This window comes from Macaca nemestrina, chromosome 13 (assembly GCF_043159975.1).
Source record: "Macaca nemestrina isolate mMacNem1 chromosome 13, mMacNem.hap1, whole genome shotgun sequence".
Classification (NCBI taxonomy): Eukaryota; Metazoa; Chordata; class Mammalia; order Primates; family Cercopithecidae; genus Macaca; species Macaca nemestrina.
Genome location: NC_092137.1, coordinates 782,972 through 927,150, shown reverse-complemented (window position 1 = coordinate 927,150; position 144,179 = coordinate 782,972). Strand labels below are relative to the sequence as shown.

At 43.6% G+C, this 144,179-nt stretch overlaps 1 protein-coding gene and 4 long non-coding RNA genes across 25 annotated transcripts; 3 read left to right on the top strand and 2 right to left on the bottom strand.

Moving 5' to 3' along the window:
• The first annotated feature begins 33,867 nt into the window (after nt 1-33,867).
• LOC105497553 (uncharacterized) lies at nt 33,868-45,401 on the top strand. The gene is made up of 5 exons (XR_003021697.2): nt 33,868-34,056; nt 35,317-35,391; nt 36,075-36,287; nt 43,009-43,067; nt 45,341-45,401. It is a non-coding gene; the product is annotated as an uncharacterized lncRNA (long non-coding RNA).
• Nucleotides 43,329-57,139, bottom strand: LOC105497552 (uncharacterized). Of its 5 annotated transcripts, XR_011611372.1 has the most exons (4): nt 56,987-57,139; nt 56,648-56,769; nt 47,451-49,465; nt 43,329-46,532 (listed from the first exon to the last, which is right to left on the bottom strand). It is a non-coding gene; the product is annotated as an uncharacterized lncRNA (long non-coding RNA). The 5 variants fall into 5 exon arrangements; XR_011611371.1 differs by lacking the exon at nt 43,329-46,532 and having other exon boundaries at nt 47,118-49,465; nt 56,987-57,132; XR_011611370.1 differs by lacking the exons at nt 43,329-46,532; nt 47,451-49,465 and adding an exon at nt 52,485-54,176 and having other exon boundaries at nt 56,987-57,132.
• A 30-nt stretch (nt 57,140-57,169) lies between these two features.
• LOC105497550 (uncharacterized) lies at nt 57,170-118,369 on the top strand. Of its 8 annotated transcripts, none has more exons than XR_011611365.1 (7): nt 57,170-57,268; nt 76,724-79,660; nt 89,983-90,515; nt 91,207-103,327; nt 106,236-110,834; nt 111,421-111,921; nt 118,124-118,369. It is a non-coding gene; the product is annotated as an uncharacterized lncRNA (long non-coding RNA). The 8 variants fall into 8 exon arrangements; XR_011611364.1 differs by lacking the exon at nt 118,124-118,369 and having other exon boundaries at nt 89,983-90,091; nt 90,448-90,515; nt 111,421-112,653; XR_011611368.1 differs by lacking the exon at nt 118,124-118,369 and having other exon boundaries at nt 91,207-91,358; nt 97,807-103,327; nt 111,421-112,653.
• LOC105497549 (uncharacterized) lies at nt 94,762-123,670 on the bottom strand. 8 transcript variants are annotated; one of them, XR_011611357.1, is made up of 7 exons: nt 123,531-123,670; nt 118,539-118,693; nt 116,017-117,915; nt 110,150-110,318; nt 97,103-106,681; nt 95,490-96,771; nt 94,762-94,899 (listed from the first exon to the last, which is right to left on the bottom strand). It is a non-coding gene; the product is annotated as an uncharacterized lncRNA (long non-coding RNA). The 8 variants fall into 8 exon arrangements; XR_011611358.1 differs by having other exon boundaries at nt 95,490-96,746; XR_011611359.1 differs by having other exon boundaries at nt 95,490-97,249; nt 98,856-106,681.
• Nucleotides 123,518-136,917, top strand: LOC105497551 (transmembrane protein 18). Of its 3 annotated transcripts, none has more exons than XM_071076126.1 (5): nt 123,518-123,715; nt 125,295-125,415; nt 128,041-128,095; nt 130,501-130,594; nt 136,509-136,917. In XM_071076126.1, exons 1-5 carry the CDS (start codon nt 123,521-123,523, stop codon nt 136,515-136,517), a joined length of 474 nt encoding a protein of 157 aa, XP_070932227.1. In that variant the 5' UTR covers nt 123,518-123,520; the 3' UTR covers nt 136,518-136,917. The 3 variants fall into 3 exon arrangements, with proteins under 3 accessions (XP_070932227.1, XP_011767012.2, XP_011767009.1); XM_011768710.3 differs by lacking the exon at nt 136,509-136,917 and adding an exon at nt 130,677-131,139 and having other exon boundaries at nt 123,520-123,715; XM_011768707.3 differs by lacking the exons at nt 123,518-123,715; nt 136,509-136,917 and adding exons at nt 124,276-124,400; nt 130,677-131,139.
• The last annotated feature ends 7,262 nt before the right edge of the window (nt 136,918-144,179 follow it).

The window sequence follows — 144,179 nt, the reverse complement described above, 5'->3', positions numbered from 1 at the left end:
TTCTCTTTTGCTTTCCAGCCATCTGGCATGGGAGGCGATTCTCTTCAAGGACGGGCGTTGATATCCCAGACCTTGGCACACTGTGTGGTCAGGAGGAATCTCACCTACGATTTCATAAGCACTATTTCACCTTGAGTCTTTTTCTGATGCTTGACATTTTGCACCCAATATAATGGTGAGAAATCCGTGTGTCTGCCCTACTGTACCATGAATATACAGAGATATTTCATGTATCTTTGTAACACTTAGAATAGAAGATTTTACAGGTAGGCACCACATCTTAATGCTTCTCATATCTTTAGCATCTAGTAGAGTTTCTGGTAGAAGTTAAATGTGAAGTACATTTAGAAAACTTAGGTAGCTTCTGCGTGTGTGTGTGTGTGTGTGTGTGTGTGTGTGTGTGGAGGAGGGGACAGCTGCAGGGTACGGTGCTTGAATAAACTGTTTCACCTTTTCTTCACTTATGTCAGAATTGTCAGGACCGTGCCGTTTTAGTGGTCTTGTTGGGCTCCACTTCCAAAGGAGATGATTCCTTAAAAACCACCTACAGATATTCAATGAAATCCCAAAACAGTTTTGCTGCTGCTAACACCTTCCCTATCCATTCACCTAAAATGTTACAAAATCTGTAGGTTTGTTTATAAAAGAGATCATCAATGTTAACATGGGCCCCTGCACATTCAGTGTGGACTGTGATGTAGGAAAGTCACCTCGAGTTGACGGAACATAAATCTTTCCTTGTGGAGAGCAAGGGCTCCTGATCTTTGCTTTTAGAACCACTGTCTCTAACCTCCCTAGCTGTAAGCAACCATGTCTCTGTCTCCAGACGCAGACACTATCTCGTAATCTGCGGCTGTTCTCTATACAAACTTTTTGAAAAAATAGTCCAGAAAAAAAGGAACTCAATATTTCTGCTTGCAAAACATGAAGAAATGTTAGAGGCGGTGGAGAATTCTGTTCCAATACCAAAAATCTGTAGAAATAAAATGCATGACAAAAATAGCATGGAAGTCAAGAAATGGTAACTTGAGTTAAAGTGTACAAAATTCTTTGTACTGCTTAGGAAAATACAAAATTACTGATTTATTTTATAACTTTATAAATCACATATAGATAACGGATTTAATAAAATAACTACAGAAAGAATAGTAAAGAATATGGTAGAAAAATGGAAAATAATCAATATAAAAGAAGGCAAACATAAGACAATAAATAAATATAGCTTAGGTGAAATAAATTAAAATATAATAAGGCAAAACATTTGAAAGCAAATATGGTATAAATGATTACATTAAAAGTAAATGAACTAAGTGGTCTCACCTAAAGAAAACTATTGACAGAATGGGTTTAAATAATCACATTATGTTTATAAGTCACTCTTGAAGTATGATAATGCACAAGGTTAAAAGTGAAAAATGAAAACATACACATGATAAAATCACTAAGCTAAGAAACACTGATGTAGCTATATTAACAAAAGATAATCTTTCAAAGGAATACTTTATATTGATAAAGTTTTAATCAACCAGGCAGTCTCAAATGTTTTATAGACCTAGTAACATAGTATAAAAACAAACAAGACAAATATATAGAGAGTAACATATGAAGAAATAAACAAAGACATAGGCACAGTGGAAAATATTAACATACATCTTTCAGTAATTGGTAGAACAAAATCACAATAATTTAGATGACATAGTTGAGTTGAGCAACACAAAACCAATTGTATATATAGACAGACCTCTGTGTGTGTATATGTATGTATGTACATCTATATGTAAATATTTTGTATGTACATGGAGGCATTATATATCCAGGTGCATACAGAATCTGTACCAAAATTTATCATGTTAGGGACCATAAAGCAATTCTCAACCATTTTCAAAAGAATTAAACTCATATAAAATATGTTTCCTGACCAGAAGACAAACTAATTGCAAGTTGATAGAAAAAGGTTAATAGAATATCTTTCTATGCTTTGTAACTGATCAGTAAAATTTTAAATAACTAGTGGTTTGAAGATAATTTAGGAAATAATGTGAAACTAATTAGAATTCATTATAATAAAAGACAATGGATTTGAGGAATATGGCTAAAACACTGCTAGGAGAACATTAACAGAATTAAATTTTTAATTTAGAAAATAAAAGCCTGGAAAATCAGTGATATAAACATTAATCATAATTAAACATGAAGACAATAGAGAGAAGGAAATAATATAGATAATAGTTGGAATTAATCACTGAAAAACAAATATGCGAAAGATATATTCAATAAAGCCAAAAGTTGGTGCTTTGAAAAGGCTAATGAAATTGATAAACCTTTGGCCATACTGATGAGAGAGAGAAAGTGGAACAGGAGAGAGAGTTAGAAGGGCAACCTATAGAAAATTCCTTGCAAGTATTAAACTAAAAGGTGAGGTGACTACAGTACTGTAGGTAGAAGTTCGTATCCTAGAATCGCAGTACCATGGGCTGCAGCTCTGCCATCCCGCTCAGGGCTGTCTGCGCACACCTTGCACCCAGCCCCCTGCTCTGACTGCAGGTTTAGCCCCATGTCAGGTGCCCTCCCAGAAGGAGTGGCTTCTGTTCCTGCTGCCAGGCAAGCTGTCCAAAGGGAGAAGCCAATCTAGCTTTATGGCACCTGCAGGGCCACCTGGGCTGAGGCAAGCTCTCCCAGCTCACTCTCCCTAGACCAGACACTGCACAGCCACACTGACAGCTCAGCATGGGGAATGAAGCTATCCTAGACCACACAGCTGAGTCCAGCTGCCTGGTGACTGCCACCCAGCGAACACAAGCAGCCTCACAGAAGAGCCCTGACTGAGCCAAGCCCATACTGATAACTCACGGAGTTGTAAAGAAATAAAATACCTGTTTTGTAGCCACTAAGTTTTAGAGGAGTTTGTTACTGAGTGACAGGTAACTGATAGATTTATATATGCAAAAAAGGACTGAAGGACAATGTGTATAAAGATATGGATAATCTTATCATCTAAATTACATTTGACATTGAAAACCTTTTAATTGAAACAACAACAAAAAATTGAAGAGCATTATGGATACATCAAACATTTCCATAAAATATTTACTTAATAAAACCAATATTATATTTTTCTGGAGAACAGAGAAAGAGAAAAACTTCCCATTATCACGAGCCAAGTAAAACATTAACGATAAAATTTTACAGGGAATGCATATTACAGACAATATCATTCATAACCACAAATACAAAAATACTAAGCAAAATATTAGCACAGTGAGGCTGTTAATGTACAATGTAGTTGACATAGTTTGGCTCTGTCCCCACCCAAAGTCTCATCTTGAATTGTAATCCAATTGTAATCCCCATATATTGGGGGAGGGACCTTGTGGGAGGTGATTAGATCATAAGAGTGTTCCCCCATCCTGTTCTCATGATAGTGAGTGAGTTCTCATAAGATCTGATGATTTTATAGAGGGATTTTCCCCCTCCACTCTGCATTTTTCTCTCCCACTACCATGTAAAGAAGAACATGTTTTCTTCCCTTTACATGGTGATTGTAAGTTTCCTGAGGCTTCCCCAGCCATGTGGAACTGTGAGTCAATTAAACCTCTTTCCTTTATAAATTTCCCAGTCTCTGGTATTTCTTCATAATCTGTGAGAACAGACTGATACAGTAAATTGGGACCACAGAGAATAGGGTGCTGCTATAAGGATACCTGAAAATGTGGAAGTGACCTTGGGACTGTGTAACAGAGGCTGGAACAGTTTGGGGGACTCGGAAGAAGACAGAAAAATGTGGGAAAGTTTGGAACTTCCTAGAGACTTGTTGAATGGCTTTGACCAAAATGCTGATAATGATATAGACAATGAAGTCCAGGCCGAGGTGGTCTCAGATGGAGATGAGGAACTTGTTGGGAACTGGAGCAAACATGACTCTTGCTCTTCTTTAGCAAAGAGACTGGAAGCTTTTGAGATCTGTGTAACTTTGAACTTGAGAGAGATGATTTAGGGCATCTGGTAGAAGAAATTTCTAAGCAGCAAAGTGTTGAAGAGGAAGCAGAGCATACAAGTTTGGAATATTTGCAGCCTGATGATGTGATAGAAAAAGAAAAACCCACTTTTTAGGGAAAAAAGCCAGCTGCAGAAATTTCCATAAGTAATGATGAGGAGCTAAATGTTAATCACCAAAACAATAGGAAAAATGTCTCCAGGGCATGTTAGAGACCTTCACATCAGCCCCTCCTATTATAGGCCCAGAGACTGAGGAGGAAAAAATAGTTTCATAAGCAGAGTCCTTGGTGCCCTGCATCCCAGCTGCTCTAGCTGTGGCTAAATGGGGTCAAGGTGCAGCTCAGCTGTAGTTTCAGAGGGTGCAAGACCCAATTCTTGGCAGCTTTCACATGGTGTTGAGCCTTCAGGTGCATAAAAGTCAACAATTGAGGTAACCTCTGCCTAGATTTTAGAGAATGTGTGGAAATGCCTGGATGTCCAGGCAGAATTTTGCTGCAGGGGCAGAGCCCTCATGGAGAACCTCTGCTAGGGCAGTGTAGAAGGGAAAGTTGGGGTCATAGCCCCCACGTAGTGTCCCCACTGGGGCACCGTCTAGTGAAGCTGTGAAAAGAGGGTCACCATCCTCTAGACCCCAGAATGGTAAGTTTACGTCTCTGTCTGCACTTTTGCTTACATAATCATCTGCTGCTGCTCCCCAGTCCTCCCCAGAGATGCATGTGGCAAGGCTGGGCTAGAAGAGGAAGAAGATCCACACACCAGGATCAGTTAAGTGTAGTACAAATGTGGGAAAACCACCCATTTTGGTCCCAGAGAAAACAAACACTCAGGGGTCTCTGAGGCTGCTGGAACAGGGTTCCCCAGGACAGCTGAGAGTTTGCTAGGAATTCCTGGGAGAAACTGGGATTGGGTGTTCTTCAAACTCAAATTCAGGGAACTTCAAAGCAGGGATAAGATGTCCAAGCTGGAATGGATCTCCCTATCTCTTCTACATTCTGATATCTCACTAAACCCTTCATTGTGCAATCACTCATCCCCCACAAACTGTGCTGGGCTATGTGCTCAAAACAAAAGACTCCTAAGAAGCTCACACATGAAGAAGTGGGTGCAGAAGATGCTTATGTGGTGGACAAGGTGGTACTGAGTCCTGAGTTGCATAATGAAGGAAAATAAGACATGAGGCATCTTGGATGCTCTGCTTGTTAGTGAGACTTTGCTAAATTAGAGGCATTTGAGAGTGAAGACAGGAAGCAATTTAGAGACAATGGTCATCATCTGCTCAACAGATGACATGAACAGAGCCAAGGATGCAGCAGGGACAGAGAGAAAGGAAAGGACCAGAGTGATGGTAGACAGGGACCGAACCCAGAGCCTGAGGACTGGCCCAGCCAGCAATGGTGGGAACCGGGGAACTCCCAGATGGGCTTGTTCGGCTCGTGGCTAATGCAGCTCCCTGAATCTGGAGACCTTGCTTCTGAGATAGGTGATTAAAAAAGAATTATTTTGAGGAAAATGTTACAAATCGAATCTCAAATGCCCATATGCTGTAGAATCCTTTAAAATGTCTGTATGCAAACCTGTTGCCCAATAGCCATGTTACCTGCACTATTTACCTGCCTGTGGTCATATGCACCCACATAGAGCATCCAGGGCACAGTTGTGTGCAATATTCAACATGCATGACTGACTCTGAAGCAGAAAAATGAAAGAGAACCCAGTAGGCCAAGGCTGAGCTGAAGCTCGGTCCAGCGTATGAGGCTAAGTCCAGGTGCTGGGTTTGGGCATTTACAGAGCCCAGAAGGGGAGCCACGGAAATCCACTCACAGGGCACTGCACAAGGCTCTCCCTAAAGTGCTGGTGCATTTCCTGTGTCCCAGACGGGAGTCCAGTGCCATGTGTACTCCCGCACCGTTGTTCTAGGGGAGCCCCACGTACCAGTTGCAGCCAAGGATGCTAGTCTCTCCCTGGAGTTACGTCCCTAGTGTTAGTGAGTGAAAGAAAAGACAGAGGGGAGGGAGCCAAGTCCTCTCTCCTTCCTTCTCCTGAGACAGGCTCACCTTCTCACATGGCCCAGGGGAGAGGGGGAGGGAAAGTGACTAAGCTGGGGTTGCTGGGCCAATTCCCCACAGGTATGTACGTGTTCTTTCTTGATAATGTGTGTGCATGAGTCACGCAGCTTTGTTTGTTTTGAGGCCTGAGCCAAATCCTAGTGCAAGAGAAAATTTCCACGTGGCAGGCTCTTCTTCTGCAAAGAACTGCCCATTAGTAACAAAAACTTATAAAACTCTTCCTGATTCAGATCCTGATGAGCTATTTTGGGTACTGATGTTGACGAAAGAGACAGTTTGTAGTGTTTCTGCTCCCAGGAAATGTGCTTTTGGAAAACACACACGGAGACACACGCACAGCTATGGGTTCAGTAACTTCATCAATAGTCAGTCTGAAAATCATTCCTCAAAATGTTCAAGCCGTTAATCCTTCAGGAGAAAAGTGTATATTCAAATCAAGACAGAAATGTTTTTCTAGCAGTATCAGCGTTAGGGGAAAAACACACCATGGAATGCACGTTGTGATAAAGTTAATATTGTGCTGTCATCTGTCATTTTTAGACATGAAATTTAAAGAACATCTCCTACTCAAGAAATTGTTTCTCCCAATTCAAATATCACAGAGGAAATATTGCAGATGTAAAGGCAGATGAAGAAAAGGGAAAATGATGAGTGTCATTGTCACAAGCGAAGCAGCACTGATACCTCCTGAGTCCCCCTTACACCCCGCTGTCTCCCAGTGGCTGAGGCTCCTGCGGTGGTGTGAGCCACAGCTGCCACGGTGCCTTGGCAGGGCTCCATGGATTCCTCGTCTGTGGCCCCCAACCCTGATGCCACAGGTAGGAGGCAGGGGGACTCGGGCAGGCAGAGCCTCAGTGCCAGGCCTTCATCGGGTGCACCACAAAGAGCTGCAGGACTCGAAGCTCTCAGTTCCTCCCCTGTGAGCTCTTCTGTTGTCTTTGGCACAGAACAAACACTCCCAGACGTTTGCTTGGACACTGCCCCAGTATGTCAACCACGTTGCCCAACGTCTAGTTACCACGTGCTTCGCATGCATCTAACTTTTCCTGTCATGGCTCATTTTGGCAGGGGCCTGAGGAAGATGGAGCCCACTGCCATCCAGCATGCACGCGGCATCCTTGCTCGCCCACAGACCCCAGCTCTGCTTGGCACAGATGAACACCCAGAGAGAAAATGCATCCCAGCCTCCGTGAGCCCGGGGATGGTCAGGCTGCGGGATCAGCTGCAAGTGGACATGGTGTGTCAGTTTCTGGGACAGGAGCGTTTTATTTTTCAGCTGAAAGAAACAGGTTTGGCTGGCACACACCTTCCTCCTGGCTCTTCCGTCCTGTGGTAAAGGGAGCTGAGCCAGAGGACCGTGTTCCTGGGCAGGGCGGGGCCATATGGGTGCCCTTCATGCTTTTCTGAATTTTCACTCTCCTGGCTCAAACGATCCCCATGTCCTTGTCTGGCTCACAAAACATCCAGTTTTGTGTTCATGAAATAGTCAGTACTTCTGGAAGCTTCTGTGTGTCTCCAGGACTTCTGGAAGTTCTGTTTCTCTGTAGAGCTTACTGACCTGCGTCTTTACCTGAACTAATTTACTCACCATTCATGTGATTTCTGCAACCAGCTTTCCTGACCTGACTATGGAGAACTTTCCCTTTCTCAGCATCTCGATCAGCTCGGGCTGGCACGACAAAATACCACAGACAGGGCTGATTAATTCCTGTTGATTTTCTCACAGTTCTGGAGGCTGAAGGTCCAAGATGCAGGTGCTGAGAAGTTGATGAAGACACCCAGCTTTCCTAAGAATCAAGCTGGAACGAGATGATCCGCCTGGCCATGCGGTTAATGGGCAGCAGCTGAAGGTGCCCTTCATTCCCCGAGGGCCGGCGTCCACGCTGCACTTCCCTGGAGACCCACACACATCCCCGGGAGCCAGCAAGGACCAGAGAGGCCCAGGGAAGCAGGAACCCCTGAGAACTGGCCGAGATGGCAGAGACGACCCGAGGCAGAAGATGCCCAGCCCCACCCTCTAACCACGCGGTTTTTAAGTAAGAACAACAAGCTGTGTTTTGCCTTCTGAATTACTTCTTTAGCGGAGGCTGGGAGGAGAACCACGTGGCAGACCAGGCGTCCTTTGCCGCTGCCAGGTGAACACTGCAGCCGGCTTCATCACTCTGGCAGAGTGTGGTTGCTGTGAGAAGACCTAAGGGCTTGATTCATGTTTTGTTTGTTAAATATATACCCCCGGTGGCTTTTCATATTTAAATCTGTAGCGTGCTATTACAGTGTATTTAACTGTGATTGACTCAAGTCATGTGTGGCACAGATCTAACAATCCTTCTTCTTCCTGCCCTGTTCTCCCCTCCCCTCTCCTCCCACCTGCTCCTCCTCCTTCTTTAGCACAGTCTTTCTTTGAGACTTAGCTTTAAAACAAGCCGCGTTTAACAAGAGATACATATTCTAAAGGTGAAAACACTCACGAGATGAATTGGAATGTTTCTTTTAGACAAATGACACAGCTTGGCACATGCTGTATCCTGGAAATATTTCACATTATTATAAATATTTTTAAATTGAGGCTCAGAAGTTTCCCATAAATTAGTGTTGGAATAATTTCACTACATGGGGTCATTCTTGATAGTTTCCTCCTTTTCCATCTTGTTCATGCCTTGGAAAGAAGGACATAGCCCACCAGTTAGAGGGAGAGAGGCGTGAGAAGTCCCATCCAGACAGCTGCCCGAAATACCCAAAACTCATCAAACAGACTTTTTTCTCTAAAACATCATATTAGTGGAAAAAACAGTTATTTCAAAGGAAGTATATAATAGAGCTTTCTATTGCAAAACAGTGTCTGCCAGGGAGAGTATTTGAGGACTAGGGAAGGTCACAGTGACGCCCACAAACACACATACATAAATGAAGTTTTAAAATGAAGGCTTGTCATGAAATATATGTCTGATTGACTCAATTTGTTTTTACATTGAATACAAATTTTAATTTTTTATGTCCAGATTAACCACATCATCATTCTTTTAGTAACATTGCGATTACTAAAACATTGGGGATACCAAACACTAGGGATAAATATAAATTAAATGAAATTCCTTTCTGAGATAAACAGGTATGTAAACAACTAATCTAGTATAAAATTAAAACTTTACTTCAAATTAAAAATTTACTAAAACTTAAAAGTTACAATAGAGGGAACTTAGTAAATGAATGGTTTAATTTATTGGGCACAGATTGTGCCATGGCTTGGAGGAAAGATATTGATAGTATTTCGAAAAGCTTAAACGTGAGTAGGAGGTTGCCAGCAAGCCGCAGGAGAGAAGCATAGGCGTCCGGGTTGAGTGGCTCGTGGGTATCGCTCCGGGGCTCTACTGTTCCTGCAGAAAATTCTAAAACTGAAGCAGGAGGCGGGTACAAGGGTCCAGTTTTCCTTTAGTGCAGTTTGGCCTTACTAAATGGACAAGGGAGGGGTGTTTTGCGGAACGGGTTTAAATGGGCAGATTCTGAAAGCCCCTGTGCTTCAGAAGCCTTGGCAGGGTGTGGGGATCAGCTCCCCCAGAGGTGGGGGAGTGGCGGGGCTCCTAGTCCTGGGCTGTGCTGGAGGCCTGAGGATGCTGGTCACGGTCACACAGGCCCGGCGAGGACTCCCTGGCCCAGGGCCTCAGACCCCGCAGGCTCCAGGTGCGGACACAGTCAGGGGCGCAGACAACTTGGCCCTTGTCCTCAGGCACTGATGGTGAACACAGACTCCACCCGGGCGTTCATTACTCAGGGGAGCACATGTGGCCGTGGAGCTGCCATGAGCAGGCCTGGGGAGAGAGAGTGGAGGCAGTTAGACACCGAGGGACAGTGTTGCAGAGGAACTGATAACATCATGAAACACTGTAACATTACACTTCGTGACGTGAAATATGATGCTAATTTCTGAAATATGAAGTAGTCTGGCAAAAAAGAAAGGCATTCCAGGTAGAGAAAAGAGGACACATTCTCAAAAGCCTAAGACTAAAAGAAATGACATATTCTAAGAACTGGCAGTGTTTTGAAGTCACAGCCTTGAGGAATAAGAAGTAATTCTGGTGATAATTTTTAGAAAATGTGAGGAATAAATTCACGAGCACCCACAATTGCTGATTACAAGGACTGGTTTTCTTCCTAGCTGGCTAATAGCTCTTTTAGTGTGCGGGTCTTCTCTGCCTCCGTGTTCCCACCAAGCATAAAATTTTGAATTGGCATTATACATAAAAGTCAAGAAAAATTATTAATGATCTTTGAGTCAGTAGTCATATATATAAAATTTTAATGAAAGGAAATAATTCATAAGAATGTAAAAAACCTTGCAGATGAAAAATTCCATTGAAATGTTACTGGTACACCCATCAAATGGATATTCAGTCATTAAAATGTAGAGCTATCCAGTTTGTAAAGCATGATGGAAAATGCAAATGATGCAGTCTTTACTGAAATGCATACCCCACTGCATTGTGCTGTAAATAAACACATCAGACACTGCAAGAATACAACTTGGAAAGGGATTTTCAAATCATCTCCATAATTATTTTCCTCTTGAGGAATATCACAGGTGAAAATGTCCCTGCATCCTGTGTACATGAAAACAAACAAGCAAACAAACAACTTGATGTTTGCTTGCAGAAAGCACTTATTCCCAAATTTATTGTCACAGGACCTACCTCTTAGTTATTCTAAAAAATATTACACATGTAAAAATGTTGTTAATGATGTGTTCATTTTAAATTAAATGATTGAAAATAAATACAATAAGTATACATTAAAGCAGATAAAATATATGCATGGTTTGTGAATTACTGCACAGACTTATAATCAGATTGGTGAAGTTCAGTTCTTTGACATCACCTATGGTCATGGGCAACTTTCTAAAATTGGTAAGATTTTGCAAGTCAGTAAAACTGGTGTTCTTGCTCAGAGAATGCTTGTTTAGTTTTCTAATTTAAAGCAATACTACTTTGGGGGATAGAGATCATATGTCATGAAGACAAACAGATGAGAATCTCACCTTTCGAACAGAGATACTCTATAGCATGATGTCTCGTGACCATTCAAATTACCCCTCTGAGTTCCCTGCCCCATAAAGAAGGCACACGTGGTGGAGCTCAAGGGTGGACCAGGTTCCTGTGAATTGTGTGCATTAACTTGTGTTGTGTGACTCATGCCTGACTCTGAGCCCAGCACTGTTCTCAAGGTGACCACACTCATTAATATGATGTTAGCTTTCAATAAAGAGACTTTAAAATAATTTAATAGTCATTATCTAAATTAATTAATCATTTTATACATTTATGTTTGAAATAAATTAATGTTTTCAACTAATCAGCACAAATATTAGAATATGCAATTTTACCATATTTGCACTTTTCTGGATTTATTTGACAGTGAATTATATTTAAGATTTAGTCATATTTACTTTAAAAATATACACTAGAAAAAAGCTGTCAAGTACACTAAGGCAGAGAACTTTAAGATCATTTAACTCTTATGAAAATGACACAAGTTACTGGGATATTGAAACTTAATAATCATGATAAAAGCCAAGATGCTGACTTCCACCTTTGTACATATTTAGTGCTGTTTGATACATATAATGTATAGTAATCAAATCAGAGTAATTAGCATATCCATCATCCCAAACATTTCTCAATTTTCAGTGTTGCAAACATTTAAAATCTTCCATCTGACTATTTGAAACACTCTATTATTGTTAACTACAGTCATCATCTAGAGCTGTGGAACACTAGAACTTATTCTATCTAATCTGTAATGTTGTATCCTTTAACACACCTCTCCCTATCCTTCTATTCCCCCTGCCTTTCCCAGCCTCTAGTATCCTCTGTTCTGCTTTCTTCTTTATGAAATCAACATTTTTAGCTTCCATGTATGAGTGAGAACATGGGGTGCTTTACTTTATGTTCCTGGTTTATTTCACTTAACATAATGTCTTGCAGTTCCATCTATGTTTCCACAAATGACAGGGTTTCACTCTTTTTATGGCTAAATAGTACTCCATTATGTATATATAGTATACTCTTTTATTCATCCATCTGTTGTTGGACAGCAGTTGAGTCCATTATCTTGACTATTGTGAATAGCACTGTAGTAAATATGGGGGTACAGGTATCTCCCCAATATAGTTATTTCCTTTCTTTTGGATGAAAGCCCAGTAGTGAGATAGAGGATTATATGCTAATTCTACTGGGAGTTCTTTGAGGAAGCTCCATGCTGTTTTCCATACAGGCTGTACTAGTTTATATTCCCATCAACAGTACTAGAATTCTCTTTTCTTTGCATACTTACCAGCATTTGTTATTATTTTTTGTCTTTTAGATTATAGTCATCCCAACTGGGGTGATATCTCATTGTGGTTTTGATTTGCATTTCTCTGAAAATTAATGATGTTGAGCCTTAAAAAATATATTTGTTGGCGATATCGATGTCTTCTTTTGAGAATTGTCTGTTCAGATAATTTTCCCGTTGTTTAGTCTGATTGTTTGGTGGTGTTGCTGTTTGAGTTCCCTGTATATTCAAAATGCTAATCCCCTGTGGGATGAGCAGTTTTCCAATTATTTTCTCCCATTGTGTCAGTTGCCTTTTTACTCTGTTGACTGTTTCTTTGCTATGGAGAAACATCTTAGTATGATGTAATTATATTTGCTTATATTTGCTATTGTTGTCTGTACTTTTGAGGTCTTATTCATAAAATTTTTTTTCAGATCAGTGTCCTAAAGCATTGGACTAATCTTTCTTCTTGTAGTTTTATAGTCTCAACTCTTACATTTAGGTCTTTGATCTATTTTAAGTCGATTTTTATATAAGGTGAGAGGTGGGAGTCCAGAATCAGTTTTTCTGCATAGGGATATCCCGTTTTCCCAGCACCATTTATTGAAGAGACTGTCCTTTCCCTGATGAGTGCTCTTGGCAACTTTCTCAAAAGTCAGTTGGCTCTAGATACGTGGATTAACTTCTCAGTTCTCTATTCTGTTCCATTGATCAGTGCATATGTTTTTGTACCACAACTATGATGTTTTGGTTACTACGAATTTTTAATATATTTTGAAGTTTGGTAGTTTGATGCTTCCAGTTTTTTTTTCCTTTTGGTAATTCAGGGGTTTTTGTAGTTCCATAAAAATTTTAGGTTTTTTATTTCTATTTCTGTGAAAAATGTCATTGGTATTTTGATACTGATTGCATTGAATTTGTAAATTACTTTGGTCATTTTAACAATATTTCTCCAGTTCATGAGCAGAAAATGTTTCATTTGTGTGTGTCCTCTTTGACTTTTTTTATCAGTATTTTGCAATTTTTCTTATAGAGGTATTTCACTTCCTTGGTTAAGTTCATTTCTACATTTTTTTTTTGTAGCTGTTAGAAATGTGATTGCCACTGTTACTTGTCTCTCAGCTAGTTCATTGTTCATTTACAGAAATGCTACTGATTTTTGTATATCGATTTTGTGTTCTGCAACTTTACTGGATTTATCAGTTCCAAGAGTTTTTATCATTATTATTATTATTATTTGAGATGGAGTCTTGTTCTGTCATCCAGGCTGGAGTGCAATGGTGCAATCTCAGCTCACTGCAACCTCCTGGGTTCAAGCGATTCTCCTGTCTTAGCCTCCCAAGCAGCTGGGATTATAGGCATAACTAATTTTTGTATTTTTAGTAGAGACAGGGTTTTACCATGTTGACCAGGCTGGTCACAAACTCCTGACCTTAAGCGATCCCCTCACCTCAGCCTACCAAAGTGCTGGGATTAAAGGCATGAGCCACTGTGCCCAGCCCTAAGAGTTTTTTTGTAGAGTTTTTAGGGTTTTCTATATATAAGTCATGTCATCTGCAAACAGGGACAATTTGACTTCCTCCTTTCCAATTTTGATAGCCTTTATTTATTTTTCTTGCCTAATTGCTCTGGCTAGGACTTCCAGTATTATGTTTAATAAGAGCGATGAGAGAGGAAATCTTTGTGAAGTGCTGACAACTTTGTGTTCTCAAATGTTTACACTCAGTGATTACAAACATCTCAAAATGGAATCGAGAACAAGGGCCAGGGGTGCCAGTTCGGGCAGATGAGAATACAGGGCACCCAGTTCAACTTGATTTTCTGATAAACAGTGAATTCCCTTTTCATATAGGAAATCCCAGACATTGCACAGGAAATGCTTATACCAAAAATTCTTCATTATTTATCAGATATTCAATTCGAGCCTTGTATTTATCTGGCAACCCAACAGGGTGTCCACCATACGAGTGAGTATAAGAAATCAGGTAAACAGTCCATGAATTTTGAAGGCCTCATCTGATTCTTGGAGAATCCTTGGGGCCCTAACTTTAGAAATTTTGCAGTCTCGGGTGGGCCTTTTGCACAGACCTCCCACACAAAGGCCAGAGTCAGGGTGGCGGGACAGAGCCAGCCCTTAGGAGCAAACCTGGCAGAGAGGCTGGGAAACCAGCCCCAGTGCTGTTCCCTCTGGGAAAAGTCAAAGTTTTCAGTGGAGCAGAAAATGGTTGCCCAAGAACAGCTTTAGACCATGGCAGTGCCACCAGTGGAGGGAAAGGGCCTCGGCCCCCGGAGAGGGATGAACACTGTGCGGGTCCCAGGAAAGAAGGGACACTCTCCAGGGCCCAGGATCCCACACTGCTCTGCTTCTAGGTCTGTGACCACTCGGGGAAGCTGGTCACTCACCCACCAGGAACCTCAGGCAGTAGCAGTGCTTGTTCCCATGGTGGGGAGGAGCAAGGCACTGACCCCAGGCACCGTGGCCCAAGCAAGGCCGGACTGGATGGCAGAGAAGCAGGCATGTGCCGAGCACCACGCAGCACTCCCCCACCGAACCTCAGCCCACTCTGGAGGGTTATTGAGGCTGCAGTGAGCTTGCAGGTAACCACGGCAACCGGACCACGCAGCCACACTCCCGACAGGTTGCCCAAGCCTGCACAGTAACAGCCGGACCAAAGAGGCACATGCCTGTTTCCAGATGCTGGTCCAGTGTTCATCTTAGTGGTGCATTCACACCTCCTCTTTCCTATTGTGATAAAAAATGATTCACAGTTACAATCTCAGCTGTTTTAAGTGTGCAGTTCAGTAGTGTTAAATATATTCATATTGTTGTAAAACAGATCTCTAGAATGTAGTTTTTCTGGCAAAACTGAAACTTTGTACCCTTTAAACAGTAACTGCCCACCCCCTGCTCCCCGGTAACCTCTACTTCTGCTTTTTGTCACTGTGATTGCCTGTTCTAGAGATTTCCTATAAGTGGAACCACACAGCATTCGTCCTGTTGTGACTGGCTTGTTTCACTTAGTAGATGCCCTCCAGGTTCATTCATGTGCAGTCAGAACTCCCTTCCTTTGTGAGGCTAGATATGATCCCCTTTCAGACACAGCACATTTTTATCCACTCACCAATTCCTAGACACTTGGTGGTTTCTGCTGTTGGCTGCTGTGAATCACACAGCTGTGCACACGTTGCACAAATATCTCGGAGTCGCTGCTTTCAATTCTCTTGGATGTGCCCCCCGAGGTGAATTGCTGGGTCATATGGAAGCTCCACTTCTATATTTTTAGGAAACTTCACATTATTTTCCATCACAAAGTGGGGGTTCTGCCAGGTGCTGAGTATTTCTCTTCCAACTGTGTCTTCGTGAACTGCAGGAGAAAAACAAGCAGGAGATGGACTCAGGGACCTGCTTGACCCACTTTCTGTTCCATATAATTTCTGTTTATCCTAAAGAACTGTCATGTTTATCTTTATTGAAATAACTGCTGTTAATAAATTCTGTCAGATTTTTGCTTTATAAAATATCTTTATTTTACATTTAATTTTGAGAGATATTATTACTCTATGGAGAATTCTGGATTGGCAGTACTTTTTTTTTTCTTTCAGCACTTGAAAGATCTCATTCCATTGTCGTCTTCTTGCATTGTTTCTCATGAGAAGTCAGCAGTTAGTCTTATCTTTTCTTGGCTCTATAGCTTTTTTTTTTAGTATTTAGTTTTCAGAAATGCATCCATACATTTATCTGATGCATTGTAGAGTCATTTTATTTGTGCTTATACTGCTAAGGGATTGTTGGACTTACTTTTCAATATGTCAATTTGTATTTTAATGTTTTTCACCAAATTTGGGGAATTTTGACCATTATTTTTCAAAGTTTATCTTCCTTCAGTTCTACTGTTCTTTATTTTTGGTACTTGGTATTACAGTCACAGCACCTGTGATTGTTTATTTTTCTCTCTTTATTCTCTCTGTGTCCTCATTTTAAAAAGCCTTATATTAACTTCCTCTCTGCCTGGTTGAAATATAAAGATCTCCTGGCACTTTGAGACCCCAGAAATCTATATTCACTTTCCATTTCCCAGGAAGGTCTCTGCTAGTGAAGTGGCACAATTGTCTGGGGTAATATCTGAGGCTCCTTGCCCCACGGCCACAGAAAACTAGGATGTGGACACACCAGAGTGAGGTTAAGAGAGGAAGTTTAATATACAAAGAAGGAGAAATGCTCTCTCTGCTGCAGAGAGAGGGGTCCTGGGGAAAATGGGTTTCCAGTTCCAGGTGAAATGTGGATGTTTTATAGACAAGCTTGAGGAGGCAGGGCCTGATTTTCATGGGGCACAAAAGATTGGTCAGACCAGGTGTGCCATTTGCACAGCATGCGAAGAAGCAGGCCACCTGACCCTGATCTTTTATTATGCAGACAGGTTCTCTCCCTGGGAGGTGCCATGTTGCCTGCTTTTTAACTGTACACGTGATGACAAAGAAAAGGGAAGAGGGAGCCTTCATGTTGAACTTACCTGGCTTCCAGGTAGCCCTTTTCTATTGGCACAGCTGCTAACATTCCCCCATACAGCTTCCAGCTGCTTTATCAATGTCTGCAGCTCGATTTTACAGGCTGTTCTTTGTTAGAAAAGAAATGATTTGGAGGTTGCTTTTTATTAAAAGGGAAGCCTTGCCAAAGACTCCTTTACCCTCATTATCTACCCAAAGAATTTATTTTTAGCTCCTGTATCACTGGGTTATACAAAGTCTTACCTTTGGCATGTTCAGCTTGGCATTCAGCCAAACATTCAAAAAATCAATTCAGATTCTCACTCCCTCTCCAGAGCCACCTCCTCCAGGGAACCTTGCCCCACAAACTCAAGGCACCCCAGGATCATTTGGTTTGTGAGTTTTAAGTTTGTTACAATTGACTAACCCCTGAAGCTTATACTCAAATAGCCAATTTTCTTATCCATATTTCTACTTGAATAGCTACTACATATCCCAATCAAAATACCTTTGATGCAGAAACACTGGGTGCACACGGCCAGTTGCTGGGTATGTCTCCTACCATCAGCTATTCATGACCAGTGGGGAAAGACAGACATGAGCTGGGCTCAGGGACCCAGGGTGAGGCAGACCCGAGCTACACTCCACTGCCTGACCTCAGCAGGCCCCTGCTCTGCCTGGCGGGCACAGTAACATTCCAGAATTCCCTCAGTTCGTGCCAGTTCAGGACCAGTGTGCAGGAATTCCTGAGATGCCTAATTATTTCTTTTTCCCAAAGCCCTGTTAAAGGTTACACGCCCATTTGGGGAAGGCTGAGAGGCAGACTAACAATACAAATCTTTAGCAGCACGGGAGTGTCCTTCCTCAAGGAGACTCTGCTCTTAAAATTCTCTTTTACAATATTCCCATCTCAGTTTTCCCATCTTAGAGACTGAGAGATTCCAGCAAGATCCAGATCCTCTCTCTTTCTTTGGAACAAAGCTAAACTCTGTATTCTCATCTCCATTTTATCTGGATGGGTCCTTGAGTTGATGTCTGGCCTATAAACGTAGGTACAAGCTTCAGGCCGACACATGACCCATCCTGCCCAATCACTGTACTCTTGGTCTCCCTCCTCAGCCTCACTGAGGAGCTTCACAAACACACTGAGGAGCTTCACCCCCAACTACGGAATTACACCCACACACTGAGGAGCTTCCTCCCCACACACTACAGGGCTTCACACATGCATGGAGGAGCTTCCTACCAACACTGGGGAGCTTCCCACCCACACTGAGGAGCTTCACCCCAACATGGAGGAGCTTCACACACACAACGAGGAGCTTTCCCCCCACACTGAGGAGTGACACACACACACTGAAGAGCTTTCCAACAACACCGAGGAGCTTCCCACACACAACGAGGAGCTTCACACACACTGAGGCGATTCACACACACACACTGAGAAGCTTCCTGCCCACACCAAGGAGCTTCCCCTCCACACTGAGGAGCTTCCCCCCGACACTGAAGAACTTCCCACCCACACTGAGGAGCTTCACCCCAACATGGAGGAGCTTCACACACACATTGAGAAGCTTCCCCTTCACACTGAGGACCTTCACTCCCATACTGAAGAGCTTTCCAACAACACTGAGGAGCTTCCCACACACAGTGAGGAGCTTCACACACACTGAGGCAATTCACACATACACACCGAGGAGCTTCCCCCAGACACTGAAGAGCTTCACACACACACTGAGGCGCTTCCCACACACACTGAGAAGCTTCCCCTCACTCTGAGAAGCTTTCCTGCCCACACTGAGGAGTTTCACACACACACAACCCACCGTGCACGATCACTGTGCTCCGCATCCCCCTCCTCAGCCTCACTGAGGACTCTCCACAGCTGCCCAGAATCTGTTTTGTGAAATGATTCCAGATACCTGAGCCACAGTCAGGTGAGACACTTGGCTAGAATCTTTCACACTTTGCTTTATGTGAGTTATGGTTACAGTTTCCTTATTTTAAGCAACTGGGATTTAGTGGCTTGTGTATTACCATAGCCTTGCGGCTGCATCCTGACTAATAAGCTCGTGAATCCCCCTTTCCTGTCACTCAGTCGGAAGTGCCGGCACCACGGTGACACCTCTCTCATGCCTCCACCTCAAGTCTCTCAGTGAGTCGAGGTCCTAACCTCATTCCATATATGGAATCTGTACGTCCAGCACTCATGTCCCAGCTGGGTCGCTCCGTCCAGGCTGTGCCTGGGCTGCGTCTGAGATACTGCAGGAACCTCCTACATGGACTTTCTCTTTCCTCCTTGCCCCTGTGCCATGTTTTCCCCCAGATTAGTCCTTTGAAAGCGTAAGTCAGAACATAAGCCCCCACTTAGTTCCAGCCCTCCAGTGGCTCCTTGTCTTCTCGGGATGGAGGCAGAACACTCCACAGGGTCTGCAGCCCAGCAGTCCTGCCCCCACACTCCCCGCCTGCCCTCTGTCTCTGGGCCCGTCTGGGGTGTCTCTGTTCCTCATCCCACACCAGCTCCGAGCCTTTGCACATGCCTTGCCTCTGCCTGAAACACTCTTCTTCCAGGCAGGTGAGTGCCCGATTTCCTCATCTCCTTCAAGACATCCCCAGGTCACTTGTCACCCTCTCCATGGGACCATCCCTGACACCTCTTCACAGTCTCAGCCCTGAACTGCCCAGGCCTCTGCATTTCCTCTCCCGGCTGTAGGTCTGTGCAGAGCACGTTCTTCTGGCGCCTGCACAGACGACACAGACAGTGTCTGTCTCTGTCTCACGCCTCCCACTCAGCGTTTAGGACCCATCAGGGCAGAGTTTTGTTCCTTCTGTCTCTGATTCATTTGTGGCACCTAGAGAGTCTGCTTTTCTTAATTTAGTTGTTTTATGTTCTGAAAAAGCATTCATTTTTATATGTTTTTTAAAACTTAGTATTTAGAACCAGAAAAAGGCATGCATTTGAATCTTGCTTAAACTTAGTCAATCATTATATTGTATATCACATGCTACTCAATTTCTGTTGAATGGATAATAGTGTATTAATATTAATATATCTTTTATACCTTTAAAAGTTTTAAGTATTAAATAGGATAATGTCTATGAAAATGTGTAACACAAAGTCAACATAAAATAAATGCTAGTTTCCTCAATTGTTTTTGTTAGAAATTAATTTTTCATTTAACCACAATCCTTTTCCAGTTCCTGATACAGACCTAAATACTACAGATATTTTCTTTAATCAGGTATATCCAGGTAGATGGTCAATATAGAATAGAAAAAATTTGAGACTGTTAATTTTAACATCTTGTTGAGATTTACATTAGTAAAACAAAATGTTTTCATGATTAGAGCTCACGCGAGACTCTCTGCCACTGTAGTCGAAAGCATACTGTGGACGGCAGAGCCAGCCCACATTCTTGCCACTGGTGGAGGGAAATGTATACAAAATACGAGTTTAGAGGTTTAACGTTAAACAAACATGACTGTGAAAGAAGCAAAATTGAAGGGTTTATTTTTAGATTTTGGCATGAAAAACTTGTCATTTCCAGCTAGATTACAGATCGCAGTGTTGACTCAGGTTGGCATAGGTCAGTGATGACCGTGGAGGTTATTTGGGGAAGTCAGCTGTGCATGCAGACATCCTGATGAGAAGCCAGACCACTGAGAAATCGCTGTGGGGCCTGCGACCAGGTCATGCCTGGAGAGAATCTTGGATTAATGATCTGTCACTTTCTGTAAACACATATCTTAAACCCCACAAACTCACAAGTACTGCATCAGAATTATGTTAAGCAGGGAATGCATTTAATGTTTGTGGATATGATATCTAAAAATAGCAAGAAGCAAGTTCAAAAAACACCACCACCCCACTCTCTCCCTTGGTGTTCTGACCTCATTGAAAGAATATTTTCCCTATTAGATTCCTGTCACTTCACATAAGACCGGAAAATTCACAGGGATGGAAACATAAGTTGAAAACACTGAATTTCCTGGGTCTGTGTAGCCAGGCTGTCCTGCCTGGGGGGCGACCAGAAGCCTAAGGGGGACTTTTAGGGGCACTATTCTGGGTGGGCTCAGCGTCTCAGTGCCTCAGTCTTCCTTCTGGGGTCTGAGTGCTCACAGGAGGCAGAGCTCATCTGCTCACTGATACACAGCAGCTTCAGAGCATGGGTAGTGTGGCACCAGATCCCAGATTCCTCTGGAAAACAGCCAGAATTGGGATGATTTTCTGCAGGGAGACACACAAAGCCATGTACTAAGAGGGAGAGCCAGTCACACTCGGGTGCCCAGGACAGTGCTGAATGGAAGGTGAACAGGGTCACAGCTTTACCATCCCTGCACGTCCTGAGCCTGAGCATGTTCCGAGCACATTCTGAGTCTGGGTTCACGAGCACGTCCTGAGCCTGAGCACGTTCCAAGCCTGTTCTGAGTCCGGTGAGGGTTCCTGGACATGGAGGGTGAGCAGGCCACGTCTCGAGCTGACAGAGGCTGGCACCCCCTAGCCTCCTGTGCTGCCCTCTTGACCCCAGGGTGGGGCTGAGGATCTCCTCTCTGACCCTCACACCTCGCCCTGGCCAGGGAGAGGAACTGAGGAAGAGGAGGCGCTCTCCAGACACAATTGCAGGTAAACTGTCTCCCGGAACAGCCCTGGCCACTGTGTCGGGCGCCATGGGGACCTCCAGCTTGGCAAATTGATCAGACAGTTCCACAGCAGACAGCACTAAAAATCCACCAAATAGGGGCTTTGAACCAGTGAGGGCAAGACTTTCACTGAATCCAGCAATGCACAGACCTGCTTCAGGGGCCTCGTGTTCTGTTTAATAAACAGCCGTGGGAGCTCCCAGCCGCTCTCAGCAGAGATGAAGGCAGACACAGCCTGCAGGCTCCTGCTCTGAGAGGCCAGGGAGATCCCAGCAGTGTCTCCAAGCATGGCAGAGTGGGCACAGGAAAAATCCCCTCCCAGGGCATCACGTCCTGGTCCCGTGGACTGGGTCAGTTTCTCTGGAGGGTGAATGACAAACCTGTTACTCACAAAGGCTCAGACTGAGTTCTTTAAGGAAAGGAATGGAGAAACCTCACAGAAGGCAGAGCTGGTTAAAATCCAGTAAGAATCACTTTTATAACTTTTCAGATTATTATTGAAATAAAGGTATCAAGAAAATATCAAAGCGAATATGTGGTCTCCAAAGAAGATATGCTTAGTTTCTCAAGTGTCCACAGACCTCATTTGAAAAGTAAGTTTCCACGCTCTGAATGTCTCGCATCACAAAAACCCTCCCAGCTCCAATGACTACATTTGCTCAAAGGAATCTTCCAAAAGCACGTGTGTGCCCAGTGGGCAGGCGGACCCCACACTATGCCAGGCACAGGCAGGCAGCGGAGGCAGGGCGTGGTCTCACCTCACAGATGAACCTGGCTCACGCAGGTCTGTGAAGCTCTGTGGTGGGGATGCCCCCAGCGTCCTGCCTTCCTTTACGATGTACTGAGCAGAGATCAGCTGGTGACCAAGATCTCAGCTTGTCTTTGAGAGATCTTAATTTCCCTTCATTCTGGAAAGACATTTTTTTGAGCAGATGTGCAGGTTGGCAGGTTTTGTTTTTTCCTGAGGGTATTTCAAAGATGCTGCTGCGCCGTACTTGGCTCCCATAATGCCCAGGGACCCTATAGTTCTTGTTTCTGGGGGTGCAATGTGCCCCCTCCAACTGACTGCTATTATGATTTTCTCTTTATAACTGGACTCAGGCAATTTTATTTATTATGATCTAACTGTGTATACCGTTTTTTCCTTGAGCTTGGGTTTAATTAACCCATATGCATTTGTGGGTTTTCTTTTTAATCCTATTTGGAAATCTTTGCTGCTTAATTTTTGCATGTTTTCATCCCTGCCCCTCCACTTCCTCCCTGGGGGACTCATCTCAGACCTAGCAGGAGCCTGTGCTTCTCTCAGAGCTCACCAGAGCCCTGTTCTCTGTCTTTCATTTTTCGTTTTTTTTCAGTATTTTTCTCTCTGTGTTTTCTTTGGACTGGTTTAGTTTGCCACGTCTTTAAATTTACTAAGCTTTTCTTCTGCAGTATCTAATCTTGTATTCATCACATACAGGAGATTTTTAACCTCAGACATTTCAGTTTTCATGTCTACAAGTTTGATTTGGGTTTCGAAAAATATAGTCTATGCCCCTTCCTAATACATCCATGCTTTTCCCAACTTCCTGAACAAACATTACAGTTTTCACAGCTGCTTTTATTGTCCTGATCTTGTCCTTCTGCCGCATGTGGCGTTTCTGCACCTGTTGCTATTCACTGATGTCACTGTCATTTTACGTTGTTTTTCTGTTTCTTTGAAGCATTGCTGAGAACTTTTTATTAGATGCCAAATTGTAAATTTCACTTTGGTTGTGTCTTGAATTATGTTTTAATTCCTATTATTTCAGCTTTTCACTGAGACACAGATACTTGGACACACTTTGTGTTCCTGATGCTGAATTACATGTTCTATAAAGAGGGAGCGGAGTAACTTCTTCTGCCCCCGTTTTGAAGCAATGCTGCTTTCCTGACTTGAGTAAAGTTCCTGTGAATCACAAAGGCTTTCTCCCCCGCCGGGTGGTGACATTAGAGACTGTTTTCATACGTGACCTGGAGGACACGTTCCCAAACCAGGCACATACATGATGGTTAAACCCCACATTTAGCCTCAGGAGGCCCTCAGCAGCCCCCACTCTCTCCTCCGTGCAGTTCCCTCTCTGGGACCCCCAGGAGACCCCACTCTCTCCTCTGTGCGGCCTTCTCTGGGACCCGCAGCAGCCCCTAGGCTGTGTCCTGTGCAGACCTCCTGCCTGGGCTCCAGGTCCTGTCACTCTGGGCATCTGGTCTCTGCAGCACCAGCTCCCTTCCTGTCCCTGACCTAGAATCTCACCCAGCCCCCGACCCCCATGGTACAAACCTGGGAAATTTGTTATTCACTTGTATCTTCACTTCCCTCAGGCACCGCTCTTCTTCACTTCCTGATATCCAATATTGAAATTCTTTCTTTCTTTCTTTTTCTGTCTGGTGGTTCTATACTTACAAGAAGGGTATGTGTTTGATCTCTTGCCCCATCTCATTGTGCAGCAGAAAATACTAATTATTCATGGATGTCTGGAGAGAACAGAAAAGGGACAGAGGCTCCCAGCAGGGAAAATATAACACTGGAAATATGCAGGGTAAGTGGGGCTAGATGGATCAATCCAGATGGAGAACTGGGGAAATCTGGGGACCGAGGGCGGAGTCTCAGGTCAGTGATGTGTGAGCTCTACACACCTAGGACCCACCCCAGCAAAATTCCGGCCGAATCCTTGGGCACTGGGGCCTGTGTGGCCTCCCTGTTGAGTGAGCGGCAGGCACGTGGTCCCAGGGCTGCTGGCAGGATCAGGCGCAGTCCTGCCGGCCCACTGGAGAGGACGCAGGAAGCCTGTGCCTGGCCTCTCCTGAACTTTGTGCCCTGCACCTTCCCCTGTGCTGATCTTAATCTGTAGCTTTTCACTGCGATAACCACAGCCCTGACTGTGACAGCTGCTGAGTCCTGGGGTGGGGACCCTCACTCTCTTCACGTCCTTGAAACGAGAATGCATTTCATAATAAACATGGCTTCTCCAGGGCATCATCCTGGGGTTGTCCTGGGGACCCTGACATACAGATTGGCATGCAATTATTTCAGTTGCATTATTCGATAAGTCAACATTGCTTAACTGATTGAAATGATTTTTAAAATATATTTTAAATTAATATCGGACTTTTAAAATTGTAAAATACATTTTTACTTAACTAAAGATTATTTAAATTACCAAAATGAACAAAATGATCTGAAAATACAGAAATAAGAACTGCCTAATACCAAAGCTAGAGTACTATGCTACAGAGATAGAGAACGAAACACAACATCCACTTAGGGTGCGGGCACTGCGGTCTTCCGATCACTGAAGGAGTCGGCCTGAGTTCAGGAAGTTCTGCCCCACGCAGGCCCCCGAGGAAAAGGCACAGTCTCTAAGGGAACGGCAGTGAATCCACAAATCATTGTAGGAGACACGTGCCCTGGCAATGTGGCACCGTCCATCCATTCGTAAACAAGACACATCCCTGTGCACGGTCAGCATGCTCTCAAGTCTTCAGGGAAGAAGGCTGCCATCGTTTTCATCTGGATTTGTTCTTAGTCACCTGAGGCAAATCACATCTAATCTGTTTCTGTTGTTTGTTGCTGTGTGAAAATACAGTGGTCAAGACTCTAGCAGCAATGCTGTATTCACAGGCTAACTCTCATCCCCTAGAGGAGTTTGTATGGGATTAGCATCATTTCTCCTTTAAATTTCGAATTATTTACCCCTACATGATTTGGTCTAGGAAACTTTGTGTGTGTGTGTGTGTGTGTGACCCTACATTATTTGGTAGATATTGTACTCTACGATTTTTGATTTCTTATTGTTACACTTTCTATCAGTTGTGTTTTCAGTGAGTTTACCCATTTCATCTAACCTTCCACGTTCACTGTCGTAGAGTATCCCCAGTATCCTCTTGTTACCTTTTCATCCACATGCAGCCTGTGGTGACGTCTCCCATCTCACGGTTTATTTCATTGTGTATGTGTTTGAGTGTGCATTGTGTATATGTATTTGTATGAGTGTGAATTGTGTGTATTTGTATGTGTGTGCATTGTGTATGTATGTATTTGTATGAGTGAGCATTGTGTGTGCATGTATATATGTGTGTATTGTGTGTATATTTTAAGAGTGTGCATTTGTGTGTGCATGTTGTATTTGTGTGAGTGTGCATTGCGTGTGCATATATGTATTTGTGTGAGTGTGCATTGTGAATGTGTTTTTATGAGTGTGCATTGTGTGTGCATGTATATATTTGTATACATATGCATTGTGTGTGTATTTGAGTGTGCATTGTGTGTGTGCATGTATGTATTTATATAACAGTGTATTGCGTATGTATTTGTATGAGTGTGTATTGTGTGTGAATGTATGTATTTGTATGAGTTTGCATAGTGTGTGCATGTATTTGTGCATTCTGTGTGTATGTATTTGTATAAGTGTGCATAGTGTATGTGCATGTTTGTATTTGTATCAGTGTGCATTGTGCGTGCATGTATGTATTGTCAGTGTGCACTGTGTGTGTATGTATTTGTATAAGTGTGCATTGTGTGTATGTATTTGTATGAGTGTGCATTGTGTGTATTTGTATGAGTGTGCATTGTGTGTATGTATTTGTATGAGTGTGCCTTGTTTGTGTTCATGCATGTATTTGTATGATGTGCATTCTGTGTGTATGTATTTCTATGAGTGTGCATTGTGTGTGTGCATGTATTTGTATGAGTGTGCATTGTGTTTTCGTATTTGCATGAGTGTACATTGTGTGTATGTATTTTTATGAGTGTGCATTTTGTGTATGTGAGTTTTTATTCTGTGTGTGCATGCATTTGTATGAATGTGCATTGTGTGTTTTTTGTATGAGTGTGCATTGTGTGTATGTATTTGGAGGAGTGTGCATTGCGTGTGCATGTATTTGTATGAGTGTGCATTGTGCATGTATGTATTTGTATGAGTGTATTGTGTGCATTTTTGTATGAGAATGCATTGTGTGTGTGTATTTGTATGAGTGTGCATGCATATGTCTTTGTGTGTGTGCAGGTGTATATATGCACAAGTGTACATGTGCACGAGTGTGAGTGTGCATGAGTTTCTGTGGATGTGCCTGTGCATTAGTGAGTGTGTGTGCACGTGTGTTGCATATGGGCACTGGCCGTCACTCTGGAGGGTCTAGTTTCAATACCACCTGCTTATGTAACACCGGTCAGGATGGAGACTCTCCAACGGAAAACGCAGGTGATGAAGACAAGTTTGTTCTTTTAGCGAGTTCAGCCCTGAGCTGACCCTGTCTGACTTCTACATGCCGCACTCTGCTGTTTGTGCCGGGACTGGACAGTGAGCAAAGCAGACCATAAACAGTGGCTTAGGAAACATGGCAAAGCGAGAAGACCGTGAATCCCACGGAAAAGACAGGGTGGGGCAAGGGAGCCAGGGAGCATCCGTGGACGGTCAGTTGCTATTTCAAACAGGTCTGTCCTAGCAGGACTCATGGGAAGGTGGTGTTTGAGTGGTTTTGGAAGTGGTGGCACATTCTGCCATGGAGACGCCTGGGAGAAGGGTATGCCAGAGAGAGCGAGCAGCTTGTGTGAAGCCCGCAGACAATGCCTTAGGAATCCAGCCAGAGTTAGGAATAGCCAGGGCAGCAGCATGGCCAGGAGTGGGAAGAAGACAGGGTGTCTTCTCGGATCAACGGGACATGAGGCACAAGAGCATGATGTGATAACAAGGCAGCCATGGACTCGGACGCCAGTTCAAAGGCAGAAATGTGAATCGAGTTTAAATTAAGAATCCCCACATAAATAGCAACTCTTCCCATGAAAAATGTTATTTGCAACGGACCTTTGCAGATGGATAGAATTTCAGGTGATCGACTGAGACTTTCGGAATGTTAGGAAACAGCACGAGGAGACGGCGAACTGGGTAAATTTATATGTTTCTATTTCTAAGGTTCTCTTCTCGATATTTAAGGTTGAAGAAGAATAAATACAAACTCTAGGTCCGCGACAATTGTGTTCAGATTATGACCACACAAGTCCCTGGTTGTCTGACCTCGGCAGGTTTTGTTTCTGAGCCAAAGCCACAGACCTAGGCACGTTCCCCCAACTGTCCCAGCAGTGGAACTTTCTCTGTGATACTCCAGGATCCATCCTAGCCTCACACACGGCACGTAGCTGACCTGTCTCTTCTGTCTCCGTGACTCTGGGTCCTCTCTGCCTCACCTTGTTTTTCCTGCCCTCAAGAGTGTCAGACAGAACTGGCCTTTCTTATGCAGGTCTCCTCAGAGCCAGAGCCAGGAGCACCTGCAGTTGGGGAGGCCATGGCAGGAGTGTGTGGTGCCCTCTGCGTGCATCCGTAGGATGCCCAGGCCACGGGGAAGCTGGTAAACCCAGTCTGGATTGGGGCCTGCCAGGGGCCCCCACTTGAAGTCACTGTTTCTCCTCTGAACCTGATGGCATTTGTGGGAGGACTCTTCCCCAGGACTCTGCCAATACCCAGTTTCTCATCTGACCTCCACCTCCAGCCCAGACACACTGAAGACATCTCAGCCTCGGTCCCGTTGTTCTGTGCAGCCTCCAGAAGCTGGGAGCATGAACTTCTCTAGAAAAAGGCCCTTTGCAGGTAGAATTCAGTGGAGGATTTTGAGATGACTGTGTCCTGGATTATCCGAGTGTGCCCTAAATCCAATGACAGGCATCACAACATCAGGGTGGTCTGACTCCGAGACACACAGAGAGGAGAAGTCCACACGGAGACAGAGGCAGAGGAGGGAGCGATGCAGCCATAAGCCCAGGGCTTATGGAAGAAGAAGAAGAAGAAGAAGAAGGAGAAGGAAGAAGGAAGAAGGAAGAAGGAAGAAGGGGAAGAGGAAGAAGAAGAGGAAGAAGAAGAGGAGGAGGAGGAGGAAGGAGGAGGAGGAGGAAGGACGAGGAAGAGGAGGAGGAGGAGGAGGAAGGACGAGGAGGAGGAAGGACGAGGAGGAGGAGGAGGAGAGAATCAAGGAGAGAGTGTCTATGAACACCTGCACATACACAGACACACACAGAGAAACATGCATTTTATATACCACCTATGTTATTTATATAAACAGGAGTTCATTCTAACTCCAGTTTCAATCCCAAGCCTTCCTTCTGGCCTTCCCCCATTCCCTGTGTGTGAACCCCACTTCCAATCCGAGAAGCCGGCCCATTATCCTCGGCATGTCTCTATGGGTGCTGGCCTCCTGTGTTTCCAGAAGCCCACATGTGCCTGGCACCACCTGGGCCCCCTCGGCCCTGGCCCAGGACGGCCTGTGCTGGAAGAGGAAGCCGGGGAGGTGTTTCTGCAGGGCGGGGCCTTAGCTGTCAGTCACCGGACCCTGTCCCCAGGTTCCGGGAAGAGGTGGCTTCTGAGAGTCACCCCTTTCCCTTCTAGGTGAAAATGTGGTGTTAGAAGCACGGGGTCGGGCTACCTGAGATTTATGCCACGGAAGTGACAAGATGCACTAGGCTGTGATTTGAGAAGAGGAATCAGCAGAATCCCGACTTCAGAGCCGGGACAAAGAACTGCACTGGGACTGCAGATTCCGGCGACTCATCGGAGCCTGGAGATGACTCTGCACTTTCCCAAGACCGTGGGAAGGTGGTTAGAGCCTTCATCATCCAGCTGACAACGGTGGGTGTTATAACACGGAATTGGCAACTGAGATATTTTATTCAATGCGGGTAAAACTGCTTTAAAAGATGAAACAGAACGTACTTGAGAAGTGAGGGGTTTCTGTTTGTTGTGTGTAATTGTGGTGTCCTAGAAGGCCCGCAGGAGCGCCGGGGAGACTGAATTCTCTGGTGCTTGCCGTGTTGTGATCAGAAAGCTCCTCAGAGAGAGCCCTGTGCATTTCCCGGGACGGAGACACTTGCACCAGCGCCTGGAAAATGGTGTCGTCCCGCAGGGCAGACTGGCTGGCTCTGAGAACGTCTCAGTCTCTCTGGGATATTGGTTCTCTCAGAGAACGCCCAGGGGCAGGCAGGAGCAGGGGCCTGGACGTAACACACACTGAGGCCACTCACTCGCGGGGCCTCAGGGGCGGCACAGCAGCCCCGCCTGCTCTGGGCGTCCACACCCCTTTGCTGGAATTTCACAGCCGGCCCCCTCTGTCCCCACACCCAAAGCGAACGTTTTTCTCTGTGGAGAGCAGATATTCACAGCATGCATCCTGACCTCATTCCAAGTAAAGTTCATCTTTATTCATATATTTCAAAAATGTGCTCCATAATGAATCATCTAGAGAACGTTAGAAGAGGACACATGGGATCTCATCACATGGACATTTTAGTTGTTAAAGATTTTAGCAAATGCGTTTCAAGTTCTGTTTTTTAGAATGGTGTCTAGTCCGGGATTTCCTTACTTTGTTCAGAGCAAAGGTGTGCAATTTTGCAAAGATATGTCCCCCCATTTAAAGATGCTCAGTTTACTAGGGGGAGGGTGGGGCTCAGGGTTTGAAGGATGCATGTTCTCCTGGCACTCCCATCGTGGTGGGAATTTCCTTCAGACATGGAACACTCAGCTCCACGCGGCCCTGTCGCCATTGGCCTCTGTATGGAATGGTGCTTACAGCACCCGGTCTGACATTTGAGGTACCGTGTCCTCTGTGCAGGCCACGGTGAGAACCTGAGTTCTGTACAGGGGACAGAGGAGAGGCCAGCGGGCCCTGGACACAGCCTGCAGGGAGGGCGTCTGAGGCCATCGCACAGAGCACCCCAGGAATCAGAGCCTGAACCTTGCCCGTTGAGAATCTCACGCTGCCTGGACATCGGAGTGGACATCTGTGTTGGTTCCTCTTTGCTGCAACTCGAGTTCCTTGGCCTGAAGGGGCCGCGTCACACTTAGTCTCGGGTTAGGGACACGGTGCAGTTCTGGGTTTTCATCCATTATTGATGGCACCACTGTACACGTGCGGGCACAGACTCTTCTGTACTTGGTTCGCTTCCCTTCTGGGATACAGACCCAGGAGTGGGATTGATGATTCCAGTGGTAACATTTATCATACCACAAACCATGAGATGTGTGCGATTTCTCTTCTCATTCGAAGTATTCCTTTTTGTACCTAAGCATTCTTAACACTGCAGTGTTTTTCCTAAAGAAAACCCCAGAATTGTCCCAGCTTCAGGTCCCACGGAGCCTAGATGTGCCCCTGGAGAGCTCCAGGTGACCCCTTGACGTAGGGAGAGCACACTCCCTTGCCAGGGCCTCTCTGGCCAGAAGCCAAGACAGAGAGGCAAGTGTGAGCCTTGTCCAGTTACAAGGGTAGCAGGGCGTGCAGCCCACTCACAGCCAGTTATACAGGGAAGAGGCCCTGCGCAAAATAAACAGCCTCTTCTTCAAAACTATTTCAGATTTTACAATCATAATAGCATTACAGCAACTGCAATAATTAAAATAAGTGTGTGTCCCTCTGAGCGCAGATGCTGTGTGACTATAGGGATCACACATCCAGGCAGTTGGCCCCAAACCAACCACGAGTTAATAGAAAGGAGATGAAAATCTCACAGGAACAAGTTAGAACTTTTTAAACATCCCATCAACTCATACTGCAAACCTCACTCAAAAAATAGAACTTTACATCTTGAAAAACATTGTGAATTGCTTGTCAAAATGAATGCAGCTGTCAGCACGTGTGAGGGTGGAGCTGACTCCACCAGGCACCGTTTTGGTGTTGCTGTTGTGAAATGTCTGCCGATGGGGCGAAGAAAACTCGGTGGCTGCTGCTTCACTGTAACCAGAAATTGCTTGACAGCAGTCAGGTGTGACCTGGAGAGAACTCTCCTCTCTCCCAAGGTTTTCTCCTTGGGAAATTCCTAAAAGGACTGGAAGAGATGAGATCTTCACTTCAAATCATGACATGCTCTGTGATCAGAATCTTTAACATGATTTCCATTGAATAGCAGATCCGTTAAACAGGAGGAATTATGGAGGAAAACGGAGTCGGAGAACAGCCCCCACCCTCTGTGGTCCTTTCAGGTCATATTCGGGGCAGTGCCTCTGCATTGACACACCTGCAGTTCTTAATCCAACACAGTCGTGTCTCCAGTTGTCCAACTCCTTTCTGGAAGAATGCTTATGCTTATTTTTTCTTTTCTTTTCTTTTTCTTTTTATTTTTGATACAGAATCTTGCTCAGTCACCCAAGCTGGAGTGCAGTGGCTCACTGCGACCTCTGCCTCCCGGGTTCAAGCGATTCTCCTGCCTCAGCCTCCCGAGTAGCTGGGACTGCAGGTGCGTGCCACCATGCCCCGCTAGTTTTCATATTTTATGTAGAGACAGGGTTTCACCATATTGGTCAGGCTGGTCTCAAATTCCTGACCTTAGGTGATCCACTGTTTCGGCCTCCCAAAGTGCTGGGATTACAGGCGTGAGCCACGGTGCCCAGCCGGAAAGACGCTTATTTACAAAATCTCCAAGAAGATAATGCCTCTCTTTGGACTGCAATTTTAGTCGGAGACTTGCAAATCAGCTTCTAATAATGTCAGTCAAACTTCAGAGCTATGCACTAGAGTATTCCATTAGTTTGTCACAAGGAATAACGAAAGATGTTTTGCAGGGTGGAAATTACAGTGCAGCTTAAAGACATGAGATTTTCATAACTTTGCCTTTTGTGGTCAAATCAAAACTTCCTGTGAAACCTTTTCAGATAGAAATATATGCCGTGTATAAACCAGAACTCGTCAGTAAATGATCAATACACACTGGCTGAATAGATGGAGACTGTCCTGGTCACATCTTCATTTGCACACGTGATTTTCAGGTATTTGGGACTAGTACCCACACCACACGAACATGTGCATATGTGACACATATGTCTACATGTATGTAAATTTATAGGCGTATCTATTACATGCATGTGTGTAGACATGGACATTTTACATAATAGTGTATATAAGTATATACATACATCTATCTATAAGCCTTATAAGTATACATATGCAAACACACACCATAGTATATAATGTGCATGTGTGTGTTGAGTATATATAACAACAATATATCCACCAATAGATATGCCAATATATATAGCCAGATGAAATATGCTGACCAAATCTATATTTTACAGAGCTTTTGAGTGCATGTAAAAAAGTGTAAGGAACTGATTTGTGCTTATCCAGAGCCTGATGGCAGCACATGGGTGCCAGCATTGACGAGGAGGCATTTTTTATTTTTATTTTTATTTATTTATTTTTTTGAGATGGTGTCTTGCACTGTTGCCCAGGCTGGAGCACAATGGCACGATCTTGGTTCACTGCAACCTCCACCTCCCAGGTTCACACGATTCTCCTGCCTCAGCCTCCCGAGTAGCTGCAATTACACGCGCCTGCCACCATGCCTGGCTAAGCTTTTGTATTTTTAGTAGAGACAGGGTTTCACTATGTTGGCCAGGCTGGTCTCAAACTTCTGACCTCATGATCCACCCACCTCGGCCTCCCAAAGTACTAGGATTACAGGCTTGAGCCACCACGCCCAGCGGCATTTTTTAGAATTGGCCATCACAGTTATTTTGATTATTTTGAGAGGCCATAGTATTAACTGTTTAAACTATTACCGCATTATCTTCTTATTATTGTTAAGAAAGGTCCCTTCACTATTGTGTATGTTCTTCTTGATACCTCACCATGGTGTGCATATGTGTGCAAGTGTGTATGTGTGTGCCTGCATGTGTGCCTACATATGATGTGTATTCATGTGTACATGCATGTGAGTGCATGTGAGTGCCTCTGTATATGTGTGTGCCTGTATTCATGTGTATATGCATGTGAGTGCATGTGTGTCTGTGTGTATGTGTGTGCCTGTATTCATGTGTACATGCATGTGAGTGCATGTGTATCTGTGTGTGTAAGGGGGTGGTTGGGAAGCTGACATCCTAAGGGACACCTCATTCCAAAGTTGTTATCCTGTAAATGTTCTTTCTTCATATTATATTTTTTGCCATTTTAAGTTGTTTTCCTGTTTATTATCCAAGAATTGGTTATTATAGGCAAAAGAATGGCTTGAGAGTATAAGTTTGAGGAAAATAGATAGATAGATAGATAGATAGATAGATAGATAGATAGATACATACATACATACATACATACATACATACACAATTTGAAAGTTTTTCAACTTTCTATGCCTTTCAGATTACCAATTAATCCTGTGGGAAATGATCTTTTGCTCAATATTTAAAGAGTTTCTATCAATTCAACTATGTTTTACAATTGCCGCTGCACAGTTTTACTTCTTACTTAGGATGGGGAAACAGGTTTTAGATTGTGCTTTTGTGCAGCTTTCTTCTAATCATTTTTCGTTAATTATATGGGGAGAGCTAATGTTCTAGATTTGTCATTTGTATAAATGGTGGTTTCTTGTACATGTTATTTTTGTTGTTTTTTTAGAAATGCCACTGTTTCAGAGTTGAGAGTTTCATCCGCTAACTTTTTCTTTGGGAGAACTCGACCAGAATAAATTGCTCTGCCCTTTTGCTGTCAGCCTGGCAGCTTCACCTCTGGGATTTGGAAGGAACGCTCCTCACACTTTCATAAAATGGCCAGTTTGGGGTCTGCAGATATCTTTGTAAGTAATTGCTGGTTCCATGAGAGCTGACACCTTCTTTCACTATTGCTCTTAATATTCTCCAGAACAAACTCTTTTATTTGGAAAGAAATCTCAACACCTACATTCCTCAAAGAATTACTAATTAATCTGGGACATGAAAGAAGAGAAGAGGAGGGAAACATGTTTCCAGGATGTGAGATGCGTATTTTCTATGAGCTTTGTTTTCATCTGTGCTGTTAGAAGGTTATAATACAAGTGTTGCTACTTGACAGCCAGATGGATTTCATAAGATAAAAGTTATTATATGGCATAACCCTACCCTAAAACATACAATGAATAGAGTTCTCACGATTGTTAATATACTACAATATATTTGTACATTGTACAAGTCTGCACAATGCACAGGGCTTGACCTATGTATTTTACATAATTAGTTTAGAAGTAAATCTCAAGCCCCAAGTAATTTCTAAAAACAACAGCTTAAACAGAAATCTTCATACACTTTATAAATTTTTCACAAAACGGAGTGAGTGCTAATCCTGGGCTGTGTGTGTGCCTGGGGCCCTGGCTGTGACCCTGGACGCATACACACCCTTTCCTCTCTGCCCCACTCCCTCATGCCAGCGGGGCACGAGGCTGGTCACTCAGTTACCCCTCAGGTCAGGGAATGGTCCCGAAAGTCAGTTCACCTTGAGGACGGGTGTTTGTCACAGAGAGGCCTGGAGTGTGTTATTGCATCTTTACCTTCCCTCCCACTGATGGAAGCAGAACGAGATTCTTAACAGTCTTCACTTGAGAGCACGAAGGGGCCCCTGGAAGGAAAACCCAAGGAAGCGTGTCCCCCGCCCAGAGTTTTCAACTCTCAAGCTCGTCCTCAACAAGCCCCAGCAACGTGCCAATTAGCCGCTGTGTCTCCTGTCCAGGGGTCCAGCTGTGACTTCTCATCCCAGCCACTCTGACTGTTTCTCTCTCTAGTGATGGGGGTCCTGTGACCTCAATTCTGTGATGATCTAAAACACAGTCCTCAGCTTCCAGCCTTTCAGTCTTTCTGTGGTGAGCACGGAAGCAGTGACTTTGAAGCTTTTTATCCGTTGGAGATAAAACTGGAAGAGAGTTGCCGGGAAGAGATTTCATTTTTAGATTAAGATGAACAAATGTATAAACAACGTAATACAGGTAGAAATTCAACGTAACTCACCCAGAGTCACAGTACTCAGTGCTGGTTGGAGTGACTTGATCTCAGCTCCCAGCTGCCCTAACTCAACCTGTCTTCCCCAGAGTGCTGCAGATGCCCCATGGATTCTAGGGAGAAGCAGCCGTCAGAGGGAACATGCAGTGCCGGCGTCGAAGAGGGTTAGTGATCGTTACACTTGGGCCCGAGAGGAACCGAGTCGTCTTCCTGGAATTCATCTCACAAAACACAGCGTGGGAACGTGGCCATAAAAGATGCCCACACGCTTAGCATGCCGCCTTGCACTCACCCGGTCATTGTCACCAAGGCCATGTTCAGTGGCCGTAATGCATCTGGGGGCGGGAGCTTTGTGCAGAGTGAGTTTATTCACCTAAGAATGCAAGTCTTGACACTGTTGTCGAGTATCGCAGGCTGTGCCACAGCCAGGCTTGCCGAACGCCAGGTAGGCTCTGGATGCCTCTCGTGGCCTGGCAGGAAAGAGAAGGAGAAGGTCTTAGGGTGACGTGTTCGCAGAGTCTGGGAGGAGAATGGGGTCTCTCCTGCAGGTAGCCGGGGAGCTGATAAAAGACACAGAATCTTCATGGCTGTCCACTACCCGTCAGGCCTGCCCAGAGTTTATTGATTCTCCCAAAGGCTGTTTTGAAACCCAGGGAGCAAAGAGCATGTGATTATGGTCTATACCTAAGAGAAAGGTCATGGGACGTGTCTCAGCTTCTCTGTTTCAGAAGCGATTACATGAAAGGAATCCTAACGAAAGGAGAGGCAGCAGCGTGTGGGCTGGAAACCTGGGATCATTTTCTTTTGAAAATTAAAAAAGGTCATTTTCACACCAATCCATCTGCAGCACGTGTCCAGTATGATGTCAGGAGGAAAGCGGTTCCTCATCTCTTTGTGGACGGGTCCTCCATGAGTCAGCCTGTTTCTTCCAGTGACTTGGACTCACTGTGCTCGGCCTGTGCAGCAAGACCTGATCTGAGCCCCGCCTTCCTGTGAGCCACACGCCTCATCTAGGCTCAGAGCCAGCATTTCCGTCCTCGCCCACACTCAGGAGACCCAGGTTGGTTGTCGCACTGCCAAAGTGACATCAGCTAGTGTCTGGGCGGCCGATTCACCTCCTGGTTCTGCTTCTCACGTCTGTCTCCCTCTCCCTCTTCACCCTCCCTTTATTACAATCCTGTGCCCAGGCGGTTACTCTTTGCAGGAGCTGAGTTGTGGATGATGGTAATCACTCAAAGATTACGTATTTTCCATTTCACAAATTTCTGTTTTTGTCTTTGTTATTCATGTTTTTATTGTCTTTCATGCTGATTTTAAATATGAGGGAGTTGAAGGCCTAGTCCAATCATTTCCAAGCATTTAATCAAATAATGTGCTACAGACATGTGTTATTTACATTAAAATTAAAATTACAAATGCTTTTAGTTTGGTTCCTCAGTCATGCCAGCCAGACGTCAGCCACTCAAAAGCCGCATGGGGCGACTGGCCACCATGTTACTCAATGTAGGATATGTTGTTTCCATCAGTGTACAGGTGCTACTGGACACTTGTAAAATATACTATTTAAAACCATATTCTTTAAAATCATGTTGCCTGCATCCAACAAATTTTCAAATGTGTCCATAGATGTCCATTTCATCATCATATTTTCAAGTATTAGATTGGCGACACATGTTTTGCCAAATGGCAGAAACCTTAATTACTTTTGCATCAACTTAATATTTTATATTTTAAGTCATGATTATTTCTTTAACCTATAAGCTGTTTTAAAACAGCTGTAATGGGATATAATTCACCGACATAAAATTCCCTTGATCAGTGTTGTTTTAGTGTATTCAGAGTTGTGCGATTACCACCACAATCTAATTTTAGAAGATTCTCATCACTCGAAAAAGAAATCCTTAACTCATTAGCCATCATTTTCCATTTCCACCTGTCTCTGCCCCAGTCCCAGGCAACAACTAATTCACCTTCTGTCCCTACGGATTTGTCTGTTGCAGACATTTCCCAGGAACAGAACCACGCGACATGTGGCTTTTATGACTGACATCTCCCATATGGCACAGCAGCTTCAGGCTTCATTCACACTGCAGCGTGGGCCAGAGTCCATTCCTGTTTACTGTCCCGTGTGGCTCCGCCATGCCTGTCTGTCCTTTCACCAGACACTGGACTTGTGTGTGATTTCCACTTTTTGGCTATTGTCAATAATAGGCCAGTTTTGTGTGAATAGATGTTCTGGCTCCTCCTGGGTTATAAGCTAGTTGAAGAATCGCCGGACACAGGATAAACATTTTGAGGAACAGTTATGCAAATTGGTTGCACCATTACACCCACCAGCGTGGCCTGAGCCCACGCAAGTCCACATCTCCTCTCAGCACTGCTGACCAGCTTTTTAGTCTTGGCCTTCCTGATTGGTGTCAACTGGCATCCCATCGCTTTTATTTTATTTTATTGTTATTATTTTGGTTATGTTTAATGGACAGATACAGTTGTATATATTTATCTTGTACAAGACATTGTTTGAAATATATACATTATGGAATGATTAAATTAAGCTAATTAACATTTAACTTTTTGCAGTCCAATGTATAAACATTTTACTTTACAGTAACAAAGGATTGCATGTCGCATAAAAATAAAACTTCCCCACACATAGATTTAAAATACACACACCAGTGATTAAGTATTTTCCTTTTTTTTTTTTCAGTTTTTGAATTTTCTGGAATTGGTTGGTCCTGAGCAGTCAGGTGGAGATCTAGCTGCACACACACACTCGCACACACACACTCACATACATACCCTCACACACACTCACACACACACACTCACACACACATTTAACTGACAGAAACAGCTGCCAAGTGTCCCAGGGTTGTTTTGTGGACTAATCTGTTATTTTCCAACTTACTTGAAATGCCAGCCTCATCATCTAATTAACGTTTATTTGCAGTTTGTTTTACCTCTTGACTCTTTTGCGTGTCTCTTCTCGCAGAACAACATCAACATAAAACCATCTCAGCTACTGCACTTTAAACTTGTTATAATTTGTGATGGTCCCACTCCTTTCAGAATTTCTTTGGAACTGTGAGCCTAGGACCATCCTTTCAGCACCGCGGTTTTGCTCAGTACTAGTTTCCATCACTTTATCATGACACGCTTTTCAGGAAACAGCCCGACCGCAGTTCTACGTGGTAGCGATGGTGGTGGGAAGGAGTGAAAAGCTGTATCGGTGAACATCCCAGCGTTAGCAGTTACTCTATGGCAGGTGCTGAATTATCTCCAAATGGAGTCCTGTATTTGCTCCTTATTTGCCTGGGCCTGACTATTTGTCTTGCTTGATACTGGTTGAGTAAAGAAATCTAAATCAAAATTAGCCAATTTGAAGAGGATTAAATCAAGTAGTTGTATAATTATAAAGTAACTGTGAGTCCAGTCATTCCTTAGGGTGTGGTGATTAAAACATAAGACGGAAATACGGTAATAAAATGTCCAAACCATAATGAAATCAAAGCTGATTTAAAATTAGCCTTTCTGGTTTTTATAAAAGGATTGAAATTTTGACAGTGACTAGGTGTTGCTATGGTGACGATTTTCTAAAGGGAAAGTCTCCAAAATGCAGACCTGTATTCCTGGGGCTGGAGGGACAGGTGACTCTTTGGGGTGGGAGCTACAGTTAGAACGTTGGTGGAGGGACAGATGACCTTATGGGATGGGAGCTACAGTTAGAATGTTGATGGAGGGACAGATGGCCCTTTGGGGTGGGAGCTACAATTAGGACGTTGACGCATAATGGCTTTAAAGAAACGTGTCATCCATGAACACGGATCAGCTGCATTATCCTCTTCCTGTCTACATGTCCCACATCACATGGGAAGATGCTGGATCCCCCGACACCCACCTACATGCCCCACGTTAAATGGGAAGATGCCGGGACCCCCATACTCACCACCTACCTGACCCCCATCACATATGGAAGATGCTGTCACCCCCACACTCACCACCTACATGACCCCATCACATACGGAGGCTGCAGGGCATGTCCCGCATCACATGTGAATATGCCCACATGCCCACACCCACTACCTACATGTCCTGTATCACATGGGAAGATGCTGGGCACCCCGACACCCACCACGTACTTGTCCCCCATCACATACAGAAGATGCTGTCACCCCCACACCCATCACCTACGTGTTCCCATCACATACGGAAGATGCCATCACTCCCATGCCCACCACCCACGTGTCCCCATCACATATGGAAGACGCCGGGACCCCCACACCCACCACCTATGTGACCCCATCACATACAGGGGATATGGGGCATGTCCCACACCATCCACCTACGAGTCCCCCATCACACATGGAAGACGCCGTCACTCCCATGCCCACCACCCACGTGTCCCCATCACATATGGAAGATGCCGTCGTCCCCACACCCAGGCACTTGCGTCTGGGCTCCCACTCATCCAAGTGTGACTGCCAATCAAGTGGATGTACAGAAAGTGCAAACCTGATTTAAATAAACTGAGCCCTACAATATAAACGTGTCTTTAAAAGAGTTTGTAAGGAAGCTGTCGGTGAGGAAGATGCAGTGAAGCTCATGAGCACAACAAAACATAATAAAAGAGCAAATTCTCCCAGGTCCTGCTTTTCCGAGTATTTGGCACCTATATTTGCAGATTAAAAACAATGATAAACTCATCAGATCTGACAAGACGTCAGCCAAGAAATTGGCAGTTTTCAAGATGACTAGTCTATTCAAATTCAAAATTGATACTTATTATTTTAACCACAAAGTTCATCTCACGTGACTATTGTACTTAGCAATCTTTTCTTATCACATTATGAACCCAATTATTAAGATGTTTAAAAGATTTTTAAAAAGTAGTTTTAGAGGGTACAAGTGCCGTTTCGTTACATGGCTGTGTTGCTTAGTGGTGAAGTCTAGGCTTTCAGTGTGGCCATCATCCAAATTGTGTACATTGCACCCATTAAGTAATTTCTCATCCCTCTCCCCCTGCCAGCCTCCCGAGTCTCCAGTGTGGATTATTCCACACTCTATGTCCATGCGTACATATTATTTAGCTTTCACTTGTATGTGAGAACATACAGTATTTGACTTTCTGTTTCTTAGTTGTTTTACTTAAAATAATGGCCTCCTGTTCCATCCATGTTGCTGTAAAAGGCATGATTTTATTTTTTTATGGTCTAGTAACATTCCACTGTGTGCACATGCCACATTTTCTTTAACCATTCATCTGCTGATGGACACTTGAGTTGATTCCATATCTTTGCTATTATGAGTAGTGCTGTGATAAACATATGCATGAGGTATCTGTTTAAGACCTTCTTTGATAATTTATTTTGCCTTAGGTAGATACCCAGTAGTGGGATTGCTGGATCAAATGGTAGCTCTATTTGCAGGTCTTTGAGAAACCTCCATACTGTTTTCCATAGAGGTTATATTAATTTATATTCCCACCAACAGTGTATAAACATTCCCTTTTCTTTACATCCTAACAAACATCTATTATTTTCTGACTTTATTATCATTAAGCCATTCAGACCGGTGAAAGATAGCATCTCATTGTGGTTTTATATTGCATTTCTCTGATGATTAGTGATGTTGAGCATTTTTTCATATACATGTTAATTGCTTGTATGTCTCCTTTTGCAAAATGTCTGTTTATGTCTTTTGCCCATTTTTCAATGGGATTATTTAGATTTTGCTGTAGTTGTTGTTAAATTGTTTGAGTTGCTTGTAGATTCTGGGTATTAATCTTTTGTTGAATGCATAGTCTGCAAATATCTTCTCCCATTCTGCAGGGTGTCATTTCACTCTGTTGTTTGTATCTTTTGCTGTGAAAAACTTTTTAGTTTAATTAAATCACATTTGTCTAGTTTTGTTTTTGTTGCATTTTTCTTGAGGTCTTAGTCATAAATTCCTTGCCTAGGCCAATGTCCAGAAGAGTTTCCCCTAGGTTTTCCTCTAGGATATGTGTAATTTCTGGTCTTATGTGTAAGTCTTTAATCAATCTTGACTTAATTTTTCTATACAGTGAGAGCTACGGGTCCAGTTTCATTCTTCTGCATGTGGCTATCCAATTTTTCCAACAACAGTCATTTAGTACTTTCCACAAAGTATGTTTTTGTCAACTTTGTCAAAGATCAGTGGGCTGTAGGTATATGGCTTTATTTCTTGGTTCTCTATTCTTCTGTATTCATCTATGTGTTTAGTATTATACTAGTACCATGCTCTTTTGCTTACTGTCACCTTGTAGTATAATTTGAAGTCAGGTAATGTGATGTTTACACCTTTGTTCTCTTGCCTTAAGATTGCTTTGGCTCTTCTGGCTCTTTTTTGTTTCCATATGAATTTTAGGACTGTTTTATCTAATTCAGGAAAAAGATAATGATGGTATTTCAACAGGAATTTCAATTAATTGGTAGATTAATTGTGGAAGTATGGTCATTTTAGCAACATTGACTCTTCCAATCCATGAGGATGGAATGTTTTTTCATTTGCTTCCTCTACAATTTCTCTCATCAGTGATTTCCAAATTTCCTTATAGAAATGTTTCATCTGCTTGGTGAGATGTATCTCTAGGTATTTTTTTTGTAGCTATTGTAAATCAGATTTCCTTCTTAATTTGCTTCTCAGCTTGATCATTGCTATTTTATTTTTTGAGATGCAGTCTCACTCTGTCACCCAGGCTAGAGTGCAGTGGCGTGATCTCTTGATCTCCACTCTGCTCCTGCTTTGTGTACATAGATTTTTGTATCCTGAGACTTTATTGAATTTATTTGTCAAATCTAGGAGTCTTTTGGAGTTGTGAAGGTTTTCTAGTTATAAAATCATATCATCCACAAACAGGAATGATTTGACTTCTCCTCTTCCAGTTTGAATTCCTTTTAGTTCTTTCTCTTGCCTGATTGCTCTGGTGAGAACATGAAGTACTATGTTGAATAGGAGTGGTGAGTGGGCATCATTCTCTTGTTCTAGTTCTTAGGGGGAGCACTTTCAAATTCTTCCCATTCAATATGATGTTGGCTGTGGGTTTTCATATATGGCTTTTATTATTCTGAGGCACCTTCTTTCTATGCCTAGTTTGTTGAGGGTTTTTATCATGAGGGAATACTGAATTTTATCAAGTGCTTTTTCTACATCTGTTGAAATTATCATATAATTTTTGTTTTTAATTCTGTTTATGTGGTGAATCACATAAACAGAATTACTGATTTCTGTATGTTGAACCATCCTTTCATTCCTGGAATAAAACCCACTTGATCATGGTGTATTATCTTTCTGATAATATTCTCTCCCTCCTCCTTGCCAATATTTTTATATTTACGCTGAATCCACAGTGCTAGGACATTAGAACATGATCCAGTAATGACTGCCCTCCACGCTGCAGAAACATCATTGAGTTTTAGTTATCAAGATGAATGTGTATTTAATGTTCCTATTAATCTTTGTGTTAGTGTTCCATAATTTGGCTTTCTAAAGCTTAGTCTTTTTCGGGTTTCTCAGGAACCTCTCAGGAGAGAAACGCATACCGTGGTTTGCATGTTCACAGCTGCTTGTGGTCTTTCTATTTGAATTCACTTTAATAGATAATGATATATTTGAATTACATTTTCTTTCTTAGAGATTTGAAATATGGTGCTTCATCATCTTCTGTTAAATAGCCTTCTGATAGTCTGGTCTTCATTTCTTTATAACTTAGTCTTTTTGCCTGAATGCTTATCTTTTTTTTCTTTTTCTTTTTTTTAACCCAGTAACTTTAGTTTTGGAAGTGGCTTTGATGTTGGTCCTTTTGGATCGATCTTTCCAGATGGTGAGTATATTCCCATAATATGTAGCTTCCAGATGTTTATTTTAAAATTATGGATAATTTGCTTAGATTTTTGTTCTGATTGTGTTTCATTTAAAAACTGTTAATCTTCATAGACTTTTATTTTATCTGTCTTCCGTATCTATTTTTTTCTCAAATTATTTACATTTATTTTTATGTATTTTGTTTGATTTTAAATTTCTGTTATACAATGATCTTCTCTGCCTAAGATCTTTCTTGAAAGTGATGTACCCATTACAAATACTTTAACATTCATCTTTACCATAGAGACAACAGTTCATCAATTTTATGGACAATTTTGCTACAAGGGAACTATAGGTTGTTTTCCTTTTCTTTCCAACCGTTAAGATACCCCAATGTGTAACTTCTCCATTAACACATCCACATCTCCCACTGCCCCCTTGGAGCACTCGATTTCATTCCACAGCTTCGCGTCTTGCTGATTTGTAAACACCATCAGGAAAGTGGCCGTTAAGGAACTCACGGTTTTGTTCGTGGTCCAAAATAAAATCAAGGAATAAATTTAGAATAAGGAAGGCAGTTACAAAGTACAATGTTGTGAAAGCATTTATTTTAGTGAAGTGAGCAGCGAATCTCATGATTATGCAGATCCCAACTCTTTGACATTTGCACAGTATTGATAACAGGGCGGGGGGATAGAATGAGAGAAAACAACTGAACTCTCCCAGAAAACGTGACTGTGTCTACCCTTCTTTGTCATGAATGCCTTGTCCCTCCAATCTTACAAACAGCCCAAACCTCACCCTCCGAGTGCTCAAAGTGGACGTGGCTATGGTCAATGTCTCTGAGTTCTGTGGGCCTTGTTTCCTGCCCTTGTTTACAAAAGGATTAAGAATTGGATCAAGCCAACTCTTCCTCAATTTTCCACTCTAAAAAAAAAAATCTTACTCAAGTTGTTGTGAGGATTTAGCTGTTTCATGAAAAGTGCTTAGCCCATTAATTAACACATAGCCATGGCTCAATAACACCCTCCAAAACTATCGCCCTGTACCATACTCATGCAGGCACACAGGCATACACACATGAACATGCATACACACATGTGCACACAGACACACATAGACACACTCACAAAGACATATAGACACACGTGCATGCAAGTATGCACACACAAATGTAAACAATGAACATGCACAGACATGCACGTACACACATATACACACATATACACACATGAACACAGGCACATGGACACACATAGACATACATGCACACATAAACACAAGCAGCAGATAAACACATGCACACACATGAATGCACATATGCATACAAATGTGCACACATGTAACACAAGCATGTGTGTGCACACATGTCCACAGAAACACATGAATACACACATATTCACACATACATGTGCACATGCTCAAACACTGGCACACAGGCACGAACATCACACATACATAAACATCACACACACATGCTCATGCACACACACACACACACGTGCACACATATGCATGCACACATAACATACCTGCACACACATATTCAGGTGCACATAAGCACACACATGAACACACAGGGGCACACACACAAAATTATAGAGAACCCTAAGTTGGAGGCTTAAGACTGTCTGTGAAAGGTTTGAGAGTAAAACTGGAGTCTGGAACCACATCATCTGGATGCAGTGGTGGCTCTGGGATCCCTTAGAAAGCTGTCTTTGTCTCAGACACAGCTCTCACTTCACACCAAGGGAACAGATTCAAAAAGCTGCATGTCTTACTTCAAATAATATGTCTGCTTAGCATGTGAAAGGGAGGGAGGTATGATTCAAAAAAGTTTTATAACAGTTCCTAAATGATATCTATGTATTCAAAAAAAGGCAGTAAAAGTCATGCAATAAAAACTCCATTCTTTACCCCAATTCTTTCACTATTAACATCGTTAACAATATAAATGGTAGGTAGAAGCACCGTGCTTTATTTTGCCCATCTGTAATGCTATATTGCTCACATATATACATCCATGTTTAATTTTATGTGTCAATTTGGCTAGGTTAAGAGATATTCAGGTAGCAGGTAAGACATTATTTCTGGGCTTGTCTGTGAGGATGCTTTGAAAGAGATCAGCATTTTAATCAGGAGACTGAGTGAAGCATATCTGCCCTCACCCACGTAGGTGGGCATCATCCAACCAATAAAGACCCCAAATGGGACAGAGAGGTGGAGGAAGGGTGTGTCTGCTTTCTGTTTGAGCTGGGAGTCCTCACCTTCTCCCTTTCCCTTGGCTCTCAGGCCTTCAGATTAAGATGAGTGTGCACCAGCAGCTCTCCTGGATCCCCAGCTTGCAGAGGGCAGACTGTGGAGCTCCTCTGCCTTGGTAATTGTGCAAGCCAATCAGATAATTCTCCTATTCACGTGTCTATGTATCTATGCATTTATCATCTGTGTACATTTCTATCTCTATATCTCCTATGGATTCTGTTTCTCTGGAAAGCTCTGACTTATATAATACACATAAACTAAAACTTACGTTAATTTTTCTCACAGAATAAGTGATGTGCCTATACTTTAAAATCCAAGCTTGGGCCAAATTTCACAGGAATACATGTTGACACTACGTAAATGCTAAGTGTCCTTATTTAGCTTCCTAGAAGGCATTTTTCTCTAGATTTCTTTCCTCCCAGGATGTGGTGGAGGGGGCCTTCTTGCTTCCTCTGCACGTGCCTCCTCATGTACTAATACAGGCTTACTCTGCACATCCCTCTTCATCTCCTGATCCAGGTCTCCTCTGAACATCTCTCCTCATTAACTGATCCAGGTTCCCTCTCCACATCCTTCCTCATTGACTGACGTAGGTTTTCTCTGCACATCCCTCCTCATTGACTGATCCAGGTTCCCTCTCCACATCCTTCCTCATTGACTAATCCAGGTTCCCTCTGCACATCCCTCCTCATTGAATAATCCAGGTTCCCTCTGCCCATCCTTTCTCATTGACTGATCCAGGTCCCCTCTTCATGTCCCTCCTTATTGACTAATCAGGGTTCCTCAGTGCTTGGCCTCAGGCTTCCTTTCTCCTCTCTTTCTCCTTCTGTGAAACCTTACCTGGAATCTTACTCTGTTCTATGGCTGTAAAAATTCCATATAAACTGAAGATTGAGAATGCATCCAAAGCTGAATCCCAGATGCCATTTTCAGAGCCTGGAATTCACTATATTTAGCACAACACATGTTCTTATCCATCTCCATCTACTCCAAGTGTGACCAGCTGAGGGCACAGAATGAGAATCCACGCTCGCAGCTGCCTTGCATGAACTGTGAGCTCATGAACACTTGCTGGAGAGGGAGTGCTAACCGGGCCCCTTCAGCGAGGGCTGCCTGGCTGACATGAGGTCCAAGGCTTCCCCGAGAGGTTGGGAGCTCAGACTCCTTGTCATCGCCTTCCCAATAAAGGTCAAGCCAGAGTCGGAAGAGCAATAAGGGTAGCCTGGGGAGAGAAAGGCGTTACATGAAGGTGCACAGTCCTGAGGCTGAGTGCATGGGGGAAGATCAGATGTACAGCAGCCTCCCTGTGAGGCCAGTCCTGCTGTCCCACAGCCCCTCTGCTCCTGTGCGGGGCCTGCAGCCCAGCGCTGTCTAAGCTTTCCAATGGGGGCCATCACCTGCACTTCTTCTTCAGCTTCTAACTTCCCCAAGTGGACTGCCCAGGACTCTGGGCTATGGTTTTGGAGGAGGCTCAGGAATGACAGAGCTTCACTTCCCACTCTTCCCACCCTTAAAGAAGAGTGTATTCAGGGCAGGGTCCAGCAAGGGTCCCCCCGGGAGAATGCCGACCACGGTGTGTTTAAAGCTCTTCTACCACGGCTTTTCACAGCACTCCTAACTCATTATATCTTAAGCATTAATGTAAACACTCTCAGCACATTGATACATAGTTACAAGTTTTTAAAATAAAAACTATTGATTTTATTGATTGATTCCAATTTTGTCTTTTCTTATTAATAAAAATATAGATTAAAATTCAATACTATACAAAAATAAATGTATTAATGATTTTGCAACTATAGCACAATATGCTAAGAAATAACATTACTTGAGGAAATGCAAAATTGCACTTTAGATGATTATAATAAACAATGAATATACAAGTTCAAAATTTATGTATTAGTTCTCCATTAATCCCCAAGCTAGATGGTAATATTGATCAATTTAACAATGATGTGTTTGCTTCTTAACTATTTTATATACCATTTTAAAATCTTTACTTTTAAAAATTTATTATTATTAGTCCAATAAGTCAAAGAAACATTGTGACTTCATTACTGTATTAAGGTTCTCTAGAGGGACAGAACTAATAGGATAAATGTATATATTAAGGGGAGTTTATTAAGGAGTATTGACTCACATGATCACAAGGTCCCACAATAGGCCATCTGCAAGCTGAGGAGCAAAAAAAGCCAGTCTGAGTCCCAAAGCTGAAGAACTTGGAGTCCAGTGTTCTTCAGGAATCATCCAGCACAGAAGAAAGATATAGGCTGGGAGGCCTCACAATAATGGCAGAAGGCAAGGAGTAGCAAGTCACATCTTACCTGTACAGCAGGCAGAGAGAGAGAGCCTGTGCAGGGAAACTTGGCCGTATAAAACCATCAGATTTCACGAGACTTATTTACTATAATGAGAACAACACAGGAAAGACCTGTCCCCATGATTCAATTATCTCCCACTGGGTCCTTCTCACAACATGTGGGAATTCAAGATGAGATTTGGGTGGGGACACAGCCAAACCATATCATTCCACCCAACCCCTCCCAAATCTTATGTCCTCATATTTTAAAGCCTATTAGGCCTTCTCAGCAGCCCCACAAAGTCTTAACTTATTTCAGCATTAACTCAAAAGTCCACAGTCCAAAGTCTTATCTGAGAAAAGGCATGTCCCTCCCACTTATGAGCCTGTAAAATCAAAAGCAGATTAGTTACTTCCTAGATACAGTGAAGGTACAGGCATTGGGTAAATACAGTCATTCCAAATGGGAAAAAGTGGCCAAAATAAAGGGGCTACAGGTCCCATGCAAGTCCAAAATCCACCGGGGCAGTCGAATCTTAAAGCTCCAAAATGATCTCCTTTGACTCTATGTCTCACATCCATGTCACGCTGATGCAAGAGGTGAGTTCTCACGGTCTTGGGCAGCTCTGCCCCTGTGGCTTTGTAGGGTACAGCCTCCCTCCTGGCTGCTTTCACAGGCTGGCATTCAGTGTCTGCCATTTTTCCAGGCACACTGCACAAACTGTCAATGTATCTATTATTCTTAGGTCTGGAGGATGGTGGCCTTCTTCTCACAGTTCCACTAGGTGGTGCCTCAATAAGGACTCTGTGTGGGGACTCCAGCCCCACATTTCCCTTCAGCATTGCCCCAGCAGAGGTTCGGGAGGAGAGTTCCACCACTGCAGCAAACTTTTTCTTGGACATCCAGGTATTTCCATAAATCCTCTGAAGTCTAAGTGGAGGTTCCCAAACCTCAATTCTTGACTTCTGTGCACTGGCAGGCTCAATGCCACATGGAAGCTGCCAAGGCTTGGGCTTGCACCCTCTGAAGCCATGTCCCAGGCTCTATGTTGGCCCCTTTCAGCCATGGCTGGAGTGGCTGGGATGCAGGGCACCAAGTCCCTAGGCTGCACACAGCATGGGACTGTGGGCCCAGCCCATGAAACCACTTTTTCCTCCTAGGCCTCCAGGCCTGTGATGGTAGGGACTGCTGTGAAGACCTCTGACATGGCCTGGAGACATTTTCCCCATTGTCTTGGGGATTAACACTCAGTTCCTCATTACTTACGCAAATTTCTTCAGCCAGCTTGGATTTCTCATCAGAAAATGGGAGTTTCTTTTTTATCACATTGTCAGGCTGCAAATTTTCCAAATTTTTATGTTCTGCTTCCATTATAAAACTGAATGCCTTTACCAGAACCCAAGTCACCTCTTGAATGCTTTGCTGCTTAGAAATTTCTTCAGCCAGATACCCTAAATCATCTCTCTCAACTTCAAAGTTCTACAAATCTCTAGCGCAGGGGCAAAATGTCACTAGTCTCTTTGCTAAAACATAACAAGAGTCACTGAGTCACCTTTTCTCCAGTTCCCAATCAGTTTCTCATCTCCATCTGAGACTACATTAGCCTGGATTTCATTTTCCATATTATTATCAGCATTTTGGCCAGAGCCATTCAACAAGTCTCTAGGGAGTTCCAAACTTTCCCACGTTTTCCTGTTTTCTTCTGAGCCCTCCAAACTGTTCCAGTCTCGGCCTGTTATCCAGTTCCAAAGTCGCTTCCACATTTTTAGATATCTTCAGCAGTGCCCCACTCTACTGGTACCAATTTACTGTATTAGCCTATTTTCACACTGCTGATAAAGACACATACCTGAGACTGGGAAGAAAAAGAGATTTAATAGACTTACAGTTACACATGGCTTGGGAGGCCTCACAACCATGGTGGAAGGCAAGGAGATAGTAATGTCTTCAATGGATGGCAGCAGGCAAAGAAAGAGAGAGCTCGTGTAGGGAAACTCTGCCTTATAAAACCATCAGATCTCATGAGACTTATTTACTATCATGAAAACAACATAGGAAAGACCTGCCCCCGTGATTTAATTACTTTCCACTGCGTCCCTCCCACAACATGTGAGAATTCAAGATGAGATTTGGGTGGGGACACAGCCAAAGCATGTCAATTACTACTTCTGAGTTGAAAATGACTCTATATATTTTTTTTAGTTGAAGGCAAAATTACTCACATTTTCTTTCCTTACTAGACATATTTGTTTTGCATGGGGCCTCCAGCCATTGGACTCTTATTATTTTTGTTCTATTAGAACATATCAGAGAACTAGACAAAAGCCCAATGGCTTTCCAATCTTACATGTGAGATGCTTCTGGAGACTATCACTGCGTCTCTACAGGAAGATAGCCCATTGAAAAGTTGACTTTTAAAAATAGTCTCCTTGCCATTTGGTAATCTTGAAGAGATCACAGTAGGTATTGTGCTAATTTGAGATATCTCAAACTTACTAAGACTAAAACAAAAATGGCTTCCCTTAACAGTAAATACTAACGTTTTGATTATTAAACACAAATGTTTAATAATTGACATCTTTTTTGTGTACAATCCGCCCTTGAATGCCGAGAGCTTCTAAGACACTAGTGTTGGTGGAAGGGGACCGGATTCTCATACAAGAATCCAGCGTGGAATCAGCCTGGTGAGATGGGATCCACTGCACTATAGGGCTCCCGTGTTTCTGTAGAGATGGGCCCAGTGGGGCTCTGCTGTCTGTGGGGATGGACACTATGGGACCCTTTGAGGGATGGACACTGTGGGGTTCTGCTCTCTGGGGGGACAGAAACTCTGGGGCTCGGCTGTCTGTGAGGACGGACACTGTAGGGCTCGGCTCTCTGTGTTCTAGTCTGTTGTTGAAGCTCTCTTTCTTTTTTTGAGACGGAGTCTTGCTCTGTTGCCCAGGCTGGAGTGCAGTGGCTGGATCCCGGCTCACTGCAAGCTCCTCCTCATGGGTTCACGCCATTCTCCTGCCTCAGCCTCCTGAGTAGCTGGGACTACAGGCGCCACCACCTCACCCGGCTAGTTTTTTGTATTTTTAGTAGAGACAGGGTTTCACCTTGTTAGCCAGGATGGTCTCGATACCCTGACCTTGTGATCTGCCCACCTCGGCCTCCCAAAGTGCTGGGATTACAGGCATGAACCACCGCGCCCAGTCTCTCCATTGCATTTTTTAATTTCATTGATTGAGTACTTCAGCTCTAAGATTTCGGTTTGTTTTTCTTTTATGATAGCCATCTCTGTTGAATTTTTCATTCAGATTATACATTGTTTTCCTGATAGTATTGAACTGTCTATCTGTATTCTTTCATACCTCCCTGAATTTTCTTAAGATTATTACTTTGAATTATTTTTCTGGCACTTTGTACACCTATATTTTCTTACGATTCGGGTCTGTTATTGGAAAATGTTTGTGCCCCTCACTTTTTCATGTTTGATGTGTTCCTATTTGATGTCTATGCAATCAGTGAAACAGTTACCTCTAAGGAAAGACCTTCTCATATAGATGGGTGTTGTGGTGTAAGTTTGGTGGAAGTAAGATGGGTGTTGTGGTGTAAGTTTGTACTTGGTTTTAGGTAGATGCTGCTGTGTAGCCTCTGTGTAATTTCTTCACCTATAATCCATGTTAGTGATGTTTGTGAGTGTCTTACTGGCCAAGCCTAAGAGTCTCTTTCAGTGGTGATTAGGCCGTGCTGGGGCTGGGCTCACCAGGCTGTGTCTCAGGTCAGGGGCACACGCATGCACACGGTGGGCTGGCCAGCTCTGGGTCTGGCTAACCATCTTACTGACGTCACTTCTTCCCAAGTGCAAAAGTCTCCATTTGTTTTGGTTTTGTTTTGCATTTGTCATTTAAATTTATTTATTAATTGACAAATAAAAATGTATATATTTATGATATGCAACATGTTTTAATAAATGTATATATTGTGGAATGATTTAATCTAGTTAATTAACTTATCGATTACCTCACATACTTATCATTTGTTGTGGTGAAAACATTTAAAATCTACTCTTAGCAATGTTCAAGTATTCAATACATTGCTATTAACTGCATGTTTCGTGTTGCCCAGTGCCTCTCCTGAACATTTTCCTCCTGTCTAACTAAAGTTTGTATCTTTTGAACAAAATCTCCACTTTGCGCTATTACAATGAATGCTATTATGTACATTCTATGCATGCATCAAGAATTTATCTGAGGGTGTGTTTCTCTGTAAAGCAGATATCAAAATGCGGAATATTGGGCCATTTAAAATTTGTGTACTTTAAGGATTCTCATCTATTAACATATATTGGTATTTAATCAGAGTTTTATACCTTTTCATGATGTTTATAGATTTTTCTGTAACATCTTGAGATTTTTGATATCTATATCTAACAGATATCTGTTAATCTATATTTCTTGAATGTTTAATTGAGTATATATTTATATATAGCTTAGATAACATATAAATGTTAAAGCTACATACATATCCACACACCATATATTTAATTATATCATGTATAGTTATATCTTCTATGTGTTTATTGTTGGTGTTAGGTGGTAAAGCTTATACAAAAATTATTTTAAAAAATTGTATTTTTCTACAACTATAAAGATGGATATATAGTTTTCTCTTTAATTCATTTATATAAGAAATGTCATTCTTAGTTTTTCTAAAGTTGGTTGAAAGCATGAATTCCTGTAATATGTAATTATGCTGCTAAATTATATTTGCATCATTTTCTTTAGGTTCTTTGCACTTCAAAAAAATATATAAGCCTACTATTTCTTTTTCTTTACATGGGCCTTGTCAGTTTCCTACACAGAGAATAAAATAAAATGAATTGAGCAACCTTACACATTCTCTGCTCTCTAAAATAGCTACTATAGGATGAAAATTGTGTGTGTGTGTGTTTTGTTCATTCACTTGGGAATCATCCAGAACAGCACCATTCAGTAGCCTGTCTGCAATGAGTGAAGTCTTCTATCACACCCTATGCAGCACCCCAGTTACAAGCCACAGAGTTATGATGCATTTGAAATCTGCCTAGTGCAACAGAGAAAATAAACTTTTAATTTAATTTATTTAGACTTAATACGAATTCGAATAACCACATCTGGTTTTTGGTTGCCACACTGGAATATGGAATAGATCCATGGAAATATATCTAATTTAGGGCTACATCTAATTTATCATTTGTTTTATTGCTTTATCCAATGACTACAATTTTTATTTTTAAAATTTCTAATTTTTTACACATATACTTGTTCTTGGTTTATTCATACCAGTTGTCTCAAAATTTCTTGTTCAATTATGTGGATGCTATTTATTTGCCTTTTTGAGTATTTATTATTCTGCTATTTTAATTGCATCTAGAATGACTCCAGCATAAACCCGTTGATTTTTTGTCCTTAGCTTAGAGTTCTTCACGAATATGATCTCGAGGCTTAATTTGAGAGGAGGCATCACTGTCCTTCTCACATTGCCTCTTTCATCCCCACAATTCTGCCATTGCTCCAGCGCCCAGGATGGTGTGAGCTCCAGAGCCCACCCTTCCACTGATGGCTCTCAGCCCCGTTGGGAACACTGGTGATCGCAGGGGCAGGGACTGGCCAGCAGGGACTGTGGTTGTCCTCCTGGACTTAGCAAGTCACGTCCTCCTTCTCCTCTCCAGGCTTCCCTCCAGAGGGGGCTGCCTGAGCAGAAGGCTCCAGAGAGAGCTGTAAAGGCTTAGCCCAGCCTGGTCTTGGGAGCCACATGGCAGTGACAGCTGCTCTCACATGTGCCACACTTGACTCTCCATTCCCAGGAACCGCTTCTGCTGGGCTTCTCTGAGCTCCGACATGAATCTGGAGCTCAATAGGACCGTGTATTTTTGCTTCTTTCCCATGATCTTGTTCTGCTATATTTTATGGTTTTATTATTTCATGTTTTTGTTTTTTTTTCATTCCAGTTATGTTATCTTAAAATGTGCTTTTTGCATGGCATTAAAATTATGGCATTGGAAAAGAGATGGCTCCTACACGTCAGTATAATAGAGGTGTTTGTACTGAAACTCACAGTTTTATTTTCATGAGTAGAGAACACATCGAGAGTTCTCCCCCACTCTCTGCTAGGGTAAAATTCTGACCTACTTGAAAAAATTAGGAGCTATATAGAAAATCTGAGAGGAAATTGCATCTCTTAGCTCATGGGAGCCAAGAGATTATAAATCTGGAAAGCTCTGGCAGGTTCCTCATCCCCTGACCCCAACTTCTGACACGGTCTTTACTCATCTGGTTATTTCTTGTTGCTCTCAGTACAATGTTGGGGGCACGAAGGGCAGAATTTGGGTCACTACATTAAGAATGATCAAGAATGTTGTAATTGCTTTTCAAATGCAAATAGAAAAGACAGTAGAGAACATTTTTTTTTTCTCACATTTGTTCAGTTATATCCATTGAGTGTCTCCCATGCACTCTTCCGGGCATTTCAAATAGAACGGAGAGCACAGAAACAAAGTCATGGCCTAAGATCGTGCATTCCACTTGGAAGAAATAGTTCACCTACAAAGAAGCAAAAGGAAAAATCCTAACACCACATTCTGCAGGCATTGGAAGGTAAGTTGAATGTGAATCCTAAATCAATGCTGGCTGTAGGAAGACAAAACCTTCAACTACATAAGACCCTTTCAACACTAAGATGAGAAACTTCATGCTTCTTTTCATGCTTGAAGCGTCCTTCCTGCCTCAATGCAAGGTAAGTAATAGTGCTGTTATGCACTCTTCTGTAAAATAAAGTTTCCTCTATTATTACACCACTTTGTATCACTGGCTGGATAATTAGAGAAAGCCTGGCTTTGTTGGAAACATATTTAATACTTAACAGAATTAAGAACAGTTTAGCCAGCTGACTTCAGGATATTTCCAGGTAAACTCACGTGATTAAGATAACAAGGTTGATTGAGATGACAAGAGGTTCGTGACGGGCTCACGGTTGGCTCCATTCTCGGTTAATCCCAACTTGCCCCATTCGGCAAGAATTTAAATTCAAGGGGAGGGATTGATTGGTTTACTTTGCTTGCGTGCCCTAGGATAGAGGGGGGCTCTGATTGAATATCTCACCTAAATGGCATGTTTTGAGAGAGATTTTTCCAATGGGAAAATGAGGGTGTGTATTATTCAGAGTCTGACAAAAACAATTTTACTTAATGATTCAAGTACAGGCCAGGCATGGTGGCTTACACCTGTAATCCTAGCACTTTGGGAGGCCGAAGAGGGAAGATTGCTTGAGACTAGGAGTTCAAGACCATCCTGGGCAGCAAAGTGAGATCCCATCTCTACAAAATAAAATTTAAAAATTAGCCAAGCATGGTGGTGCCAGCCTGTACTCTAAGCTACTCGGGAGGCTGAGGCAAACTTGAGCCTAGGAGTTGGAGGCTGCAGTGAGCTGTGATTTTATCACTGCACTCCAGCCTGAGTGACAGATTTAGACCCTGTCTCAAAAAAAAGCCCCACCCCTCTGCAGGTAGACATCCTCATTTAATTTACAGTTAACTCTGTGAGAACTGTCAGATACCAGACACATCCTCTTTCTCTCTGCACAAATATCACCCTCACATCTGGAATGGGGCCAGCCACCAAAGACAAAAGTTCCAAACAACAAAGCTAAAGATGTAAGATCACTCATAATCATTGATTAGGAATCATTGCCGTGTGAAATACTTTTGCTTTATTTTTAAAAATAATCGATGCATTAGAAAAACAGTTTTCTTTTATCTAATTTAGAATTACCGCCCTTCAGAAACAATGTACTGAACCCCATAATGAACACCTCTGTTGGCTCAGGCTTAAAAACCAGTGATAAACTTGTCAGGACAAAGCCCAGGCCTGTCCTGCTAAAAGGTCTCCGAAGCACATCCCTGTGTGTGACAGGCAACTCTAGGGGTAAACACGCGGCAGGGCTGGCTTCTGGCCAGTTCCCGACCAGCCTCTGTCTAGGACACCTGCCCAGATGCCCCCTGCAGATGCCAAATGTTAGCTCAGGAGGCCCGGCTGGAGAACGACCCAGCAGGGCAACCCAACAGATGCTGGCCCTTTTGGTCGGTTTCTCAATAAATACGAAAGTGCAGCTAACTTAACGACACTATTGACTTTCAGCTACCACGGAAGAAAGGACTGACTGAAGTTTTGAAAATACGTTCTTTTAATATTCAGAAGAAAATGGTCTGTACCTTAATTCCCTGGCATAATTAATTCCCTTTATGGTCTACATGGCAGTTCCCTTTCCCAACTTGGATTGTATATATTTTATTAAGATCACAATTTGCACCAACGTGTGCAATAAAAATAATAAGAAAAGCACCGAAGAGCACATGTGAGGAGTGTGACTAAGGATGAAGGAGCCCCAGGCCGGTGGCCTGCATGAGGAAATGTGGCAGCCCCCGACTCATCAGGGGCCACAGAGGTCTCCTCTGAAAGGAGTCAGAGGACTCCCGGGAGGTCTGAGACAACCATTTTGGGCAAACACTCTCTAAATCCAAAGGTCTTGTCTGTGCCTGTTGAAGAAGTTAGTCCTTCTTTAAGATGTTTCTTGACAGCTTCAGAAGCTTGAGAGCTGCACCTTCTCATCCAGACGGCGACTGCCTGGGGTGATCGGGCTGCCTGGACTTGATCTGGATAAGAAGAGGGCCTGAGGGACAGCAAAGGCAAGGACCCCCCAGATGCCGTGTGTGAATCCTGCGTGCTGTTCACGAGTAGGGTGCACAGGGGACTCAGGAGTGGGCTGGAGGATTGGAGGGGCGTGGGGGGAGACAGACAGCCTGGCTGGGCCTGGGCCCCTTCCCCATCCAGGGCCCCTGTTCTCCCCTCCCCGTTCCTTCTCCCATGAGAGGGCTGGCCAGAGAGCTCCACGTTCACCTCTCACTACCTCTCACTTTACACGCTTTCAGCCGTTTATTGTTCCAACGGTGTTCAGCGAATGGCATCTTTTGCTCAGTCTAATAGGAACATGTACCTAGTTCACAAAGGATACTTACCTCATTTGCTTCCTCTGCTGCTGAAGCCAGGGTCGGACAAAGCTAGGCTGGCCACGGCGCCCGGGTTTACGTGGAACTGAAGTCCGAGGCTTGTTACCTGGGAGAAGACGTCTGCCTAATTCCTGTGCAAAAGGGGGGAGGGTTCAAGCACCCACACCCACCAAGCAAAGGAGGTTCCCTCGGCCAGGTGGAGCGGGGGCTCCCGCCAGAGGCGGGGAACGAGGCCCTGCTGTGGAACCTGCGCCTGGGGGTCCCTGTGTCACTGGCGGGCGAGGAGGCTGATACCAGAAAGGAGCTGGTCAGCGGCACGGTGAAGGATGCATATTTCTGAGCGCTCACCGTGCGCTCTGCCGGGTACACACCCCGGTGTCTGGCTGTCCGGGCCTACGAGGTTACATGTGCAAGCCGGAGCCCGCGGTGCAGAGCGCGCCCTGAGGAGCCCGAGGCCCCACCCGGCTACCGTCCTGCTGTTACTGCTGACGTCGCTGCGCTGCGACGGCCTGTAAGTTCCTGTCTAGGAAACGCTGACATTCACACAGAAAAAGATTCGTCAGATTGTGACTCCTCCTAAAGATGGCAACTCGGCTCTTCCATTAAAGTCGAAGTCTCACCATGGTGACGGTAACCTCACTCACTTTAAATCTCACTATTTCATCATTGATTCGGACGCGTAAAAGATTAACAGTTGTTCTTTTCTTTGCATTTTATACTTTAATTTCAAAATAGACAGCAAGATAGTTAAAAACTCCCCTTTTTAGACTTAGCACTTCAAGTCCCTCCCGACTTCCAGACTGATGCCCGCAGATGTACCTGGAGGAAGATGGTGGGGGCTGGACCCACCTTCCCCGGCTCTCACTGAGGCTCTGGGGAGATAGGAGGAGTGTTGTAAAATGTCCACAGTCATGAGGCCGGAGAACCACGAGTCAGGCCATTCTCACCCAAAATTTTGAAAATAAATTTAGCGACAAAATGACTTCGAATGAGAAAGAATCTGTAAATTTAGATTGTGACCTCAGTTTTATTTTCAGTAAAACAGACATATAATGGCTGATTGCCCCATTTCAAAAGACATATAATTACATATAATGACTGCTTGCATCGTTTCAAAAGGTCTTTGAAAGATCTGAAACTGTGTGGCCTGTGTTGTAGGGTTCTGCTCCCGTGGGGAATGACTGCAATGGTTACACAGGAGGCCCTTGGCATTACCAGGCATCCAGAGCCAGGACAGTGGCTATTTGCACAATTTTCCAGTGAAATGAAAACAGCAACAGCAAGAACAACAACTGTAATAGGGAAAAATTCCACATCATGGATAAAAGCCCTGTACCCCCTTATCTAATAATTGGAAACATTTAGTGAAAAATGGCATGGAAAGTAAGAGTCAGGTGTGAAGGTGGAGCTCCACAGAGAATGGCGCAAAGAGGCTGCCTTTCCCTATTGAGTGGTCTTGGGACCTTTGTCAAACTACTTTGTCTGTGATTGTGTGAATTAATTTCTGGGATTTCTATTCTGTTTCATTGATCTATGTATCTGTGTTTATGCCAGCACCATGCTGTTTTGCTCATTACAGCTTGGTAGTATGTTTTGAAGTCAGGTAGTATGAGGCCTGCACTGTGTTCTTTTTGCTCAAGATTGCTTTTGACATTTAGGATTTTTTGTGGTTCCATGTGAATTTCATGATTATTTCTCTATTTCAGTCAAGAATGTCATGAGACTTTAATATAGATTTTATTGAATCTGTAGATCTCTTTGAGTAGTATGGACATTTAACAATATTAATTCTTCCAGTCTGTGAACATGGGCTATATTTTCTTGTGTCTTCTTCAATACCTTTCATTAGTGTTTTATAGTTTTTATTTCAAAGATATTTGTTGGTTAAATTTATTCCTAGATATTTTATTTTTTGTAGCTATTGTAAATGGAATTGCTTTGTTTACTTATTTATTCAGATAGTTTTCTAGTGGCATATAGGCATGCTACTAGTTTCTGTGTGTTAACTTTGTATCCCCCAACTTTACTACATTTGTTTATTAGTTTAAACAGACTTTTGGTGGAGTCCTTAGGGCTTTCTATATGTAAGATCATGTTGTCTGCAAACGGGGACAATTTGACTTCCTCCTTTCCAATTTGGATGCCTTTTATTTCTTTGTCTTGCCTGATTGCCTTGTCTAGGACTTCCAGTACTATGCTGAGTGAAAATGGGGAAAAAAGAGAACTACCATATGATCCACCAGTCCTACTGCTGGATATTTATCCAAAGGAAATAAAATCAGTATGTCAAAGAGAGAGCTGCACTTCTATGTTTACTGCAGCACAGTTCCCAATAGCCAACATACAAAATCAACCTCAGCGTCTATCAACAGATGAACAGATACAGAAAATGTGGTGTATACACACACACACACACACACACACACACACAGAGGAATATTATTCAGCCCTAAAAGAGAAAGAGATCCTGTTATGTGCAACAACATAGATGAACCTGCAGGACATTGTGTTAAGTGAAATAAATCAGGCACAGAAAGACAAACACCACGTGATCTTGCTCAGACTTGGAATCTAACAGTTTGCTTTTATAGAGGTAGACATTAGAACAGTGGTTACCAAAGACTGAGGGCAAGTAGGGGGTTGGGGAGAGACTGAGCCACAGGTGCAGAGCTACCGTGAGACAAGAGGAATGCATTCTGCTGTTCTGTTGCAGGGTAGGGTAGCTAGAGTTAACAATAATGAATATTGTATTTCAAAATAGCTAGAAGAGAGGTTTCTGAATATTCCTATCAAAAGGAAATAATGAATATTTAAGATGATGGATATACTACTTAATTACTCTTATCTGATCACTACACAATGTTTGCATATATAGAAATATCAGGTAGCACTCCAAAGATATGTACAATCGTTCCATGCAAAAGTTGTCAGAATTAAAATGGCATCACTTGAGTTAAAAAAAAAAAAAAAAAAAAAAGTCTAGGAAGGCCATGGAGAAAGGGTTCTGATGTATGAATGCCTGATAACAAGAACTATCACAAAAGACTCTGCAGAAACTGCAGCCTCACACAAAGCCCATAAAAACCTTACATGAAAAATACTTCTGCAAGGACAAAGATTTTGGCAGAGCAACTTCTGTCCAATGTGGCTGGCAATGTCATTGTTACTGATCTTTGTAGCCAAGGATCATTATCTCAAAACAATTATATAGTTCTCCTCAGTTTTCCTTTAAAAGTCATTGTCTTCCTTTACCCTCCAAATATGCAGAGTTTGCTATGGCACCTGCGTTACCATTGTAATGCCCATTCCCAAAATACTTCATTTTCTTTTAGAGAACCTCCCTCTCTGTCTGCTATTTAGGATAACATATGTGTCAATCATAAATGAAAAAATAAAAAAAGACTGGCCTGTTGAGCTGTTATCCCACCTGTGGTGTCGGGACTACAGGGTAAGTGTATCTGCTAACACACTGGCTAAGCTCACTACAGACTGTGAGTATTGGCTTACATAATCTAATAGAATATTTCTCAATTTCTAGCACTAGGTGAAGTACACCTGCCTCTGAATTGACATCAGTAGATGACGGGATATAAAATAATTTAACGACTCCAAAGATTAGCATCTGTAAAGCCAAAAGGTCTCGATCAATTTAGAAAGTATATACCGAGTTTAAGGCTATGCTGTGACACAGCCTTGGGAGGTCCTAACGACATGTGCCCCGGGTGGTTGGGGTGCAGCTTGGTTTTACGCATTTTAGGGAGATTGGAGACATTAAACAATACCTGTAAGACATACATTAGTTTGATCTGCAAAGGCAGGACTACACAAAGTGAGAGCTTCCGGTTATAGGTAGATTTTACAATTTCCTGATTGACAATTGGTTCAAAGAGTTATTATCTAAAGACCTGGCATCAATAGAAAGGAACATCTGGGTTGCAATTATAAGGGTTGTGGAGATCACAGTTTCTTCATGCAGATGGAGACCTCAGGTAGCAGGTTTCAGGGAGAATAGGTTGCAAATGTTTCTTATCAGACTTAAGATCTATTCTGATGTTAATGCCAGAGGGTGTAATGAATCATGTGTGACCCCCTTTCCCATCACAGCCAGAACTAGTCTTTTATGTTAACTTTGGAATGCCTTTGGCTGAGAGAAGGGGTCCATTCAGATGGTTAAGGAACCTTAGAAATTTATATTTGGTTTACACATTTATCTCTGTAAAAATCTTTATTCTATGAAATTAAAGACATTATTTAAAATGTTGTTTGTTGTACTCTTGGGGAAATGAAAATAAATCAGGTTTTAGGAAAAGGCAGTAATGTGAGGACATAATTCTTAGATTTGAAAAGCATTACAGTACAATTGAACGTCCCATGATTGCAGGGGTTTTGGTCCTGAAAAAACCATATTAAGATATAAGAGATCAACTCACGGAATGGCCAAAGGGGTAAATTAGGCAGAGGCACTGTTAGAGTTGATATAGGGAAGAAGAGTCCAAATACTCAAAATACAGTTTCCGAAGTAAAGACTGAAGCAGACAGAATAACTAATAACCAAATAAGTAGCAAAGAAAAGTCCTCTAATCCAAAGAAATACTCCAATTTTCAAAATAAAAGTTTATAAATCAACAGCAGAATTTAATGTTAAAAAGGACCAATACTAATAAATGTTATTAAGTATTTAATCTCCAAAGATAAAAGTATATTACAAGTGTCTACATTTTTAAAAAGACAAAAACTAATAATGGATTAGTGTGGATACAGAGTTAACATTAAAATAATGAAAATAGAATATTACATATGCAACCATATTGTAGTATGTTTAAATTTTCATAGATTTTTATCAAAATGCATATTACTAAAATTGACCAAGAAAAATGGAAAACTTGAAAATAAGGGTTTGATAAAGCAGTTGAACTTTTTGGGGCTCACAGCTAAATTTTAACTCAATTTAAAGAACAAATAATTCCAGTGTTATTTAAACTCTTACAGGATATATAAAATATGTCCACATCTCATTTTATAGAATCATCATAATTTAAACCCACAAACTGTAAGGAGCATATATAGGAATATGAATATACATTTCTAATAAATCATTAGCAATTAGAATCCAGCACTATGTAAAATGATGCATTACCAAGAGGGTTTATTTTAGAAATGGAAGGACAGGCCGGGCGCGGTGGCTCAAGCCTGTAATCCCAGCACTTTGGGAGGCCGAGACGGGCGGATCACGAGGTCAGGAGATCGAGACCATCCTGGCTAACACGGTGAAACCCCGTCTCTACTAAAAAATACAAAAAACTAGCCGGGCGAGGTGGCGGGCGCCTGTAGTCCCAGCTACTCGGGAGGCTGAGACAGGAGAATGGCGTAGACCCGGGAGGCGGAGCTTGCAGTGAGCTGAGATCCGGCCACTGCACTCCAGCCTGGGCGACAGAGCGAGACTCCATCTCCAAAAAAAAAAAAAAAAAAAAAAAAAAAAAAAGAAATGGAGGGACAATTCAATTTTAAAAAAACATTCTTTTACTAAATCACCTCAATATACTTAATAGAAAAATTATATGTCAGTATTGATAGATGTTAGAAAGACATTTTTTAAAATTAAGTAGCTATTCATAAAATAAACTCAGTAAATTATTAATAGAAATATAAAAAGACTGCAGAGGAGAGAGAAATCTGGAAGACCCCAGAGGTCCATTTCCATTATTTTTTGGCAGCAGAGAGCACTGGCCCCGCGGTGTATGAGCCAGATAACTTCACTCCCGTAGGGTCACAGCTGCAGGTCTCCCTTTCTCCCAAAGCCACTTCCCAGCTGCAAGTGTCCACCATTCCAGGGTAAGCTCCTCCCACCCTCGAAGACATGGAAGCACCATGGGACATGGTCCTCTCAAGTAGGAGCTTGGCACAGTTTCTCTGCCTCCCTGCAATACTGGATCATGAGAACACCTTGGCTTGTGCTCCAAAGTGTTTGTGTATCTGTAAACCTGGGCATGTCCAGCAAGCCAGTTCCACATCTACACCACAGGGTCCTGTCACCTGTGCCTGTAACCCTCTGCAAGACGACCATGTATAGAGAAGCCACAGTAAATAATACTTCAACAATACCATTAAGACTATTTCCAGTTAAATATAGATACACACAAGAACACTGCTACTTCCATCATCATTTACATCTTCTTGAAGATTCAGCCAAATCTGTGAAGGAAAAAAACATAAGAAAAATTAATAATCAGCATAAACATAGGGAAGGAACTCAAGTGCATTGGGCTATGTGTAAAATATGTCATATTATGTTTATGGCATTTATTAAAAACCATGAGAAATTACTCCAGAAATAATAACTAGTGTTTAAATTATAAAAGTGTAATTCTACTATGCTATATAGTTTATTTTTATTTTTATTTATTTATTTTTATTTATTTATTTATTTATTTATTATTATTATTATACTTTAAGTTCTAGGGTACATGTGCATAACGTGCAGGTTTGTTACATATGCATACTTGTGCCATGTTGCTGTGCTGCACCCATCAACTTGTCAGCACCCATCAACTCGTCATTTACATCAGGTATAACTCCCAATGCAATCCCTCCCCCTCCCCCCTCCCCATGATAGGCCCCAGTGTGTGATGTTCCCTTTCCCAAGTCCAGGTGATCTCATTGTTCAGTTCCCACCTATGAGTGAGAACATGCGGTGTTTGGTTTTCTGTTCTTGTGATAGTTTGCTAAGAATGATGGTTTCCAGCTGCATCCATGTCCCTACAAAGGACACAAACTCATCCTTTTTTATGGCTGCATAGTATTCCATGGTGCAATCATTAAAAAGTCAGGAAACAACAGGTGCTGGAGAGGATGTGGAGAAATAGGAACACTTTTACACTGTTGGTGGGATTGTAAACTAGTTCAACCATTATGGAAAACAGTATGGCGATTCCTCAAGGATCTAGAACTAGAAGTACCATATGACCCAGCCATCCCATTACTGGGTATATACCCAAAGGATTATAAATCATGCTGCTATAAAGACACATGCACATGCATGCACATGTATGCGGCACTATTCACAATAGCAAAGACTTGGAATCAACCCAAATATCCATCAGTGACAGACTGGATTAAGAAAATGTGGCTATATGGTTAATTTTGAATTCTAAAGGATGAAGAAGCAAAATACTGAGGCTGGAGTCAGTGCACATTCATATAGAACATAGAGATACTGCAGATACTTTTAGAGTTTAAATAAAGCACATTAGAATAAAGTGAAATAAAAAGACAAAGAGTAAGGATCAATGATTTCAATCTCCTAAGTCTTAATGTGTCAAAGAAATCTCAACTAATGCCAATAAAGCAAAGAATATAACACAGCTAACCAAACTTAAATCTTAGAAAGTTGCAAAGAGAGCCTTTGCTGAGCTAATTGACACACAGGATCCATTCTCCCTTTAAAGTTTAGCAGTAGAATCTCTAGTGTGTTAGCTGGTCAGACACCAGGAATTTGAAAGTTGGGGTAAAGGGTTTACTTTATTTCATTTTTTAAATTTTAAGTAATATTTTATTTTTTCTTTTTACATTCAAGGGGTACATGTGCTTACATGTTACATGGGGTGACATGGGTATTATTACATGCATAATGGATGGGGTTAAGCTTCTAGTGGAACCATCACTCAAATATTGGACACTGCATCCAGTGGGTAATTTTTCAACCCTTATTCCCCTTCCTTCCTTCTCACCTTTTGGAGTCCCCAGAGTCTAGTCTCTCCATCTTTATGCCCATGTGTACCCTTTGTTTAACTCCCACTTATATGTGAGAACATGGATTATTTGATTTTCTGTTTCTATTTAGTTCACTTGGGATAATCGCCTCCAGTTCCATCCATGTTACTACAAAGGACATGATTTCACTCTTTTTAGCCTGTGTAATATTCCATGATGTATATGTTCCACATTTTCTGTATCCAATAAACCACTCGTAGATAGTTGGGTTGGTTTCCTGACTTTACTTTTGTAAATAGTGTTGCAATAAGCATACAAGGGCAAGTGTCTTTCTTACAAAATGATTTCTTTTTCTTTGGCTGGATGCCCAGTAGTGGGATTGCTGGGTTGAATGGTAGTTCCATTTTTAGTTCTTTGAGATATCTCCATACTGTTTTCCATAGAGGATGAACTAATTTGCATTCTTATCAACAGTGTATGAGTATTCCATTTTCTCTGCACCCATGCCAACATCTGTTGTTGATGTTTTTGACTTTTTAGTAAAAACCATTCTGACTGGTTTAAGATTATATCTCATTGTAATTTTGATTTGCATTTCTTTGATGATTAGTGATGTTGAAAATTTGTTCATGTGTTTGTTGGCTTCTTATATTTCTTCTTTTGAGAAATGTCTGTTCATGTTTTTTACTCAGTTATTAATAGGTTGTTTGTTTTCTTGTTGTTCAGTTGTTTGAGTTCCTTGTAGACTCTGGATATTAGTCCCTTATCAGAGGCATAATTTGTAAATATTCTCTCACATTTTGTAGATTGTGTATTTATTATGTTGGTGATCTCTTTTGCTGTGCAGGAGCTTTTTAATTTAATTAAGTCCCATTTGTCTATTTGTTATTTTATTCCACTTACTTTTGGAATCTTTATCATAAATTCTTTACCAAGGCCAATGTCCAGAAGAGTTTTTACTAGGTTTTCTTCTGGAATTTAAACATTTTTCAAGACCTGCATTTAAGTCTTTAATGCATCTTGGGTTAGTTTTTGTAAATGCTGAGAGTTAAGGGTTCAGTTTCATTATTCTGCATATAGTTAGCCAATTTTCCCAGCACCACTTATTCAACAGGGTGTCTTTCCCCATTGTCTAATTTTGTCGGCTTTATTGAAGAGCAGTTAATTGTTGATATATGGCTTTATTTCTTGGTTGTCTGTTCTGTTCCATTCATCTATACAGGTCTATTTTTATTCCAGTACTGTGCTATTTTAGTTACTATAGCCTTGTAGTATAATTTGAAGTTGGCTGATTTGATGCCTCTGGATTTGTTATTTTTGCTTAGAATTACTTAGTTAACTGGGTTTTTAATTGGTTTTATAGGAACTTTAGGATGTGCTTTTCTAATTCTGTGAAAATGACACTGGTAATTTGATGCGAATTACCATTGAATCTATGGATTGATTTGGGAATACAGTCATTTTGACAATATCGATTCTTCCAATTCGTGAGCATGGAATATTTTTCCATTTATTGTATTGTCTACAATTTCTGTCATCAGTGTTTTGTAGTTCTCCTTGTAGAAATCTTTAACCTTCTTGGTTAGATGTATTCCTAGGTATTTTATCTTTTTGTGGTTATTGTAAATAGGATTGGGTTATTGACTTGGTTCTCAGCTTGAATGTTATTGGTATATAGAAAAGTGACTGATGCTTTGTATGTTGATTTTGTATACTGAGCTTTACTGAGGTCACTAATGAGGTCTATGAGTCTTGTAGAGAAGTCTTCAGGGTTTTCTAGGTATATGATCATGTTGCCAGCAAACAGAGAGGATTTGAGTTTCTCTTTTCCAATTTGGATGACTTTTATTTATTTCTCCTGCATTGCCACTACAGTGTCAGAGTTCAGTAGTCTTGACAGAGATTATACGGCCAGCAAAACTGAAAATATTTAATATCTGGTCCTTTCCAGAAAAGGTTTACCAATCCTATTTTTAAAATATTCGAAGTTGGCCGGGCACAGTGTCTCACGCCTGCAGTCCCAACATATTGGGAGGCCGAGGCTGGCAGATCACAAGGTCAGGAGTTTGAGACCAACCTGGCCAATATGGTGAAACTGTGTCTCTACTATAAATACAAAAATTAGCCAGGTGTGGTGGCACACACCTGTAGTACCAGCTACGTGGGGGGTTGAGGCAGGAGACTCGCTTGAACCTGGAAGGTGGAGGTCGCAGTGAGCCGAGAGAGATCATGCCACTGCACGCCAGCCTGGGCAACACAGCGAGACTCTGTCTCAAAAAAAAAAAAAAAAGGATTCAAAGTCAAAGTCAATCCAAGAGCACATAGTGATGGACTGGATGTAAAGAGAAAAGCAAGGTAAGAGAAAGACTGGAAGGTTTTATACCTGAGCTACCAGAAGGGTGATGTTGCATTGACTGAGATGGAAAATGCATCTTATTTGCACCTAATTTCTTTACTCCAGTTAAAAAAAAGAAACCCAGGCTCTGAAATCTTTGAAGCTGAGGCCCTGAGTCACAGCTTCAATGGGATAAAAATTCCCTGAGAGAAGATGTTGAAGAGTTTTGTTTCTGTTTTGTTTGCTTGTTTTGTTTGTTTGGTAGCTAATGCACAACCCAGCATTTTACATCAGTTCACATCAACATGGTCACCAAGTATTTTCTCTGAGACCCTGGCTCATACATATTAAAGTTTTTTTTATGTATTTAATATATTATTATTACAAAATTCAAGCCAGACATGGTGGAATGAACCTGTGGTCCCAGCTATTTGGGAAGCTGAGGCGGGAAGATTGTTTGAGCCTGGGAGGTCAAGGCTGCAGTAAGCCATCATCGCACCACTGCACTCCAGCCTGGGCGACGCAGTGACACTGTTGTTTATAAAAGAGAAAAAATAAAACCATTGGCAGAATGATCTGGGAACTCAGGCTCTGACACTGGCAGTTTTCACTGGACACAGTGCTCCCATTTCTCATGCAAGTGCCTTTTCCAGGGCTTGTGCTCAGGAATTATTAGTTGAATTGCAGAAAGGAAGGAGGAATGAGTGAATTCAGAGATGCAGAGAGCCAAGCACCATTTGTCGACACCCCTGATGTTGAATTGTGCAGGCCCTGGATTCAGAGGAGGGGTGAAGGTATGGAAATGGTCATGAAGGAGATACTTACCCAAGGTGCCTGCTCACATCTCTACTGATGCATTATCACATTTCTTTGTGTCACTTTTGTTTAACCATCTTTAATTTTGGAGAAACTCTGATGTGCCCTGGTGCCAACTACGTTCACTTTAAGACTAATAGAAATATTTTACTGGGCACGTTATTAGTTAATAGCTCAGAATATAAATTAGGTCCATGATGTTACTGAGTTTCCTTCCAAGAATATGTATATCCCCAGAGTCCCTTGCATAATCACTATCTACACAATGTGTCAGACACTACTTAGTAATTTAATCTGCATTTAATTTGCCCATGATTAGGCACTTTCCCCTGCAAACAATGTGTGTGTAGAAAAGTTATTAACTTTTTATGTGATATCTGTGTTCAGTGTTGAAATTTCTTCTACCTCTTAATTATCTTGCTTCAGAAAACTAATGGTTGTAATGGTAATGGAATACCAAGTATCCCCACTGCTGATTCTCATTCTCCTTCCAGTCATTTTAAATAAGCCCTTTTTGCCCACATTCTTTCTGATTAACAAGGAAACTAATGAAAGGAAGCAATAAGAAGAAAATTGATAGGATCAGTAATTGCTCTGCTGGCCAGCGATGTCCACATTAGATTGCTCTGTGGAAAACAGTTCTCATTAGCATAATGGGGGTCCAAAAGAGTAGAGTGATCCTTTCCCACCATGCTCTCTCACTCTCTCTTATGCATATATAAAATTTTCAATGCAAATAACTGAATACAGAATCATCTAACTAGTCCTAGTTTACTGAAGTTCTTGTTCGCTGAGTTTTCTTTCTAATCGTGAAAGGGTCTTGAATGGTGTCTAATTATTTCTCTGCATTTATTGGAGCAATCATATGGGTTTTGTCTTTTATGCTATTAATATGGTACATCACTATATTAGTCTGTTCCCATGATGCAATGAATAAATACCCCAAACTGGGTAATTTATAAAGGGAAGAGTTTTAATTGACTCACAGTTCTGCATGGCTTGGGAGGCCTCAGGAGACTTACAATCATGGCTGAAGGGGAAGCAAACATGACCTTCTTCACATGGCGGCAGGAGAGAGAAGTGTAGTTTAAAGTGGGGAAAAGCCCTTTATAAAACCATCAGATCTCATGAGAACTCACTCACTATCATGAGAACAGCATGGGGGAACCATTCCCATAATCTAATGACCTCCCACAAGATCCCTCCCCCAACACGTGGGGATTGCAATTCAAGATGAGATTTGTGTGGAGACACGGAGCCAGACCGTATCAATGACATGATTGACTTTCTGATATTCAATCAACTCACATACTTGACATAAATACCACCCGGTCATGGTGCTTAATCCTTTTTACATGTTTCTATATTTTGTTTGATAGTATTTTTTTGAAGATTTATGCACCTATATTTCTTAGAGATGTTTGTCTGTAGCTTTGTTTGCTTCTGATAACATTATCCAGTTTTAATATTAGAATAATACTGCCCTCGGCCGGGTGCAGTGGCTCATGCCTGTAATCCCAGCACTTTGGGAGGCTGAGGTGGGTGGATCACGAGGTCAGGAGATCGAGACCATCCTGGCGAACACGGTGAAACCCCATCTCTACTAAAAATACAAAAAATTAGCCTGGTGTGGTGGTTGGCACCTGTAGTCCCAGCTACTCGGGAGGCTGAGGCAGGAGAATGGCATGAACCTGGGAGGTGGAGCTTCCAGTGAGCTGAGATCACGCCACTGCACTCCAGCCTGGGCAACAGAGCGAGACTCTGTCTCAAAAAAAAAAAAAAAAAAAAAAGAATAATACTGCCCTCATACAGTGAACTGGGAAGTGGTTTTTCATTTTCTTTTTTGGAAAATTTTATAAACTATTGGTAATAACTCCTTAAATGTTTGCTAGAAGTTATCAGTGAGGTCATGTGGCACTTTGTCTTTCTTTGTAAGGAGTTTTTAAAGTTTTGATTCAATCTCATCGGTTTCAGTAAGTCTATTCAGATTTCTATTTATTTGTAAGTTTGTTTCAGTACTTTTTTGCTTTTCTAGAAATGTGTCTATTTAATCTAAATTACCCAGCTTGGCATTTGATCATTTTTAGTATTCACTTATTTCCCTTCTATTTCTATAAGGTTGAGAGTGATATCTCTTCTTTAACCCTTCATTTTAATAATTGGAAACTTCTGTCTGTTTTTCTTAGTGTTATGGGATGACATGTGTCCTCCAAAATTCATAGATCGACGCCCCAACCCCCATGGTGACTGTATTTGGAGACAGGCCCTTTAAAGAGGTTACTAAAGTTCAATGAGGTCAGAAGTGTGAGGCCCTAATCCAACAGGACTGGTGTCCTTGTAGACTGGTGTCCTTGTAAGAAGAAGCAGTCCCCATCAACAGAGGAAAGACCGTGTGAGGGCACAGTGAGAATGTGGCCATCTACAAGCCAAGGAGAAAGATGTCAGGAGAAGCCAAACATGTAGATACCTTGATATTGGTTGTTTAGGCTCCAGAACTGTGACAGAAGGAATTTCTGTTGATTAAGCTGCCCAGCATGTGGCGGTCACTCCCAGAGTGGGCAGTTCGTGTCCTTTTGAAGGGCTCACAACACTAAGGGGGTCTGCGTGAGAGGGTTGTGATCGATTGAGCAGGCAGAGGGTACGGGACTGGGGGCCGCATGCACCAGTAACTAGAACGGAACAGGACAGGAAGGAATTGTCACAGTGCTTTTCCATACAACGTCTGGAATCTATAGCTAACATAACCGGTTAGGTCAGGGGTCAATCTTTAACCAGGCCCAGGGTGCGGAGCCGGGCTGTCTGCCTATGGATTTCATTTCTGCCTTTTAGTTTTTGCTGCTTCTTTCTTTGGAGGCAGACATTGGGCATAAGACAATATGAGCGGTGGTGTCCTCCCTTACATGGATGGAGAAATCTGTTCATGATGGAATCACTTCTTAAAGTCTTCCCTCAATGCTGCCTTGCTGGGGATTAAGTTTCCATAAGAGCTTTGTCGTGGACAGACATTCAAAGCTTGGCCACACTACAGTGAAAATTTAAAACCAGCAGACAATCCATCTACATTTGTTTTCTATGGCTGCTGAGAGAAATTACCACAAACTGTGATTTGCAGCCACACAAATCTATCATCTTTCTGCTCAGTAGGTGGCAATGATCTGCCTGCCCCACTGTCTTTGAGGGTTATTTTAGGGATTGGAGCAATAAATCATAAATAATATAAATCTAAGTACTGATTTCACTATCTCTGTCTACTGTCTGCATCACTCTGGGTTTTCTGGGTAAACAAAGCCACTGCCAGCATCACAACAGTCACGGGGTTTTCGTAGAGGAATGTGGGTTCTGAGGGCGTACAAGAAGTGGGTGAGGGTGTGGCTGAGCCTCTGAGCTTTGCTCCCAAGGTTCACTCACGTGGGAGCTCTGGGAGCCTCTGAGGAACCTGCCACCGGCCTCAGGGCATGAGGCAGACCAGAAGGTCCTGGATGCCCAGCTGGCTGCGGCCCCACCTGGCGCCCTCCCTCCATGCCCCCGCGAGGCCCTCCCTGACCAAGGGCAGCAGAGAGAGAGTCCCTGGAGAGCAGCTCCTGTGCCTCCCGTGCTGTGATCCCTCCCGTGCCGTGATCCCTCCCGTGCCGTGATCCCTCCCGTGCCGTGATCCCTCCCGTGCCGTGATCCCGCCCGTGCCGTGATCCCGCCCGTGCCGTGATTCCTCCTGTGCCGTGATTCCGCCTGTGCCGTGATTCCAGTCCACAGCCAAACCCCAGAGCGCTCAGAAATCCCCTGACCACAGCCTGTGTGAAAGACATCATAGCCGACATACTCTCAACATCGCAGGACAAGCTCCCTGGGCCCAGGCCGGGGTGGCCAGGGCTCCCGAACTCCACTAAACCCCAACAGGGTCACCAGACCTGGGCCCCCCAGACCTCCTATTCTCAGGACATCAACCCCAGAGCACCCCGGGCTATAAACACTTTCTGCCCCTTTGGGAAGTGAATCCTCCCGGCCTCCGCACTGGGCCCAGGACTGCTTTTCTCAAGGACCAGGGAGCTGTTCCCCAAATTCCTATTGTGAACCCAAAATATCGAAGACAGGTGTCAACGAATTTAGAAAGATTACTTTGCCAAGGTCAAGGACGGGCCTGTGACACAGCCCCTGAGGTCCTGAGGACGTGTGCCCAGGGTGGCCGGGCACAGCTCGGTTTCACACATGTTAGGGAGACGTGAGACATCAAAACATACGTGTAAGAGGAACATTGATTCGGTCCGGACAACTCCACGCGGGGAGAGGAGATTCCACAAGGGATTTCCTAGTGGGCCAATTGTGAGAGGTATGTAGGGTTTTTTAAGATCTTTGTAGCTATTGTATTTAGAAATAAAATGGGAGACAGGTTGGCCTGACGCATTTTCCAGCTTGACTTACCTTTGCTGAGTGATTTTGGGGTCCGGAAATGTATGTTCCATCCGTCAGGAAGGGCCCCAGCCTATCCCATCTCGGTGGGGGGTTGGGGCCTGACCTGGAGCTACAGCTGGCAACAGGAGTGGCTTCAGCCCCTCGACCACCCTAACATCTTGCACTGTCTGGGGGCTCCCTGGGCTCAGGAACGCCCACCTCTGTGGCCGGGAGCCGGGCTCAGCCACATCCCTGCAACTTCTCCGGGCGCCACCATCCAGCTATGCCAAGGCCTGACAGTGGCTCCATATTTCCTCCCAATGGCCGTGCTATTAACTTGTAAGTGTGCGTCATTCGTATGTGTCTAAAACTTGATGGGGAGATGCTAGTCGCATAAATTCTATTATTTGGAAGAAATATTTTATAAAGATGGACTATTCACATTTAAAGCTTCCTCAGAGAAATCAACGATCAGAATTCTACAGTTGAACAATTAAAGCTGAAGACTAATATTGGAATGATGGATTTGTACTGAGACATAAAACCAACAGATTCAAATACCCAAAAAGAATACACTTAAGAACTATTTTATAGTGGATAGATCCATATATTTTGCAAATTGAATGGCTGTAGAAATTTTTATGCAAATATAAATGGCAAAGTTGAAGAAGTTCATTTCTAGGGAAAGTCAGGAACTTTCTGAGGAAACTGCTTTTAAACACCCTCCAAGCCTATGATTCTATAATGTGAAAATAATGGCTGTTGATGGAAAATCCGAGCCTTTAATGACAGGCAATTTTATGTCTGTGCTGCCTTTTGCGAAGGTGGTCCTTTTCTCTTTAGGTTCTTTAGATTTCTTTATGTTCTTACAGAGTAAGCAGAATTGCATACCAAATCCAATAACAGATAACATTTTTTTAATGCCTTCAAGTTAGGTTTTATAGCAGATTGAGGAAAAAATAATTTCTCTTTAAAACTGAACAGACATAGAAAAAAGAAAATTAAGCCTCTTGTTTTCCTGCCTGGAAGTGTGGGTCAAATTCTTCTGTTTATCTGTCCAAGCACTGCACAGAGTTCAGTTAACGGACATTTTAAGTACACACTTGTGAAGTGAGGCGTAATGTTTGTGAGGAGCAGGCTTTTACATCCTCAGTGGTTCTCCCGCTGTGGTCGGTGAAGAGCCCCTGCACACCTCAGTGGACCTGAGTCAATGCAAAGGCCCGCCCTCGCTTCCTTTCTCCAGGAAAGAGAAAACCACCGCTTCGAGAGACAACAGAGACAGTCAATTACCTGTCACTAAATCCACAGTTTTCCCGTGGACAGCCATTATTTTCACATTATGGAATCATAGGCTTGGAAGGGATCTGAAGAAGTCTCCTCAGAAGGTCCCTGACTGTCACAGAAACGAACTTCAATTTAACAAGCCTCTGACCCTTCTATTGTCATTATAACAAGGTATTTACCTCCCAGGCATATTCACATGCAAATGTAACAATCCAATCACATCCTTTTCTTACAGACAAAGAAAGCTCACATTTGCCATTGCTGTTTCCCTCTGGTTTATGAATCACTTCACCCTCTGACCAGATCCCCTCACAGTCACTTTCTAGAACTCATTCTGGTGCCAGCTATCTTTATGGACAGAAAACTACATTTTCAAATCAAATCAAGTATGTTCTATTTTCCATCCAAATAAATCTGGAGCACTTTCTGTTTCTCTGGATGCTCTTAAAACTACCTTTTAGCTATGCCATAGCACACAAATTCAAAATGCCCTCAAATGTTTAATCATCTTTTATTGTCTTTTTTTTGTTGTTAAGTTCATGAATCCTTACAAACGTAAAATAAAAAGGCAATGAATATAGTTGAAGGAGGGTTTGGGTTCTTTATGAGGAATGAAGGTTCTGAGTTATCTGACATCTCCCTTTGACACTCTGCCTGAGTACATTCCTATGTGCAATAAATATACACGAACCCTCAGGAAACTTTGCCAGACTCTCCCATCCTGAATACGTATTCCCAAAGAGAGGAAACCCCATTCCCTCTCAGGCTTTCACCCAGGCTTGGCCCACAAACCTTACAGATGGTCGTAAAAAACACACACACATGCACACACATATACAGACATACACACATGTACAACTCCCTTGCACACACACACACAGGTACATACACACACACACGCACAGATATATGCACATATGCACACGCAGATATACACACACGTACACACAGGTATACACACACGCACACACAGGTATACACACACGCACTCAGGTATATACAAACATGCCCACACAGGTATATATACACACACACACACACAGGTATATACACACACGCACACACAGGTATATACACACATGCACACACAGGTATATACACACACACCTGCACAGGTATATACACACATGCACACACAGGTATATACACACACACCTGCACAGGTATATACACACATGCACACACAGGTATATACACACACACACAGGTATATACACACACACACAGGTATATACACACACGCACACACAGGTATATACACACACACACAGGTATATACACACACACACAGGTATATACACACATGCACACACAGGTATATACACACACGCACACACAGGTATACACACACGCACTCAGGTATATACAAACATGCCCACACAGGTATATACACACACACAGGTATACACACACACGCACACACAGGTATACGCACACGCACTCAGGTATATACAAACATGCCCACACAGGTATATACACACACACACAGGTATATACACACACGCACACACAGGTATATACACACATGCACACACAGGTATATACACACACACCTGCACAGGTATATACACACATGCACACACAGGTATATACACACACACACAGGTATATACACACACACACAGGTATATACACACACGCACACACAGGTATATACACACACGCACACACAGGTATACACACACGCACTCAGGTATATACAAACATGCCCGCACAGGTATATACACACACACACAGGTATATACACACACGCACACACAGGTATATACACACATGCACACACAGGTATATATACACACACCCGCACAGGTATATACACACATGCACACACAGGTATACACACACACACACAGGTATATACACACACGCACACACAGGTATATACACACACGCACACACAGGTATATACACACACACCCGCACAGGTATATACACACATGCACACACAGGTATACACACACACACACAGGTATATACACACACCCCCACACAAGAATATACACACATGTACACACAGGTATATACACACATGCACACACAGGTATACACACACACAGGTATGTACACACATGCACACACAGGTATATACATACACGCACACACAGGTAGGTATATACACACATGCACACACGTACAGACATACACAAGTACTCCCGCACACATGTACACAGATACACACATGCACTACACCCCTGTACACATAGGTATATACACACAGGCACATACAGGTACAGACATGCACAAGCATTCCCCCACATAGGTACACATATACACATATGCACTACACCCCTGCACACATGCACACACAGGCATATACACAATGCACACACATGTACACACATGCATACACAGGTACAGACATGCATAAACCCTCCCACACACATATACACACAGGCATACACATGTGCACTACACCCCTGCACACATGCACACACATGTACAGACATGCACACAAGCACACACAGGTATATACACACAGGCACAAGCACTCCCACACACATGTACGCATGTGCACACACATACATACACACACTACACCCCTGCACACATGCACACATAGATATATACACCGGGGGAGGGGCTGGGGGCCAGACTGTCCAGCAGGGGTTTGTGGGCTCCCGGAGTGAGCCCTGGAATTGGACCCAGGCGGTCTGAGCTCATGCTTTGAGTTGACCCCGCAGGACTGAGAGCAGCTGGACCCTGCCTTCTCTGGCCCTAAAGACAAAAGTGTTTCTACCATGAGATCATTGTGAGATACAAATAATACGGTGAGTGTTCCTTAACTCGCATAGAGCATTTTGGTTCCTAAGAACAAGAGCTAGCCGTTGCTGGCGGTCACTGTGCTGCTTGTGGGGTCACGCTTTTCACCCCAGCACCCTCAGGAGATGGGCATGATGTCTCCCCACTTACTGGACAGAAAACTGAGGCATGCAGAAGAAATGTCACTGCTCAAAGGTCTATGATTAATAAAGTGGCAAATCAATCCTTAAATCCATGTGGATGTGCATTCCCAATGCCCATGTTCTTATTCTTAGCATAACCTAAAAAATGAGAGCTTATAATAAAGCACATAAAATTTTAAACTTAGATGGCAGCTGAGCGTCTTTGGAAAACATACAAGTAATTACTGGAAGCAATCACATAAACATAGAAATTATAGTGTTAAAATTCTCCAGAGAATCCCCTTGACACCAAGGCTGGCACCTGTCCTGTTGAGGCTCTTGGAACACGTCGATGGTTATATTTTTGTTACGACTTTCACTTTATGGTTACCGATGTACACGAAAGAACGGGTTTCATTCCTTGAGACAATGAGATTAGCCTTGTTATTCTAACATTATATCCCCGTTATGATGCCATCCTAAACTAGATCTGGAAATTGTTTCTTCATTATTTACAGAGACACATTTCCCCAGCTATTTGAAACTGCAACCGAAACTTCTTAGTGCCTTCAGCAACTTCTATCTCGGTACTTGGTGAGGACGGGGAGGTTACGACAACTTTTCTGTTCCTACTCATTTACTCAAAAGCCAATATTCACAATTTATTTACAGGATCATGGAAAGCTCTTGGTCAACATAACAGGGAACAGACAGAAGGTGAACTGAACCCATGAAATCTGAAAGTTCATCAGAAAAGACTCACTGGACAAATAAGTAAAACAAACAAACAAAATACTGCAAACCTCAGCTCAACATGATGAAAGGCAGGAGAGTAACCCCGGGAGCTGCCACCCACAAGGAAGCATCTCCTTCTCGGTCAACTCCCAACCATCCTGCATCAGCCACAATCATACCTACAAACTCACACGACCTGAGATCTGCCTCTAAATGGTTCGTCAGCATCAAATAGTTATTCTTGAGGGATCCATTCAAAGTCCTGGGCCTCCCTGACACCCACGCCCCAAGCCGGTTCTCCTCAGAGGCGGAACCACACCCAGGTGAGGCCTGAACACCCGGCCCGTGATATGTTGCACCTTCCAAGCCAGGAAAATCCCACCCGAGGTGCAAACGCCCTTCCTTCCTCTGTGAACCATTCTGAACTCCAGATTGAGCCACGTGTCTCCTCCCTATGGGCGGAGCCCTGCGCAAAATGCAATAGAAGAAAGCTCACAGAACTACTAAAGAAAGGCTTTAAGAGACAAGCAGAGAGATCACAAAGGATCCTCTTATTTAAGCATTCATTGCTGTTTATTATACTTTTTTTGGGATTTTACAGAATTTAAAAACAAAGCAAAACATGGACTTAAGTATAACCAGTGCGGATGAAACAACTAACACCAATCACGCAAGTGACTGTGAATCGAGCCTCTGGCATTTCAGGGCTCACAGACGTTTCAACTTGAATAAATTCAGACCTAGCCACACCCTCCACCACGCCTGTGCCCCAGGCCAGAGCTCACATCCCAGTGACCCGCTGGTCCATCTGCTGTAATCTAAAAGTGCCCATAGCTCCCCTTTACTTTGTTTTAAAGCATTCTCATCCACTCCAGCAGCAAACTTTCCCAACTCTTCTTCCCAGATGCTTCACAAATACATCCTTACTGGTCCACTGCCCCAATCCAAGCTCAGGAGACCCATTTCCTCCCTGGACTGCCACACTCTCTTTCTCTCTGTCCTCCCTATTTCCACGATTAGCCCCTGTAACCCAAAGCAACAGCAATGATTTTCAAGCATGGACCAATTCATGATTCATCCACGCAATCTCCAGAGAAAGCTCCATTTTTCTGTTATCTGTGGCTGGTTTGTGGTCAAGCCTGACTCCTGCCTCCACTTCCCTATCTCAGCCCCTCCCTGGCCTCACTGCCTCCTCCAGCGCCCACGTGCTCTGAGCTTGTCCATGCTTCCAGCTCATTGTTCACCTGTGTTTTGGCGTGTCTGTAGCTTCTCAGCTTTTCTCAGTTAAACATGTGGCTTTGCAGAGACCTGACTGCCCTATCCAAAAGGACCCACGTTCTCACCCACTCCAGCTCTCTTCTTCTGCATAAGATTTATTCCAATTTTAAACAACTTTATCTTCATCATTAGTTTCTGTTTTGATCTATCTCTTCTGACAGGCTGCATGCTTAATGAGAATACAGTGTTTACTTTTGTAAACAGAGGTCCTGGCCCAGAACAGGCTAACAGATATTCATCAAATGAAAGCAAGAGTCAGGCCTCATTCACTAAGCTAAAAGGAAATGTATAAAACAAACCAGAATAAAGTGGAAGGAATCACTCTATCCAATTTCAAAATTTATTATATTGTTGCAGAAATAAAAATTGTGCAGCACTGTGGCAGGATAGACACATAGGCCAATTGGACATCTATAGGCAAAAAAAAAAAAAAGAAAAAAAAAAAGAAAAGAAAAGAAAAAGGAGAGAAAGAAGATCAACCTAAACCCCACACCTAATATATCGACTCTAAATGGATCAAGACTTACATTTAAACCTGAAAGCCATACAGCCTTTTAAAAACAACACAGGAGAGAATCTCTGGGATGTGGGTCCTGGGCAGAGTCCTTAGACTTGACACCAGAAGCAGGATTCCTAAGACAAGAAATTGATGAACTGCATCTCCTCAAAATTGAACATTTTGCTCTGTAAAAGCCCATATGAAGAGGATTAAAAGACAGGATACAGACTGGGAGAAAATATATTTGCAAAGAACAAAAAAAGGAGCAGAACTTTGACATAGAAAGAATTCTCACAACTCAGCAGTTTAGAAAAATTCAATCAGAAACTGGGAAAAAAGCATCAATAGACATTTCACTGAGAAGGATACACAGATGCCAAGGAGGGTGTGGAAAGATGCCCCAATCCTCAGCCTTTAGGAGATCAGATCAAATGCGCAAAAAGCTGTGGCCACACACCTATCAGAGTGGCTAAAATTAAAAACATAAGATAGTGACAACATAGAACACTGGTGAGGATGCAGAGACACTGGAGAACTCAGAGCAGGTTGGGGGAGGCGAAGTTGCGGAACCACGCTGGAAAGCACGCAGTAATGATACATCCCAGCTAGTGCATCTGGGAGCATTTGTCCTGAAGAAATGAAGACTCAAGTTTCCAAAAAAGCCTGTAGAATCTCTGGGGAAATGTCCTCACAGGCAGAAAACGTACAACGTCTTTATCTTTGTATCATCAGTATGGAGACCAATGCCTTGAAGTGGCGTCTGTGTAAATGCTGGCTACGTGAAAGGCTCGTTTACAAGTAACAAGGAACATGGGTGAAAGCCCTGAGGACCTGGAGGTGCGGAGTGCTTCTGGTTTAATCCTCACAGCACCCTGGAAAGCTACTCACAGTCAAGTTTATGATAAAAATGAGGCCATTTGGGGTAAAATAAAGCACCTTGCCTAATGCGACATAGTGACCATCTGCTCTGGAGTGAGCGGCTGGTCAGTGCAGCACTGACGCACCATCTCTTCCCAGCCCAGCACTCAGCCTCCGCACCAGGAGGTCCTCAGAAGGGAGGAAGGCAAATAGAAAGCAAGTGGTTCACTGGAAGGAAAGTAAGTTATAAACAAGGGCAAACAAAGTGCTCAGACGTGCGTAATTTCGGCGCAAGGCTTAGGGTGAGGCATGATGTTTCCCCACTGGGTTCGAAGAAGCAGCACTCCCTGGTTCCTCACTCACATCCTTCATTCTGATAAGGCAGAGTCCCTTCCCTGTGCTGCCGACTGCTCAATTTAGGAAGATCTCTTCCTTGACTTAGGAAGCTGTCAGTGCACACAAAGCAATCTTGTCTACTCCTGTGAATATGCCCAAAAGAACAGTGTGAGAAATAATGGGATCCTGATTATATGCTTTTTGGTAGATGGTGACACATAAATACAAAATCAGTTCCCATTTGCACCTGCCTGTAGAATATATCCCTTCACTGGGATCTGTTCTTCATCAGTACCTAAGTTATTTAAGTAGGAATATACTGCTACATATTGTTGATAATTTCTTATTGTTAAAGCTTAAATAGATATTTTTCTTAGTATAATAGTAATACCTGTGTTGTGGAAAATGTACAAGCACTGAGAAGCAAAAGGAATATGACAGTTATCTTACAATCTTCAGAAACTTACTTTGTCTATATTTTGGTATAAGTTTGTCCAGCAATTTCATTTTTTTTTTTTTTTTTTTTTTTTTTTTGAGACAGAGTCTTGCTCTGTCTCCCAGGCTGGAGTGCGGTGGTGCGATCTCGGCTCACTGCAAGCTCCGCCTCCCAGCTTCATGCCATTCTCCTGCCTCAGCCTCCCGAGTAGCTGGGACTACAAGTGCTCACAACCACGCCCAGTGAATTTTTTGTATTTTTAGTAGAGACGGGGTTTCACCATGTTAGTCAGGATGGTTTCGATCTCCTGACCTAGTGATCCATCCACTTCGGCCTCCCAAAGTGCTGGGATTACAGGCGTGAGCCACCGCGCCCGGACTGTCCAGGAATTTCAAATGCTGCACAGGGTCGTTTGGGCTGACTGAGCTGTAGTCGAGACGCCTTTGGTGCATACAACACCTCTAAGCACCTTCTCCCAGGCTCCATTTACATTTGCTAATATTCATGGGCACCTTCCTTGTCCATGAGGAGGAGAAAGGAGTGTGTATATGTGTGCACAAGCACAATGTGGGAGAGGTTTATGTCTAAAGCTTTGAAGAAAAGTGGATAATTTGGTGTTTTTTATGGAAGTTCAAGTCTGAGAGTCTGCAGTTAAAGAAAGAGCTGGAAACCTAGGTGAGTTTACCAGAAAAGCCCTGTGCAAAATGCAATAGAAGAAAGCTCACAGAACTATTAAAGAAAGGCTTTAAGAGACAAGCAGAGAGATCTCAAAGGAGATGATACAGTAGAACATGCCAGGAATTGACCCCTCCACAAAAACACAACAAACAGCAGTGCCCCAAAATACAGGAAGCATTTGGCAGGATTGTAAGAGGAAACAGAGAGTTCTGTCATAACAGTTGAAAACTCCAGTACCTCACTTTCAATTATAAATAAGACATTTAGGCAGAAGATTAATAAAGAAATAGGGGAGCTAAACAACAGTATAAACCAAATAGACCTAGCAAACACTGACAGAGCACTCCACCACCAGTGGCAAACACTGACAGAGCACTCCACCACCAGTGGCAAACACTGACAGAGCACTCCACCACCAGTGGCAAACACTGACAGAGCACTCCACCACCACCAGCAACTTATATATTCTTCTTAAGGACACATGAGACATTCTCCAGGAAAGACCACATGAGAAAATACTTTGAGACTAACAAAAATGAAAACATGACATACGAAAGCTTAGGTGATGCAGCCAAAGCAGCACTCAGAGGAAAATTTATAGCTGTCCATACCTGCACCATAAAAGAGGACCTCAGATTCATAATCTACCTTTACACTGTGAAGAACTAAAAAACCAAGAGAAAACTAAATGCAAAGCTAGCATATAGAAGAAAATAATGTTTAGAGCATAAACGAAATAATAACAGAACAAAAATAATAGAATCAATGAAAACATAAGTTTATTATTTGAAAAGATCAATGAAATTGGCAATCTTTAGCAGGATTATGGCAAATAGAAGAAAAACTACAACTTAGAAAAAAAAAAGTGGAGGTATTTCTACTGACTTTTCACAAATAAGAAAGATTACAGGAGAAAACTGTAAAGAATTACATGCAAACAAATTAGATAATATTAGTAGAATGGGCAATTCATAGAAGCACATAAATTACAAAAACTGACTCAATAAGAAACACATCTGAAGAGCCTTATAACAAATAAAGTGACCGAATCAACAATAAAAACCTACAAAGTAAAAGTCTCAGACCAGCTGACTTCACTGGTGAATTCCACCACTCAGAAGAGAGTTAACACCAATCCTACTCAAACTCTTCCAAAGAGTCGAGGAGACGAGAACACCTCCTGAGACACTCCACATGGCCAGCACGGCCCTGGCAGTGAACAGTCTCTTCAACAGATACTGCTGGAACACCCAGATATCCACATGCAGAAGAATGACAGCAGACCCGTATCTCATACCTTCTACCAGAACAACTCAAAATGGATCAAAGACATGAAATAAGAGGTAAAAACATAAAGGCTTAGAAAAAAAAACAGAGATATTGGATAATATCTTACTGTCTTAGACATGATGCCCAAAGCACAGGCAAAAAAACCCAAACAATCAAATACAAATTTATCAAAACTAAAACCTTTTTGGTTTTTGCATCAAAGGACACCATTAGTAAAGTGAAAAGACAACCCACAGAATAGGAGAAAATGCTTGCAGACTGTGTATTTGAAGAGGGTCTAGTGTTCAAAATATCTAAAAACACTCCTGCAACTAAAAAATAAAAAGGCAAACAACCCAATTAACAAATGGGCCAAGGACTTGAACAGACTTTTCTCTGAAGAAGATATACAAACAGCCAACAAGAATATGAAAATATGTTCAATGTTATGGTTATTAAGGAAATGCCAATCAAAACCACAATGAGACACCTTTTTACAAACACCAGGGTGGCAATAACAGTAATTATAATTATAATAATAAAAGTGAGGCCAGCCACAGTGGCTTACAGCCCAGCTGCAGTGGTTCATACCTGTAATCCCAGCATTTTGGGAGGCCGAGGCAGGCAGATCACTTGAGGTCAGATACAACACTAGCCTGGCCAACATGGCAAAACTCTGTCTCTACTAAAAATACAGGAAAAAAAAAATTAGCTGGGCACGGTGCACTGAGATCACACCACTGCACTCCAGCCTGGATGACAGAGTGAGACTCCATCTTAAGAAACTAATAAATAAGGCCGGGTGCAGTGACTCACGCCTGTAATCCCAGCACTTTGGGAGGCTGAGGCGGGCGGATCACAAGGTCAGGAGATCAAGACCATCCTGGCTAACATGCTAAAACCCTGGCTCTACTAAAAATACAAAAAAATTAGCCGGGCGAGGTGGCGGGTGCCTATAGTCCCAGCTGCTGGGGAGGCTGAGTCAGGAGAATGGCGTGAACCTGGGAGGTGGAGCTTGCGGCGAGCCAAGATCGCACCACTGCACTCCAGCCTGGGTGACAGAGGGAGACTCCATCTCAAAAATAATAATAATAATAAATAAAATAATAATAAAAGTGTTGATGAGAAATAGGAGCCCTCATATCTCACTGATTAGAATGAAAAGTGACTCAGAGACTGGTAAACAGCGAGGTGGTTCTTCAAAAAGTTAAACACAGAATTCCCATGTGACACAGCAGTCCCACTTCTAGGTATTTCTCTTAGATATCTGAGAGAAATGAAAATATATCTGCACAGAAAAATGTACCCAATTTATAGCCACGTTATTTATCATATCCAAATGGTAAAAGAACCCACACATTCGTTAGTGGATGCATGAATGAATAATTAAGATACATGTGTAAAAAGGAATATTGTTCAGTTATAAAAAGATTTAAATAGTATACCTGCCACAGAGTAAATGAACATCAGAAACATGGCAAATGAGATCAGACACATACCATTTGATGCTTTGCATATCTGCAGAGATGGAAAGCAGATTAGTGCCGAGTCTGGAGGAGGCGAATGGAGTCACGGGTCCAGGGTGTGCTGGGGTGATCGTGAACCTCGAGAGAGATGGTGGCTGTAGGACATTGTGAATGTACCAGATGCCACCGCAATGGACACTGTAAAGTGGATAATTTTGTCTTCTATGAATTCAATTTCAATTAAAAAAGAAAAAGAAGTGGCAAATGGTGAAAATAATTTTCTGTGAGAAAAAGAAATTGATGAATGTTACAAAGGCTCTGACCTTTTCAAAAATAAGAATTGTAGAATGAATCAGTGCTTTCAGTTATGTAAATGTATACATGGTTTAAAAGTAAACATTTCAAGATTAACCATCTAAAACAGAGAGACGAGGACGGAGACGCAGGACACAGGTTTGGGGAGAAGACCCTTCTTCCCACGTGGTGGACTGAGCAAGTCTTTGATGTGTGGACACCGGACACTCCCGTGGCAGCTTCTCAGTCTCCATATTCTCTGGTAGAGCAGCAGCATCTGTGAATTTTCACAAAGTGGAGCTCCGGAGAGAGACCAGGCAAATGGGAACTGGGGAGGAAAAACCGAAAGGCAGAGACGCTCAGTGACCTCTGGGGCAGGTGGGCAGTGGCCTCATCTGACACCAACCCCCAGGGATGCACCCAACAGGACTTGGGGAGCTCGGCGTCGGTAAACTCTGGCTGTCAGATCGGTGGCCACTAGAACTACAAATGCTTGTTCATTAGGAACAAGTGTCCCAAGTGGGACTTTCTCAGGTGAGAGAAACGCTCTGTGTCTTGATGGGAATGCGGGTTCCTCGGTGGCCACATTGCCAAAGTCACTGGGTCACGCACAGAAGCACTGAGCATCTCACTGCGTGTAAATTCTGTCTCCACAACTGAACAAGGGCTGAACACCAGTCACCTGCTTTGTGCAGGGGAGTGAGTTAGAGATTCTGAAGCCATCTTGCTTAACACGTGGGAAGTATCTTGAGGAGAGTGGTCTGTCTATGATTGCCCGGGAGGGCACGGACATGCATGGACTACGTTACTTCGGAGAAGTTTCAGCCTCCTAAACACGTATCATCTGGCTCTGCCCGCTGAGAGGGCCCAGGAGCAACGAGCTCACCCAGGGTCCAGAGCTTGGTTTCCAAATCTCATTCTCCACTGACGAGAACCAGCGTCCCTGGAGAAAGAGCTGAGTCCAAGACCAAGGCCGGGGAGCCTCAATGCCTCAGAGAGCGAGGAAGTCTTCAGAGAACGCTGGTGCATGTTCAGAGATGCTTAAGCAGCTCAGAGAGGCTCCCACCAGCCAGAGCTGGGAGCGTTTTACAGCCAAACTGAGTGACCCTGTAAAGTATTGATAATTAACATGATAAAAATCCATGAGTTTAGACTGGCGTGGTAGCACCGCAGAGGCCAGAGGATCCCCTGAGCCCAGGAGTTTGACGCCAGCCTGGGCACCCAGCCAGACCTGTCGCTGCAAAAAGGAAAAACAAAAAAGACTCTATAAGTCTATACTGATATGATTGAAACAAATAAATAAATGGTGTTAATGAGTGACTGATTAAATAAATGAAAAGGAAAAGTTTTCACTAACAGCAGAATGATAGCAAATAAATATAGAAGGAATGGGTGGTGAGTTTAGAAAATCGTGAATGAAGAGAAACTGGACAAAAAGTATCTTCCCACAAGTTACTTACTTATTAGTTACAAAAGGAAATGTTCTAACTTTGGTGGAGAAAACTGACCAACAGCCCCTTGACCACGTGATCAAAGTCAGCCTCAGCATGGAGGCAGGACGGCCTCGTCTGCACGGGGTATTAACAGGAAGCCTGGAGAGGCCACGGGGGCTTCGGCAGTGCTGCTGCTGCACAGACTACACCTGGATGGGACGTTGAGGAGGCATCAGACAAACCCAGACTGAGGGGGCTGGAAGAAATCACTGGGCTGAACTCGGAGTGTGTCAAGGTAAGAGAGATAAAGACCTCCCGAGGAGCTGCTCCGCGTGAGAGAGGACGGCAGGTGCGACCACACGTGCAGCAGGTGACCCTGCCCCAGGTCTTGTTCCAGGACTCTGAAAAGAGAAGCTGTCAAGGATATTGTTGTGTATTAATAAATTGTGCACTAGATAATATAGTACTTAATTTAGTATATAGATAGTGGATTAGATCATAGTATTGCATTACAATTATATTTCCCAATAGTGATAGCTGTGCTTAGGTTGTCAGGAAATACACAATGAAGTATTTAAAAATTAAAGAACCACTATGTCCACAACTTAGTCTCAAATGGATCAGAAAAAGATAGATAGATAGATGATAGATAGATGATTGGTAGATAGATCATTAGATAGATGATAGCTAGATAGATGGTAAGATAGATGATCAGATAGGTAGATAGATGATAGATAGATAGATAGATAGATAGATAGATAGATAGATAGATAGATGATAGATGATAGACAGATAGATGATCAATAGATGATAGATAGATAAATAGATAATTAGATAGATGATTAGATAGATAGATGATAGACAGATAATGTGATGGGGCAAAATGTACCAGTTGGTGTGTCTGGGTAACACATTGCCGACAGTTTTAAAAATTATTCTTATAACATTTCCATAAGTTTGATATATCAAAATTTCAGAAATACAAATAATTGCATCCTCCAAAAATGGTGACAATAAATGAAGGAATGAGTAAGTCGAACTTGATTAAAAGCTTACTTTTATTCATGAAAAGACATACGAGAGCAAGAAAGCAAGGCGATGTCTGTGTGCATGCGTGTTACAAAAGAGATGTCCATGTAGCTCATAAATATATAAGCAGCTTTGCACCATCCATGGGCATAGAAAGTGGTGCAACCACTTTGGAAAAGTGTTTGGTGATATCTACAACAGAGAAGCACGTACACACACACACACACAGAGTTGTGAGTTAGCAATTCCATTACTCCCAGTATAAATGACTGCTATGCCCACCAAAATACAGACACAAAAATGTTTATAGCAATTTTATTGATAAGAGCTAAAAAACTAGAAAGAATCTAAATGTTCAGCTGTAGTTAAATGGATAAATATGTTGCACAGTGGAATACTATGTTGCAACAGAAAATATAATAAACTGATTACCCTGCAAAAATATGAATCTCACAGCTATAATGTTCCTTGACAGAAGCCAGAAGCAGGATAATACATATGATAACAAAGATCTATATTCATATGAAATTCAAAATAGAAGTGAAATGAATCTTCAGAACAGGTTGTGGTGATGTTTGCTCCCAGGGCTGCTGGCCAGGAGGGAGCAGGGATCAGCCTTTGTGGTATGTGTGTTCAATGCCTATACCCGGGTAGTGTGCACACAGTTGTATATATGGGGAAAGCCCACTGAGCTTCATGTTTGAGATTTGTGGTCATTGCTTTATGTAGATCATACTTCAATATATAGAATACTAAAAATAACAAGACATCCTTCATGTATTGCCATAGAATGGTGACATATACAATTAGGGCACGAGAACTATGTTTCATCAAGTTTTCATATTTCTCTCATCATGATACATAATGATTTCAAAGTATTCCATTTTATGCATATGCCATAACACTTTTGATAATTGCCTGTTCTTGAATATTTAGGTTATTTCTAATATTTCATTCCAATATTTTTCTCTAAATACTCGATCAATTGTCACCTCTGTTACAAAATCTCACCGTGCATGCTTTTTTCTTTTTTTTTGAGGCAAGATCTCACTCTGTCAGCCAGGCTGGAGTGCAGTGGTGTGATCACAACTCACTGCAGCCTCGACCCCCTGGATTCAAGCGATCCTCCTGCCTCAGCCTCCTGAGAAGCTGGGACGAGAGGTGAACGCCACCATGCCTGCCTAATTTTTTCTTAGTTTTTGTAAAAACAGGGTCTCGTTATGTTGCTTAGTTGGCATGCTTATTCTTTTGGTAGAGTGCCCAGTTGTTAAATTGCTGGGTACATGGTGGGAACCGTGCTGAAGCTTTTCTAATGCATTCAAAATGTCTTCTGTCAACATTGTGTGCTAATTTATGTTCCAGCATGACAGCCCCTGAAGCATTCTGATTATGGAGACGCTGTTCCTCTCTCCCCAGCACAAGCTCTTTTCGTCTTCCACTTTCCAGTTTCCAGTATCACATGTGGGTCACTTACTTGGCCCACCCACATTGGTATTAATAATGGAGTTATGTCCCCCACTTTTCCTAATGGGCTCATATTTAATGTCCAACCATGCGGATAATATTCACCAGCTGACACCCGGGGGGTTGATGTTGACGCCTCTTCTTTCTCTTCCTCCTCCTCCTCCTCCTCCTCCTCCTCCTCCTCCTCCTCCTCTTCTTTGTCTTGCCCCTTCGTATTGTTATGGCAAAATAATATTCAAGGCAGTATGACCTTGTGACATAACCAATGTAATAAATGAGGCTGAAAAATCCAATCTAATTTATAGATGACTAATCAATGCACACATGCTTTTCAAGCAAACATCTATAACTCTTTTCAAGGAGAAAAGCTTTTTTCGGCAAAAGACCTTTGGCAAAAATTTAATGATGTTCATATTCACTTCATTTTCCTGAAGAAATAAAGGTAACTTATATAAAGGCACAAGAATTCCCACAATATATCCCTGAGTCTACTGCTGGTAATGAATCAGTATTCTGGTAAGTCTCCAAACTTCGAAATCATAGAATAGACCAAGATTTAGGATTGCAAATAAGTTTTTCCATTGCATTTTGAAAAAAAGAAAGCTCACTTTCAAGGATTGCCTAGAAGGCCTTTGTGACAGAGCCACTGTTTAATCCCCAGCCTCATCTCGATGACCAGCGCCTGCTGCCCCTCCGCCACCCAATGCACCCACCTCAGCAGCTGCTTCAGCGTCCTGGCATGTGTCTTCTTGGGATGGTCTGCCCCTTCCACCCTCTATCCCACACCTGTCACCTCTTCGTCTGTAGAAGGAGTTATTTCAGGCCCCACCTAGAACAATGTTCTGTAGGAACCCCTTCCACCCCCAAGGCCTCCCGTCCTCCTCCCCTCATCCCCGGGGCTTGCTGACCTCTGTGTAGCTGTCCCATCCCTGTGACTGTGGCTGTTCTGTGGGGGTCCAGTCACGAAGTCAGCCTCGCTGGCCCCGCACACCGTGGCCCTTCAGAGAGCCTCCCACGGAGGAGATTTGTCTCTAAAAAGATGCGGAGAGCTCCTCCTGAAACTGCTTCTGAGCTGCCTCTAAGGAACCATGTGATCTTGATCAAAGGGCTGCCTTGGCCTCTAGAAAGGAGGGGTGTGGAACGAGGAGGCCTAAATCCCCTTCCCTGTGTCATGGTTTCCAAGAAGGATGAACAAGCTCCCTCCACACCCCAACCCTGCCACGTGTGCCCTGCACCGTACCTTGGTGTCACCACATTTGAAAGAGCGTAGATCTGCCTGCAAACGCACAGGCTTCTGCTGACGCTGCCCTAAAAGTGATCACAGCGGCAGTCCCCACACGATCCGCCGGCCCCAGCTTTCACAGCTTCAGCACTTGACCACTTCACGGGGGATCCCATTAAGCTGTTGCTACATGATAGACACCCAATGTATTTTTACCAAATGAGTCAATTTGAATAATCTAGACTTGAGGTTAAATGAAAGCACAGAAAGGGTCAAGAATTATTAAAAGGACAGTTAACAAATGTTATAGAAATTCACCGTTCAAGGAACGAGGGGTGGGAGAAAAGGTGCATAATCCTTGCAAGCCTTTTTAGTACTGAAAGACAAGAAAGCTAAAGTGAAGTGGTCCTCCACCATCTAGTGGCCGGGCTCGGTAACAGGGAAACTCCACTCAGTCCCCACAGCAAGGTGATTCTCAGGGAAATCATCGGGTTCCTGAATCCCACGAGTAATCAGTGAGGGCTAGGTTATTTTTCTAATTATTGATTATTACAATAGTAACAAAAACTAGTTAATAGAGAATAAATCTAAGTAAGTTGAAAAGATACAAACAAACGATTAAAATTATGTATTTCTTAATCGTGTTTTGAAATAAAAGCTAAAATAAAATCACATGACCATTGTTCCCTATGGATTAATAGTTTATAATATATTTTACTCGGCTCACAAATGTGCCAACCAAGACCCACGAAGGCCAGAAGCTTTGCCTGAAGCCACACAGGAGCTTAAGGAACTCACACGGGGTCAAGTAAAAAAGCAGTGGTGCTGGGATTCAAAGCCAGAATTACACAACTCACACCACCAACTCAGGCGTTTGATGTAATAAGAGACAAGGTTACGTTGAGTTTATTTATTATGCTTCATATGCTTCCAGCTGCATCTGAAAGGTGAGGGTGTATGGGATGGAAGCACATCTGGTGGGTGGACATGAGGACCACAGCAGCTGCATCTGGAAGATGAGTGTGCCTGAGATGGAAGATCTGGTGAGTGGACATGAGCATCCCGGGTATACTGAGTAAACTCAGCCAAGGATGCATTGCAGGAGGTGAGGAAGCTGACTGTGGTTTGGATGTCATTTGCTGTCTCCACCAAATTCCATGTGAAACGTGATCCTCGGTGTGTTGGTGTTTGGAGGTGGCGCCTAGTGGGAGGTGTTTACATCCTGGTGGGAGGTGTTCACGTCCTGGGACTGAATCCCTCTTTGTGAGGTAGTGAGTGTGGTTTCACTCTCAGAGACTGGACTGGACTGGCTCCCGCTGGAGCTGTTGCAATAAGGTGAAGTTTCTTCTGCTGCTTGGTCCTCTCCGCATCTGTTCTCTTCTCTGACCTTCTCCACCAGGTTACCCAGCTCAGAAGCCCTCGCAGGGAGCAAAGACCAGGCCCTTGAACTTCTCAACCTACAGAACAGTGAGCTAAATATATATTTTTTCTTATAAATTACCCAGTCTCAGGTAATTCTCTTAGCCACTCAACAGGGACAAGGCTGTGTGGGAGATGGAACACACCTGACGGGCCTGCCTCTGTGACAGAGTGAGGCTTGGGCAGCTCGGGCTACCTGCACAACCGTGCAACCAGGGTCCCTTTGAGCATGCAGGCAGGCCCTGGGGATGAAGTGTTAAAAGAGACCAACGACCTGTCTTTGGCCTTGAACAATTTCGCACCCTGGGTCTCATTTCTTCTCTACAAATTCCCCTGGTACTGTGTTCATTTACTGCCTGCGCCGTGCTCCTCCAATCATTAAACCACTACCTAGCTGGTTTCCCCTAAGCAATCTGGGGTTTATTCTCAGCTTTGCAGAATCATTGATGTCCGCCAATGCTTCTGGTTCTCCTTCTTCTGGGCACCTGTTAAAACTGCACTCTTCTGCCCCCTTGAGGTTGTACAAGGGCGTGTGACTTGCCTTAGTGAAAAGTGAACTCTGTCATGGCTGGGAAGAAACCAGCAAGAGTGGAGTTCTTTGTCTCATCAAGACACCAGACACGTTCTAGACCTTTGCAGTCCAGTATGGGAGAAACCAGCCACATGTGGCTATTTAACTTTAAATTAATTAAAATGAAATAGAATTAAACATTCTGTTTCTCGGTTGTATTTGTCACAGGTCAAACGCTCAGAGCCATATGTGGCTCGAGGCTGCCATGTTGCACAGTGCAAATCCACAGAGCGTTTCATCCAACGGTATTGCATTCCACAGCCCGCTGCCCTGAGGAGGGAAATGCACAGAGCCTCCTCCTGACCCACAGCGCACATGTGGTAAGAGACAGAGCAAATTTATTTTTAAAGGCACTAACATTTTGGAGATTTTGTCAGTAACACAATCTATTTTATCCTGTGTGTTGCAAGTTTCTTCCAAATTGCTAAAGAATAAATGAGTAGCTCAAAGCCATACAAAAAAGATAACATTGGTAAAGTAATCATATTGGTAAATATAAAAGCCAGCATTGGCCGGGCACAGTGGCTCACGCCTGTAATCCCAGCACTTTGGGAGGCCGAGGCAGGTGGATCTCGAGGTCAGGAGTTCAAGACCAGCCTGGCCAAGATGGTGAAACCCCGTCTCTACTAAAAATACAAAAAAATAGCTGGGATTGGTGGCAGGCGCCTGGAATCCCAGCTACTTGGGAGGCTGAGGCAGGAGAATCGCTTAAACTCGGAGGGTGGAGGTTGCAATGAGCTGAGATCACACCACTGCACTCCAGCCTGGGCGAGAGAGTAAGACTCAGGTCTCAAAAAAAAAAAAAAAAAAAAAAAAAAGGCCAACATCATTGTATTTTTGTTTGTAACTCCCTCTTTTCTTTCCTACATAACTTGAAAAGCATAGATGAGAGTTTTAGAGACTAGAGAAGCAGCTGCACATTCTGGACCCCTGGTGATACAGGTGCCCAGAGTGTGGAGATGAACTAGATGTGGCTCCATCGAAACCCAAAGCCATGCAATGCTTTGTAAAAATGTTTCTCTGGAATTAGGTTTTAGAATATAAAGCAAGAATTATGTGGAGCCAGCACCATTTACACATGTACCTCTTTCTGCCATGATCTTGTCTGTCCAGCTATTACTAAAACCGGGGAGGGGATACACCACACAAGGGCATCCTTTGTGACAGTAACATCAGGGTGTAGAGCTGTGTAGGAGCAGAGTCTATCTGCTTCTGAAGCTATGCTGGATCAATTCAAAATAGATTGCTGTAAGATTAGAATGTTAATTCTAATGTCAAAGGTAAACATAAAGAAAATAACTAAAAAGTGTATACAGACGGGAAATTAGTCAAGGATCAAAGGAGTAGAGTATGTCAATCAAATACAAAAATAAGGCTGTATAAGGGGAATCATGAACAACAAAGAAGACATGAAAACAAATAGAAAAATGGCAGAAGATCCTTCTTGTCGTCAATTACTTTAAACATAGAAGCATCAAACTCACTGGCTAAGGTACAAACTTGGCAAAATTTTTAAAATGACCTAATAATCACAAGATTTTCTTTAGAGCCAAAGGAATAGGTAGGGTGAGGGGGATGGCGGAGAAGCCGTCCTGCAGAAGATACCGGGAAAGAGCTGGGGGGCAACACCAGGACCTGAAAAACAGACTTTAAGTCAAAAAGGGTCACAAGAGATGAAGAATAATTGATAAAACGGCTTATTGATCTAGAAGATAGAAAAATTAAAAGCAAATATACATCAAACAGAAAACCCCACACTATATGAAGAAAACATTGACAGAATGGAAAGGAGAGCTCATAAAAATGTCAATGTTCACTTCAGTAATGACAAGAACAATATTCAGAGGAGTGGTAATGACCTAGACGCCGCCTGCAGAAAACTCCACCCACCAGCTGTAGAACCGACATTCATCTCAAGTGCACACGGAACATTCTCCAGGATAGAACAGATGTTAGTCTGTGAGACAAGCCTCGACAAATGTGAAAAGACTGAATTCATACAGAGCCTTTTCTCTGATCACCAATAGAATGAAGAAATTTACAAACATATAAAAATTAAGCAACACACTCCTCAGCAACTAATTTGTAAAAGAAAAAAAAAATTGCAAGGGAAATTAGAAAGTACTTTGAGATAAATGCAAACAAAACCAAGGTTTACTAAAACTTATGATCTGAAAAGAAAGCAACCTTCAAAAGGAGATTTATAGGTAAAGAGGCCTAAAGTTAAAAAAAATAAAAGATCTCAGTTGGTAGCCTAACCTTACTAGCAAAAGAAGAGCAAACTAAACCCAAAGTTACCAGAGGTGTGGAGATGCTGAAGGTTACAATGGTGATCATCATAGTAGATGAGAGAAAAAAAATAGAATCAATAAAACCAAACACTACATTTTTTTGAATAAACAAAACTGTCAAACCCTTAACTCATTGACTAAAAAAGGAGAGATGGTGTAAATAGCCAAATTCAGAAATAAAAGTGGGTACATTACTACAACCCTTACAGATGTTGAAAGGATCATAAGAGAATGCTGGAAACTGTTGTATGCCAACAAATTAGGTGACCTTGGGAAATGGAAAGAGTCCTGGGGACAGAAATTACCAAGCCCCACTCAAGAAGAAATAAAAATCTGAACAGACCTATAAAGAGTAAACAAATTGATTCAGTCTTCAAAAATTCCTCAATAAGCAAAAGGCCAGGACCAGATGGCTTTATTGGCTAGTTCTAGAAATCATTGAAATAATACCAATCCTCAAAACAAAGTACTCTCCTTCCAAAATACACCCAAGGAGAGAACACTTCCTAACCCATCTTGTGAAGCCATCATTACACTAACACCAAAGCAAGACAAGACACAACAGGAAAAGAAAACTGCCAACCAGTGTCTCTTAATGTAAATACTCGTAAACTCTACAACAACAAAGGCAGCAATCCAAGTTCAACAACATGTTAAAGGGATTATACACCCTGCACAAGTGTGATAGATGCCAGAAATGCAAGTGAGGTTCAGCCTCAGAAAATCGATGAATGTAACACATTACATTAAAAAAAGAAGAAAATAATAATCTTGATGTAGAAAAAACATTTGACAAAATTCAATATTATAAAAACACTCAGCTAACCACGGAAGGAGGTCTCTCTTCCTTGGCCTAAAAATATCCTTTTGGGGCTGTGAAAATGTAGATACAACCACTCCGGACACAAGCTGATAGTTGCTAAAGCTGGAGTTAGACACATAGGAGTTTACTATGCTTCTGTCTACTCTCATGTTCTTGAAATTTTTTGTCATAAATGCTTACATCATCACGTGTAAAAGATATATTACTTTGACTACTTTCATCAGAATTACAGGTCTTTATATTCTCAGTACACCTAAGTCATCACAGGATAAATTTGCCTTCCATTTTATGTCAGGTCATTCAGCAAAATGTACATTAAGTGCCAGTCCTTGGGCTAATGCATAAGCAATGTGTGAGAACACTGTCTTAGTGAATTTGAGCTTCTCTAAGAAAATTCCATAAACGAGATGGCCTGTTCTCCCAGTTCTGGAGGCCGGAGGTTCGAGATCGAGACGGTGGTGCATCTGCTGTCGGGTGAGGGCCGCTTTCTGGTTTCCGGACAGTGCCTTTTTCCTGTGTCCTCACATAGCAGAAGAGACGGGGTACTCTCTGGGTCCCTTTCATAAGGGCACTAATCTTATCATGATGATTCATGAGGCTCCACCTGCAAAACCTAATCACCTCCCAAATGTCCCACACCTCCCAATACCATCACTTTGACCATTAGGTTTCCAACTGTGGATTTAGGGGACACATTCGGTCTATGGCAGGTACACATGGAGATGATTCTTGAATTTGAGCTTCAATCTATTAGGGTAGGAAAAAAAGCAATGAAAATATGATATAAATATACTTCACACACACCCACACACACACACACAAATTTTCATACCCAGTAAGACAGCTAATGTTTAAAAACATACAGACAAAACATAAAATAACAAGCATTTGTTGGGTTGTGGAGGAATCAGGACAATTAAGCATTCATGGTAGAAACACAATACAGTGCAGTCACTAAGGGAACTGTGTGAAGAGGAATATAATATAGTTGGTCACTGTGGGGAACTGTATGGAGAGGAATATAATATAGTTGGTCACTGTGGAGAAGTATATGGAGAGGAATATAACATAGTGTGTTCACTATGGAGAACTGTATGGAGAGGAATATAACATAGCACGGTCACTGTAGGGAAATGTATGGAGAGGAATATAATATAGTGTGGTCACTGTGATAACTGTATGGAGAGGAATATAATATAGTGTGGTCACTATGGAGTACTCTATGGAGAGGAATATAATAGTGTGGTCACTGGGGAGAACTGTGTGAAGACTCCTCAAAAATAGCAGAAGAGACTAAAAACTAAACAGAATTACCTCAAAAAACTAAACAGAATTACCATATGACCAGCGATTCCACTTCTGGGTATATTCTAACAAACAGAAATGAAAAACGAAGACTGGGATTCAGATAGGAGGGGTCCGTGCACCACTGCTCCTGGCAGCATCACGCAGAATAGTGGAAACCTGGAATCAACCCAGAAGCCATTGCTGGATGAACGAGTAAACACGGTGTGGGGCACACAGATGGTGAAATGTTATCCAGCCTTAAAAAGCAGGGCAATGCTGGCACCTGCTTCCACATGGCTTCAACCCAAAAACATGGAAAACATTATGCCAAGTCACAAAAAGACAAACGCTGCAGGATTTCACGTCTGCGAGGAATCTACAGCAGTGAAGTTTCCAGAGACTGAAGGTAAAGCGAGGGCTTCCGGGCTGCGGGGCGGCAGGGGGCGCTGTCGTTTAACGGGTGCGGCGTTTCCGGGGGAGAAGGTGGACCGTTCTGGAGATGGAAGAGGTGTCCGCGGCACCACAGCGTGAATGTGCTTATTGTTACTGAACAGTGCACTTCAAAATTGTTAAAATGGGCAATGTGTGTATTTTACACGACAGTGTGTATAAAAATGCAGTATGGAATCTGCTGATGGTAAAGGAATGCTCAGGGCTGACAGGAAGGACGAACAGGAAGACGCCTCAGAACAGACACTGCCACTCATGTGAGACGACACAGCAGCAGGCCCAGCGCCGTCTGGAAGAAAGACCGAGCCAGGAAGGGAGGAAAGAGGATTTCCGTCCAGAGCCGCGACACACAGCCCCGTATCTCTCCAGCGGGGCTCAGCCACAGGCTGCGCCAGGCCAAAGCTGCTGTCTCCATTCCAGGTTTTGCTCAGGGGACATGGCCCCGTCTGGTACTTTGGGTTCCCTGCACCGTCTCCCCTCAAACCCCCGCCCGAGGCTCATCACCTCGACTTGGCTTTTGGCACTGTGCTAGGCGCTGCTTGTGCTAAGAAAACCCCGTTCTGGGATCTGAAACTGTGGTCGTTCTCACCCGTGATTTGCAGTTAGAAGCTGACTGGCCTCTCCCCATCACCCAGGAGGAGGCTTGGAGATTCCTGCCTGCCCCGGAAGCCACGAGCAGCTCCCAGGCAGGACTCGGAGCTCAGTCCAGGCTTTTCCTTCATGGACTCGTTTGCGTGTGAGACGCGTGTGTGCACCCACTCAGGGCTCACAGTGTGCACCCACCCACTCAGGGTCATACGGGCTCTGCGTAGGGGATCCAGAGGAGGAAGATCTTCCCCGGAGGACTCTCATTGTTCCTACAAGATAACAGAAGCCCATAAGCTGCAAAAATGAGATTCAAAGCCAGGTCAGAATGAGTTTAACTGATGTCCTTTCCACCACTAGTTTTCAAGAACTGAGCATTCTGTGATCTATGAATGAACAGCTTGTAATACAGGCACGTAAATATTTGGGCCTGTTGAAGGGACGCGCACCTTAAGCATATTTATCTATGCATACACATATCTTTAACTGGATGATTAATGCTCTAGTTATCTGGCATGAAATAGCCTTAGATTTTATGTTTTCATCAGCATTTTAGAAACTTTATGTTGTATTTATCATTAGAAATCATGATGCCAAACTATCCTTATGAAATGAACATTGTACTTACTATTTGTCAAATTGCTTCAGCAACACTGAAGATGTAATTATTGGAATCACATATTGGAAAAAAACACGTGATTGCAAAGAGACAGGACAAAGGGAGGTAGCTGAAGGCAGAAAGGTCACTGCGATTTTCTCAAGTCTTGCCGATAGACTGAAAATGGAGGAAAAGAACACATTTCATTCTGGCTAGTATCAGCCGACATCCTGATGTCAGGAGAAACACGCTTTTAAGTCTGATGCTATTTAGCTTTTCAGCAGGCAAACTCCTTCAAAAGCATTCGAAGGTTCAGCACACATATTGAATTTTAGATACCTCTCAAAACTGTCTGAAAAATAAATCTTTTTCTATGATAAGATTCAGCTGGTGATTTGTTAATGTTTCAGGGGCTGAATTCCTGCCACATTAAACATGATGTTTCCCTTGTTATCTAGAATGTCTTTAAGAAATTCCACTATCAGTTTATAAATTTCTCAGCTAGCCCATTGAAAGAGCCAGAGAAATTAAATGATCCTTCACTCTGTTGAGAAAAGAAAACCTATGGGTACGATTGAGTTCAGAAAGTACCTATCTCCTCAAATTTTCTTCTAAATATGTTTTGAAAAAGTAAAAATGTAGTAGCATGAAAGAGCTAATGTAAAAATAATGGTAAAATGTAAGAAAATTTATATTTTCTGCATGGAAAAATAACTGATTTTAATTGTTGACAGTGACGACGGAAGAACAAGACGAAAATTATCCTGGTAGTGAATTAGAAATCAGTAGATAGGAGCTGTACATTCTAGACATGGCCAAGTGATCAGGAGACCAGAGCTGGACAGGAGGCTTCCACAGCAATGGGAGTGACTTTTAGGGGTGCATTTCGGCGGAGCAGAGCAAGCAGAAGTCACCACAGTGACCCCAGGAGAGGGAGGGGAGAAGATTACATCCGTGGGATGAAGCCTGCAGAGCCCAACTTCCTGAACAAGGGGAAATACATTCTGCCATTGTCATGATGGGAAAAATCAATTAACTCATGATTTATTATCCACTTATTTATTTAGTTATTCAGCAACTGTGCTGAATGCCTGCTACGTCCCAGGGATACAATATTGGCCAAGTCAGAATAAGTCCAACAATAACAGCATTTACAGTCCAGTAAAGACAGAATTAAACAAAAAAACAAATGAACAAATTATAAATACTGTAACTGCATGCTGTGAAGTGCTAAGGTTTGCACAGTGTGGTGGACAGTGGCCCTGGCATTGAGAGGGGTTCATGGAGACTCACCCAAGTCTGTGGATTGAGGGTGGGGACCAAGAGCTGAGTGGCTGTGAGACCACTGGGTGCATACACTGCCTCTGGGCTGCACAGCAGAGGTCTGGTTGAAGATACAAATTTGTGCACCAAGGTGGTAATTGAAGAGAAGGGCCTGGATGAGGTTATCAGAGAAGAAAGTCCCAGGAGGAAAAAGGTACTAGAGGGAGTGCTGAGAAGTTCCAGTTCTGACCAAGTAAGCCCTGTGTGCTGGGTAAGCAAACAGAGGGCCTGGAAGGCGGAAGAAGGGCTGGGAAGTAAATACCACAAAACCAGGAGTAGAGAAGGAGGAGCCTTCATCGGAAGGCTGAGTGCCCCTGCATGGTGGAGTCAGCTGAGTGTCATAACTGCATGATGACCGTAGAGGCCTCAAGACCTTAGAGAAGATTCAGGAGTGAAGTGATAAAGGCAGAAGCAAGAAGCCAGGAAATTCCCCAAAACAGATTTACATTTCACTGCTCACCTCCTCCCATTGTCACCCGCAGATCTTCAGATGGGCCTCCTGCATGCTCTCTGCGATCACTGCACTCTCTTGGGTTGGTTCTCACTCTATATCAAGTCAGGTGGAATCCTTGCTTGGTTTCAGGGAAATACAGCTCTTTTCTGTAAGTGTTTATTCTCTCAACCTCAAACCACAGGGAATAATTACTGCAATTTCACTTTAATGCTACCTCATACCAAAAGCTTTCTCTGTGTGTATGACTATTGGTTGGGTATCCACCTAGTAGTAGAAACTCTAGGTGATATGTGTATGTTGGGATTCAAGAGAGAATGGCAGAGTTTCACAGAGAAGTGACCCAGCTGACGCTCTCAGCAGCAGGCTTTGATAGTGCAAGCTGCTCACACCCTCACCTGCACTTCGTGTGGTCAACAATATTAATAGAGCATTTCTGGTGGAATGTAATTTTGTTTCATATTGTTTCAATTGTCCTTCTCCTAACGGTCAATGGGATTGAACAACTTCATTTATTCATTGGTTATTTGGAGACATCCTTTGGTGAGTTGCCTGTTCATGCTTTTTGCCCTTTTATTGACACTTTTCTTTCTTAATTTATAAATATTATTGTTATTATTACTGTAATGATTCCCTTGATAGTCATGGGTATTGCAAATGTTTTCTTTTCATTGGTGACTTTTTAAACAAACAAACTTAGTGGGGTCTTTGATCAATACAAATTCCTTTTTCTTTATAGCCAAAGCTTTTTAATCCATTTAAGATTTTTCCCTCCTAATAACATAGGAGAGTATATTTCATTATCTTCTGGTAGTGCGATAGTTTTACATCTCACATTTAGATCTACAATCCATCTATATTTTATTTATTTCACTGTGTACTTCCATTTGATCCAGCACCACTCACCCAAAAGCCTTTCCTTTTTTGTTGCACAGTGCCAGCTTTGTTTTATTTATTTATTTTATTTTATTTTTCCATAGGTTGTTGGGGTACACATGGTATTTGGTTATGTAAGTAAGTTTTTTAGTGGTGGTTTGTGAGATTTTGGTGCGCCCATAACCTGAGCAGTAGGCACTGCACTCTATTTGTAGTCTTTTATCCCTCATCCCCTTCCCATTCTTTCCCCCCAGGTCTCCAAAGTTCATTGTATCATTCTTATGCCTTTGAGACCTCATAGCTTAGTTCCCACATATCAATGAAAACATATGATGTTTAGTTTTCCATTCCTGAGTTACTTCACTTACAATAATAGTCTTTGATCTCATCCAGGTTGCTGCAGATCCCATTAATTCTTTCCTTTTTATGGCTGAATAGTATTCCATCATATATATATACTGCAGTTCCTTTATCCACTCATTGATTGATGGCCATTTGGGTTGGTTCCAAGATTTTCCAATTGCAAATTGTGCTGCTATAAAATGTGTATGCAAGTATATTTTTGATATAATGACTTCTTTTCGTCTGGGTAGACACCCAGTAATGGGATCGCTGGATCAAATGGTAGTTCTACTTTTAGTTATTTAAGGAATCTCCACACTGTTTACCATAGTGGCTGTACTATTTTACATTCCCATCAGCAGTGTAGAGGTGTTTCCTAATCACCACATCCATGCCAATATCTACTGTGTTTTAATTTTTTGATTATGTCCATTCTTGCAGGAGTAAGGTGGTATCGCATTGTAGTTTTAATTTGCATTTCCCTGATCATTAGTGATGTTAAGCATTTTTTCATATGTTTGTTGGCCATTTGTACATCTTCCTTTGAGAATTGTCTATTCATTTCCTCAGTCCACTTTTGTATTTTTCAGAATTTCAGAAATGACTCATTTATGTATTTATTTTTTATTTTACGTTAAGTTCTGGTATACATGTACAGAATGTGCATATTTGTTAGATAGGTATACATGTGCCATGGTGGTTTGCTGCACCTATCAACCTGTCATCTAGGTTTTAAGCCCTGTATACATTAGGTATTTGTCTTAATGCTCTCCCTCCCCTTGCCTCCCACCCAATGACAGACCCTGGTGTGTGATGTTTCCCTCCCTGTGTCCATGTGTTCTCACTGTTCAACTCACACTTATGAGTAAGAACATGCAGTGTTTGGTTTTCTGTTCCTGTGTTAGTTTGCTGATGGTAATGGCTTCCAGATTCGTCTATGTCCCTGCAAAGGACATAAACTCATCCTTTTTTATGGCTGCATAGTATTCCATGGTGTATATGTATCACATTTTCTTTATCCAGTCTATCATTGATGGACATTTGGGTTGGTTCCAAGTCTTTGCTATTGTGGATAGTGCTGCAGTAAACATATGTGTGCATGTGTCTTTATATTAGAATGATTTATAATCCTTTGGGTATATACTCAGTAACGAGATTGCTGGGTCAAGTGGTATTTCTGGTTCTAGATCCTTGAGGAATCGCCACACTGTCTTCCACAATGGTTGAACTAATTCACACTCCCACCAACAGTGTAAAAGCATTCCTATTTCTCCACATTCTTGCCAGCATCTGTTGATTCCTATCTTTTTAATGATTGTAATGATCACCATTCTAACTGATGTAAGGTGGTATCTCATTGTGGTTTTGATTTGGATTTCTCTAATAGCCCCCTTTTTTTTTGAGACAGAGTCTTGCTCTGTCGCCCAGGCTACTGGAGTACAGTGGTGCGATCTCAGCTCACTGCAACTTCCACCTCCCGGGTTCAAGTGATTCTCCTGTCTCAGCCTCCCAAGTAGCTGGGACTACAGGCACACACCACCACGCCTGGATAATTTTTTTGTATTTTTAGTAGAGACAGGGTTTCACCATGTTGGCCAGGCTGGTCTCAAACTCCTGAACTCAAATGATCCACCTGCCTTGGCCTCCCAAAGTGCTAGGATTACAGGCATGAGCTACTGCACCCAGCCAATAGCCCACTTTTTGATGGAATTGTTTGTTGTTTTCTTACTGATTTCTTTGAGTTTGTTGTAGATTCTGGATATTAGTCCTTTGTCAGATGTATAGATTGTGAAGATTCCACTCTGTGGGCTGTCTGTTGACTCTGCTGACTGTTCCTTTTGCTGTGCAAGAGCTCTTTAGTTAAATCCCAACTATTTATCTTTGTTTTTATTGCATTTACTTTTGGGTTCTTGGTCATTAAATCCTTGCCTAAGCCAGTGTCTAGAAGGGGTTTTCCAATGTTATCTTCTAGAATTTTTATAGTTTCAGGTCTTGTATTTAGTTTCAGGTCATTATATTTCCCTACTTTATGATTTTGTTTTCTTTGACAAAGATCAGTTGGCTGTGAGTATGTGGGCTTATTTCTGGGTTCTTTATTCTGTTCGATTGGTCTGTGTGCCTATTTTTATACCAGTACCATGTTGTTTTGGTGACTATGGCCTTATAGTATAGTTTGAAATCAGGTAGTGTGATGCCTCCAGATTTGTTCTTTTTGCTTAGTCTTGCTTTGGCTACGTGGGCTCTTTTTGGTACCAAATGAATTTTAAAATTGTTTTTTCTAATTCTGTGAAGAATGATGTTGGTATTTTGATGGGGATTGCATTGAATCTGTAGATTGCTTTTGGCAGTATGGTCAAAGACCTCTACAAGGAAAACTACAAAACACTGCTGAAAGAAATCATAAATGACACAAATTGAAATACATCACATTCTCATGGATGGATAGAATAAATATTGTGAAATGGCCAGCTTTGTTTTAGATGAAGTTTCCCTGTGTGCTTTCTTTTCTCCTGACTCTTCATCGATCTGTTTTTAATCCCTTTCACTAGTGCCACACTGTCATATGAACTTACTTTTCCAATAAATCTTGATATTGGGCAATGTATATTCTTATCTTTGCTCTTCCTCAAAATTTTTTGCTATTCTTGTTTCTTTCTGTTTCTACATAAATCTTATATTAGCATGTCTGTCATCAACACACAAATAAAAATAGCCAACTGGAATATAAGGAGAATTTTTACTCTCACAATATTACTTCCTCTAATTTGAGAAAATGGTATGTTCTTTCATTTGTTTAGGTCGTCACCCACTTCTCTCAATAATCTTTTTATAATTTTGGTATAGAGGTGTTACACATATTTAGATTGTTTTCTAGATATTTGATAACTTTTGATACTATGGTAAATAGCATGATTAAAAATTTCTTATATTAAGTGCTAGAAAATAATTTTTGTATAGTGACATTGTATTCAGCAAGCCTAACTCACCTAAATTATTAAATTTGATAATTTATAGAAAATTACTTTTATAACCATGTGTTATCTGTAAATGAAGATACATGTATTTCTTTACTTAAAACATTTTACCATGTATTTATATGCCTTATTTCACTGACAAGAAACTCCTATAAAATGTTGACTAAAATTGTTAATAATAAATATCTTTTTCTTATTCATGATCTGAAGATAGAAGTTTTTAATATATTAATATTGGATCTAAGATTTGTTTTGGGCTCCAGTGATACCATTTTTCAGAGAAAGAAGGTAATTTTTATAGCAAATTTTTACAAGGTATTTAAAAATAATTAATAAATATTGAATTTTATCAAAAATGTTTTTATCATTTACCTAATTTTTATTTTATTTTCTTAATATATAAAAATATGTTAATATAAACTCAGTTTTTATATTTATCTATTTTATATATCAAGGAACCCATTTTACTTATATTTGTTTGTCATATTTGAATCCACATTTAAGATATAAATTGTCCAGTAATCCATATTGTCAGATTTGTGAATCAAGGTAATACTGGTATCATAAAACCCATTGCAATGAATTCTATATTTTTCATTTTACCATGAAGAATTGATATAGTCTTGGTTTTGCTGAGAATTCTCAGTTTGCTGAGAATGATGGTTTCCAGCTTCATCCATGTCTCTGCAAAGGACATGAACTCATCCTTTTTTATGGTTGCATTGTATTCCATGGTGTATATGTGCCACTTTTTCTTTATCTAGAAATATGATTTGAGCCAGCAATCCCATTACTGAGTATATACTCAAAGGTTTATAAGTCATTCTACTATAAAGACACATGCACACATATGTTTATCGCAGCACTATTCACAATAGCAAAGATTTGGAACCAACCCAAGTGCCCATCAATGATAGTCTTGGTTATTTATTTAGTAAAAGTTTGGAAGAATTTATCAATGAAGCCATCTGACACATGAGTCTACATTGCAGTAAGGTTTTAATAACAGCTTCTGTGTCTTTAAGAGCTAGGTATCTATTCAAATTTTCTATTTATTCTTGTATAATTTTGATGTGTGATGTCTGCCTAGGAAATTGTTTTATTCAAATGTAAATATATTGACATAAACTCATTCATTGTTTCCTCTTATGGTAGTTTCTATTTTGTTTGCTGGTGACCACTTTATATTCCTCATATTGGCAATTGAGGAATACAATGGAAAGAAGTACATATCTTATACTTTACTTAAGAAGAAGTCTCTAGGGAATCCCCAAGACAATATGAGACAAAAACAAAAGCACAAGAGAAATATGAAGCATCTGGCATATATAGTTAGAAAACAAACACAATCCAGATCCTAGCCAGATTAACATAGAATCTCACAGTAAAGATGTTTTTGCCTCAGTTTCTATTATCTGATAATTATATCTGGCTTTTGACAAAATAAAATACTATGTGATAAGCTAGAAAGTAAGAAAAAATAGTCTAAAGAGACAAACATGAAAATGAACTCAGATATTGCATGGATTTTAGAAGTATTAGAGTATTTAAAGTAACTGAATAATATGTTAAAAGCTGTCATAGCAAAAGAAGGCAATACTCAAAATTAGTTGGACAATGTAATCAAAGAGATAAAAATGCTAAGAAAGAATGAAAAAGAAAGGCTATAAATCAGAACACTCTAATAGGAAATAATGAATGTTGTTGATGGGCTCATCAGTGGAATGGATTCTGCCAAGAGTCAGTGACTTAAAAATATGTCAATAGGAACTTCACAATAAAAATGACTGAAAATTTTACAACAATAGGAATTCGAGAACTGTAGAAAAATTTCAAAAGGTATATGTAACATATGCACAGGGGATGGAAAAAGATAATCCATACTAATACTAATCAGAATAATACTGGACTAGAGAAATTAGCTTAGGACAAAGGTGACTTCAGAACAAGAAAAAATGTTCAGAGATCGGGGCATTACATGATACGTGGTTCACTTCTTCAGTAAAGCATAGCAGCAGTAAACGTGGACATACCTAACAACAGAGCATCAAATTATGTGAATCAACACTCAACAGGACTGAAAAGATAGAGAGACGAATCTACTACTACAGCTGGAAAATTCAACACCTCCAGTTCAGTAATCAAGAGATATGGCAGGCAGAAAATCAATAAGGACATAGTTGAACAGAACTTGAACAGAACCATCAGCTTGCTCTAATTGCTGTTTATAAAATACTCCATGCAGCAATAGTAGAATACACATTGTCCCACTCACGGAACATTAACCAAGATGGCGACATGCTGGACTGTAAAGCACACCTTAAAAATATCAGAGAATACACAGCATATAAAGTATGTTCCCAGATCACACTGTAATTGACTGCAAATCAGTAGCAGAACAATAGATGGAAAGAAAAAACCCGAATATTTAGAGATTAAACAGTACACACTTAAATACACATGAGTCAAAGACCTTTCAAGAGAAATTTTAAAATATTTTGAGCTAGATAAAACTGAAAATACAACTTATCAAAATTTGAGGGATATAGTGAAAGCAGTACTTAACAGGGAAATTTATGGCATTAAGTGCACATCATAAAAAAGGAAACATATAAAATTAATAATCTAAGCTTCCGCCTTAGGAAGAAGAAAAGAAGAAAGGCCAGAATGATCATCTGGACATGGATTAGGAGTGGAGAAACCAGTGTGCACCCATGTGAACCTCAACATAGATTCCATAAAGAAATATTTATAGAAATATGTATGTACATGTGTAGATTCCTGCTCTGTCACTCACTAGGGCAATGACATCCCAATTTCAAAGATAATATGAAATACCCAGGTCTTTGCTTCAATTGCTAATCTCCAGTAAAAGGAACCAGGGCTTCCCAGAGAAATTGTGGATTCTAGGAGTAGAACAGGAAATAGACAAGGTAAGCTGGGGGCACTTTGGAGTGCTAGAAAATTAATAACTGCTGAAAAAATAAAAATGAACAGCCACATTGCCGGGGCATGTCAGGGCCACAGGAGCCAAAGGAAAGATCTGGCCTGCAACTGAAACTGGAATGATTAAACAATAATGACAACAAAAAGCAGCATTGGTTCATAATCCAATTTATAAAATAAATATGAGTTTATAGTGATATGAACAAATGGGTAAATATGTAAATATTTAACAGACAAATCTCCCTTGCAGAGGAATTCCAAATAAGGTGGCAGTCTCCATGCTCTTAAAGGAGGAGAGTGTAACTCGCACTGCATAAGTGAAGGCCATGCATAGTGAATTTGCTTCAGTGAGTCTGGAAAGTGGGACAAGGGAGTAACTTTCCTGTGGAGAAACCTGGCAGAGGCCACGACCGCCAAGTGAGGTGGGTGCTACAGTGATGAGTCATTGACCAAAGGTGCCTTGACAGAGTGTAATAAAGATAGCACTTTACTTCTATGGTCTTCTTCCCCAAATTCCATAATCCCAATCGGATCATCAGAAAAACCCCAACTGAGAGAAATTCTACAGCATACCTGACCATTACTCTTCAAAACTATCCCAATCATTGAAAACAAGGAAAATCTGAGAAACTGCCAGCGGATAGGGGTCTAGGGAGATGTGACAACTGCATACACAGTGGCATCCCGGATGGGGTCCTGGAACAGAAAAATAACATCAGGTTAGCAACTAAGGCATCCCGAATAGGCTTTGGACATTATTAGTCAATGATTATTATGACGCAAACATATGATCATTATGTCAAGATAGGGAACACATCTCCCATCTTGTCAAATAATTTATTGAGCATATTTATCAATTGTTGTTAAGTCAAGTCTGTCTGATAGCCTTGTTTGATTTCTGATCTCCTGATGTTTGATTTTTATTGATATTAAATGTCCTGATTGTGCGGAGTCAGTGCAGTCTCTGTGTGTGCTTGGTGACATCTGAGTGAATGTCACACGCTTGTGTAAATGATAGCAGAGAGAATGGGGGGTCCATATGATACCATCTTTCCCCAAAGTGGAGCCATTTGACACTGGCTGGTGGCCCAGCTAGAGGCAGATGACGCCTGCTCACCAAGGACCGAGGTCACCCAGCTGTGTCTCAGCCTCTCTTTGAGGGAACCCTTCTTTCTCACTCACCCATGCTTCTAGGGGTCACATTTGGAGCTCCAGCTTCAGCCCCTTGAGATTTAAAGTCAGTTTCTGTTCCTCAGACTCGTCCCCTCTTCCCTCCAGGGCCAGCGTTCACTACATCCCTGGCCACATCAGCCCTCAGGGATTTAGTCTTTATGGGGAAAGACAGGAAATGTATTTTAAGACATTTAAAGTAGAAAATATTTTTGACCTTGGGGAAAAATGTTAAGGGTCTGAGAAAGAAAAATAGCCTAATTAGATTCCTGGTGACATTGACTTCCCAAAAATGGCAAATGTTGCGTGGAGAAGGAGAGAGATCTTCCCCGTGAGCCAGCAGGACAGTCATGAGGGCAATGCCTTGGAGGCATGTGAGAATTGGGTAAATTCAGTGGCACACACTAGTGATTTGAACAACAGTTTATGGCTCTCTCCCGTCTCTCTTTATTTTTTCTTTACAGTTTTATTCCCTCTGGTTCATATTATCCTTTTTTTCTAAAACTAATGTGATTTTTGAAACAACAGATGTGATAAACCAACATTAAATTACGTTCCCAAATTTAAGAAAAGGTTTAGGAGAAAGTAGTTTCATAATCAATGTTTGATAAGCACAATTATTTTTTAACATGTAAGACTTTACCAACTTAAATCTAGACAGTACATTAAAGTTTAAAAGTCCAGTTTGTAGGGGTGTATCAATAGTTAAATTAATAATTTTAAAATTTCTTTATTTCTGGCATAATATTCTATTTTTATTTTCACTTATAAAACATACTATACGTTTGTATGCAAAATGTAAGGTGCCAATACCTTTGTTGAGTTTTGAAAACATTTATTAATTAAGGAACATCAACATATAAAATTATCTTCTAAATAAACTTTATGTTGATCAATAATTTCTGGATCAAATTAACTTTAAGCAAACAAGAGAAATATGTACAGCTGTCACAGTATAATAAAATAAAAAAAGATCATTTCATGGATTTGAGTCAACTGGACATTTTCTGCATAGTTTATAATGTACAGAAGCTGGAAGATGCATGTCTGATACATTTCCTGGGAATAAATGTATCATCTCTGAAACTCTTATGGCTCCAATAAGGAACTCCTCATGGTTGCTTTGGAAATTCCACTTAAGATGAAGACAGTGTTTTCTTTCCTCCAATGTGATCAGCAGTGCTGGTAATCAATACATAATTACCAGGCTTCTCATGCCTGTTTCTAACAGACTAACACTTTTCTAGGAAATGCTAAGCAACTTGAATCTCACTCCTGGAACACAAGCCCCAGCCATATAGATAACAAACATTTATCCTGTTTATATGGGAAGTCATAGGAACACATGGTTTCCTAACCAGGACATCAAGGTCTTTGGAGGAATCTTGCAGCCTGTTCCTGGCAGCTTTCTCTCCCCTCCTTCCTAGGCCAACCCTAACCCTAACCCTAACCCTAACGAGGACCCAGGTTTTTAAACAGCTAGAGTCTCCGTGTTTCTTCTGATTATGGTAGAAAATAAAGCCAAAAAAAATAAGCCTTTATAAAAACAGCATGGGTGTTTTTGTGATAGATTTCTAAGGGGTAAAAAAGGCAACTACGTTAGAAATGTGAGCCTGGCAAGAGGGAAAAGCTGGCATTAAGGACCTGCCAAAATTCTAAATTCACTTTCTTTTCTATGCCAGAGTGAATTTAAAAGAGATATATAAATGTCTGTTTCATTTATATTCTTTAGTGAAAGCCAAATACATAAGCAAAATAAAATTTAAAATACTACTATTGAATAAAGAATTTGAATACCCCTATGAAGTAAGACATAATAGAAGCTTGGACCCTCCCTTAAAGTAAATGGAGGAGGCTGCAGAGAGAAGGCCCTCTCACCAAATTGCAGGAGAAAAGCATAGCCCTCCAGCAGGAAATGGAAGATGGTGATTTCAGGACATTTGTCAGCTAAAGTTTTCACAAAACAGCTTTATGCAGCCTTTTGAATAAATGCTGTGCATGGTTGTGTGAAGGAGATATTATTAGGAGGGGCTGAACTCTTAAAATGATGAAATTGAGTTTACTGTAAAGTTGTAGAGGTGAAGGAAATAAAAATAAGCTTCTATAAGTTATATGGGAAACAGAACTTCAAAATCAAGAGAAAGAGAAGTTTTAACTTCCTTATGTCTATTTGTTTAGGCTCTCTAGTGGAGGTCGGTATTAGCACACACTACGTTAAACATCTTGCACAGAAAAACAAAGTCAGCATATTCTGTCAGCCAATGGAAGAGAGTGGAGTAAACCAGTGATTACTTAACACACATGCTTTAAAACAGCAAACTATTGACGCAATGTGGAGTATATTTATGGTCTGTTACATTTTACGAAATGGTTTTATTTGATTTATTTTTAAAATACTTGTCATTTTAGCAATCTTCTGATAAGATGGTACATTTAAAAGCTCAGAACAAAACACACATGGAATGATTACCCTCTCTAGGAGCAATGAAACCCAGCCTTTCTGGTTTATTTCTTTCTTTTCACTAATGAAATCATTACAATTTTGTTAGGTCTAATTAAAAGACCAAGAAGGCATTTGGACGGAAAAAAAGGTATCAAGTTTTGTGTATTTTTGATGTGTTTTCTACAGCCAGGACCAAGTCCTTGAAAACAAACTTCAACAAAGCAGCATAATTTCATAATGAAGAAAAGAAAAGAACCCCGTAAATACCTAATTCCAGACTTTCCTTTGTCATAAAGTCAGTGATCTTCATGCATACAATTTCACATACAAATTCCCATTTCTTATTTATAATCCCTTTCTATTTACTGAGGAGGTCATCTCCTGATGTGGTTGAAAATACGTTACTCTGTAACTATGATTTTTCTCATGATAAAAGTGAGATGCAGGACAAGTCAGCTATTATTATGGGATATATGCAGATGTGCTGGGATGGAGTCCTCCACAAAAAATCACGGGGGCAGAGCACGCTCTTAAGTCTCGGAGCTTCTTACCTGAGAATGTTGATTCTGAGTCACTACAGTGGCTTCCAGGAGTTGCCAACTTTTAAAAAATTGTGTTCCACTATTCCAAATCTGGTCTCCTTCTTTGTTGAGAAAGATGGAAGGCAGACGGCAAGCATGACGTGGGGGCTTCTGTAGGGGCTCTTGCTGTGGGGTAATCCTTGATAAAAGAAAAACTTCAGCCAAATTAAATTTAAAAGACTTTGAGCAATGAATGAATTGTGAACCAGACTGCCTTCTGAGCCAGAGTAGGTTCAGAGGTTCCAGCACAACCATTCGGTGGAAGAAGATTTATGGACATTGAAGGGAAAGTGACCTACAGAAAATGGAAGGGAGGGACAGAAACAGCTGGATTGGTTATAGCTCAGCATTTGCCTTATCTGTCTTATTTGAACACAGTTCGAACAGTTGACTACATTTGATTGGCTGAAACTCAGTGGCTGGCACAAGTGTAGGCTACAGTCTACGTACACCTCTCCTTGTTATGTTCATGATGTGCAGAAAAACCTTTAGGCTGAACTTAAAATCTCTAAGGAGGCAGCTTTAGGCTAAACTTGATTTAACACCCTCAAGATACCCGATTCTTTCGCAGATTTGAGTCAGGATGGCTTCAGCCTAAGGAAGAGCTTGCTGGGCTCCTCCTAAGTGTGAGAGGTTGGAGGAGCCACCACCTGGGGTGAGTGTGGGAGGTTGGAGGAGCCGCTGCCTGGGGTGAGTGTGGGAGGTTGGAGGAGCCGCTGCCTGGGGTGCACAGTGTGTAGCTGCCCTGCTGAATCTTCTTGGATACTGTTATGGGATTTGGGGGGGTGTCGTTTTTCTGGCTGGAAATCCACTCTGTGGCTGGTGGGGCCTTTGCCTGAGTTTTGCTCTGGCCTGCTGAGCTCTTTTTGCCCGCTTGGCCTGGCAGGCTGCACTTGGCTCACACTACCAGCCTCGGTAGTTGAGAGGGCAATATTGCCCACCTGTGACTCTGGGTGGCATTTTCCCGCCAGCCAGTGCTGCAGGCCCCAAAGGCTGTGGTGTCAGGAGGGCCATGGCACAGGGGCTGTGTGGGGAGGTTCTGATCCATGGAACGTGGGCAGAAGTGGTGTAGCCAGTGCTAGGCCAGGACCTTTCCACTTTCTGCACCATCTCCCAGCCCTCTTCCTCCTATAGAGACAGCCGTGGAAACCTCGGGAGGCTTGGCAGACCCAGACTGGATGTGTCCTGAGCCAAAAAAGGCATGATGCCACTGAGACCCTGGTCTGTCTCTATTTCCACAGCCAATATAAATTACCCTCAGCAAGACAACACCAGAGAGAAACGCTTCCACCACGCACAGAAATGGTTCCGGGGGCTAGAGATTGAGACAGTCCCCAGCCACTGTGCAGTTCTTCAGTACTTCAGGGCCCACAGAACAAAGGGGCTAATAGGAGGCCCAGGAGTTACTGCTGCTCCGAGGAAAGAGAGGATTATCTCCCGTGCCCAGAGGCCCCGTGGAAGTGGTCCTAACTTGCCATGTCCAGGATAAAAGCCAGGAGAGGCCCACACAAGCCCCAGGCAGGAGGGACTCCCAATGGAGCAGCCACTGAGGATGGAGAGTCCGAGAGCTGCAGGGCTGATGGGGGCCCAGGGGCAGTGCGGAGCTGCATGTGGGTTCCAGCTGCGGCCACACGACCTGTGCCAGGCACAGAGGCAACAGAGGCTGAGCACGTTCCCCTCCCACGCACCAGAGCACGTGTTCATTGCATCCGCTGTCTCCTGTTTTCCTTCTAACATTACAGGTAAATGGATGCCTCATCTGCTTATTATATTTCTGCTTATTATAACCTACCCAGTCTCAGGTATTCTAGTATATCAGCACAAAACAGATCATGACATCCTGTATCTCAAAATGCAATTGAGGTTTTCCAAATTTCTGAAAATATTTAAATAGTTTTGCTTCATGTGCTCAGTTTTCCATATTTGCTGGTTTTTTATAGGAATATTTCTCCTGAATGTGGGCACTGCCATAAATCATTCTTTATCTAACTCACTGAATTAGTGGATCCCTCCCAAGACCTCTATTTTGATTTGCTGTGTCCTACAAAGTTAGATAATCCCAAAGCCAGCATGTGTGTATTCCTAGCCAGGGATTCACCTATTTATGGAAAGTATGCTGTATTTCTTCCCAAGCCAATTTATATAGTTTTGCTTGTCATTATATCATTTAACTGAATTAAATACTAATATTCATAATTCCTGAGCAAGGACTAAATTGAATACTCTGGAAAGATTTGTAAATACTGGAGTACATTTTGATTAAAGGAAAAGCCAAAATAAATAAATAAATAAATATGTAACTTAGAAATAGCCTACACTAAGATAATTTTTCAAGTGTCTTTAAAGTTATGTTCACTTTGAATTGGAAATCTCTGAGAAACATTTTAGGTGAAGTTTAAGTAGCAAAGACTATTCCTACCTCTAGTCATCAACCCATATCAAAGAACAGGAACAGCACCTTTATTTAAATATTGGCCAGTGAATAATTATTTGTATGGTATATATTTCTAATGTTCATTATATTGATATATCATTATTATTATTCTTTTCTGTAAGTGACTTATTGAACTCTGTTTCTAAACATTTTTTGGTATTTTGGAGAGAAGGGAGTATTAACAGGAAGGATTTATTTAATCCCTTCATCTGTATAACAAACAAAAATGACACTGGACTATGACTTCTTCTGGCCTCTAACATGGGCATTTCATCAGCTGCCATGATTTTGCCAAGTGACTATTCGGAAATAATGACATCTATATTAGTCTGTTTTCACACTGCCATAAAGAACTACCACTACCAGAGACTAGGTAATTTATAAAGAGGTTTAACTGACCCAAAGTTCCACATGGCTGGGGAGATCTCAGAAAACACAATCATGGCAAAAAGTGAAGGGAAGCAAGGCATGTCTTACATGATGGCAGGAGTGGCAGGGGAAGTGCCACACTCTTAAACCATTGGATCTCGTGAGAATTCTCTCACTATTATGAGAACAACATGGGGGAAATCTACCCCCATGATCCAATTACTTCCCACCAGGTCCATCTCCTGACACATGAAGATTACAATTCGACATGAAATTTGGGTGGGGACACAGAGCCAAATTATATCATTCCAACCCTGCACCCTCCCAAATCGCATGTCCTTCTCACATTGCAAAATCAACCATGCCTTCCCAACAGTCCCCTAAAGTCTTAACTAATTCTAGCATGAACTCAAAATTCCAAGTCCAAAGTCTCATCTGAGACCAGGCAATTCCCTTCTGACTATGAACCTATAAAATCAAAAACAAGTTAGTTACTTTCAAGATACAATGGGGGTACACGCATTGAGTAAATGCTTCCATTCCAAATGGGATAAATTGGCCAGAATGAAGGGGCTACAGGCCCCCCATGCAAGTCCATAATCCAGCAGGGCAGTCATTAAATCTTAAAGCTCCAAAATAGTCTCCTTTGATTCCATGTCTCACATTGAGGGCATGCTGATGCAAGAGGTTGGCTTCCAAGGCCTTAAGTAGCTCCACCTCATGGCTTTGCAGGGTTCAGCCCCCACAGCTTCTCTCATGGGCTGGTATTGAGTGCCTCCAGTGTTTACAGGTACACAGTGCAAGCTGTCAGTGGATCTACCATTCTGGGGTCTGGAGGATGGTGGCCCTCTTTTCACAGCTCCACTAGGCAGGGACTCTTTGTGGGGGCTCCAAACCGACATTTCCCTTCTGCACTGACCTAGCAGAGCTTCTCCATGAGGGCCCCACCCCTGCAGAAAACCTTCTGCCTGGACATCCAGGTGTTTCCATTCATCCTCTCAAATCTAGGAGTAGGTTCCTAAGCCTCAGTTTTTGCTTTCTGCAAACCAGCAGGTCCTACACCATGTGGAAGATGCCAAGGCTTGGGCTTGCACCCTCTGAAGCCATGTCACAAGTTGTACCTTGGCTCCTTTTAGTCATGGCTACAGCTGGAGTGGCTGGGATGCAGGGCACCCTGTCCTGAGGCTGCAGAGAGCATCTGTGCCCTGGGCTTGGCCCACAAAAACACTTTTTCCTGCCAGGTCTCTGGGCTTGTGATGGGAGGGACCGCTGTAAAGATCTCCAACAGGTCCTGGAGACATTTTCCCCAATGTTTTGACTGTTAACTTTTGGTTTCTCATTACATATGCAAATTTCTGAACGTGGCAGCTTGAAATTCACCCCAGAAAATGGGTTTTTCTTTTCCTACCACATAGTGTCAGGCTGCAAATTTTTCAAATGCTCTGCTTCCCTTTTAAACATAAGCTCCAATTTTAGATGATCTCTTTGTGATGCATATGACTATATGCATTAGAAACATCCAAGTCACATCTTGAACACTTTGCTGCTTAGAAATCTCTTCTGCCAGATACCCTAAATCATCTCCCTCAAATTCAAAGTTCCACAAATCTCTAGGGCAGCGGCAAAATGTCACCAGTCTCTTTGCTAAAGCATAGCAAGAGTGACCTTTATTCCAGTTCTGTGTAAGTTCCTTATCTCCATCTGAGATCACCTCAGCCTGGACTTCATTGTCCATATCACTATGAGCATTTTGGTCAAAACCATTCAACAAGTCTCTAGGAAGTTCCAAACTTTCCCACATCTACCTGCCTTTTCCTGAGCCCTCCAAACTGTTGCAACCTCTCCCTGTAACCCAGTTCCAAAGCTGCTTCAACATTTTCAGGTATCTGTATAACAGTACCCCACTTCTGGTACCAATTTTCTGTATTAGTTTGTTTTCACCCTTTTATATAAAAAACTACCTGAGACTGGGTAATTTATAAAGAAAATAGGTTTAATTGATTCATAGTTCTACAGGGCTAGGGAGACCTCAGGAAACTTACAATCATGGTGGAAGGTGAAGGGGAAGCATGGTATGTCTTACTTACATGGCAGCAAGAGAGAGAGAGAGTAAGGTGGGAAGTGTCACACTTTTAAACCATCAGAACTCATGAGAGCTCACGAGACCAGCATGGAGGAAAGCCTCCCCCATGATCCCATCACCTCCTACCAGGTTTCTTCCCTGACATGTGGGGATTACAATTTGACATGAGATTTGGGTGAGAACACAAAGTCAAACCATATCACCACCCAAAAAATAAAGGAAGCAATACTGTGTTTTCCATCATCATTACATCAACATGTGCAGAAAATATTTGTAAATAAACAGTGTTGGTCTCATGCACTAAAAAGAAGAGATAAAAAGAGGACCCCCTGAGAACAGCAGGACAAACACCTTTATCCTTAGAGGAGGCAACATTCCAGTCCTAATGGTTGGTCCTTATTAAGCATGTGCCATGTGTCTGGCACAGAGCTGGGCATTTAAGACATTTCATCCCAAATCCTTAAAACCACCCATTAAAAAGTATTATTGTCCTCATTCTCACACAGGCAAGCTGAGGCTTTGATAATCAAAACTAGTATTCTAAGGTCATTCCAAGTGAGAGAACTCATATTCACATAAAATCTTCCCTGATCTAAGGTCCATTTTCTTCTTGATATTCCACACGCTTATAAAATTTGAGAGAAGAAAATGGAAAGAGAACCAAGTTCTGTCTGTGCTCAGTGGTACCCTTGGTGGTGTTGTGGGCCAACTTGTGTCCCCAAATTTATATGTCAGGGTCCAAACCCTGCATCTCGGAAGGCTACAGTGATTGGAGATGAGGCCTTTATAAGGAACGTGAGTTAAATGAGTATATAAGGGTTGGCCTTGATCCTACGTGACTGGTGTCCTTACAAGATCAGAACACAGACACACACAGGGGGCTGACCCTGTGAGGACATGGGGAGGAGACATGTCTGCAAGCCGAGGAGAAAGGCCTCTGAAAGAACCAACCTGTCAATGTCTTAATATTAGACTGCTGGCCTCCAGAACTGTAAAGAAGTCAGTTTCTGCTGTTTAAGCTGCCCAGGCTGTAGTGTCTCCTGATAGTGGCCCAGGAAGTCACACAGTAGTGTAGAATGTCAGTCGGAGAACCACAGCAATTCCTACGGAAGGACCACTTCACATGAAGATTAGCATAAACTTCCCTGAATTCCAACATCATTATAAGACACATCAGCCTAAACTCATCAACATATGTCAAGATGTGAATTTGAACCGAAGAGAAATGTACACTGGGCAGGTTAAATCCTGTCAGCTTCATTCTCTGTGTGTGTGCAAATTTCTGAACACTAATTTTTATGTCAGAGAAACTGCCCTAACAATCAATGAACTCCAAAGGCTGATCTGCATATTAAAGGCTCAGGAATAATCCCCTGCTGATTTTGGCTTCTCATCTCAAACAGGCATTTCATACTTCTACCATCCATCCTGGGGACTTCTGTCTCTCTGTGATGCCAAGAGAACAGCAGGTACCCCTAAGTGAACACAGGGTAAACCATAGCCAGCAGGGTAGCCTGGGCCTATTAATTCAGTAAGAATGAGCTATAATTGCTTTAAGTGGAACTGGAAATGTCACTGCCATTTAACAACTGCATTTAAAATTATGCTTGAGTGAGCTATAGTGCATTACAAACAAGTAGGATGGTAAACCCCAGTAATCATTGTCCAGAGCCTGGGACACCCACAAGTCTTCCCTACCTGCCCTGAATTGTCAGAGAAAATAAAAGTGGCTGCCTTGAAGGTAGCCAGAGGCCTCAAGGTCATAGGAGAGCAGAGATTTGCCCCTGCTGGCTCTCTGAGAGGGTTGCCATAGAAACAGGAGGAAAGATGAGTCCAGCCTGTATAGGCTGGGCACAGCCAGATGGCCAGGCATAGAACAGACACAGGCAGGAAGTTGCAAACCTTGCCTTCATGTCCCTAGTGTGAGCCATTTTCAGTGATCAGAAAAGTTGCTTTGGAGTCCTTGATGTTTCTAACCCATTGTATTAGTCCATTCCCATGCTGCTATAAAGAACTGCTCAAGACGTGGTTATTTATAAAGAAAAGAGCTTTAATTGACTCACAGTTCCTCAGGAACGGGGAGGCCACAGGAAACTTACAATCATGACAGAAGGGGAAGCAAACACGTCCTTCTTTACATGGCGGCAGCAAGGAGAAGTGCCCAGCAAAAGTGGGAAAAGCCCCTTATAAAGCCATCAGATCTCATGAGAACTCACTATCAGGAGAACAGCATGAGGGTAACTGGCCCCATGATTAAATTACCACCTATGGTGTCCCTCCCATGACACATGGGGATTATGGGAGCTACAATTCGAGATTTGGGTAGGGACACAGACAAACCGTTTCACTGATTAAGGAGGGTTAGAATAAAAATGCTATGAACAAACATCCTGGAATTTCTGGAGGCATTAATTCAGAGGCCGAAAGGCCATATTTGGGCAAAACCCTCAGATATTGCCTCCTCAGTGTGTTACTTTTGGAGAGAAATGATTATTTCCTAATAATTTCCTAATATACAAAAGAATTTTCTAATTAGAGGAAAAGGGAGGGATAGCTTTTTTTGGGTAGGGAGGGGCACGTCAGGGAAGAATGCATCTGAGTGGTGGTGAAAATCATACCAGCTTTGGAATTGGCCAAGTCAGACACCAAACCACGCTTCCAGCGCTCATGAGCTATTATGTCCTTTCAGGCAAAGGATGCTACTTCTGAGCCTCAGTTTCCTCATGTGAGTAGAATAACCTCTCCCATAGGGCAGCATAGAAGCATTTAGGGAATGTGTCCATCTCTGGGTATCTGTTTCCCATGGTGGCCAAGTCAGCCCGTCTAATGTCACTCTCCTGCAGGGGAAATCTATAGACAAAGAACAAATATAAAATTAACTCCCTAAAGGCAGTGAATGGGGATGAAAAGCATAGATTATGGAAGGGGAGTGTGATGTGTGGAAGAAACAAAGGGAAAGAGGGTTTTTATGGTTTTTAGCTTAGGGGTGAGTCTGACGCCATGCAATGCAGAGTTGCCAAAACACTAACAGAAAACCCTTGGTCTTTCCCTCCTAAAGAAACTGGGAACATGCCTGCTAAAAATTGAGAAGGAAGGGGAGAATCAGAGACAGAGAACCCCAAATTCTGTGTATAACTTCTGCCCAGAACTCAGTTGACATCTGAACCTTGAATGTGTGACGCAAACTCCACGAAACACAAGGATAAAAGAACCAAACTGAGAATTCAGCTGCGGTTCAACAGGCATAGTTTGCAGTTCGTCAAACCAACTTAATGGCCCCATCACACACACACACACACACACACACACACACACACACACACAAATGGAAAAAATAACGGAGCCTAGACTCTCCACGACATGACATTTACAATGCACAACAAGTCATGCTAAATGATCCACAATTGCAGAACCAGGGAAGTGCGGCCCACTCTAGCGAACAGACACACTCAGAATCAGAACAATCCCCTTACTGTGCTCAGAGGTGGAGCTTCCTGCCGTATCCCTGCTCAGTGACGGGAATTAGGGCCTGCACCCACCGCCAGGATGAATCCAGCCTTGCCGCGATTTTACAGCTGCCGCGAAGGACGGTTCTGCAATCGTGGTAAGTCTAATGTTCAGTCTTCATCTAATAAAGGAAAAAAAAGAATGAGAGAAAAAAAATGAAGAAATCATGCTAAAATTTAACAATATAAATTCACACAATCAAGAAATTTATCAAACACAAGCAACATGAATACAAAGAAAACTAATTCTAGGCACATCGTAGTAAAACTGCTGAAACCAAGATAAAGACAATATTCTGAAAACAGAAAAATGACACAATATCCGTGGGAAAATGAGGATTAGAAACATCACTGCTTTTCTACAACAAACTATGGCAGACAGAAGGCTGTGGAATATCTCTCACGTGCTGAAAGAAAAGAAAGAAAAACAGTATTCAATGACAATTCACAGCACAACTATCTTTTTAAATGAAGACAAAACAAGATCATTTTTCATATGAAGCCGATTCATCCCCCACAGAACTGAACTGCATGGGATGCTAACTTCAGTCTGAGAGGAAATGATACCACCTAAGAATGTTCAGAAAGGAATGAGAGCTTTGGAAATGATAAATTAAGCATTACTGTCAAATGCTTTATTGTAAACCTCATTGTATAAACTGATAGAGCAACCAGATTACACCTTAAGGTCAAACTGGTGCAGCCCAGAGGCACAGAGGGAGGAACCAGGAACCCCCACAGAAGCCGCCGGGGGTCCTGGACCCAGAGGCACAAAGGGAGGAACCAGGAACCAGGAACCCGCATAGAAGCCCCCTGGGGTCCTGGACCCAACCCGTGAGGTCGGTGTCCTGCAGGCTGTTGCTGAGCTTGGCAAGTTCAATGGGGATAAATGGAGAACACAGTGGTGGAGATCAGGGCACTTCTATGGCCTGATTCGCATCCAAGACTCCGAAACTGAAGGCGCCCAGAGTCCGGCTCTCAGGGATCTCAGGGATCTATATTATTGACCATGATGTCTTCAGGAATGAAACCTCCAGGCTCACATAATTATTTGGGTGTGCTACAGTGTTTAAACCTTTCCTGAGATGCACCCTGCCATCCCCCAGGGTCCAACCCTCCAGGGCTTCCTGGCACTGTCTGAGCTGTCACCAGCCCAGGGGTCTGGCACCCCCCTGGCATGGGGTTATAGAGGCCAGGTCCAGGGGATCCTGCCCATGTCGGCCTGGCTGTGGCTCCTCCCAATACCAGAGCAGACATTCCCGGTCACTTGCAGTGTCCCCTGGTCCTGGACCACTAACCCCCAAGCACTTGCTATTGCAGTAGAAGGACCAAATTAGTGACCCTGGAGCTAGGACCCCGACTACCATCACCAAAACACAGACCATGCAACACTTGACTTCCACAACGTGGAAAACACAAGCCGTGGTGAACTCGTGGCGGTGCCCACCTGGCCCCGATTCCAGGGGGACATCTGCACAGATACAGGTCCTCATGGCCCTGGGCACCTGGGACGGGGGCCCTGATTCTGCAGCCTCACTGTGGAGGACAATAGCGACCCTGGCCTGCAGGGTCTCTGCATGGTGTTGGGTGCAGTCCCAGGTAGAGCCCGCGAAGCCTCCGGTGCTCCGGGCTCCTCTTCCTGGGGAAGCAGGTCCTGACTCACTGTGGGTAGTGACTGAGGGCTCAAGGGCCCAGGTGATGGCCTGGACACTTCCTGACCGACTATCAACGCTAGGGACGGGGCCTGTGTTGTGTGCCCACCTGGGCGCTGGCCTTCCTCCCAACTGCACCAGTGGACGCATGCGGGTCACGCAGCTGGTTCGCAGGACAGGCGCAGGTGCCACACCTGGTGTGCAGGTGGGTAGAGGCCACACAGACCCTGGGCAGCTGACGGCGCATGTCAGCTTGACCCTGAAGGTCGCGGAATGAGCATCACAATGTGAAGCAGAACGTCGAGGGCACCACCTGCTTCTGCACTGAATGCCCGAAGGGTCCCCAGGCAGAGATCCTGTGACCCTGACCCTGAAGGGCTGCTCAGGAGCCGGCATGAAGATGGAAGAGTTGCTGACGGGAGGTGGTGGAGATACAGACACTGGGGTCTCGAGGGAGCTGCTGTGAGGGTGCCTGTGGGATATCTGTGCCCCTCAGAGTTCCCTGAGGAGGGGGCTCTTCCTAGACAGACACCCCTCCCAAGGCTGCCTCTGGGTCACAGGACACAGACCTGGTCTTGGTGCCTCTCCTTTCCTCCACAACTCCGCATTGCTCCCACAGCAATGGGCAGCTCTCCCCTGTGGGCTCTCCATCTAAACAATCAGCTGCCTGCTGGGCCCTGAGCAACACAGAGAGCAAGAGAGCTATCAAGTACTGGCTTTAATTTGTAGAATACATTACACCTCACAAATGTATTTTACCCATTAATAAAGCTCTTGAAAACCAATTGTATGTGGATTAAATATAAGTGAATCAACTTGTAAAGCTATTTTAGAAATAAACAAAATTGGGCCAGGCGTGGTGGCTCACACCTGTAATCCCAACACTTTGGGAGGCCAAGACAGGCAGATCACCTGAGGTCAGGAGTTCGAGACCAGCCTGGCCAACATGGTGAAACCCCATGTCAACTAAAAATACAAAATTAGCCCGGTGTGGTGGCACATGCCTGTGATCCCAGCTACTTGAGAGGCTGAGGCAGGGAGAATCGCCTGAATCCGGGAGGCAGAGGTTGCAGTGAGCCGAGACCCTGCTATTGCACTCCAGCCTAGGCAACAAGAGCAAAGCGCAAAAAAAAGAAAAAAGGAAAAAAAAAAAGGAAAGGAAAGGGAAAGGAAAGCGAAGGAAGGGGAAGGGGAAGGGAAAAGGCAAGGCAAGGCAACGAAATAAATAAAATTGAGTCTTCTTTATTCCGATCACGGATTCATTCAGTCCTTTCTGAAAGCACAAAATTCCAGGTAAATGGAATAGAGTCCACGTCAGCATTCACACACCAACACAGACAGTAGGCCATGTTCTAGTGGCCACATTAAAATAGTAAAGAGAAAAAGATTAATTTTATTGATATACTTTATTTGGTCCAGTATGTCCAAAATATTAATTTCAACATGTAAGCAAAATAACACAATTGTTGATAATATATTTTACATTTTGGTACAAAGTCTTTGAAAGATGGTGTATGTTTGAAATTAAAGCACATCTCAGATTGGCGACATTTCACAAGCTTCACGTCTAAATGTCCGGCAGCCTACCCTTGTTCAGAACAGCGGGGCAGGTGAAATGTGGAAGATGAATGTCCTGGGACAGAGTGTGAAGCTGCTGAGGGGCAGAGTTTTAACAATTTTGGAAGCGTGGGTGCCAGGGCGCACATGTGAAAGATCTGGGAGGGGAGGCTGAGGGGAGGATGAGGAGAAAAAATCCCAGTGACCATAGATAGGCTGTGGTTAATATTAATAGCTAGAAGAGTCTGACCCAAAATTACAGAAATTACAAGAAAACAGACCCCACAAAAGAAAGGCAGGCACCAGACAGGACTGACGATGAAACTAACCCATGGAAATTAATAGAGTGATGCTTCACATAGTAACGAAATATCATCAGGGAGATACACAGTAACAGGCTGAACTGAAGAGGACAGATCTACTCCCTGTAACTGAAAGGTCCTGTTGAAAATAGCTGAACAAGCACAGGGGAGTGAAAATGGACACAGGTGAAAACTATCACACCGGCTGGTGCCTGTAATCCCAGCACTCTGGGTGGCTGAGGCGGGTGAATTACTTGAGGTGAGGAGTTCTAAACTAGCCTGGCCAACATAGTGAAACCCCGTCTCTACTAAAAGTACAAACAAAAAAAAGAAAATTAGCCAGGCGAGGTGGCGAACGCCTGTAATCCCAGCTACTCGGGAGGCTGAGGCAGGAGAATCGCTTGAACCCGGGAGGCGGAGGTTGCAGTGAGCCGAGATCGCACCATTGCACTCCAGCCTGGGCAACAGAACGAGACACCATCAAAAAAAAAAAAAAAAAAAAAAAATGCAGGAAGGCCAAGGCCGAGATTTCCGAAACTCAGCAACAACAGACGTGATGTTTTGAGAGGAAGGTTGAGAAACACAAAAGAGAGGAAGATGCACTATCCACCTAACGGATGCTCCTGGAGTTGAATATAGGAGGAATGCCGAAAAATATCAATGAAAGAAATGTTTTCCCATAAGAAGAAACCATGACCACCTTCTACGCTGAAATGAGAGAATGTATGTTAAGTAGCATGAGCAGAAATGACCACACTGTGGAAAGATTTTAAGATCTGGGAGGGGTTAAAGCTATTAAAAAAAAAAAAAAGTCCACCACTAGAACTATTTTTACAAACGTTAAACTAGTTCAAGAGCTAACATATGCAACGAAAGCATATACACTTAATAATTCATGATGTTAAAATAATAAAATGTTTAATTTGAAAATCTCAAAGTTGGGTTATAAATGTTAAAGGGAAAAAAGAAATTCGCTGTAAGAAACTTAACTTTATATTTTTATATCTGTCGTTAAACAAGGAAATGGAGCTAAAAACATCTGGTAAATCTCCAAAGCGAAGAGAGATAACCCTAAGCTGATCCAGACCAAGAGTGCACTGCCCTGAGCATCCCAAGAGCAGACACTTTCCCAGGTCCTGCAGGGTCCGAGGAGTGGGCAATGTCCCCAGCTCCTGCGGGGTCTTGGGGCGGACACCGTCCTCACTGACCCTTCTAGGGAGTCCCGGGTGGGACAGAGGCTGGCGTGGCGGCACAGCGCCCCGATCCTTTGAAACAAGCCTTCCAAGCCCCACCCGCCTCCGCCTGCTCCTCTGTTAAAGCACTAAAGACGCCCTGGGCCTCCCGTCGGAGCGAGCACAAGTCCCACCGCTCGATAGTAAGTTGTCCACAGTACAGCGAACACCTGAAACTATCGCGATATCTGGAGCTAGCAAATGCCATGAAATTACCGCGAGAAGAAGGAAGCGCAGGTTTCGTGAGAAGCGCAGATCTCACGAGAGAAGATTTGGCGCCCTCCTCCGTGGATTGTGGCCAGGCCGGGTTCGGCGGTTGCTGTGAGGGCGGGCTTCTCGGCACCATGCCGTCCCCGTTCTCCGTCACCTCTTTCCCCGTCAGCATCCCAGCCGTGCTCATGGTAACTCGCGGCCTGCGTAACCACCAGTTCGGGGGAGGACGGCGGAGAGGCGTTGGGTCTGCCCCATGGAGAACCTAGCCTGTGGCCAAGAAGGCGCCCACCCTGGGCGGGGCCTGGCGGCGGAGCGCGCGCGCTGGGCGGGGTCCTGGGACCTGTGGGTGTGGCTCGGGGCGGGGTCCTGGGACCTGTGGGGAGGGGCCGGGGCCGGGCGTCGGGGCGCGAATGCTAGGCGGAGTCCTGGGCCGTTGGGCGGAACGGGGCGGGGCGGGGCCTTGGGGTGGAGCGTGCGCAGTGAGCGGGGTCCTGGGCCTTGCGGACGGGGCTTGGGCTGGGCGCTCGTCCCGCACCGTAAGGGCGTGGCTGAGTTGTGCGGGCGGGGCGCGAGGGGCAGGGCTTTGTTCGTGTGGGAGGTGCATGCCCGCGAGTCAGCGTCTTGCGGGCGGGGCTTGGGCCATGTGGGCGGATCCTGGCAGTGTGACTGGGCGTGCGTGGTGGAGCCTGATCGTGTGGGCGTGGCACGGAGGAACCCTGCCCCTGTGTGGGCGGGGCCTGCTCTTTGCCCGGTTGGTCTGGCAGGTTCCAGGGGAGCCCGTGCCCCGAGTGGCCGCCCAGGGGTGGCATGGGCACTCGATGGGGTCTGGGCAGAAAGCCGTGCTCCCCTCACCTCCCTGCCTCTGGTCGTCTGGTTGGTGAATTGATGCGAGCAGATGCGCTTGTGTCCTTATCTCATGGCGCGGCTCTGGAGAGGCTGCTGCGGCCCCCAGTAGAGAGCAGTGACACAGGAGTCCTGGAGGGCTGTGCGGGGCTGCAGCTTGGAGGGCAGGGCTAGTCTCATGCAGGAAGGCGCTCAAGGAGGGGATGGCAAGGGTGGAGGACTGCTGGGATTGGCATCTGAGCATCAGTTGGGGACTGGGCAGCAGTGGATCTGAGCTTGGCTACTTCAGGTCCCTGAGCCAGACACTGTCCTCAGGTACAGCAGGGTCCCGGGGAGTCCAGGAGGCGGCGGAGTGCAGCACTGTCTGGAGGGTTCAGTGTATTGCAGAGAGTTTGGAGAAAATCAAGTCGTGCCCGTGGCGATGACTCAGATTCCCCGAGGCCTTCAGTGCTGACTAAGGAGCCTGAAATGATGATTCGTGTTTTACCTTTGGGGTTGAGCCAAGTGCATCTCTTTGAGCAATCCACTTAATGTCCTTGTCGTCACCAATTATCATCACCAAGTATTGTTATAAAGGATGGTAATTCCTTTAATTATACCCAGCTTAAAAACATGATTCTGTTCCACCAACAAAAGGGGCACGTCAGAGATGCCTTCAGTTCTGTATGCTTGAACTTTGAATTCCATGAATTATAGTTGCACTGAGGGGAGAATCCTGTTTGCATCCTCGTGGATCCTTCTCTCTTTCCTGTCCCCATGTTTCTCTGAGGCCTGGCAGTGCTCTCCGGATACCTTGCTGAGTAGCCCCAGGAAGACTCAGGAGTGAGAGGCCCCTGCCCCCTGCCCTGGGAGAAGGCTGTGGGTGGGCTGTGAGCCTGGCCCTGTGGGGCAGGTCAGTGAGTGTCCGCTGGTGTGTTCCTACAGCAGACTGACTGGACTGAGCCCTGGCTCATGGGGCTGGCTGCCTTCCATGCGCTCTGCCTGCTCCTCACCTGCTTGTCCTCCTGGAGCTACAGACTACAGATCGGGCACTTTCTGTGTCTAGGTGAGTAAAACAACACAAACTCCACAACTCAGATCACTGTGTGAAATGAAACTGTGTGTGGTCTGTGTCTTCAAAATATGTACATATTTTTATAAGACCTCCCAACCCTCTGTCAGGCGCCTGCTCCTAGGGCACTCCCATTTTTCTCTTGGAAGCTATAAAGGAAAGTACTTTTTGGATGTTAGAGTTGAAAGGAATCTGTTGAGTTCCTGTTACCTACCAGGGAAGTGCTGAGCACCAGCCGCACACGGGAGAGCTGGGTTTCCGGAAGTGCTGTTGTTTACACAAGATGTGTCCTTGGTGGCAGCTCTGCTCATGCACTGCTTTGAATGGGAGGAAGATTGCAAACCAGGAAAGAGAAGTTCTGTGCATAAAATAAGGCATTGCCCAACTTGGTTTCAAGGATAAGGGCTACAGAACTTAGAGAAGTTAGGGAGTTGCACAGGATGACTGAGAAAGATTATTCAGAAAAGCTGAAATCATGGCATGGGGTGTGAAGAGTGAGTAAAATGTTAACAAGAAAAGAGAGGGAGCAGGTGACGGCCTGTGGGGGCAGCAGCCTGACATGCAGATACTGAGATGGATGGAAGGTGTGGGTCAGAGGCAAAGAAACTGCCAGCTCTGCGGATCCTAAGCACTTCTGGTGCTGAGCGTTACAAACACTTGTGGGTAGAAGAGGCGAGGAGGGCCTGGAGGTCTGGCTCAGGCTCCTCTTGACTCTGGACATTGGGGAGACACCGAAGATGTTCTTGGTAGCTAAAAATAACTAATTTTAGATAACTTTAGTTAGCTGGCTGTGTGCAAACAGGAAATCCGAAGAAGAGATGATCTTAGAAAGACTGGAGAAGTGATGAGTGTTTGCATCGCAGCGGGGGCCTGCACAAGTGAGGTGCTCAGAGCAAGCTCTGTATTGAGGGTGCCCTGAGGAGTGCTGGAGTGGACCAGGCGGACAGGGCTCCTTTGCCTCCCACAGATTCCTGGGGGACACCAGCACCAGTGCTTCATCACAGACCTGTGTTGTTATCAACAGTGACAAGTGTTGTAATGGAAAAGCCAAAAACACAGTGAAACAGGAGGAGCCGCCTGATTTAAATCACACAGTCCCCTGCGAACCCAGGGGCAAAAGGTGCATAGGCAGAAGCCAGGCACTGAGATGCTGGCAGAGGGCGGGAGCGAATGCCCCACGCAGAGGCCCTGAGGCAGGCACCTCAAAGAAAGGTGACAGCTTGTCCAGCTGAGCTCCTGGATCTGAACAGCTTTGTCAGCTAGAGAACTGCACAAGGGTTTGATATTTTCTAGGATAAGGGGAAGGATGACTGCTTTCACACCGGGGTAATACTAGACACTGTGCTGCCTGCCGTTACATTTCCTGTGATTCATTTCTCAAACCAACCTAAGAGTTGGATTTTATTTGCCCATTTTTATAAATGAAGCACACAGAGGTTCTGACTCCCTCAGCTACATAGCTTATAACTAGCACCATCAAGATTCAAGATTCAGACTCTGCTCCAGGGTGCATTTCAGGAAAAGCTGGAGAGGAGCACCTGGCAGCACCCCCTCTGCCTGCCCTCCTCCTGTGCCTACCACCCTCCCCACCCTCCCCCTGTAACCTCAGCCCTCCACACCCTCCTCCCCACACCCATGCCCGCCACCTCCTGTGTTAGCCTACCCATCTGTCTGGCTGTCCTGCTCCTCCTGCCCCTCTCTGACCTTCCTCCTCCTCCTCCCCCCCACTCCTTCCCTTCCTCCCCCCACTCCCCTCTAGTTCTTTCCCTGTGCCTCCTTTTCCTCTGCTTTATTGAGTCCATTCCTGAAGGGAGGAAGTGGAGGGACTGCTCACCCTAACCCCTAGTTTAATCTGCTTTCTGATGTGAATCAAGAAGAATGAAAGGATTTTTACATTTTGATTTACCTTAGAAGTTAAAGCATCACATTTTTTTTAATCTGCTGAATTATATTTTATTTAATTTTATGGTAGCATGGGTCACTCTCTCATGGGTTTGAGTCCCGGCATTACCCATGAGTTAGCTGGAGACCCAGGGCCAGTCCCTAAAGTCTGTGCTCCTGGGAGCACAGAGGCCTCGCCTCGCCTTGCCCCCGCCGGCCCCTGCCCTCCCTCCTGTGCCTTTGCCTCCAGCACCCCAAAGCTGTTTGCTCCCCTCCTGTGGTCATCTCAGTCGCAGTGTCCCGAGGGCAGTCCGGGCGGTGTGAGCATGAAAAGCCCTTGGTTGTCAGCTCTGGGTCTCATGGCTGTCAGCTCCTGCTGCTGTGTGCTGTGAGGCCGATCTGTGGCTGCTGTCCCTGGGGAAATGTGTGAGGCCCAGCCATGCCTGGGTGAAGCCTGGGGCCTCGGGCAGCTCCTGCAGTGGCTCTGCAGGTGCTGACCTGAGCACGGGCTCTGACTGAGACCATAGAGCACTGGAGAACTGGAGCACTGTTGGCCTTGGTTTTCTTTATGCTAAATGGGTGAGTCCCACAAGTTGACAGTGTTAGGATGTTTACATGACCTTATGTTTAAAATTAAAGTGACATTTCTATTCATTGTTCTACTGTAAATAATGTATAACTTTATAATGAGTAATAACGGGTCATCTAAATTCTAACATGACTTGCACTTTTTTTCAGTAATCTTAGTCTACTGCGCTGAATACATCAATGAGGCAGCTGCAATGAACTGGAGGTGAGCCCATCCCTGGGCCTGTGACCCGGTCCATGCAGGGGTGTCCCTGGGAACGCCCCCACAGCCGGTGGGTCTCACGGAGGAGACAGTGAATCCTAACACGGCAGCCGCGCACACCCGTGCCCATGCGTCCAGAGTTGTGGGCTCCAGCGCGACTCTGTAAATGCTTTCCCAGCGCCAGAGCGGCCCTCTCTGAGTACGGCACTGTGGGACAATGCTGGCTGAGGCCGCTGATGGCAGAGCCAGAGAAATGACTGTGGGAATTTGAGCTGCAGAATAGGAACTGCAGCGTTTTAGAGAACGTGGTCTGTGCTGGCCTCAGCCGTGCCCTCCCCCTTGGACTGCAGGGTGGCTGCTCCATGGCGAGTCTGGACCTGAGTAGGGGGCTTCTGGGTGGTCTGAGGCACCTGCCTGCCTCACCCCCAGCCCCACGTCCTCATGTCGGGGGCACCGCTGGCAGCCCTGGCCCTGCATCCTCTGCCCCCTCCTCTACCCCTGGTTTCCTCCCAGGGGGACTCAGAACCCAGCACCTGCCCAGGGTGAACCACACAGCCTCTGTCAGATGAGACCCACCTGGCCTCACTGACTGTTTTGAGTGACCTGTGAGCTAAAAATGGTTTTTACATTTTAAAATATAAAACAGAAAAAAAGTAAAACTGCCAGACTCTGAGCAGGAAGTAGCTGAGACTGTGGCCTCGTGGCCCATAAGCCCTGAACGCTGATCCTGGGCCCTCACCGAAGGGTTGCTGAGCACTCCCTGCAATCCTTTGCTTAGACCCTGCCCGGGTTTCCAAACCCCCCCCCCCGACTGGGCCTCCTCCTGCCCTGCTCCTGCCTGCCCAGCCTTTCCCTCCAGGACAGCATTCCTGCAGCCACACGTGCTGTCTCTCTCCTCCCTCTTCCCTGCCCCCTCCTTAACCATAAGCGGCTCCCTGGGGACCCCGCCTCTCCTCCTGGACGCAGGGCCTCCACGTGGTTCAGTCCCAGGAGTGGTGCTCGGTCCCTGGTTACCCTGACCTTGTCCAGAGGCCAGCACAGTGTCCTCGTCCTCCCTGAAGCCCTCCCACACCCAGCTGCAGCCTGCAGCACCTTCCTGGCCCCTCCCTTCCCTCTGGCTGCAGCCTCCTGTCTTAGTGCTTCTCTGCGATCTCCTGGTTTCAGAAGTGCTGCGTTTCCTGCCTGTCCCACCTGTTGGACTGGGCACCAGGACGTCTAACAAACATCTCAAAATTCACACTTCAGGACAACTGCTGTGCTCCCCTCTGTTTATAGGGGCGGCTTCTCCCTCCAGCTTCTTAGACCAGAGACGTAATAGGGCATTTTTCAGGAAGCTCCGTCCCTCCACCTTTAAGGTCACCACGAGCCCAGTGTGTCCCATGCCCTTCACCCCACCCTCGCTGACCTGCTGCTGACATGCAGCAGTCCCTAAGCCATCCCGCTACTGCCCAGCCTCTTGGGTGTCTTGGGGAAGTGTGGGCCTCAGAGCCAAGCACTGCCCCTCAGAACATTCCAGAGTGTCCTCAGGTCACCTAGAGTAAACACGGAGTCCTGCAGTGATGCCCTGCGGCCTCCTGCCAGCTCTGTCCCAGCCGCTCATGGCTGTGCCTACTAGTCCATGAGGCCCTCTCACCCCCGACAGGCTTCACGTTTCTCTAGAGCAGCACTCGCCAAATGCTCAGACTGGCTGCCTCTTACTTTGGGGCCTCCCATGGTCTAGAGCATAAGCGCCAGCAAGGCGGGAGCCCTGTGGTCACGAGGCGCTAACCCACTGCCCACCATTACTAGCTTTGTTCACGGCATTTCCGTGCTGGCTGCTTCGAGAATCATCAACACCCACGTGCAGATCCTCTGCCCTCCCTAGCGCTGTGCCTTGTGCAGGTGGAGATCTTCCACCTTCCTCAGTCTCTTTTGCCAAAGAGGCACTGGCACTGACAGAAGAGGACTGCTGTGAGAACCAAAGGGATGGAAGGGTCCGGCACCACTCCTTCCCAGTGCAGCAGTGGAGCAGATGCAGCTGCTGTCCCTTTCTCATTACGGGCATTGTCGACGTTTACTCTGTAGGTTTTAAGGATTTCAAGTCGTCAGTGTCTTCCAGCTGAGGTCAGATGTGCCGCTGACCCAGAGGGGCTACGGGGTGGTGTCTCCCTGCTGTGGGAGGCCTCGGGGTCTTGCCCGTGCTGCTGAGTGGTGTCTCCCTGTCCTGTGACCCAGTGTGTTTTCTTCATAATGAGCATTGGAGACAGTGCAGTGGAGATGACGGCTGCTCCCAAGGGTGGGCCCAGTGAGGGGGTTGCCCCCACCTCAGTCCACATCAGCTCTCTCCAGAGTCTTAGTTAAATACACAGTGTCACTAGAACTTTTTGGCTGTATTGCCTAGTAATTTTTTGTTTTTGTTTTTTAAACAGATTATTTTCAAAGTACCAGTATTTCGACTCCAGGGGGATGTTCATTTCTATAGTGTTTTCAGCCCCGCTGCTGGTGAATGCCATGATCATTGTGGTATGTAGATGACACATGCAGTTGTCGTTCTTCCTGTGTCTGTTGTTCAAATCTAAACAGTGTTTCAAACAATTGTGTTTAGATTATGTGGGTATGGAAGACTCTGAATGTGATGACTGACCTGAAGAATGTACAAGAGAGAAGAAAGGAGAAGAAAAGGAGAAGGAAAGAAGACTGAGGGGCAGCAGCTGCTTGGAGTTTGCGTCCTTCCCGTCCACCCTGGCTGCTCCCAGTGCTACAGTGCACATGGGTGGGCATCCTTCCAGCTGACTCCGTGGTTTGAAAAACTGTTGTTTTATTTAAATATCCACAGTGGTAGGCACACACTGAAGTCGGCTTTTCAGCCAGCACTGAATGTATCCATCAGGACATGCGTCTTCAGGTGCCTGATCTTTGTAGTCAGGCTGTGGGAATGGTCTGCAGAGCTTCATAACTGGGAGTTTGATTTGAAGAAGTCCATGTCATATGTGTAACTAGTACTAATTATAAATATAAAATACACAATATAAAATACGAAATTCAAAAATAAACAGTGCTACCCTGTGCATGGGCGCCGTGCCCGCCTCCTCGTGCTGTGTATTCTGGCGCGTGCCGCGGCTCGCGGTCCCGTGCGTGGGCGCCGTGCCCGCCGCCTCGGGCTGTGTTTTCTGGCGCGTGCGGCGGCTCGCGGTCCCGTGCGTGGGCGCCGTGCCCGCCGCCTCGGGCTGTGTTTTCTGGCGCGTGCCGCGGCTCGCGGTCCCGTGCGTGGGCGCCGTGCCCGCCGCCTCGTGCTGTGTTTTCTGGCGCGTGCCATGGTTCGCAGTGAGGGTGTTTTCACCTTCCAGGAAATGGGGCAAAATTTGGAGACGGTGTCATTGGAGGAGGTGGTGGTGCTGGCTTCTCCTGTGGATCCCAGGGGTGATGCAGAAAATCCTGTGTGCCTGGGTCAGCTGCACCACAGACAATGACTTGACATGAAATGTCAGCAGCGGTGGGGCGGAGAGACCTTGGAAGGAAGCTCTTGGAAAATACATTGTATCTCAGTTTGATGAACCAATTCTCAAGAGGCTAGGCCCTCTCGAACAAAGTTACGGGTTGCTTTACTGAAAACAGAATGGAAGCCCTGGAGTCAGCACTCCATGGAGAAGCGTGTCTTTTATAATGTCCTGGTGTTCTGTTGATTTAGGTGCCTGAGAACACAATGCTCCCAGTTCTGTTAGGACAGGCATACTGTCACTTTGCAATATGCACTTTGTAAAATAGCTCCTGCCCAGTGGCTCTTGGTTCCTAACAAATCTGGACCTGTGGTTTAAGAATGAAAGGTGGTTGGAGACCTAGATATTTAAAAATAGGTGTTCAATAAGGTAATACTCACTGTGCATTGTATCTGATAGCATACCTAATTGTGCATTTCTGAAAGTTACTGATTCAAAATGTAATTGGCACAGTTATCTTTGAGTAGACAAGCCTGGGAAGAGAATGTTGAGGTGTGGAGGTGACCAGCCAAGTTCGTGCCCCTCTCAGGCCTTTGTGGCTGAGAGGTGGGACAGAAAGATGATTAAGGTGATGTGTCCTCCCCGCCGGCATTGTCCAGGGCCACTGTGTAGATATTTGACTTTGCTGACAGAAAAGAAACCAGGGAGTTTCTAGAGACTATGCATTTTTAGTATAACATTTTCACCCTCTGATACGGTTTGGCTCTTGTGTGCCCATCCAAATCTCATCTCAAATTGTAATCCCCATGTGTCAGGGGAGGGACCGGATGGGAGGTGATTGCATCATGGGAGTGGTTTCCCCCATGCTGTTCTCATGATAGAGAGGGAGTTCTCACAAGATCTGATGGTTTAAAACATGGCAGGTTCCCCTGCTGTCACTGTCTCTCCTGCCGCCTTGTGAAGAAGGTGCTTGCTTCTCCCTCTGCCATGACCATAAGTTTCCTGAGGCCTCCCCACTCATGTGGAACTGAATCGGTTAAACCTCTTCTTTATAAATTACCAGGTCTCAGGTAGTATCTTTATAGCAGTGTGAGAACAGACTAATACACCATCTGTATGTTATTTGGACTTCATACGGGGCCATGTGATTGGATCTCAGTTTGCCTGCGATAAAGTAGTATAACAGTATTGCTCGCTTTGCATGAATTTGATGCTGATGACATGTCAGTGTGAAACCATGACCTGTGTTCTTTGGTTTTCACTCAGTTTATGTGTGTGTGTGTGTCTGTGTTTTGGAACAGTTATATTTTGTTTTTATAAAAACAACATTCATTTTATTTTTAACTGTGTAGTAAGTTTCTATTCAGTGCCTTAAAGTGCATTGTTAACAATTGTCTTGATATGTTGTCCTCATGTTAGGGAAAGGCGTAGAAGCCAAAATGATCAGCAGTTGAGTAATTTATGAAAGCACAGGTGCAATCCCACTTTAAAGCCCTGGGGGTTGCACAGAGCACACTGAGTTCAGGCTCCATAAACGTGGCTTACTCACTGGAGGGCTTCATCTGTTTAAGTAGAACAAATGTTTTTACTGATAAAGTACAGGAAAGGAGGTTTGTGATAAAAATATATTTTTCACATTCCAAACCTGTGACACCTTACGTTTATCGATTGCTATGCAATAAAATATATCTTTAATAATATGTAGTATGCTTTCTTCCCCCCACTAAAAAAAATGGTATTTATTTTGCTTCTTACTGTAACTGGAAACAGGAGCACCTGGAACTTAGCTCCACCTTTGTCTGGCAGGTCCCTTTGCTGCAGCATCTGGTGCTGAGTTTCAACAAACAAATGCAATTGGGTCATTGCCAGTAGAAGAAAGTCCCCTTGCACAGATACTGCATATCAAATCAGAAAGCAATATGCAGCCTGAATGGCTAGCTTCTGTGAGAAATAAAGTACAAGGAAATGTTAACATGTTCTCTCCCTTTACAAAATAATAAATGTTAAAAAGGGGGGGTGGGGGCCGGGGGTGAAATGCAGGGTAAGGAGCTACAGTGATGCTGAGTGGGATGCTTAAAGACAGACGAGAATTGCCATCAGAGATGTACCAGTCAGGTCCAAGCATCTTTTCTCTGGAAAAGAACTTCAGGCTTCCTTGTCTGGACTTCGGTGGAGCACCCTTCTTCTTTGACCACGTTAACCAGAACACGTTTTCAGTGCAGCCTTCCCCTCTACTGAAGCCATGAGAACCAGTGACTAGCCATGCTAATAGACATCCTCATCTAAAGAGTAAAGAAGTTATCTGCGTCATAGGTTTTATCTACACCCTCTCATGCTGAAAGAATGGTTATTATAAAATGCATTCTGATTTCAAGAATGTGAAGAAAGTCACGGATCCCCAGGACCACCCCGTGTCCTGGAGGGACTCCCAGACTCAGAGCAGCTCTCACAGTCAGGGCTATGGTTACCCCTGTGAAAAGCTACAGATTAAGATCGGCACAGGGAATGGAGCCCAGGAGAGACCAGGCACAGGTTCCCTGGCATCCTCTCCAGTGGCCCCCACGGCTGCACACAATCCTCCCAGCAGCCGTGGGACCACACGCAGGACCTGGGTCCAAGAGGGAAGCCTCCTGGACCTGTGTGCCACGTTTGTGGGTGTGTAGGCGTGGAGCCCTGGGTTGTCGTCCCAACAAGGAGCCACATAGGGACAGGAAGTTACTGAGCATCTATGTCATCTGAGTGGTGCCAGGGCAGTGCTTGCTGGAAGATCATGGCACAGCAGCGGGGACCCTTTCACAGCTGACGGGCACTTGCATTTGAGGCAAATGAGAGGAAGAGGGAACCCTGCAGGGATCGGGGTCTGCCAGGCAGGGAAACAGCCACTGGACAGGCCCTCAGCTGGGACCCTGTGGCCTGTTCAGGACAGAAGGACACCCGGCAAGCCCAGCAGGACATGAGTGCAGAGAGATGGTGGCAGGGCACCACACAGGCCCCAGCCCTGCAGAGGCTCCAGCTCCTGAGCAGCATGGGCATCGTCCAGGGTCCACCCAGGAGACAGGCCAGGAACGCCTGTGCTTTCAGCTCGTGGCTCCGGCTGCCATGTGGAGAATGGACACGGAAGGTAGGAGGCACTGACAGGCTGGGCCAGAGGGAGGTGGAGGGGGTGGTCAGGGCTCTGTGTCCATGATCTCGCCCTTGGTGAGGAGACAAGGCATGGAGCTTCCCTGAGCCCCTCGTCTGCGGAGGGAAGAAGATTGCTGTTTGTTTCCCTTTGGGGATCAGGGAAGGGAGGGCTGGCAGGGAGGGGATCCTGTGCTTGGTAGGAGGCAGGTGAGCCTGAGAGGTCGTCCACACCAGCAAGTCGTGACCTGGGGAGGACGGGGCTGTACTCCACATGCAGGGTTCTCGGAGGCAGGAAGGGAGCGAGCCAGGGCAGAGAAGAGGACCCAGGGGGTGGCGCTGCCCAGTCCCGGGACGGTGCAAAGATGTCTCCAAGCCCTGGTCACTGCATGGGGACAGCAGGATGGGGCGGCAAGACCCAGACAGGCTGTGGGTGCCACACCTTGGTGGCAGCTTGTTCCGAGTGGGGATGGAACAATTGATAGCAAGCATCCTCATCGGCCCGGTCAGCTTTCTAGCTCCTCTTCCTCTGATGTTCCATTTTCACAGCAGCCTGTACAGTTAGATTTTTCCTCACTTTGGGGGAAGCTGTAGCTATTATAGTCTCCGAATCATGTTGTCATTAGAAATTGCACAACACCTATGACAGGGTGGGCACTGACTGGCACAGACCCCGGCACAGGCCCTGAAAGGAACTCGAGGACAGAGAAGGACCTCCCTGCAGCCTTCAGGCAGCCAAGCTGAGGCCTAAGGCCAAGCATGTGGCCATAGGGTCTGCTCTGTAAGCCTCAGGGCCACCGCCTTTTGTTCCAGTCCTGGGCCAAAACAGCCTTCAACAGCTCCTGCTCCATCTGAGTGAGCTGGATGTCAGCCTCTGTGGGTCCTGTTGTGTGTGGGGTTGATGCTCCATCTCAGTGAGCTGAGCTTCTGCATCTCTGGGTTCTGTTGTACGTGGGGTTAATGCTTCATCTGACTGAGCTGGGCATCTGCATATCTGGGTTTTGTTGTGGGTGGGGTTAATAATCCATCTGAGTGAGTGGGGCATCTGCCTCCATGAGTTCTGTTGTATGTGGGGGTGATGCTCCATCTGACTGAGCTGGGCGTCTGCATCTCTGGGTTTATGGATCCCTAAGCCCAGCTCACTCACAGCCTGGCCCTCCATGTGCTGCTCATTCCTCTGCCTCACCCATGTTTGGTTATATAACACTGGATGTCTTTGTAACAGGAGAAAATTGTTAAATGTCAATTCATTGCCCCTTTTTTTCTGTAAATCTATCTTCTATAAAGTAATGTAGTCCCTTTTATCATGATGCTATTTCACTATATAACATTATTTTCAGTGCCTGCATAGTAAACAAATTGTAGGGGTATAGGCTAAATTTACTTAACCAGTTACTGATATTAGAGATGCAGCATTTTTCTAATTGTTTTCCTGACATCAGCAACACAGAAATCTCCAACCTCACATGCCTGCATTTCCACTATTGACTTGGAATAAATTCTTACAAGTGAAGTTTAATCAACATATATGACTTTTATGTGACAGTTGGTAAATGTTGCTAAATCAAGTTTCAGAAAGCATATGCCAATACTGGTTGTATATATTTCCTGAAATCCTTGTCTGCACTAAGTAACAACATAAAAAAGAAACTTTTCTGAGTAATAGGTGAAAGTTTTATCTGTTTTAACTTGCACTTCTGTGGTTACCTGTGAGGTTTAACACTTTTCAAATGATTTTTTAGTAAATAATCTGTTCATATACTACTTTTTTTTTTTTTTTTTTTTTTTTTTTTTTTTTTTAACTAGTCTGTAGTTTGGCTTTGGCTTGTGTTGAAAAGGTTTTAGAAAGTCGAAAAGTTTTTTGCTTTATGTATCATCAGGAACTATGAAGAGCTGAGGTTCTACCTCTTCCCAAGCTGACAAGTGACCCTCAGAGAAGAACCATGAAGACCCCGCAACAGTGAAGTCAGTTTAAACGAGTTACAACGACAAACACACTGCACTATCCTTATGATTTTACCTGTTACTTAGCTCACACTGATGAGTGGCTGGTGTTTAAATGCTTTCCAAGTTCATTTCATTTATTACACAAATGCCTGTGAAATACCCAGACAGCATCACTGCCTCTTCTCTAGCCTCCAAACTGAATATCCTTTTGCTGAAGCATCCAGGTAAAAAAGGGGGACCTTAGAAACTGTGAATTTGAAGCCAGAAGCCATGGTTTTCCTAGGAATGGATTTACTTGCTAAGAAATGTGACACCTTTATAAATAAAGTTACTCGTGTTGGCTTTTTTGCTCTTTAAATTCTTCTCTGTAAGTTACTGATGTGACAAATCAAATAATAAATTTCAGACAGCTTATGTATTGACAACACAAGAAAGTCCATCCAAGAATCTCTCAAAGCATACCTGGCACATATTAGAAGCATGTAAGTCCTGAAAAGTACTGAGTGGACATTTGTGGGGCCTTGTCTCCCCTGCCACTGTCCTTTGTAACTGATGACCTCGGGTTGGGCTGGGATAGGTTTGCGGCTGCCACCAACCCTAGGCCGCACACGGGGCTCGTGGGTGAGTCAGAGGCTTCCCCGCTGGAATCACGGTCCTGAGCAGAACCAGAAACCACAAACAGCGCGGAGCCTAGAAGTGCAGGCGCGGCCGGAAGCAGTGGACACTACGGGTGCAGGCGTGGCCGGAAGCAGTGGAGACTAGGAGTGCAGGCGCGGCCGGAAGCAGTGGAGACTAGGCGTGCCAGCGCGACCGGAAGCAGTGGAGACTAGGAGTGCAGGTGCGGCCTGGGTGGATGCGGGTTTCCTGGCTGCTTCAAAGGCACCCAGCACTTTCTCATTTATTTCCCTCCCGAGTCTTCACCATCGTCCTGCAGGTTTACAACCCCCCTCCTACAGGGCTTCACCTTTATGTCGACAGCACATTGAAATATGTGTGCAATTAGTGGGTCTTCCAGGGTAAGAGCTGCAAGCTGGTGTGGAATTCTGCACATTAATACATGGTCATTGTAAAAAATTTGTTCACGAGAACTCTTGAGAGGCACTGACGTGTCTGACGATGGATTCTGCGTGAAGACGCTTCTTGTGATGACCACGGAACATGATCAATTTTTTAAGAGCCTCGGTTCTAACTGGACGTGGTGATGATGGCCTTGAATTTCAGTTTCCCTTCAGGAAAGGTATATAGGCGTACTCGACATCGTTATTTATAAGATCACTGTAAGGAACAAAAGATATGCGTTAGATTCCCTAAACTGCACGTCTGTTAACGGCTTTGGTGGGGCTGGCGGCGCGGTGCTGCTGACCTGATCCCCAGAATGACGTGGAGCATACAGAATGCGTCCTTGCTGCTCACTCCGGGACCGGAAAAGAGAAAAGGAAATGTGACACGTAGCTGCCGCGTGAAAGAGAAGCCCGGCCCGACGTGGGGCCAGAGTCGTGGATCCTGCCCAGGTCGGTCTCCTGAGCTATGACAGGGGAACATCAGGGTCTGGGGCAGCTCACCTCCTTTGGCTCCAGTTCATTCCGCGTTCTGTCTGAGGAAGGCGTCTTTCCCCACTAACCCTCCAGAGGGCACCACAGCACCGTGCCAAAGGCCCCTGTTTGGCTGCTCGGGGAAAATTTCTGTCACTTATTCAGAAAGAGAAGTCTAATATTTTTGATTGAGGAATGTCGCCCAGAGCTAAAGGGAATGAGCCGGGAAGCACAGTGCTTCGGTTTCCTGTGTTCATTTCAACGAGGTTAACCACATCCCAAACCAGTTGTAAAATCAGTTTTTACTGTCCAGAAACAAACCTAAACACATGCACATGTGAACACACACAGACACATGTGCACACATGTGAACACACAGAGACATGCTCACATGTCACACCACAACGTGCACAGGGCAGGTTTACATGTGCACTCTCAGGTGGGCACGTATGCTCACACATGCACATGCCCACACGATACATGCAGCAGTGTACTCTCACGTGTGCACACACCTGCACACATGTAGGTGCCTGGAGACATCGCTGATTTCATTTTTCCGTTACATTAGAAATCACCCATGCTGCACCTCCACCCACAGAAATGATGATGTGAGTTAAGAAGTGCATTCCATGTTTAAGTGGTTCTAGTTTCAGGAATGCTTCTTTTTTTTTTTTTTTTCTATGAGACAGAATCTTACTCTGTTGCCCTGGCTGCAGTGCAGTGGCACGATCTCGGTTCACTACAACCTCCACCTCCTGGGTTTTAGCGATTCTACTGCCTCAGCCTCCCAAGGAACTGGGATTACAGGCACCTGCCGTCACACTCAACTAATTTTTTAGTATTTTTAGTAGAGTCTGGGTTCCACCATGTGTGCCAGGCTGGTCTTGAACTCCTGACCTCAGGTGATCCACCCGTCTTGGCCTCCCAAAGTGCTGGGATTACAAGCATAAGCCCCCGTGCCCGGCCCACGAATGCTTTTTAAAGAAGACCTATCCAGTGAAGTAACAGGATGAGAATGGAGGGACTGAGAGGCTGCTCTGTGGGGGCTGTGCTGTAATCAGGATGAGCCTCACAAAATGCTGCAGGTTGTAGGAGTTCACAGCCTCTGGCTGCTGGACACTGGGAGGCTCAGACACACGAGGAGAAAGGATGAAGAGCCCCAAACTGGCCCTTGATGCGCCGCTGGCCTCAGGAATTACTTTCAAGTAAAGAGTAGAAGTCGTAAGCTGAAGGGGCATGCCCTCCTTCGCCTGACCTTATTTATCTGTGGGCTCAGAAGACTCTGGCGGCTGGAAACGTCCACGGGAAACGGGGGCGAGGCTGCACTCTACACCCAAGGCTGACCTGCACCATCCCGGGCCCAGCCTCGGCAGCTCCAGGTGCACAGCAGGGAGTAGGAGCACTTCAGGGAGCGGGTGCACAGCAGCTCCGTCCTTAGATAGGAGCTCCGACTCGGCGGGGGTCTCAGGAGCCAGGGAGACCGGCTCCTCATTCCCTGGCTCTCAATGGAGGCCCAGCCGGTGTCCCTGCGGCTTCTGCCTTACATCCCGGGCCGCTTCCCGCTCAGCGCCTTCCACCGCTGCCTGCCTGTCCCTGCCGGCCTGGCTGAGGAGCGGGTGGGCTCCGCCTCCCATCGCCAGCATTTCCTCCCTTCAGCACAAAGACCAAGACTTGTCTCTGAAAAGTGACTGCAGCACGCGGGGAACTGCCGCTCAGCAGCTCTTCTCCGGGCACCACAGGGCCTTCTGGGATTTACAACGTTTCTCCCCCAAAATAAATAAAGAGAGAACATGAAAAATAAAATGCTGACCAGTAAATGACTCTATGAGGGCAACCATTGTCTATACTCAAAAAACTTCAGGCTGTTTCTATAGTATTACATTTTAAATGGATAGACAATTTTTTTTAATCAGTTTTAGGTTTACAGAAAATTGAATGGAGTTCCAATACTCCACCCAGCCCCAATTTCTCCTGTAATTCACTTCTTGACTTACTGCCCTGCGTTTGCTAAAATCAGCAAACGTACACGGACACTCATCGTCCCCCTGCGTAACCCGTCGCTTTCATCAGGCCTCCGTCTTGGTGGTGTACTTCCCGTGGGTTTGGACAAACGTGTGATGCTGCATATCCACCATCATAACATCACACGGAGGAGCACCACTGCCCTAAAAGTCCTCCCTGCTCCACCTGCTCCCTCCCTCCTCCCAACCCCTCCTAACCACTGACCTTTTTCCCGTCTCCATAGTTTGACCATTTCCAGAATGTCATAGAGTTGGAGTCATGCAGAGGCGGCCTATTCAGATTGGCAGCTCTTACCCAGAAACATGCATTTAAGGTTCCTCCGTGTCTTTCCATTGCTCCGTTTTTTTGTTTTTTGTTTTTGTTTTTTGTTTTTGTTTTTTGACATTGAAGTATGTTCTCTTGTCTGGATGAATCATAGTTTATTTATCTACTCACTGAAGTTATTTATCCACAATTTTTATCCAGTCGCCTCCTGAAGGTTATTTTGGTTAATTCCAGGTTTGGGCAATTACAGGTAAAGCTACTATAAACGCTTATATGTGGGTTTCGTGTGGACATAAATGTTCAGTTCATTTTGGTAAATGCCAAAACATGTAATTGCTGGATTGTCTGTTTAGTTTTGTAAGGAACTGCCAGACTGTATTCTTTCTTTCTTCCTTCCTTCCTTCCCTCCCTCCCTCCTTCTTTCCTTCCTTCCTTCCTTCCTTCCTTCCTTCCTTCCTTCCTTCCTTCCTTCCTTCCTTCCTTCCTTCCTTCCTTCCTTCCTTTTTTTTTTCCTTGACTATTCTTGGCAAAGCAGAACACATCAAAACCATGCATGAAGCCCATCAGGCCTCACAGACGTAGGAGACGTGCAGTGTGATGGCAGATCCACTTCAGGCCACATGTGCTGTGAGCATATTTGAGAAAGGCTGGAAGACAGCAGGGCCAACATGGTTTTGGAGCATTTGGGTTTGAGGACCTGGGAAAATGGTGAAGCTGTGGGAATCACAGGAAAGTCAGGAGGGGTTGGCATGAGCTGTGTGAGAGGAAAAGGGAATGAGTGAGGAACCTGGAAAGAAAATTGCAGGGTCTGGGGAACGGTTGGGGTGGGTTCTGTCTGCAGAACTGCAGTTAAGAACAAGCGTGGTTCACACACGACCACTGATTCCCCCACCTCCCTCAACCTCTGGGGAAAACCTGGAGGACAATGCTATGGAATAAGAAAAAACAGGCTGGGCCTGAGATGAGACCACATTTTGGTCTGTTAGACAGTGGAAAAAAAAAAAAAAAAGTAAAAAGGAGAGAGGGAGAGGGAGAGACAGAGAAAGACTGAAAGAAAGGAAAAGAAAGAAAGAGACAAAGAAATAAGAAAAGAAAGAGAGAGAGAAAGAAAAAAGAAAGAAAGAAAAGAAACAAAAACCCAAGGTCACCCCCTGCAGGACCCTAAGCTGGGCTCAGCCGGAGTACTGGTTCCACACATTTCTCCTCTGAACACGTTACAACATGGTGAATGATTTTATTTCCAAGGTTAATTTTCAAGTTTACATTCCAAATTATATTTCACATTCTGTAGATGTCAGTATTGTTCTAGTTTCTCCAATTTTCTGATGTCGATGAAAACTATCCGGAAAGGTGGCAAAGGCCCCGTCTGCGGGTCTGAGGCTGACCGCAGGTGGGTAGAGGAGATGCCTGTGGGGACACAGCCTGTGATCTGTGCAGGGCTCCCAGAAGTGCAGAGAGAAGGTGACCTAATGACTTGCTAGAAACTGAAGAGGAATTGAGAAAAGGAATCCCAATACATGGAGACTGCATCCCACGGTTCTAGGAAATGCAGGGTGCAGAGGTTTGCTGTTGAGTTATCATCCCTGGGTACACAGCCACAGGTCCTGGAGCTGCCACATGCGCCGGATGTGGCACAGGCTTCCAGGGTGCACAGGGGAGTTGATTAATAAACAAAACTACAGAGATAAAGGGTGATTTGGGTGTTTTTCCAAGATTTGGTTTGCTAATAAATAAATAAATAAATAAAAATAAGGTAAAGTTCGATTTGATTGTTTTTGTTACAATAACTGCACTAAGGAATAATGATAACTAGCAATTCAAAGCTTATATCTCAATTGAAATGTAGATGATAACCCACACTGCCATTTCTGAAAAAATAATATGTTTCCATTATAAAACATGGAGGTTTAGCAAGAATAACTAGTGCTTTAAGTTAATAATAATTTCGTGGACGTTTACAGAGATCTATACACTAATGATTCATTTTATCTAACTAGTTCCAGTCTGTTTGTTGAGAACACTTCTGTTTCTAAAAATATTCCTGTAGTTGGTTTCTGGAAGAGCCCGTGGAAGGCGCCTGCATCCCCAAGGCAGCTCCCAGTGCTGTTGATGTGGCCCCTGGCACGTGGCCACCCAGTCGCAATCTCTCTTGTGGGCCATCGGATCTAAGTTATGCAAGTGTAGGTGTTTACCCAGGAAGGTTTTCAGCAAGGCCCGTAGAGAACCAGAGGCCAGCCGGGAGGTGACCCAGATCCTCCCTGCAGCATCAGCCATGTGGTCCGTATAGGAGGCTGTTGAGAAATACAGAGAAAGGAAGATGAAAACTGAGTTTATGAAACTTCTCTTGATAAAGTGAGAAGATGCAGTATATATTGAATGTAATTACAATAGAACAAGAAGAATTAGAGAGAGACTATATTTGCAAAAAAATGAGTGAACAATTTGATTACAAAAGCACGCTATCAAGCAGAATAAATACAAAACAAAGCTGCATCTGGACATACTACGGTAAAACAGAGAATAACCAGACTAAAGGTAAAATATGTAAGACAGAGAGAAAACTTTGGCACTGTCTAATAAGAATGACAATTTGGTTGACTGCAGACCTCCAAAAGCGATACTAAAAGTTAAGAGAAGTTTGAAATAATTCCTTAAAATGCTGATAGAAAATAATTGTCAGCCTAGCTGTGTGTGTCCTGTAAAATTATATTTCATGAATAAGAACAAATTTAAAACATTTTCAGCTGAAGAAAATTGGGAGGGATTACTACACACAGACTCCCTGAAGAAACTACTAAGAGATGTCCTCCTTCTTTTACCAGATGATAGTAAAAGAAGTAAGAAGTTATGGAAGAAAATGAATTGGTTATTTGTTTAAATCTAAAACACATTACAGAAAATTATGATGATTGTGACATTAATGATATTATAATAATAACATGCATTTGAGAGAGAGAAAGATAAAGTACTGGACAGCAGTAACTGATAATTCAGGAGAACATAATTGAACACAATTTAAGTGTTCAAGCTCTTTATTCTTTACTTTTTGGGAGAAGACTACAGATATTGCTATGGGCTGGATCATGTGCTTTTCTCTCGGAATTTGTATGTCCATTCCTAGCCCCCAGTGGGACTGTATTTGGAAGTGGCTCCAATAAGGAGATCATCAGGGTGAAGGAGGTCACCAGGCGGGCTATGGTCCCATCAGGCTGGTGTCCTGATAAGAGGAGACACCACTGAGCTCTCGACTTACAAGAACACAAGGAGAAACCCTCACAGGAAACAAGTCGGCTGTCCCCTCCCCGCCCTGATCTTCAGTGCCCAGCCTCCACAACTGTGAAAAAATAAATTTCTGGTGTTTAAGCCACTCAGTTTGTGGTGTTTGTTAGAGCAGTCTGAGTTAAGACAGATACTAATTAACTTCATGCCTTGTTAAGTAACTATTAAAGAATATGAATGTAGTATATAACCATAAATCTATAGAGAGAAGAAAACAGAAAAAGAAAACAATCCAAAATAAGATGAAAAAGAAAAAAATCTTAAAAAATAAATAGATATATCATAAAATGTTTTAAATAAAATTTAAAAATAAAAACATACACACAAAACCAAGTTCATTATTTAAGTTTATTGTGGCAAACTTGATTCTCAAACTAGACAAGAGAAGCACAAGAAAGAAAGAACACATAGTAACTTCTATAAATGCAGATGGAAAACTTGCCTATGTTAAGAAAATGAACCCAGCTGTGTATTGAAGAGAAAATGCAACACAACTCAGTTTACAGT

Excerpts from the sequence above, each read along its gene's own strand:
- LOC105497551 (XM_011768710.3), top strand. The coding sequence starts at position 123,521 with ATGAAATTACCGCGAGAAGAAGGAAGCGCAGGTTTCGTGAGAAGCGCA. Across the intron at positions 125,416-128,040 it reads CGGGCACTTTCTGTGTCTAG|TAATCTTAGTCTACTGCGCT; the intron begins GTGAGTAAAACA and ends ACTTTTTTTCAG. Across the intron at positions 130,595-130,676 it reads TGAATGCCATGATCATTGTG|ATTATGTGGGTATGGAAGAC; the intron begins GTATGTAGATGA and ends AATTGTGTTTAG.